Genomic DNA, 144,179 nt, shown 5'->3' on the forward strand with positions numbered 1-144,179 from the left:
GCCAACAAAGTGAAAACAACAACACATTCAACTAGAGACATTTGATATAAATAACCCCTGGAATGCCCTAATACTCTAGGGTGTGACTGAATAAATACAAAGGGACAGTAGTCACAGAAGGTAAAGGGGGTTGTTTAGCTTGTATATACTGACCAGTCAGTACTCGTAATGTAGGCCATGTCCAGCTCAAAGTTCTTGTTGTCGGCCACAAGAACTTTGAGCTGGACATGGCCTACATTACAGATCATGGGTATTCGAACAAGCAACCTTTCTCAGCGTTTCTCACTCTGTCATAGACAGGGGGGCTCTCTGGAACAAGGGTTAGAACATCATGACTAGGGCCAAGACAATGAAAAGGAATATAAAATGTCCCACACAGTCCTCTGTGGAGACTTGTTATGAGGTATAATACCACTCTGATACTTCAGGAAATCATTGAAAATCAGGAGAAATAGGATATTAGTTTGAAGGGATAGAGGATGATGTCAGACAGGCATACCTGATACTAACTAACCAGTTGCGTGTATTCATGGATGCCAAGAGAAGTCAAAAAATCCCCCCCCAAAAAAATGTAACAATAATTTTTGTTAATCTTTCTGTTTCATAATTTTCCTTCAATTTGCAAGAGGCTGAATGTATCTCACAGGAGATGCAATCGAGCGAGCGACACAGTGCCCTCTGTCTCTCTAGGTGTAGGCAATCTGATGTTGTCTTGTCCAAATTAATATGACATTGTTTCTGCCCGTAGCATTGAAGGCAAGGGAAGCCAGCGGGCATCTGGCCTCCCTTGACAAAACAAGTATAACATTTTTTCCAATCAGCGATGAGCTTAACTGCGCGAGCTCCAGTGGCGATTTTAGCATGTAAATGTTGGTGGGGCTGTAATGGGAATTCTAATGTTTATGCTTTTCTTATAACTTTTTCTGTGTTATATTTATGTGCTGTTCTATAAACCCATAAGGGCACAGGGCGAGACCCAGATGCAGACACGAGAGGCAGATGGTTCGAGTCTCTGATATTTATTATAATCCAAGGAGTAGACAAGAAAATGGTCATGGACAGGCAAAAGATCATAAACAAGGTCAGACTCCAGGAGGTACAGAATGGCAGGCAGGCTCGAGATCAGGGCAAACAGTATGGTCAGGCAGGTGGGTTCAGAGTCAAGGCAGGCAAGGGTCAAAACCGGGAGGACTAGCAAAAGAGAGATAAGAAAAAGCAGGAGCACGGAAAAACACGCTGGTTGACCTGACAAGACTAACTGGCAACAGACAAACAGGGAACACCTGAATAAATACCCAGGGACTAATGGGGAAAATGGGTGAAACCTAGAGGTGGGTGGAGACAATCACTAAGACAGGTGAAAGGGATCAGGGTTTGACAAAACCAATTTCTGTGTTCATGCAAGTGGCTGACTGAACAATTTGCAGTACGCCCAGACAATTTGGCAGTATGCCCAGACCTTGTTTTGAGAACGAATTAAAGATATCTCAGTTTCAAGGTCTCAGCTTAGAGAGAATAACCGGCGTGAGGTATTGGTCTGTCACATGTCATGAACCAGTATTGGTTGGTCACATGAATGAAACAAAACGGTAATGATTAATTAATTCTACTAAATCATGCAAATATAACTTGTCTGTGTATAGCCATATAAGACAACTGCTGGTACTGCCCAAGGAGAGCTCCTGATTGACATGTGTTCTATGGTGCATTGAGTTGGTTGGAACCTCTCCAGCGCGCTGACAAATAAACAATGATAAATTTAAGATTGACTTTGAGTGTTCCTGTGTAAGAATTTCCATGACAGGGTAAACTCAAAAATAAGTTTTGAGATGCATGCCAGCAAAGCCACTACACAACACAACAAAATACTAAACAATACATGAATTGCACTATAATGGTGACAAACTGTGCCTACAAACGGTTAGGGCCTACATGAAGCTGTCCAAACAGCAGAGCTCCCGAGTGGCACAGCGGTCTAAGGCACTGCATCTCAGTGCTAGAGGTGTCACTACAGACAGCCTGGTTTGAATCCAGGCTGTATCACATCCGGCTGTGATTGGGAGTCCCATAGAGCGGTCCACAATTGGCCCAGCGTCATCCAGGTTTGGCCTGTGTAGGCTGTCATTGTAAATAAGAATTTGTTCTTAACTGACTTGGCTAGTTAAAAAAAAATGTTTTAAAGAGTCCCAACAACACCTTACCAGGTGCAAGGAATGCATATTCTTGATACCATTTGAAAGGAAACACTGAAGTTTGGGGAAATGTGAAATGAATGTAGAAGAATTTAACACATTTGATCTGGTCAAAGAGAATACAAAGAAAAAAAATGTGCTTTTTGTATTTTTTTGTACCATCATATTTGAAATGCAAGAAAAAGGCCATAATGTATCATTCCAGCCCAGGTGCAATTTAGATTTTGGCCCCTATATGGCAGCAGTGTATGTGCAAAGTTTTAGACTGATCCAATGAACCATTGCCTTTCTGTTCAAAATTTTGTATCAAGACTGCCAAAATGTGCCTAATTGGTTTATTAATACATTTTCAAGTTCATAACTGTGCACTCTCCTCAAACAATAGCACGATAAGTCTTTCACTGTAATAGCTACTGTAATTTGGACAGTGCAGTTAGATTAACAAGAATATCAGCTTTCTGCCAATATCAGATATGACTATGTCCTGGGAAATGTGCTTGTTACTTATAACCTTATGCTAATCGCTTTAGCCTACGTTAGCTCAACGGTCCCGAGGTCAGGACACCAATACTGTAGAGGTTAAAAAAACATAACTGATATGGCTGACTTGCTTAAACAAATGTTGTTTCTACTGACAATTGAGATGTACAAACTATGGCAAAAAAAGGACGACGAGCGGATTAGAGTGAATCCGTAATTTTGATTAAAACATTAATGAACGAGCTAGGACAGACGTAGTCAATATAACTATTTGTTCAGCACTTTTGAAATATACAGCAACAGAATTCAGAACATGGGCGGTTCTTAAGGTATTCTCCTTGTACACCAAGTCAGAATTGTAGGATAAATAAAGGGGAGACATAAGCAGACAATGAAAGCTCTCACAATATTTGATGATGACATTTCTCTAAAACAGACTATAGGTTACATGTGTACAACCAAGTCAGAACAGTAGGCTATTTATGTCATCAAAGTCTGGCATTCTATGGATTTATGGTGGTTTCAAGACAACTGGGCACTCGGAAAAAACAAGGTTGAATCATGACGTTAGTGATCTTCAGGTCGGAGCTCTAGAAAGAGGCCAGAGTTCCCGACTTGGAATTTAGAGTCGGATGACCTTTCAAAACATATTTTCCCAGTCGGAGTTCCCAGTTGTCTTGAACCACTGAAGTCTGAGAATTCCCAGTTCCGAGCTTCCAGTTGTTTTGAACGCAACAGAAGTCATGCTGCATCGACAGCATGGCCAATGTAGAATGTTTATCCTTTTAAGCTTGGAAAAGAGACCCTTAAACCCAGACTTGGACCACACACCCAGTTAGCCACTGATTCCTGATTCACTGTCGAATTTGTGATTTCCAACTTGTTGTGTAATGTTTATGTCCAATAGCGGATGAGCAGCGATACGTTTTCAAAAGGATTTGCCAGTAGATTGTCGACTTGATTGATGATGATGACTGCTAACTTGCTAGCTAAGATTTCTAAAGGATGATGTTGACATGATCAGTCCAATCAAAGCTATGGTAGATATAACGTGATTTAACAACATCTTATCTGTGGCCAAATGACCTTGAGCCTTCTTGGATGGGCACTTCTAATATAACTCTATGGCAGCACACAAGAAGCTTGAATTTTCGAGGTCTCCCCATAGATTTTGTGGTGACGTAGTGTCTCCATGAGAGAAAGAACACTGAGCCAATCACGGCACAACTAGAGAACATTACCAACCCCTACACTCTATATTGTTTGCTGGCTGCCCCACATAAAACACTGAGCTAGGCTGAAACAAATGCATTTTGGAGATGCCTTACTCAAGAAAGCAAAAAAGAGACCATGTTTGTATGTGGTTTTATTAACTCAATGATATATACACTGCTCAAAAAAATAAAGGGAACACTTAAACAACACAATGTAACTCCAAGTCAATCACACTTCTGTGAAATCAAACTGTCCACTTAGGAAGCAACACTGATTGACAATAAATTTCACATGCTGTTGTGCAAATGGAATAGACAAAAGGTGGAAATTATAGGCAATTAGCAAGGCACCCCCAAAAAAGGAGTGATTCTGCAGGTGGTGACCACAGACCACTTCTCAGTTCCTATGCTTCCTGGCTTATGTTTTGGTCACTTTTGAATGCTGGCGGTGCTCTCACTCTATTGGTAGCATGAGACGTAGTCTACAACACACAAAAGTGGCTCAGGTAGTGCAGTTCATCCATGATGGCACATCAATGCGAGCTGTGGCAAAAAGGTTTGCTGTGTCTGTCAGCGTAGTGTCCAGAGCATGGAGGCGCTACCAGGAGACAGGCCAGTACATCAGGAGACGTGGAGGAGGCCGTAGGAGGGCAACAACCCAGCAGCAGGACCGCTACTTCCGCCTTTGTGCAAGGAGGTGCACTGCCAGCGCCCTGCAAAATGACCTCCAGCAGGCCACAAATGTGCATTTTGTAATGAACAAACATGTATTGTACCGTGCCATCTGGGGGCCAAGTTTGCCTCATAGTCATGCCCTGAATTATCATTCCTCTCTTATCTCAGTCTACGGGGTGAGGACCTGAGACACACCGATGCCTGACAAGATGCACATGACTGGGGTCATGTTAAACACACAACCCGCTCCATAGTTTTTTACCTGACGATTAAATCTGGTACTATTCTCAAGATATGGAAGGCGGCCCATGTACACCCCATTCATAACGGTGGTGACCCTTGTGGCCGAAATAATTATGGCCCTATGTCTAAACTTTCTTGCCTAGCTAAAATATTAGAATCCTTGATTCATTCTCAGCTTTCTTATCTTTGAAATGTATTTCAAATGTACGTCAGTCGGGTTTTAGACCAGATCACAGCACCGTCTCTGCTGCATTCCTAGTTATAAAGGATGTGGTTAACTGTATGGATAAAAAGCAACATTGTACTGCCCCCTTCATAGACCTGTCAAAGGCTTTTGATACTGTTGATCGCTCACTGCTAATTCAGAGGCTTTCCTCAATTGGCCTAGACCAGGCTGTATGTACTGTAACTGGTTTAATAATTACTTAACACAGTGGTTCCCAAACTTTTTATAGTCCCTACCCCTTCAAACATTCAACCTCCAGCTGCATTTTGGAGATGCAGTTTGCGCTGTTCTGTGAAGGGAGTAGTACACAGCGTTGTGCGAGATCTTCAGTTTCTTGGCAATTTCTCGCACGCAATAGCCTTCATTTCTCAGAACAAGAATAGACTGACGAGTTTCCGAAGAAAGTTCTTTGTTTCTGGCCATTTTAAACTGTAATCGAACCCACAAATGCTGGTGCTCCAGATACTCAACTAGTCGAAAGAAGACCAGTTTTATTGTTTCTTTCATCAGGACAACAGTTTTCAGCTGTGCTAACATAATTGCAAAAGAGTTTTCTAATGATCAGTTAGCCTTTAAAAATGATAAACTTGGATTAGCTAACACAACGTGCCATTGGAAAACAGGAGTGATGGTTGCTGATAATGGGCCTCCATACTAGAGGTTGACCGATTAAATCGGAATGGCCGATTAATTAGGGCTGATTTCAAGTTTTCATAACAATCGGAAATCGTTTTTTTTTTTTACACCTTTATTTAACTAGGCAAGTCAGTTAAGAACACATTCTTATTTTCAATGATGGCCTAGGAACGGTGGGTTAACTGCCTTGTTCAGGGGCAGAACGACAGCTCGGGGATTCAATCTTGCAACCTTTAAACCTTGAATTAAAATTCAATCTTGCAACGGTTAACTAGTCCAACACTCTAACCACCTGCCTTACATTGCACTCCACGAGGAGCCTGCCTGTTACGCGAATGCAGTAAGACGCCACGGTAAGTTGCTAGCTAGCATTAAACTTATCTTATAAAAAACAATCAATCAATCAATCAATCATAATCACTAGTTAACTACACATGGTTGATGATATTACTAGTTTATCTAGCGTGTCCTGCGTTGCATATAATCGATGTGGTGCGCATTCGCGAAGAAGGACTGTCGTTGCTCCAACGTGTACCTAACCATAAACATCAATGCCTTTCTTAAAATCAATACACAAGTATATATTTTTAAACCTGCATATTTAGTTAATATTGCCTGCTAACATGAATTTCTTTTAACTAGGGAAATTGTGTCAATTATATGCAGTAGTTTGGGCCGCCTGGCTCGTTGCGAACTGTGTGAAGACTATTTCTTCCTAATAAAGACAGCCAACTTCGCCAAACGGGGGATGATTTAACAAAAGCGCATTTGCGAAAAAAGCACAATTGTTGCACGAATGTACCTAACCATAAACATCAATGCCTTTCTTAAAATCAATACACAGAAGTATATATTTTTAAACCTGCATATTTAGCTAAAAGAAATCCAGGATAGCAGGCAATATTAACCAGGTGAAATTGTGTCACTTCTCTTGCCTTCATTGCACGCAGAGTCAGGGTATATGCAACAGTTTGGGCCACCTGGCTCGTTGCGAACCAATTTGCCAGAATTTTACGTAATTATGACATAACATTGAAGGTTGTGCAATGTAACAGGAATATTTAGACTTATGGATGCCACCCGGTAGATAAAATACGGAAAGGTTCCGTATTTCACTGAAAGAATAAACGTTTTGTTTTCGAAATGATAGTTTCCGGATTCGACCATATTAATGACCAAAGGTGTCACGGCCGTCTTTAAAGGAAGACCAAGTTGCAGCGTTGTGAGCGTACATTCTCTTTTATTTGAATAAATGTTGCCAACAAAACAAGAAACGACCGTGAAGCTTACAATGGTAATAGTACCCCTAACAAAGACAACTTCCCACAATGGCACAAGGGAAAAAGGCTGCCTAAGTATGATTCCCAATCAGAGACAACGATAGACAGCTGTCCCTGATTGAGAACCATACCAGGCCAAAACATAGAAATGCACAAACATAGAAAACAGAACATAGAATGCTCACCCCAAATCACACCCTGACCAAACCAAATAGAGACATAAAAGGCTCTCTAAGGTCAGGGCGTGACAAAAGGCTCGTATTTCTGTGTGTTATTATGTTATAATTAAATCTATGATTTGATATTTGATAGAGCAGTCTGACTGAGCGATGGTAGGCAGCAGCAGGCTCGTACGCGTTCATTCAAACAGCGCTTTCTTAGTCGTTCCCCTTGCTCTGCAAGGGCCGTGGCTTTTGTGGCTTGATGGGTAACGATGCTTCGAGGGTGGCTGTTGTCGATGTGTTCCTGGTTTGAGCCCAGGTAGAGGCGAGGAGAGGGACGGAAGCTATACTGTTACACTGGCAATACTAAAGTCCCTATAAGAACATTCAATAGTCAAAGGTATATGAAGTACAAATGGTATAGAGAGAAATAGTCCTATAATTCCTATAATAACTACAACCTAAAACTTCTTACCTGGGAATATTGAAGACTCATGTTAAAAGGAACCACCAGCTTTCATATGTTCTCATGTTCTGAGCAAGGAACTTAAACGTTAGCTTTTTTACATGGCACATATTCGCTATCGGCTTCTTTGGTCCTCCAATAATCGGTATCGACGTTGAAAAATCATAATCGGTCGACCTCTACTCCATACGCCTATGTAGATATTCCATTCAAAATCAGCCATTTCCAGCTACAATAGTCATTAACAATGTCTACACTGTATTTCTAATAATTTTATGTTATTTTAATGGACAAAAGTAGCTTTTCTTTCAAAAACAAGGACATTTCTAACTGACCCCAAACTTTTGAACGGTAGTGTATATATTGAGGGCTGATTATGTTTTGGAAATGTGAAGATAGGAATTCCAAAGTAGGAACCTCTGTATCTTATAGAGAATTGCTTATGTGTGGTGTGGCAGTGGGGAAGGGGAAGGTTATTGCAGTGTCCTGTGTTGTATGCATGGATTTGAGAATTAAGCTGGAAGAATCCATTGAAGGGTTTGGTCAGGATATCTAGGAGGTATGTGTATTTGTAGATGAAGGTTGGAGTATATTAATGTTGTAAATGGACATGATAGAGTTTTTTTTAAACAGGAGGCAAGTAGTTAAGAGGAGGTTGCTATCTTGCAAATGTTTTTGGGATGATGTGTAATTTGTGTTAGGTAGGAAGTGTATGTACTGGCTCACACAATATTGCAGCAAATGAGATATGTGTAAATTAAACTGTATTATAGTGTCACATCTGCTCCTGCAACGCCCTCTACTGCTCATCCTGTGTCTCCTTGACCTGTCCCCAATTCCCCAGTACTCTCTCCCTCTCTCTGTGTGTGTGTGATTGTGCGTAGGGAGACAGGTGTGCTGGAGTCAGAGCAGATCCCCACCAGCTGCAACCTGTTCCGTAATCAAGACCTCTACAAATACTCAGCCCTCCCACTTCCACACTGCCAGATCGTAATCTCTGCTCAGTCAGGCTGTTTCTAGCCATTTGTTATTATTCAGATCCTGTTGTGCCCGTTTTCCCTGCCTGACACTGTTTTCCTCTCCGCAACAGTTCTGCCCGCTCTGACTCTGGTCCCTGTCTCCAGTTCTACGTCTCGTCATCCTGTTACTCTGTCCTGGATTCCTCACTCTACTACTCCCTTGGATTCCCCTCCGGACCTGCTTACCCTGTCTCAACCCTTCTTACTCCAGACTTCAGCCTCTGCAGGTCAGAGCTTCCCCTGACCTGCACTCCATCTCCCCCCTGTGTTTCAATAAATACCTTGGTTACTTCATCTCACTCTCCTCGTCTGAGTCTGCTCTTGGGTTCCCCTGTTCCACTCTGCGAAACATATAGCTTTAGGAAGCAAGCCTGATGAACCAAAACCACTCATCTGTCTGATGATACCAATGGACTTCATCACTTTAATGCCTACAAAGCACTTTCAGACTCATATGTACGCTACTATTTCAGGATTTCTATGTTCAGTATTACACACTCACACACATATATATAATGCTATTCTGTTTATTTATTGATCATCTATACACTTTGTGTGTTGCTCTTATAATTAAACTATATATTTAAGGTGTGTGTGGGCATGCTATATTTAAAGCCAATTTATGCTTAATCCGCAGGGATGGCAATGGCGGAGCATCCGGAGGAATGCAGAGGCCAAATTGAGCTCCATACCACATTGCTGTTTTAAAAATTTGGGAGGGGAAAAAAATACTTATTTTCCACCATAATTTGCGAATAAATTCATAAAAAATCCTACAATGCGATTTTCTGGATTTTTTTTCTCATTTTGTCTGTCATAGTTGAAGTGTACCTATGATGAAAATTACAGGCCTCTCTCATCTTTTTAAGTGGGAGAACTTGCACAATTGGTGGCTGACTAAATACTTTTTTGCCCCACTGTACATATCAGGAAACGCACACTGCCCCCTTACCTCACACACACACACACACACACACACAAATATAGCTCATAAGATTCTCGGTGCAGAATTTAAGCCTTTCTGTGAGCTCATCCATTCCCATGTGCGTGTTACCTGTAGGAATTGGTCTAGATGATGCAGCAGCTCCATGTCTGTGGATGTTACTCTCTACTGAACATGTGTGGGATATGAGGGATTGTAAATCCAGCGTCTCTATGGAGAATGAAGATTATACACAGAGTCAAATGCAAAGTAAATTTAGTTAATCGCACATTACACACTGTACCTATCTCTCTCTAGAAAAACAGGGAAATCTGGCATTATACTCTTGTATACACAGAGCCATACCATGCAAGGAAGGGCAGCAGTGTTGTGCCAGCCTATATGTGATGTGTCGCTGTCAACACTGCCAGCGTCAATCTCACCCATACGCAGTATGCCCACCAATTTCTCTATAGATATACAGTACACTTACTAATTACCATTGAGAATACCTGAAAGATAGATCGCTGAATTGTTTAATCTTAATTCCTTTAATCTCTGCCATTATTAGGTGGAGGGAAGGACCAGCTATAGCTTGCTACATACACCATATAGACAATTGATAATTAGTCTATACTCACCTGATGGCAGAGAGAGGGTGATGTTCAAAACTTGACATGTCAAGCCGTGTTAGCTGGGGCTGGATAGTCTTGAGCGATCCTTGGACAGTGTACACACACACACACACACACACACACACACACACACACACACACACACACACACACACACACACACACACACACACACACACACACACACACACACACACACACACACACACACACACACACACACACCTGACAGCTAGCTAGCTTTAGCTCAATGTTTGGTGGTTTTTAATATAAGCTCCCTGTCTTGTCTGTCAATACAGCTACCAAGCATTGAAGGCAGGCAGCTAGCTAGCTAGTTAGCTAAATAACTAATGTTACTTGTTGGTGGCCCTTATTATAACTAACCTGGCGAAAGCTAGCTTGAGTGATGGTCATGTAAGTAACGTTAGATAGAGTCACACAGATTCTACTTTGAAACCGCTAGAACACGTACCCTGTGGCAGGCCCTCCTCCCCAGGACCACACTGTCTCTGTTCATTAATTTAATCTTGTGAACGACATAGAAAAATAAATTAATTCATGCAGTCAATATTATTATCCATCTTAGTAGTTAAAGGTAGGGTTCTACTAAGCTATAGTACATGGACTTGTTTAAAGGTCATACCAAGGATAATTTTACAATGTGATTTTAAATTTTAAAACCGAATGAAGAATCAAAAAATATTTTAAATTGATTTGATGAATTTTTTTATTTGGCCTTACTGCTTACAAACCTATTAAAAAACATATTTATTACATGGAACAACAGATAGTCCACAAAAAAAAATCTAGGGGAAATTTGTTCTGAAGTGTCTGTCCTATATCTGAGAAATATAAGATCAGGAAACACACACACACGCACACACACATACATATAGCTCTATAAAAACAAAAATTACAAAAACTACAAAATTATCAGTTTTTCTGGTTTTACTATTAATAGGTATGTATTTGGGAAAAATGAACATTTTTGTTTTATTCTACAATCTACTGACAACATTTCTCCCAAATAAAAAATATTGTCATTTAGAGCATTTGTTTGCAGAAAATGACCAAATCTGAGATGTCTTTTGTTCTAGGAATGCTTCTTGTGGTTCACATCAGATAATGCTTCTTGTGAATTGCAAACTCAAATTTTGCGAGGGTTTTTTATAGGGCAAGGCAGCTCTAACCAACATCTCCAATCTCGTCTCATTGATTGGACTCCAGGTTAGCTGATTCCAATTGGCTTTTGGAGAAGTCATTAGCCTAGGTCACAGGTGTCAAACTCATTCCACGGGGGGCCTAGTGTCTGCGGGTTTTCGCTCCTCCCTTATACTTGATTGATGAATTAACATCACTAATTAGTTAGAAACTCCCCACACCTGGTTGTCTAGGGCTTTATTGAAAGGAAAAACCAAAAACCTGCAGACACTAGGCCCTCCGTGGAATGAGTTTGACACCCCTGGCCTAGGTGTTCACATACTTTTCCCAACCTACACTGTGAATGTTTAAATTATGTATTCAATATAAACAAGAAAAATACGATTATTTGTGTGTTAATGGTTTAAGCACAATATGTTTGTCTATTGTTGTGACTTCGATGAAGATCAGATTAAATTTGATGACCAATTTATGCACACATGGAATCATGTAGTCAAAAAGTGTTAAACAAATCAAAATAAATTTTATATTTGGGATTATTCAAATAGCCACCCGTTGCCTTGATGACAGCTTTGCACACTCTTGGCATTCTCTCAACCAACTTCACCTGGAATGCTTTTCCAACAGTCTTGAACAAGTTCCCACATATGCTGAGCACTTGTTGGCTGCTTTTCCTTCACTCTGTGGTCCGACTCATCCAAAACCATCTCAATTTGGTTGAGGTCGGGGGAGTGTGGAGGCTAGTTCATCTGATGCAGCACTCCATCACTCTCCTTCTTGGTAAAATAGCCCTTACACAGCCTGGAGGTGTGTTGGGTCATTGTCCTGTCAAAAAACAAATGATAGTTCCACTAAGCCAAAACCAGATGGGATGGCATATCGCTGCAGAATGCTGTGGTATCCATGCTGGTTACGTGTGCCTTGAATTCTAAATAAATCACAGACAGTGTCACTAGCAAAGCACCCCCAAACATAACACATCCTCCTCCATGCTTCACGGTGGGAAATACACATGCGGAGATCATCCGTTCACCCACACCGCGTCTCAGAAAGACACATTGGTTGGAACCGAAAATTGGCAATTTGGACTACAGACCAAAAGACAAATTTCCACCGCTCTAATGGCCATCTCTCGTGTTTCTTGGCCCAAGCAAGTCTCTCCTTATTGGTGTCCTTTAGTAGTGGTTTCTTTGCAGCAATTCACAGTTGACGTTGAAATGTTTTTGTTACCTGAACTCTGTGAAGAATTTATTTGGGCTGCAATTTCTAAGGCTGGTAACTCTAATGAACCTATCCTTTGCAGCAGAGGTAACGCTGGGTCTTCCATTCCTGTGGTGGTCCTCATGAGAGCCAGTTTCATCACAGCGCTTGGTTTTTGCGACTGCACCTGAGGAAACTTTCAAAGTAGTTGAAATTTTCCGGATTGACTGACCTTCATGTCTGAAAGTAATGACGGACTGTCGTTTCTCTTTGCTTATTTGAGCTGTTCTTGCTATAATATCGACTTGGTCTTTTACCAAATAGGGCTATCTTCTGTTTTCCACCCAAACCTTGTCACAACACAACTGATTGGTTCAAACGCATTAAAGAGGAAAGAAATTCCACAAATTAACAAGGAACACCTGTTAATTGAAATACATTCTAGGTGACTACCTCATGAAGCTGTTTGAAAGAATGCCAAGAGTGTGCAAAACTGTCAAGGCAAAGGGTGGCTATTTGAATAATCTCAAATATATTTTGATTTGTTTAATACTTTTGGTTACTACATGATTCCATGTGTTATTTTATAGTTGGTCTTCACTATTCTACAAGGTAGAAAATAGTAACAATAAATGAATCCTTGAATGAGTAGGTGTTTAACTTTTGATCTGTAGTGTATATTTGAACATCTTGGCCATGTTCTGTTATAATGTCCACCCGGCACAGCCAGAAGAGGACCGGCCACCCCTCATAGCCTGGTTCCTATTTAGGTTCTGGCCTTTCTAAGGAGTTTTTCCTAGCCACCGTGCTTCTACACCTGCATTGCTTGCTGTTTAGGCTGGGTTTCTGTACAGCACTTTGTGACATCAGCTGATGTAAGGGCTTTATAAATAAATTTGATATATTAGACCCCTTATTTTTGGCACTACTAAAACGGGACAGGAGAAATGCTTGTTCCATGTTAATCAGCATTGCCAAGATTATTTGTCACCTGTACAGCATTACAGTGCCAATAGATACTCTACACACCCTTTCAAAATGTGTTCACCTTTTGTGAATTGGCAGAGCTTAAAGATCCTTATGGGAAACCCTGTTTCTCCTGAGATGCATATACAGTGCATTCAGAAACTATCCAGACCCCTTGACTTCTTCCACATTTTGTTACAGCCTTTTTCTGAAATGTATTAGTTTTCCCCTCATCAATCTACACTCTATAATGTCAAAGCAAAAACAGGTTTAGACATTTTTGCAAATTTATTTAAAAAATACAACATTAACAATTTTTCAGACTCTTTACTTTGAAGCACCTTTGACAGCCTCAAGTCTTCTTGGGTATGACGCTACAAGCATGGTACACCTGTATTTGGGGAGTTTCCCCCATTCTTCTCTGCAGATCCTCTCAAGCATTGTCAGGTTGGATGGGGAGCGTCGCTGCACCCCTATTTTCATCTCTCGAGAGATGTTCGATCGGGTTTAAGTCTGGCTATGGCTGGGCCACTCAAGAACATTGAGACTTTTCCCCGAAGCCACTCCTGCGTGGTCTTCACTGTGTACTTAGGGTCGTTCAAGCCAAAGAGTTCAATCTTGGTTTCATCAGACCAGAGAATCTTGTTTCTCATGGTCTGGGAGTCTTTAAAGGATTGATTGGTGCAGTGCTGCAGAAATGGTTGTCTTTCTGGAAAATTCTCCCTTCTCCACAGAGGAACTCTTGAGCTCTGTCGGAGTGACCACTGGGTTCTTATTCACCTCCTTGACCAAGGCCCTTCTCCCCTGATTACTACGTTTGGCCAGGCTGCAAGCTCCAGGAAGAGTCTTGGTGGTTTCAAACTTCTTCCATTTAAAAATGATGAAGGCCACTCTGTTCTTGGGGACCTTCAATGCTGCAGAAATGTTTTTCTACCCTTCCACAGATCTGTGCCTCAACACAATCCTGTCTCTGCAGACAATTCCTTCAACCTCATGGCTTGGTTTTCGCTCTGACATGCACTGTCAACTGTGGGACCTTACATAGACAGGTGTGTGCCTTTCCAAATCATGTCCAATCAATTTTATTTACCACAGGTGGACTACAAGTTGTAGAAACAGCTCACGGATGATCAATGGAAACAGGATGCACCTGAGCTCAATTTCGAGTCTCATAGCAAACTTGTGATTAACATCTTCACACTTGGTTATGAACGCAGCAATACACAATTTATCTCGGTTAATAAAGCAGCATGTAGGTGATTCTAAAGTTGGATTACCATTAGGACGTTAATCAGTCTATACATTTTGTATAAAAGTTATATCAAATGTTGTCTTCCTCTCTGGTCTGGGTGTAGCAGTCAGACAGTATTTTAGGAATTCTATTATGGTTCAAACATTCAAAAGTACAGACGTATGCCTTCATCTCAGATGAACCCGCCCAAACCCTCCTCCAAATTGTCCTATGACCTAATCTCGAGACATTCGATTGGCTAAATTGAGTTTTCCCGACAACATCTCGACCAATCCAGACCAATCTTATTTTCCGTAATACAGCGCCAACGTTTAATCGGGTTTGTTTTGCGAGGGACGTTTTACCTTGTGTCTGTCCGTTTTTATTTTTGTCTACAATACATTGAATCAGAAGGTAAGCGCGATTTAAAATTGTTTATCTAATTTGCTATTGAAATTGACACCAGTGTTTTGAAGTTTTCCAGCTAGCTAACGTACTGTACATTTAGCCAGTTTAATCTACGTTTTGCAAGACAACGTGGTCGAAAAACGCCTTTCAGCTAGCTATCTAACAACACTAATATCAAAGATTCTTATTACTAGAGGCTAAGCTGCTAGTTAGGTGGGTAACTAGCCATATAGATAACTAAACATAGAAGACATTTCAGTAGCCAGCTAACGTTATACAAACTGAATTCCTTGTAAAACATATTTTTCCTGGCTTTTTATCTAATTATTCAAGGTCTGTTACTGAACAAGTATGTTTGTAAATATTTAAGGGGTCTGCCATTTGTGACACCAATGAAAATGGATACAGTTACAAGAAATAACACCAACTTGAAAAAGGTAATGTAGCTCTTTTTTTCTTCTGTTAGGCCTACTACTTTTCTGTACAATGTATTATTTCTTGTTTGTCCTGTCTGCTATTATTAGGGTAACAAAGAGAATGCCAGACCAGCAAGTGGACCCACTAAGTCCTTTATTACCAGAGCTGCTTCTACTAAAACAGTGGCAACTCCATCTGCCCCTCTGCATTCCAAGAGCAATAAAAAGGAGGACTTGGGAAAGGGAGAAGATGCTCTGAAGAAGGTCAAGATGGCAACCGCTGGTGATACAAAGAGACGCAACACTTTCAGCCAAACCTTACTCACCAAACAGGCTGTCAGACAGAGAAAACTGGTTGCAGAGGCCTCAAAGCCAGCTACCGTCCCAGCTAAACCTGTCCCTGGCACCTACAAAGGAAAGGTTGTCCAATCCAAAATAAGCACCTTCAGGAAGCCTAGTTGCCTGGAGGGAGGGGAAGAAAGCAAAGCAGCTACCAAGACCTCGGCACCCAAAGCTGAAAGCCAAAAGCCTGGGAATTTGACAAAGGTCAGGCCCAAAGCTGTTGCTGACTTGCCTCAGCGTTCCATGTTCAAGCCCCCTCAAATACGTCAACCCTCAAAATCCAAGTCTGTGTCCAATGGGCCTCCTCCAGTCTCTAAGTGCCCAGCCACATGCCGTCCAACAGGCTTTTGCTCTGCAGTCCCTCCTGCCAGAAAGGCTCTACTTACCACAGCTCTCCAAAGCTCCAGTAGGTCTGCCATGACATCAAAGGAGAAAGAGCTGCCACAGAGAACCAAGCCTAAGATGACAACTGACAAAGTTCGCAAGCCTCCGGTTGCCAGCACCCTAAGCCAGTACAGGGCTAACACAGAGACTGCTGAAGAGAAAAGGTTTGTGATTTTTGTTTAACATTCTTGAATTGTCCAATAACTGATATTTTTGGTACTTTGGTAACTGCTCAAAATAGTTGTAACCAGTGGTGTAAAGTACTTAAGTAAAAATACTTTAAAGTACTACTTAGGTAGTTTTTGGGGATATCTGTACTTTACTATATATATTTTTGACAACTTTTAATTTTGCATTCCTAAAGAAAATAATGTACTTTTTACTCCATACATTTTCCCTGGCCCGCAAAAGTGTCCATTACATTTTGAAATCTTAACGGGTCAGGAAAATGGTCCAATTAAGACAACATCACTGGTCATCCCTACTGCCTCTGATCTGGTCAATCAATAAACATATGCTTTGTTTGTAAATTTATATCTGCGTGTTGTAGTGTGTCCCCGGTTATCTGTAAATTATTTATTTTTTAAACTAAAATTGTGCCGTTATAATAATTATATATATATAATTATATATATATATATATATATATATATATATATACTGCTCAAAAAAATAAAGGGAACACTTAAACAACACAATGTAACTCCAAGTCAATCACACTTCTGTGAAATCAAACTGTCCACTTAGGAAGCAACACTGATTGACAATACATTTCACATGCTGTTGTGCAAATGGAATAGACAAAAGGTGGAAATTATAGGCAATTAGCAAGACACCCCCCAAAACAGGAGTGATTCTGCAGGTGGTGACCACAGACCACTTCTCAGTTCCTATGCTTCCTGGCTGATGTTTTGGTCACTTTTGAATGCTGGCGGTGCTCTCACTCTAGTGGTAGCATGAGACGGAGTCTACAACCCACACAAGTGGCTCAGGTAGTGCAGTTCATCCACGATGGCACATCAATGCGAACTGTGGCAAAAAGGTTTGCTGTGTCTGTCAGCGTAGTGTCCAGAGCATAAGGGCGCTACCAGGAGACAGGCCAGTACATCAGGAGACGTGGAGGAGGCCGTAGGAGGGCAACATCTCAGCAGCAGGACCGGTACCTCCGCCTTAGTGCAAGGAGGTGCACTGCCAGGGCCCTGCAAAATGACCTCCAGCAGGCCACAAATGTGCATGTGTCAGCATATGGTCTCACAAGGGGTCTGAGGATCTCATCTCGGTACCTAATGGCAGTCAGGTTACCTCTGGCGAGCACATGGAGGGCTGTGCGGCCCCACAAAGAAATGCCACCCCACACTATGACTGACCCATCGCCAAACCGGTCATGCTGGAGGATGTTGCAGGCAGCAGAACGTTCTCCACGGCGTCTCCAGACTCTGTCACGTCTGTCACATGTGCTCATGTGCTCAGTGTGAACCTGCTTTCATCTGTGAAGAGCACAGGGCGCCAGTGGCGAATTTGCCAAATTTGGTGTTCTCTGGCAAATGCCAAACGTCCTGCACGGTGTTGGGCTGTAAGCACAACCCCCAACTGTGGACGTCGGGCCCTCATACCACCCTCATGGAGTCTGTTTCTGACCGTTTGAGCAGACACATGCACATTTGTGGCCTGCTGGAGGTCATTTTGCAGGGCGCTGGCAGTGCACCTCCTTGCACAAAGGCGGAGGTAGCGGTCCTGCTGCTGGGTTGTTGCCCTCCTACGGCCTCCTCCACGTCTCCTGATGTACTGGCCTGTCTCCTGGTAGCGCCTGCATGCTCTGGACACTACGCTGACAGACACAGCAAACCTTTTTGCCACAGTTCGCATTGATGTGCCATCCTGGATGAACTGCACTACCTGAGCGACTTGTGTGGGTTGTAGACTCCGTCTCATGCTACCACTAGAGTGAGAGCACCGCCAGCATTCAAAAGTGACCAAAACATCAGCCAGGAAGCATAGGAACTGAGAAGTGGTCTGTGGTCACCACCTGCAGAATCACTCCTGTTTTGGGGGGTGTCTTGCTAATTGCCTATAATTTCCACCTTTTGTCTATTCCATTTGCACAACAGCATGTGAAATGTATTGTCAATCAGTGTTGCTTCCTAAGTGGACAGTTTGATTTCACAGAAGTGTGATTGACTTGGAGTTACATTGTGTTATTTAAGTGTTCCCTTTATTTTTTTGAGCAGTGTATATATATATATATGCAATTTGAAATTCTTTTATTTTTTATTGTTTTTGATACTTATGTATATTTTTGCAATTACATTTACTTTTGATACTTAAGTATATTTAAAACCAAATACTTTTAGACTTTTACTCGAGTAGTATTTTACTGAGTGACTTTTGCTTTTACTTGTCATTTTCTATTAAGTTATCTATATATATCTTTATACTCAAGTATGACAATTGGGTACTTTTTCCACCACTGGTTTTAACTGATGTTTTTAATCATTGATTGCCAGAGCAAAGCTGGCAGAGTGGCTGGCATCCAAGGGAAAGACTCTGAAAAGGCCTCCCATATCAGCAGTGGCACTCCCAAAGTATAAACCCGTTGTGCAGCCCAAGCCTGAAGTCCACCCAGTATTCACAGCCTTCTCACCACAAAAGACCAATGTTGAGCCTCAGCCCTCTGATCAGACGTCACAACAACCTGGTCCTGAGCCTGAACCGACTGTTCGGCCTAAAAATGACCAGGTGGTCCCTGAGCAGGAGGCAGCCTGTGCCTCAACTCCACTGATAATGAACACGACGCTGGACTTGCTTGACAACTCTGATACATATTTTCTCCCTATTGATCCAGAGGTTCAAATGAATGACGTAAGAAACCTTTGTTTAGTAATTTATTATTTTGGTACTGTAGTTTTATTCATCAAAATTCTTAAATATAACCTAACCACCACTGTCCTGTCTTATCACAGGTTGTGGTCAACCTTTGTGATGCTTTGGAGGCATTGGAGACGCCCTCAGCATGTGTGGATGGTAAGTTTTGTGGTCAGTACATTCACAGCAAACAGTCAAATGTACTTGCTCACTTGGCATCATCTGCCTGATTCAAATCATGGAACTGGAAGATTCAACATTTTATCATGTAAACTTTAGTCATGTGTTATATTCATTGGTGTGTTCTTTTTTTTTCTTTTAGAGCCACATGAGAAAAAGGAATCTGAAGATAAAATCGTGGAGGGCGGGACAAATTATGGATTTGAAGAGAGGAATGAGTTTGCTGAGAATAATTTTGACAGGTCTGAGGAAGTGAAAAGTGAAGTAGGAGCGGGAGCTTCAGAGAAGAAAGTAAGGAAGGGTTATGTTGAGAAAGTCGATAGTGATTATGATGACGAATGCTTGATGGAAACTACACCAGAGGGAGCCTCCATGGTGAAATACAATCTGAAGACAACTCCATACCTTCAAAGGTGATATGTCTTATCTTAAATACCTATTTTACAATCACTTCCATACAATTATTGGAAATTCTGGAGGTCATGGAGAACATCACTACTTCACATCTCTATATTGAAATGTATATTAAACTGAACATGGCTGTCAACTAACCACACAATTCTGTCCATCTCTTTCCCCTTCTAGTGTTAAGAGAACAATCAACGGTGAGGCATGTGCAAGTGGTTCCAGGCGAAAAAACACCATCAAGGATCTGAAGTTCCTGACACCAGTCCGTCGTTCTTGTCGCATCCAGCGCAAGTCATCCCACCTGCCTGTGATGCTGACAGACCACGACACCTGTGTGTCCTCGCTGGCAGAGCTGGTGAATCTAGATGACGATGCCAACGCTTACATCTACAGGAGGAACCCTGCTCTCCTGGAGGACCTGCCTGACCATCCCAAAGACCTGGAGAGGATCTGAGTCTTTGGATGAGTGGGACGAGAAGGCCTGAAAATGAATAGAAAGAATATGGAACTGATGGGCACTTTACAAAAGGGGTTTTAAAATAATGAAAATAGATTATTTGCTGTTTTACCATCCATAATGGTTGTTAATCCAAATTGTGATAATATGGGCTTTGTGTGGCAAGATTTACTAATACAATAAGACTGGGTGCCTCAATTAGGCATGCCTTTTTGTTTTCTGTTTGTCTTAGTTGTTACTTCTCATAAGGAAGGGACATTTGCCATAGCTTGACCTGCTACACCTTCTCTTTTATTTGTTGTATATATTCTCTCTGCTGTCTTACTGTGTTTGTTTTATGAATGTATTGTTTATTTTAATGCAGAGTTGATAATTTAATATCTACCTCTAGGTTTTACCATAGATAAATTACATACAGCACACCTTTTATCACCCTCAATAATTTGGTAGGAAATAAAGAAATGTGTGTTGCACATCCAGGAAAAGTGACACTATTCAATAAAATTATAACAAAATGGTTCTCTGGTGGAATTATTGCTTTTGAAATGGGAAATCATGCAATAACATACCTTAACAAAGAAATGTATTCATTGATTACTCACTGGATTCAACTGCCCTGCTGGACTGTAATTTTAGTCAAATTGGGATATGGTAAGTTAGAAAATACTGTCCTATACCTGGCTAACGAGTTTCGGAGGGCCAAACATGAACAATGTCAAAACTCTTGAAATGTCTTGTGTGAATAATTGTGCAGGCATGTCTTGATCCGAAGGGCGCAAGGAAAGCTAATATCAGTATTGGAACCCTGAGGTGATATGAACAGAGCGGTGACAAACATGCGCACTGGGTTATGTTAGCAAAGTATTGTGGGAAGGTCGTGGTTTAATCGCTTGTCGCGTTGATTCCTCCACGCCACATAAAACTCTGTTGCGTGCGAGTCCATTCTTTACTAATTACTGGATAAGTTCATATTGAAGTAAATTACTTTTGAAAAGCATTATACTAGCATAAGCAAGCCATGTCAAACTTTTGCGCAGCACCAAATTTCACCATAAAAAGTAATCGGTCAGCATCGCTATTCTTCAGGTTTCCAAGGGACACTGAAAGGTACGTTAATAAGACGGTCTTCCATGCTTGACTTTGCACATTAAGCTAACTAAGTTAACGTTAGCTGTCAGCTAAATATGTGCACTGTGTAAGCTATTTGGCTAGCCTGTAGCTAGTTTTGCAGCATGCTTGCAGAATAATTGCATAACCAGACTTTTGGGGTTTGGTTGTTAAAACATACAGCAAGCTGCTTGCTAGCGAGACACCTTGTTTTAGTTTGCATGTTATTGTCAACACAGCAGACAATGTGATTATGTGATTATACCATTAACTATAACAATCATATCTTCAGTATTTTAATAACTAGTTCAATCTCATTCAATGATCGCTAAATGTATAAATGAGAACTGTTTGTTTTTTAAAGTTGTATCCGTGAGGAACTCTTACAGGAAGTCAGAGGGTCGTTTTTCTCATTGGTCACTGACGACAGTGTTTGAATAACTCGTTCTTAATGTTCAATCTCATTCAATGAAGCTAAATGTATGAATGAGAATAGTTTGTTTTGTCTGTTGTGCACAGATGCAAACAGTGGGTGGAAAACTGTCATGGCAAGGATCTTGAAGATAAAACGCCTGACCAGCTGAACAGACACTACAGACTTTGCTAAGCATTTTGAACCATCCGTGATTTGTAAAGCAGTAAGTGATACTGATGCAATTTGCTTGGCATTTGTTTATTTTGGCTTAGCTGAAACGTTTAACATTTGAAATTGATGTAGTTGAACAGAGATGTGTACTTATTTAGTGCTACACACACCCATCAAATAGGTAGTTTAATAAATCGTTCATATTTCCAGTTCCTACAGTACAATGCTGAAGGATAATGCCATACCAACCATCTTTGATTTACAATCCCAGCTCAATAAGCCACAAAGTAGGAAATGCAAGAGGATTAAAGAGCTGGTAGGGGTTTCTTTTCCATTTAACAAATCACTAGTCATACTCAATGTATTGAAATGAAACAGCTTGTTTATTGTTTCTCTCTTGCTATTATATTCTACAGAGTGAAGATGAAGCAAGGCAAATGAAAGGGATGAAAAGTAAGTTGTGCATCTTATGTTGAGGCTGTTTCAATGTACAGTGCATTCAGAAAGTATTCAGACCCCTTGACTTTTCCACATTTTGTTACATTAGCCTTATTCTAAAATGATTAAATATTTTTTTCCTCAATCTGCACAATACCCCTTAATGAAAGCAAAAACAGGTTTTTAGAAATGTTTGCAAATGTATTAAAAATAAAACTGAAATATCACATTTAAATAAGTATTCAGACTCTTTACTCAGTACTTTGTTGAAGCAACTTCAACAGTGATTACAGCCTCGAGTCTTCTTGTGTATGACGCTACAAGCTTGGCACACCTGTATTTGAGGAGTTTCTCCCATTCCTTCTCTGCAGATTCTCTCAAGCTCTGTCAGGTTGGTTTGGGAGCGTCACTGTACAGCTATTTTCAGGTCTCTCCAGAGATGTTCGATCGGTTCAAGTCCGGGCTCTGGATGGGCCACTCAAGGATATTCAGAGACTTGTCCCAAAGCCACTCCTGTGTTGTCCTGTTGGAAGGTGAACCTTCGCCCCAGTCTGAGGTCCTGCGCGCTCTGGAGCAGGTTTTCATCAAGGAGCTCTCTGTACTTTGCTCCGTTCATCTTTCCCTCGATCCTGACTTGTCTCCCAGTCCCTGCGACTGAAAAACATCCCCACAGCATGATGATGCCACCACCACCGTGTTTCACCGTAGGGATGGTACCAGGTTTCCTCCAGATGTGACGCTTGGCATTCAGGCTAAAGAGTTCAATCTTGGTTTCATCAGACCAGAGAATCTTGTTTTTCATGATCTGACGGTCCTTTAGGTGCCTTTTGGCAAACTCTAAGCGGGGTGTCATGTGCCCTTCACTGAGGAGTGGCTTCCATCTAGCCACTGTATTTGCCTGATTGGTAGAGTGCTGCAGAGATGGTTGTCCTTCTGGAAGGTTCTCCCATCTCCAGAGGAAATCTGGAGCTCTGTCAGAGTGACCATCGGGTTCTTGGTCACCTCCTTGACCAATGCCCTTCTCCACTGATTGCTCAGTTTGGCCTGGCGACCAGCTCTAGGAAGTCTTAGTGGTTCCAAACTTCTTACATTTAGGAATGATGGAGGCCACTGTGTTCTTGGGGACCTTCAAATCTGCAGATTTTCTTTGGTACCCTTCCCCAGATCTGTGCCTCGACACAATCTTGTCTCTGCGCTCTACGGACAATTCCTTCAACCTCATGGCTTGGTTTTTGCTCTGGCATTCCCCATAACTGTGGGACCTTTATATAGACAGGTTTGTGCCTTTCCAAATCATGTCCAGTCAATTGAATTTACCACAGGTGGACTCCAATAAAGTTATAGAAACACCAAGGAGGATCAACGGAAACAGGATGCACCTGAACTTAATTTCGAGTCTCATAGCAAAGGGTCTGAATACTTATTTAAATATGCTATTTTTTATTTGTAATACATCAACAACAAAAAATATAACCTCTTTTCTCTTTGTCATAATGGTGAATTGGGTATAAATTGAGGGGGGGGGGGGGGGGGATTATTTCAATTTTAGAATAAAGCTGTAACATAAAATGTGGATAAAGTCAAGGGGTCTGAATACTTTCTGAATGCATTGCAATGCAATAATATTCTAGGTTTAAATTGAATGACTAGTAATGGATGTATTTCCCTTTTCATCATGAGACAATGCCCTATCACAGGACCCACATAAGCAAAAAGTTATACTCATCTTATTTTTAATCAATATTACTTTATTTTCCTATAGTGGACTCTGTGGACCAATCAAAGACTAGCAAAGATGATGGTGAAGGCCAAGATGACTCTGAGACAAACCAGCCCCCCCCAGCTGACCTCTGAGGAGAAGAAGCACAGAGAATATCTCAAATCACTATTTGAAGTTCTTCTGGTGTTGGGGAAACAGACCATACCTCTGAATAGACATACCGAGGAGGTGCAGGAGTGCGACGGTCTCACTCCAAGCAACTTCCAGGCATTGTTGGAGTACCGAATGAATGCTGGTGGTGACGAAGCTCTCAGGAAAAGGTTTGAGACTAGCGCTGTGAATGCAGAGTGCTGCACTTCTACCCAGCAGAGGCAGATGATGGAGGTCTGTGAGAACTGTGTCCGTGATAAACACTTACAGGAAGTTAGAGGGTCACTTCTTATTGGTCACTGACGCTGTGGTCGAGATCTTGGGTGAGTCCCATATCCCCATATTCTTACGTTTTTTGAACCAGGCCAACTGCTTGCGGGAGGAGTTTGTGGGATTCCTTCCTTTTGAGGGAGATGAGGAGACCCTGATGGAGAGGCTGCTGACTGAGGTGACAAAGAAATGGGGCTTGAATATGGACTACTGCAGAGGGCAGGCCCACTTCAGCTCCGGTGTGCATTCTAGCAAAATGAAAGCCATTGCAACCAAACTCACAGAGAAGTATCCCACAGCAGTGCACACGCCAAGTTCCACCTGTGCCTTGAATGTCTCACTGGCAAGTGGAGTGGCTTTGACAGGCATTCAGATTGTCATGTCTACTTCCAAGAAGATTGAGTCTTTTTTCAACAAGTCGCCTTCACTGCAATTGGAGTTGGAGAATGCCATCTCAATTTTCTACCAGGGCAATGAAGAGAAGGCCAGTGATCTGAAAGAGGCCTGCCGTACCAACTGGACAATGAGGCATGATTCATTTGAGGTGGCAGTCGACGTCGTGGAATCTCTACTGCTCTGCGTAGATAGTGTCCATGACAATGAAGATCTGAGGTGGAGTAACCAAGACACACATGATGCCTTGGAGATATCAGAGGCTCTGGCTGATTTTGAGTTTGTTGCAGCGTTGGTTGTGCTGAAAAACACTCTGTCATTCACAAGGACCTTCGGCAAGAACTTGCAAGGGCCAACAACAGATGTCTACTTTGCTGCAAGCAGCTTGACCGCTGTGTTACACTCGCTGAACGAGGTATTGGATAACATTGAGGTGTACCATGAGTTCTAGTTCGAAGAGGCTGTTAACCTAGCTGCTGCGCTAGAGATTCCGGTCAAGGTTCCCAGGCTGTACTTGAGAAAGCACCGCCCAGAAGCTGGAACAGAGATCCAGCCCGAAAGCTACTTCAAAGAGCACCTGACTGCCCCAGTGGTGAGCCAGGTCATCAAAGAACTGAATGACCTCTTCTCTGAGAACCACCTTAACGCCCTGAGATATTTGACGCTCGTCCCTGCTGTCATGGGGTAGCTGAAATTCAACATGTCTGAAGATAACAACATGGAGATGTATAGGAACGACCTTCCCAACGCAGACACTCTCCCTGCTGAGCTTCACTGCTGGAGGGTGAAGTGGAAAAAATAGGGGCAAGGTGACCCTGCCCTCCACCGTCCATGAGACGCTGCAGCTTGCTGAAGTGAAGTTCTTCCCCAATGTGCTTGCATTCTTGAGGGTGCTCAGCAACCTGCCAGTCCTGGGCCTTGAGGATGTCGACGGCAATGCTTCTCGTAAACGTTTTCAGATGTACCTGCAGAACACACCTGACAAACACAGATCCAAGAGTCATACATTATGCCAGACATGACCTGGACTTTATGGTTGATAGTTACGTTAAGAATAAGATATACCCTAACAATGAAAGTTAAATCCAATTTAATTTCATGACCCTAATGAGCAAGTATGCCAGCCTGTTGACTTGTTATTGTATAAATTGTAGTCTGTCTTCAGCATTTGCGACTAGAGCTGACCTCTTACTTATTGGAAATTTGATATGTTGACTTGAAACCACTTATTTTGTCTGTATAAAGTTGATCAATGACCATTGCAAGTTTGAGGGAATCATTAGATTTAGTATGCAACAAAACACTTAGTTTCAACTCAAGTTTTTTGTGATTTGAATTTATGTATAGGTAATTTTTTTATGTTTATGCAACTGGTTATGTAAATTACAGAACTGAAAATGTATTCTTATTACATAAGTCTTCTGGGAGTACTTTATTCTAGGTCCAATGTGATTGATCCAAGGTGGCTTAGCAGTTGAGACGTCTTTTCCGTATTGTCGTGTCGTGTCCTGTATATATATATATATATATTTACACCTTTTCTTCACATATCTTTTATTTATTTTATTATCCAAGAACTCAACTACAAAAGCTTTCCTGCAACCCGCTTCACCAATTACAATAAGTATTATTTACCTCAATCTGAAAATCCATCGTGGAAGATAGCCAGGGGCTAATTCAGAAGCTAGCCTGAAAGCTAACCAGAAGCTACTCCGAAAGCTAGCCAGAAGCTAATCTGTAGCTGCCCCGAAATTAGCCGGTTTGCTGGCTAGCGTTGGTGTTTCAGCTGCCCACGTTTTGCGGTCATCAGCTATTCCTTTAGCTCGATAATCTACCGGCACTTTTGTGCAACGCGACTCGGACCGGAGCATTCCGGGACTTTTTTTCTCAGTTTCCCCGGATTCCAACCGCAGGCTCTGGACACTTGCACCTTGATTTCGCAGCTAGCTAGCTGCATACCGTGTGACTATTGGCTTACGTCGACCCCGGAGCAAACTCAAATCATGCTGGAGCTAGCCAGCTGAGGAGTTCCATCACCATCCGGACCCGTTTCTTTTGTTGCTGCTGCAGATACGGAACCCCACCGGGCCTTCACGACTGACTGCCGACGTTATCTGCCCGAGGGATTTATCCAACCGGCACCTCCGTCCCGACGTTACCTGAACGCTCATCCGAGGCCCGCTAATCGTTAGCTGTCTTATCGGCTGCTACCTGAACAAAACCCCACCACACGGAACCCACCGACGGAAACGCACGAGGTATCTACAAACAGACCTCCATCCTATGCTGCTACCGATAGCCATATACCCGGCCAGCTGTCTGGATCGCCACGACCCCAACCAACCTCTACTCACTGGACCCTTATTGATCACTCGATTAAGCATACCTCTCCTTAATGTAAATATGCCTTGTCCATTGCTGTTCTGGTTAGTGTTTATTGGCTTATTTCACTGTAGAGATTCTAGCCCTGCTCTCTATACCATATCCAACCTCTCAGTTCCACCACCCACATATGCGATGACATCACCTGGTTTCAATGATGTTTCTAGAGACAAGATCTCTCTCATCATCACTCAATACCTAGGTTTACCTCCACTGTATTCACATCCTACCATACCTTTGTCTGTACATTATTCCTTTAAACTATTTTATCGCCCCCAGAAACTTCCTTTTACTCTCTGCTCTAGTAGCTCTAGGCGACCAATTCTCATAGCTTTTAGCCGTACCCTTATCGTACTTCTCCTCTGTTCCTCTGGTGATGTAGAGGTGAATCCAGGCCCTGCAGTACCTGGCTCCACTCCTATTCCCCAGGCGCTCTCTTTTGATGACTTCTGTAACCGTAATAGCCTTGGCTTCATGCATGTTAACATTAGAAGCCTCCTCCCTAAGTTTGTTTTGTTCACTGCTTTAGCACACTCTACCAACCCGGATGTTTTAGCCGTTTCTGAATCCTGGCTTAGAAAGACCACCAAAAATTCAGACATTTTTATCCCCAATTACAATATTTTCAGACAAGATAGAACGGCCAAAGGGGGCGGTGTTGCAATCTACTGCAAAGACTGCCTGCAGAGTTCTGTTATACTATCCAGGTCTGTTCCCAAACAATTTGAACTTCTACTTTAAAAATCCACCTCTCTAAAAACAAGTCTCTCACCGTTGCCGCCTGCTATAGACCACCCTCTGCCCCCAGCTGTGCTCTGGACACTATATGTGAACTGATTGCCCCCCATCTATCTTCAGAGCTCGTGCTGCTAGGCGACCTAAATTTGAACATGCTCAACACCCCAGCCACCCTACAATCTAAGCTTGATGCCCTCAATCTCACACAAATTATCAATGAACCTACCAGGTACCACCCCAATTCCGTAAGCACGGGTACCCTCATAGATATCATCCTAACAAACTTGCCCTCCAAATACACCTCTGCTGTTTTCAACCAAGATCTCAGCGATCACTGCCTCATTGCCTGCATCCGTAATGGGTCAGCGGTCAAACGACCTCCACTCATCACTGTCAAACGCTCCCTGAAACACTTCAGCGAGCAGGCCTTCCTAATCGACCTGGCCTGGGGGATCCTGGAAGGATATTGATCTCATCCCGTCAGTAGAGGATGCCTGGTCATTTTTTAAAAATGCCTTCCTCACCATCTTGAATAAGCATGCCCCATTCAAGAAATTTAGAACCAGGAACAGATATAGCCCTTGGTTCTCTCCTGACCTGACTGCCCTTAACCAACAGAAAAACATCCTATGGCGTTCTGCATTAGCATCGAACAGCCCCCGTGATATGCAACTTTTCAGGGAAGCCAGAAACCAATATACACAGGCAGTTAGAACAGCCAAGGCTAGCTTTTTCAAGCAGAAATTTGCTTCCTGCAACACAAATTCAAAAAAGTTCTGGGACACCGTAAAGTCCATGGAGAATAAGAACACCTCCTCCCAGCTTCCAACCGCTCTGAAGATAGGAAACACTGTCACCACCGACAAATCCACTATAATTGAGAATTTCAATAAGCATTTTTCTACGGCTGGCCATGCTTTCCACCTGGCTACCCCTACCCCGGACAACAGCACTGCCCTCCCCTCTGCTACTCGCCCAAGCCTTCCCCATTTCTCTTTCTCCCAAATACAGTCAGCTGATGTTCTTAATGAGCTGCAAAATCTGGACCCTTACAAATCAGCCGGGCTAGATAATCTGGACCGTTTCTTTCTAAAACTATCTGCTGAAATTGTTGCCACCCCTATTACTAGCCTCTTCAACCTCTCTTTCGTGTCGTCTGAGATCCCCAAAGATTGGAAAGCAGCTGCGGTTATCCCCCTCTTCAAAGGGGGGGACACCCTTGACCCTAACTGCTACAGACCTATATCTATCCTACCCTGCCTTTCTAAGGTCTTCGAAAGCCAAGTCAACAAACAGATTACCGACCATTTCGAATCACACCACACCTTCTCCGCTATGCAATCTGGTTTCAGAGCTGGTCATGGGTGCACCTCAGCCACGCTCAAGGTCATAAACGATATCGTAACCGCCATCGATAGGAAACAATACTGTGCAGCCGTATTCATTGACCTGGCCAAGGCTTTTGACTCTGTCAATCACCACATCCTCATTGGCAGACTCGACAGCCTTGGTTTCTCTAATGATTGCCTCGCCTGGTTCACCAACTACTTCTCTGATAGAGTTCAGTGTGTCAAATCGGAGGGTCTGTTGTCCGGGCCTCTGGCAGTCTCTATGGGGGTGCCCCAGGGTTCAATTCTTGGACCGACTCTCTTCTCTGTTTACATCAATGATGTCGCTCTTGCTGCTGGTGATTCTCTGATCCACCTCTACGCAGACGACACTATTCTGTATACTTCTGGCCCTTCTTTTGACACTGTGTTAACAACCCTCCAGGCGAGCTTCAATGCCATACAACTCTCCTTCCGTGGCCTCCAACTGCTCTTAAATACAAGTAAAACCAAATGCATGCTCTTCAACCGATCGCTGCCTGCTCCTGCCCGCCTGTCCAACATCACTACTTTGGACGGCTCTGACTTAGAATATGTGGACAACTACAAATACCTAGGTGTCTGGTTAGACTGTAAACTCTCCTTCCAGACCCACATCAAACATCTCCAATCCAAAGTCAAATCTAGAATTGGCTTCCTATTCCGCAACAAAGCATCCTTTACTCATGCTGCCAAACATACCCTTGTAAAACTGACCATCCTACCAATCCTCGACTTCGGTGATGTCATTTACAAAATAGCCTCCAAAACCCTACTCAATAAATTGGATGCAGTCTATCACAGTGCCATCCGTTTTGTCACCAAAGCCCCATATACTACCCACCACTGCGACCTGTACACTCTCGTTGGCTGGCCCTCGCTTCATACTCGTCGCCAAACCCACTGGTTCCAGGTCATCTACAAGACCCTGCTAGGTAAAGTCCCCCCTTATCTCAGCTCGCTGGTCACCATAGCAGCACCTACCTGTAGCACGCGCTCCAGCAGGTATATCTCTCTAGTCACCCCCAAAACCAATTCTTCCTTTGGACGCCTCTCCTTCCAGTTCTCTGCTGCCAATGACTGGAACGAACTACAAAAATCTCTGAAACTGGAAATACCTATCTCCCTCACTAGCTTTAAGCACCAGCTGTCAGAGCAGCTCATAGATTACTGCACCTGTACATAACCCATCTACAATTTAGCCCAAACAACTACCTCTTTACCTACTGTATTTATTTATTAATTTATTCTGCTCCTTTGCACCCCATTATTTCTGTCTCTACTTTGCACTTTCTTCCAATGCAAACCAACCATTCCAGTGTTTTTTTAGTTTTTATTTTACTTGCTGTGTTGTACTCACTTCGCCTCCATGGCCTTTTTATATTTTTATTTATTTATACATATATCTGTTTGCCTTCACCTCCCTTATCTCACCTCACTTGCTCACATTGTATATAGACTTATTTTTTTTTTCACTGTATTATTGACTATATGTTTGTTTTTACTCCATGTGTAACTATGTGTTGTTGTATGTGTCGAACTGCTTTGGTTTATCTTGGCCAGGTCGCAATTGTAAATGAGAACGTGTTCTCAATTTGCCTACCTGGTTAAATAAAGGTTAAATAAAATAAAAATAAAATAAAATTTTTTGAAATACTGTTATATTTTAGTCATTTAGCAGACGCTCTTATCCATTGCGACTTACAGGAGCAATTAGGGTTAAGTGCCTTGCTCAAGGGCACATCTTCAGATTTTTTTTACCTAGTCGGCTTGGCTATTCGAAACCAGTGACCTTTCGGTTACTGGCCGAACGCCCTTAACTGTTAGGCTACCTGCTTTGATCTAAGACTGTGTTCTTTTTGTAAGAATGATTACAAATAAAGATCAACGTTTTTGATTAAGTCTAATAAGAATTGCAATTATTGTCATACATTTATTTACACCATTTTGTGTGATAGCTGCATTTCTCAAATAAATTGTTGGAAATGTTTCTTTCCTCATTGACTTTGATCACACAATTCACAGTATAAAGTAATTTTTTTCCCAATGTATGTCTATGATAAGATGTAGCTATTTCTGTTATAACCACAGTTTTCAAAGCTTTTAATAGGCTTTTTTGACAACCATGAACTCGTTCAGTCATCTTGTCACGTGACAAGTAGGCGTTTTATGAGGCCTCGTGGTATTCCGATATAATTTACTCGGTTGTCATATGCCGAACTTTAAAAAATACAGCTATTAAAATACATTTGTTATTACAATCGTACTGATACGCCACTGCATACATAGAAGGAAAAATACAAAGATATACAATTGTGCACATTGTACAGAGATCAATGCGCCAAGCGGTGTCGATTTCCGCTCTACAAAGGTGTTCTTCCTGGTTTAGGAACACTCGGGCAACTACACCGCTCAACAAATCAACTTTTTACGGAATGAAATAATGAAATTACCTAGCTAGGTACAAAGTTAATTTAAGGACTTTATACAAATATTAAGCTAAATATTCAATACGGGTGGATTTCTGATTAATTGCACGATGCACGATTTATTCTGAACCAGTGAGTGCATGGATCCCAAAATGCCCAACCGCTGTGCCGCACCAAATTGTAATATCTATACAGATAAATCAGACGTCCCATTTTTCAGATTTCCATTGGACTCGGAGCGGTAAGTGCAATGTAGTTGGGTTAGATGTAAATAGTGTACAATCCACTACAACCTATACTTTTTAAAGTAAAGTTGTTATTCTTCATTAGCTAACTAGCTAGCTGGCTGATCCATTGAAACCTCTAGAGCTTGCTAGTTAGCCTAGCTTGTGCTAACGTTGATGGTAATGGCAAAGATGGGTTGTTTGCTAGCCAGCTAGCTAGCTTGCTAAAAGGCTACATTGTGGTTAAGGAAACCGTATTAATTGTGGAATGTTAAGGATGAATTAGAAGTCTGTTTTAGTGAGAGGGTGGTCCCTGGTCAGCCCTCAAAGTTATGAAAGTTATCTTTAATCTGACAACATCCTCTTCATATGTTGTACTGTAGCTAGATAGCTAGCTAGCTAAATTGGGTAGTCAGATTAATCAAGATGTAATACACAATTAATTGGTATCAGTGATGTAGTGGTAAAACAAAGGTGGGTAAACTATAAACTCCAGTGGGCAGACGAACCACCACCGATATAAACCAAAACATTACATTTTTAGAACTGCATTGTTTGATTCCATTTTCATGCAGGTAAATAGGGAAGGCCTAATGTAATTTTATGTAGTTACACAATGCACATCAGGTCGCCCTCAGAAAAATATTTATTTGGACTGGACACTAGGAAAGTCCAGAGAAATAGGATGTGGAGATCTTTATATTGAAATGTGTTATCTTTTTAATCACGTTCATGTTCTTAGTATCTCATGTGAGCTGCACTGCAATTCTATATTGTAAAATGCCCTTGTATAAAAGGCCCATAGTTGTATTCTATATGCATTTGAAGAGAACATGTTATTGTGTTTGATATGATTACAGATTCTCTCAGGGATCCCATTTTAAATTTCAGGGGACCCCAAGTTTAGGAACTGCTGTAACCTCTGCTTGCTTCCTCTCTCTGTGTGTCTACTCTGCTGCCTTCTGCATTGCAGCCTGCATCACCCCAGTCTGCCTCACCACTGCCTCTCACTACTCGCTGTAAACCAAAGTTATTTTATGTGAATCTATGTAGCCAATCTTTTGTTAAGATTATAGCTTGCTTAATTTCACTCAATTGCTCCTGCTGAGGTCAAGATCTGTTTAATGTTAGCTTCTAACGCCATCCTTCTAGCCAGATAGCCATCTGACTGAAATATCAGTGACTATTTGCCAGTTGTACACTCATTCTCAGAGTAGTTTTTTTTTGGGGGGGGGGGGGGGTGTCTGACACCGCAGGAGTCAATATAATTGCTCAAATATACGTAAGTATCAAAAGTATACATTTCAAATTCCTTATTAAGTAAACCAGACAACACCATTTTCCATCTTCAACACTCAGACATCATTTACAAATGAAGCATGTCTGTTTAGTGAGTCCGCCAGATCAGAGACAGTAGGGAGACCAGGGATGTTCTCTTGATAAGTTAGTGAATTTGACAATTTTCTTGTCCTGATAAGAATTCAAAATGTAAGTACTTTTGGGTGTCAGGGGAAATGTATGGAGTAAAAAGTACATTATTTCCTTTAGGAATGTAGTAAAGTAAAAGTAATCAAAAATATAAATAGTAAAGTACAGATACTCCCCAAAACTACTTAAGTAAAAATACTTCAAAGTACTACACCACTGGTCTGGGCTGAGGTAGTTCGTTTCACGTCTGTGCCTGGGCGGAGTTTGACTTTGGACAGAGTGGTGCTTCTAACAAGACAAATCCGGGGGGAGTAGACGAACATAACGAGCATACCTGAATCATGATTCCACTCTTCGCAGAGAGACGGTCGCGATTTTTAACTCCGATCAAGAATATTAACATTGTGACCGTTGATCAACGCTGGGAACGCAATAAAAATGTGGGTAAACACCAATTAAAAAGGTGCGTAAACTGTGTTTACCCTCCACTAAATCCCAAATGGGTCTATATACAGCCTAAAACAATGCTTGCACAATCGTGTACATGTTCCTACAAGCCAGAATGTTGAATAAATTACATTTAAACTTACTCTACGGATTGTCTGCACGGTTTGTCCTTCCCCTGCTTGAAATTTGAGATAAAATATCCACAGCAAAGTAGCTAGTTATTGTTTACCAAACTTTTTAGAGGGCGGGTAGGTATAGATGGGTAGGCTGACAACGTCACGAAAACAATGCGCATGCTTCAGTGGAGCAGAAGTCCGTGAGTAGTTGTGATTCTGGATAGCCAGATGGCTACAACAATGGTAAACTGCTATGTGGGGAATCGTAAATGACTCGTTTCATCTTGTTTTGATACCATTTCTTGTTTTGAGGTATTTAGTCAATACTAATAGCTAGCTAACCAACAACTGTAACAATGTATTTGAGACAGGTGCACATGTATGTTTTCAATAAGCATTGGATACAAAATATAGTTACAAATCTAAGGCAACCCCGTCTGTTTTGCTCCATATTTGCGCATGCGTCGGCTTTGTTGCTAAACAACCAAACCGTCTATACAGGTCGCCAGCCTGTAGTCCTAAAAAACAAACGTTCAGCCATTCCTATGGGGAAAGTAGAGAGTTTTATGATAACCTCAGACCTTATGTTTAACACAGGCTTACGAGATCTTATACGTTTTGTTCTATGACATTATCAGTCAGTCAGTTAATATGATCTTTATGATTTATGAATCCTTTTTGTGCTTTTAAAAAAATTACATAAATGCTTCAAAATTCAGTGACTGATGAAGATTTATCTTCGAACAAAATGTATAAGATCTCTGAAGCTTGTTTACTACAGATCATCTTTTTTTGGCATTTAACCAAAAACTCAATTTCCCCATAGGTTTTGTCCAACGAACCATGGTGAAGTTAGCCATTACTATTGCGCTCTATATGACTCGTTCTGCACCGAGGTAAAGTTTGTTTTATATTGGATGTTCGGTTTTCTCTTGTCAATAGCTATTGAACAAGGCATGCCATGGCAAGTTGTATATTCTGAATCAGGAAAGGATGGAGAACCATCTGTCTTCGATAAAATATTTTTGACAATTGAAATCCAAAAAAGAAAATATAAAATCACAGGATTGTTCTCCATCCTTCCCCGATTCAGAATATACAATTTTCATTGTCATGGCATGCTTGGTTCAATATCTATTGACAAGAGAACTGAATCCAATAACATTTTATTGGTCACATCATGCGTCAAATACGACAGGTGTAGACTTAAGTGAAATGCTTACATACGAGCCCATACCCAACAAGGCAGAGTTGAAAACTAAGACAAATATTTGCTCAATAAAAAAGGAAATAGTAACACAATAACAAGACTATATACAAGGAGTACTGAATGTATTTAAAACTAACTTTACTTTGGTGCCGAACCATATACCTACCGGCTTTCTAAGAAGTTCGGTAAACAATACATTCCTGTAGATATTTTGTCTACATTTTTGAGCAGCTGAAGGACAAACCGCACATACAACCAGTAAAGTTTAAATGTAATTTTATTCAACGTTCTGGCTTGTAAGTGTAACGGATGTGAAATGGCTAGCTAGTTAGCGGGTATGCGCTAGTAGTGTTTCAATCAGTTACGTCACTTGCTCTGAAACCTAGATGTAGTGTTGCCCCTTGCTCTGCAAGGGCCGCGGCTTTTGTGGAGCGATGGGTAACGACGCTTCGTGGGTGTTAGTTGTTGATGTGTGCAGAGGGTCCCTGGTTCGCGCCCGTGTCGGGGCGAGGGGACGGTTTAAAGTTATACTGTTACATAAGGAACATTTACATGATTTTGAAGGCATTCGTTTCCGGCTGTAAATACAAATGTTGTATTACAGCTTGTATTACAGCTTGTTGTATTACAGCTTGTTTAAAGCTAGCTAGCAGGCTATCTAGCTTTGATGTAGCAGGTTACACCCCCTCCCTATGTTGCTGATGGTCCAAATACACTCAAAGGCCAGTTTATTAGGTACACCACCCTCTTCAGGAAAATGGTTCTCTCCTACAGACAGTGAGTCACGTGGCCGTAACTTGCTATATAAAGTAGGCAGACAGGCATTGAGCAGTAAGTTACGGTTCAATTGAACGTTAGAATGGGCAAAACTAATGACCTAAGCGACTGTAACCGATGTGAAATGGCTAGCTTGTTAGCGGCGGTGCGCGCTAATAGCGTTTCAATCGGTGATGTCGCTCGCTTTGAGGCCTTGAAGTAGTGATTCCCCTTGCTCTGCAAGGGCCGCAGCTTTTGTGGAGCGATGGGTAACGATGCTTAGTGTGTGACTGTTGTTGATGTGTGCAGAGGGTCCCTGGTTCGGGCCGGGTCGGGGCGAGGGGACGGACTAAAGTTAAACTGTTACATTGATGCTGTTGACCCGGATCACTGGTTGCTGCGGAAAAGGAGGAGGTCAAAAGGGGGGTGAGTGTAACCGATGTGAAATGGCTAGCTAGTTAGCGGTGGTGCGCGCTAATAGCATTTTACATCGGTTACACGACTTTGATCGTCGGTGCCAGGCACGCTGGTTCCAGTATCTTAGAAACGTCTGGCCTCCTGTGCTTTTCACGCACGACAGTGTCTAAAGTTGACCGAGAATGGTATGACAAACAAAAAAACATCCAGTCAGCGGCAGTCCTGTGATCGAAAAACAGCTTGTTAATGAGAGGTCAAAGGAGAATGGCAAGAATCATGCGGGCAACAAATAGGCAAATAACGGCGCAGTGCAACAGTGGTGTGCAGAACGCCATCTCAGAACGCACAGCTCGTCGATCCTTGTCACGGGTGGGCTATTGCAGCAGACGACCACACCGGGTTCCACTCATATCCGCTAAAACCAAGAAGTGGCTCCGTGAGCATGCGATCATCAAAATTGGACGATTGAGGAGTGGAAAAACATTGCCTGGTCCGTCGAATCCCGTTCACTGTTGCATCATGCTTATGGCAAAGTCAAGATTTGGTGTAAGCAGCATGAGTTTGACCCCATCCGTCCTGGTGTTAACGGTACAAGCTGGTGGCAGTGGTGTATTGGTGAGGATATTTTCCTTGGCACACGTTATGTCTCTTAAACATTGGGTTTCACAACCCGAAGGATTCAGGCTGTTCTGGAGGCAAACCGGGGTCCGACCCGGTACTTGATGGGTGTACCTAATAAGGTGGCCACTGAGTGTATGTTGAATCAATGCATCAAGTGTGTGAGCTTCATGAATATAAGCTCCCCGAAAATGGTGATTAGACATTTTACCTTACAGAAGTCAGGGCAGGCCTAACCCCACAAGTTTGTCATGTATACAGTTAATTACTGTAAGTACAGTTATTTTAACCATAACATTCCGTCTTAACATTGTAGAAGCCTACCAGCCGCAAGATGGCACTATTATTCCTTTTACATTGTTTGTCTTCTTACATCTGACTTTAATGTGGCCAGCCGACAATACACTCACATCCCCCATGGACCGGCTTGTACGTAAAACATCCTTCATTCAGGATATGTCGGTTTCCTCCTTAACTCAGGTTAATGGCTCGTCAGTGGGAAATTGTGTACTGTCTTAATAAAACACAATTTTCCCCGTCCGTTTTTGGATTTTCTGACAACTTCCGGATGTTACACACAGCGTGAGTCCGTTTACCCCTGGCTGAATGCGCACCACAACATCAGGAAGTAGTATTAGCCACTGTAGCATGGTGGTGGAAAATGTTTTATTAAGACAGTATACATATTTTGCCCGGTTTCTTTTCCCACTGACAAGCTATTAAATCGAGTTAAGGAGAAAACCAATGCCTTTTCAGCCTGAATGGAGGATGTTTTATGTACGAGCCGCTCCATGGGGGGGACAGGTATATTACCGGCTGGGCTCACTGTGTCGACACCTAGAGGTCGTACGACATCAGGAAGAACTATGCCCTCTAAGGGTCTCTGCGCTAGAGAAGCATTGGAGGTCAACTGCCCCTAAAAAGTAACTTCTCGTTTTGAAAACGGCATATGTGGCATCGATATGAGTCAAACATTTATTCTAGTGTCAAAATTGACTACAAAGTGTAAATAGGATCATTTGGCAAGTGTCTACACTGACATTTTTAACCTGTCCCTGACCACGTCTGTAATACCTGCATGTTTCAAGCAGACCACCATAGTCCCTATGCCCAAGAACGCCAAGGTAACCTGCCTAAAGGACTACCAACCTGTGGAACTCACGTCTGTAGCCATGAAATGCTTTGAAAGGCTGGTCATGGCTCACATCAGCACCATCATGAGAAACCCTAGACCTGCATCCTGCTCCAACAGATTGTTGGTCAATTTCTTCAACCAATGATCAATTCTATATAATTATCGAACATACATTAGTAATGGAAAGGAAACACTCTTTGTTTAAGTATTAAAATGATCCTTTAGTAATACAATTGTAGGCAGAAGTTGGTACAGAGTGCAGTATATGATAGCTCTCCCCAGGTTCTGCAAAATGACTAAGACATCCTGTAACTCATATAGCCTCTTCCAGTCCTCCTTGCGTGAGTTTCCCTGGCAACAACATTTTAATAAATCTAACCTCCCCCTGACAGCAGCAACCATCTTCTCAGCAGTGGGTTTGACCGAAACTTGACCTTTCATCACAAGTATAGGTTCATAACAAGGTGAACGAGTCCAAGCATCTTCTGACTGGTGGCTGTTTTCATCAGGCCTGCGGCAGCCTTGTTCTCTGAAAAGTAGTCGTATTCTCAGAACCTCAGATAGCCAGGTGGGGCCCAGACAGGAGGAGTATGTATGAACGTAGGAGGTTTCCGCCTTCTGATAATGTCTGAAGGGCACAACACTCAAACAGGTGTTAATACACACACAGAGATCTCCTAGAAGAGAATACCTTACAGTTAATCATAACACAAGTTGTTAACCCTTTAAAAGGTATGAGGCCTTGGTTTAACCCTCTTCAAGATCCACAGATGACGCAATCTCAATTGCACTCCACACTGCCCTTTCCCACCTGAACAAAAGGAACACCTATGTGAAAGTGCTGTTCATTGACTACAGCTCAGCGCTCAACACCATAGTGCCCTCAAAGCTCATCACTGAGCTAAAGACCCTGTGACTAAACACCTCGCTCTGCATCTGGATCCTGGATGTCCTGATGGGCCACCCCCCAGGTGGTAAGGGTAGGCAACTTCACATCTCCGCGCTGATCCTCAACACGGGAGCCGCTCAGGGGTGCGTGCTTAGTCCCCTCCTGTACTCCCTGTTCACCCTCGACTGTGTGGCCAAGCATGATTCCAACACCATCATTAAGTTTGCAGACAACACGATGCTGGAAGGCCTGATCACCGACAACAATGAGAGTATATAGGGACGAGGTCAGAGACCTGTAAGTGTGGTGCCAGGACAACAACCTCTCCTTCAACGTGATCAAGACAAAGGATTGACAGTCCAGACAGGCTACTTTTAGGAAACTTTCTGAATGAACATATAGGCCCTATAGAGAATCAGCAAACACACACACACACACACACACACACACACACACACGCACACACACACACGCACACACACACACGCACACACACACACACACACACACACACACACCTGTAAAAGGACCCTTTAATCAAAGCCACCTGTGTATGTCAGACACTAGCAAATATTGCTCCTTTCCTTAAACGTAGGGTAACTTGGGGAAACCACTTTGTCACAATCTTCTTCTTTTTTAACCCTTTCCCTGGATGCAAGTAGTCTTGATCAACAAAAAATTGTTTGTCTCATCTCAACTTTTTAAGTCACTCCATCAAAATGATTTTGAGGTACATTGATCTAATATGTTGTCATTTAGAAAGATGTGTTTATATTGACTGGTCATCTACCAGTCAAAAGTTGACGCCTACTCATTCAAGGGTTTTTCTTTATTTTTACTATTTTCTACTTTGTAGAAGAATAGTGAAAACATCAAAACTATGAGATAACACATGGAATCATGTAGTAACCAAAAAAGTGTTAAACAAATTACAGTACAGTACAGATGCATGATGAAATTCGTTACCACAATTCTGTTACTGGGTGTAGGTCCACTTCACTTACTGTTGTTCAATAACCAAAATATATTGTTTTCAAACCCAAGGTTTCATATAATATCTTACACCTCATTCCTTCTGCAGACATATTTGTATCTTAATTCTGAGCAGATTTAATTTTTTTGTGAAAACTTGGTCATGCAAAAAACTGAGAGAGAATGTACCAAAATTCTGTTACCTAACTTTGCATCTGCACAGTTCTTCCAGTAAATGCGTTTTTGTGTAAATTGTTTTAAAAGTAGGCCTTGTTCAAAGAGTTTATGATTAGTTTAACTTTGAAATCAATGTTTTTGTTTGGCATACATGTTTTGTGTGAAAAAAATCAGTCTCAGTGCAAATCCATTACCGTGGTTTACTGTAGTAGACCTACCTTCCGTCACGGGACGGTTTGCTAGTGATATGCAGATAGATCTTTTCATCGGTCTATAACATGGGGGCAGGCTTATTCCTATTGCAGTTTTGAAATCTAATCCTGTGAATTTTTCCTTTCAGATGTAAACAATGGTTAAATAATTGTCATCGATCTGACTTGGAGCCAAAAACCCCTGAGGAGTTACACAATTCCTTCCAAATTTGTGCAAATCATTTTGAGCCTTCCTTGATCTGTCGTGACGTAAGTATTATTATTTACTGAAGAGGCCAGGTATCAAGGGCCGAGAATTGCCAGGGACCTCGCAATAATATATTATCACGATACTTAGGTGCCTATACGAGTAATATTGCGACGCTCCCAATTCTATATATATATTGCAATTCGATACTGCGATTTGATGTTGCAAACATATGGATGCAAACAGAATATATTTGTATCTTAATTCTGAGCAGATTTAATATGTTATTGGGAAAACTTCTGCTCAATATCTGTCTGCTGCAGAGAGACGAGAGAGCATGAGTTTGTTTTGTTTGAATTTGAATTTGTTTTGATCAGTCATGGAAATAAGTGTTGAAAACATGTTATTGGCTCACTTTTTTTTTTAAAGATGGAGAACATGCTATAGGATGACAAATACCTGAGTTTTTGTGCAGGTACAGCCGACTAACGCTGCCTATGTTTGTTTGTTTTTTACAAATTGATGCCTGGAGTCAAAGTATTGATATAATATCATCTAAAATAAAATTGTGATATGTAAATATAGATTTTTTTCCCCCACATCACTAATTACAGTGCATTCTGAAAGTATTCAGAACCCTTCCCTTTTTCCACATTTTGTTAATTTACAGCCTTATTCTAAAATTGATTAATGAAAATGTTTCCTTCATCAATCTACACACAGTACCCCATAATGACAAAGTGAAAACAGGTTTTTAGAAATGTTTGCGAATGTATTAAAAATTACTTAATTACATAAGTATTCAGACCCTTTGCTGTGAGACTCAAAATTGAGCTCAGGTGCATCCTGTTTCATTGATTATCCTTGAGGTTTCTACAACTTGATTGGAGTCCACATGTGGTAAATACAATTGATTGGACATGATTTGAAAAGGCACACACCTGTCTACCGTAATTGCTGGACTATTAAGCGCACCTGAATATAAGCCGCACCCACTGAATTTAATATTTTTTTTTATTTTGTACATAAATAAGCCGCACGTGTCTATAAGCCGCAGGTGCCTACCGGTACATTGAAACAAATGAACTTTACACAGCCTTTAAACGAAACACGGCTTGTAACAAAAATAAATAGGCTTTAACGAAACAGGCTTGTAACATTTTTTTTTTTTAAATAGCAGTAAACAATAGCCTACCAAGAAAGTCCTTGGTCACTATCTTCCTCCTGTGCACTGAAACCACTGAAGTCATCTCCTTTGGTGTCGGAGTTGAATAGCCTCAGAATTGCTTCATCCGATGTTGGATCGTTTTCATTGCGCTCTCCTCACTTTCATCCGGAGGCAAACTCATCCAAGCCTCATTTTCTAGTTCGGGTCATCTGCTTTTCTTTCCTCTGAAAACTTTTGTTGTCTTTTTGCACTAAGTCAGTTTCTCACGCTGCTGTTTCCAACGTCTTATCATCGACTCATTAAGGCTCCCGTGCAGCAGCACTATTTCCTTTTCCAACAGCCAGATCGATCGCCTTCAAATTGAAAGCTGCATCATATGCATTTCTCCGTGTCTTTGCCATGATGAGGGTGACAAAATGACTACCGTAATCAGAATGATGGAAAGTTTGAGCGCGCTCGATTTACGTCACATTATGTGACGGTGCTCAGTTTTTTGGCGGCATGAATTTGTGAAAGCGGGAAAAATCCATAAATTAGCCGCGTCATTGTATAAAGCGCAAGGTTCATAGCGTGGGAAAAAAGTAGCGGCTTATAGTCCGGAAATTACGGTATATAAAGTCCCACAGTTGACAGTGCCTGTCAGAGCAAAAACCAAGCCATGAGGTTGAAGGAATTGTCCGTAGAGCTCCGAGACAGAATTGTGTCGAGGCACAGATCTGGGGAAGGCTACCAAAAACTTCTGCTGCATTGATGGTCCCCAAGAACACTGGCCTCCATCATTCTGAAATGGAAGAAGATTGGAACCACCAAGACTTCCTAGAGCTGGCTGCTCGGCCAAACTGAGCAATCAGGGAAGAAGGGGACTTGGTCAGGAAGGTGACCAAGAACCTGATGGTCACTCTGACAGCTCCAGAGTTCCTCTGTGGAGATGGGTGAACCTTCCAGAAGGACAACCATCTCTGCAGCACTCCACCAATCATGCCTTTTACCGCAGTAAAAGGCACATGTCAGCCTGCTTGGAGTTTGCCAAAAGCCACCTAAAGGAAACAAGATTCTCTGGTCTGATGAAACCAAGATTGAACTCTTTGGCCTGAATGCCAAGCGTCACGTCTGGAGGAAACCTGGCACCATCCCTACGGTGAAGTATGGTGGTGGCATCATCATGCTGTGGGGATGTTTTTCATCGGCAGGGACTAGGAGACTAGACAGGATCGAGGGAAAGATGAACGGAGAAAAGCACACAGAGCTCCTTGATGAAAACGTGTTCCAGAGCGCTCAGGACCTCAGACTGGGGTGAATGTTCACCTTCCAACAGGACAACGACCCTAAGCACACAGCCAAGACAACTCAGGAGTGGCTTCGGGACAAGTCTCTGAATGTCCAGGAGTAGCCCAGCCATAGCTCAGACTTGAACCCGATGGAACATCTCTTGAGAGACCTGAAAATAGCTGTGCAGCGACGCTCCCCATCTAACCTGACAGAGCTTGAGAGGATCTGCACAGTAATGGGAGAAACTCCCCAGATACAGGTTTGCTAAGCTTGTAGCGTCATATCCAAGAAGACTCGTGGCTGTAATCGCTGCCCAAGGTGCTTCAACAAAGCACTGAGTAAAGGGTTTGAATACTTATGTAAATGTGATATTTCAGTTTTTTTGTTCTTAATAAATGTGCAACATTTAAAAATAAACTGTTTTTGATTTGTCGTTATGGTGTATTTTGTGTGGTTTGATGAGGGGGGGAAAACTATTGAATCCATTTTAGAATACGGCTGTAACATAACAAAATGTGGAAACAGTCAAGGGGTCTGAATACTTTCCAAACGCACTGTATATTAAAACATTAATTTTACGTTTTCATTCAGTTATATTGTTCAGGAATAGGGCGTAGTCATGAGTTACAGATTACCTATTCGGGTGGTGACTCATCTATGCATTAGCTAATAGACCAATTGACTGGGTTTGGGATGTAGGCTATGTCATACTCTGGCTGACCCTGTAAAATGGCAAATTTCACTGCACCTTGTATTATGTACATTGCTCTCAGAATAAAATGTCTTGCACACTAGAAATAATGTCTTGTCACATGCTTAGGGGAATCAAAAACTATTGTAGAATAGGTTTCCCACATACTGTGTGACGTGATGTGTAAGTCATGTAGACCTTTGTTGGGACTAGCTTAATCATAATGCACTAGGTCTATCTGAAGACCACTGGTAGGTCTGTATTGAAAGGTCATGCTTCTCCCTGTAGGTTCTTACTCTCAGGCATGCAAAAGAGTGGCATTGAAATTGTTATAATTATTTGCTTGTTTCTTTTTCAGAGCACTTTAAGAACATCCTTGAAAGAGGGTGCTATTCCAACCAGATTTGATTTTACAAGCCATTTGAATAATCCATCAGGCCACAACCGGAATAAAAGAACAAGAGAACCTGTAAGTATTGTCATGTTTAAAACACACAAGTGGTTTATAGTGTCCCTTATAAGGTCATGACCCTGAATGTTGTACCCAATAAAGTCATCCTAACCTGATCTCAGTAAGTGTATAATCTGATACTATTGCATTAATTCCAGTTTACATCTAAGTATGTCTTTAATCCATTTAGGCTGAGGCAGAGCTTGCATCCTTGAAGAAAGCTAAAGGGGATTGGTTTGGTAAATCTATTTCTTCTCATTTGTTGTTTGTTTTACCATAAGAAGAAAATATTTCCGTATTTGGCCACTCGCTGCAAAATTATATCTATTTTCCTACCAGAAATTACGTAATTGGGTAGCAACTAGTAGTTCATAGTAATGTGGTCTGTATTGTCATTGGCTATATGTTAAGTTAGGAAAGTACACCTTTTGAATGGGTATTTGTAGAAAAGGCTCAACGTATTTATTCAGTTACACTTTTTTTTCAATTTCTTGTCCATGTTTTCTCCTTTACTACAGAAGATGATGCTCCATCTGAGTTGAAAGTTAAGCCAGGAGAGAATAGCGCAACATGTGATTTACAGCAAGAGGAACAAAAGAGAGAGGATGTCGCCAACTCCAAAGCAAAGGAAATCCTTAAAGTCTACTTTAAGGAAACCCTTGCCTTCACTGGATTCAGCATAGGGAACGATGCAAACCCCAACACAGATGAACCGATGGGAGACCACAGAGGACAACAGTCTCTCAACCCCATCTGTGTTGAAAAAATTGACCAGAAAGAAGTCCTTCAGTTCAGCGAGGACCTCATGCGGGAGGAGATCCGGAACAGTTTGAGGTTGGCACGCTTTTTCTCCATCCTGCTTCAAGATGTGACAAACATCGAGGGAAAAGATCAGATCCCAGTTTTCATCAGGTCCGTCACTGTGGCAGGGTTCCCTCAGAAACACCTCATGGGTTTCCTGCCCTGTTATGCAGATGCTGAGGGTCTGTTTTACATGCTGCTCTCAGAAATTCGGAATAAGTGGGGGCTGCGGATGGAGCATTGTCGAGGACTCACCTACCTGACCACAGGTGGTTTATGTCAGAAAATGAAGGATCTCACCAGCAGGATTCTGCAGGAGTTTCCTCAGGTAGTGCTTGCACCTAGTGACCCATACGCCTTTAACATGTGGCTAATCCGCTCCATGCCCATACCTTATATCCAGAAGGTTGTGAACACAGTGGAGGAGGTCGCCACAATAATTAGAGGATCCCCAGATCTTTGGGAAAGACTGGAGGTGAAAATCAAGTCTTCATACAGCCACCTTAAAGGCGAAGTGGACAGGATCATAGAGGCTTCCCAGAACACCTGGGAGTATGGTGTTGATGCCTTCCAGACCATGTTGGACATTCTTGAGCCATTCCTCGCCTGCATCAACGAGGTGTGCTCGGCTGCGAACGCAGACACCGCTACTTGTGAGCAGATGGCCAAGCTCAAGCCGATCCTGAAGAACTTCAATTTCATTATCACCCTGGTTGTTCTGAAGAATACCCTCTGTTGCGTGAGTATCCTCAACCCAAGTCTCAGGGGAGCCATCAGCATCAGCAGCACCTTGCAGTACACAATCTCCAACGCCTTAAAGCTGGTCAACAAACATCTGCAGGAGATCGCAATATTCCACAGGAAGTGGTTTTCTGACGCAGTGGGCAGGGCTAAGAAGCTGGGAGTGGAGGTCGCTAGGCCGGATGAGAGCTCACCTGAGACTGGCGAGGCAGTTGCAACTGAAACCCCTCTGGAGGATTTCTACAGAGAGACTCTGAGCAGGCAGATCTTACAGTACCTTGTTGCGGAGGTAAAGCGGGTGTTTAGCACTGAGATGGTTCGGATTCTGAGATGGCTCTCATTGGTGCCGTCTTACATGGCTGACCACAATTTCAGTATCCGCAGGGATAAAGTGGCGGACGCAAACTTGAACAACCTTGCCCGGCCCGACACGTTTTACGATGAGCTTGGTTGCTGGGAGGTGAAGTGGAGACATGCTAGCAAGCGGAGGATCCTGCCCACAACAGTGTTTGCAACATTGAAAATCCCAGACATTGCATTTTACCCAAATGTGCAGAGCCTGCTGAGAGTTTTGGGAACCATCCCCTGTGTGAACGCAGAGGCAGACGTGTATGGGCAGTACAACATGGTGCTGGAACGGTACCAGTCTTACCTGAAAGCCACACCGGAGGATCAGAGACTGTGCAACATGGCATTTGTCTATGTCAATCAAGACGTGCACTTCAATGTGGAAGACATGGTTGAGTCCTATGTGGAGAAGCATATTGACATATTGCAGTTTTTGCATATGGTAAGTTTATTTTAATATTAAAGTTGTGTTCTTGTTGCTTTTAAAGTCTTTGCTCCGCAATCAAATAAACTGAAGATTTCAAATAATTTGAAAAACTACACAAAATTAAAGTACTGTAAGTGGATGTTGGATATTTCTGAACTTGTTTTCTTACTAATATTTACATTTGTAGGTTTCAGTTACTGAACAAAAGTCTTATTTTGCTAATGCTTTTATTTTCTGTTCATAGGATGATGAGGTAATAGAGATGCAGCCTGAAGCTGGTAAGGAAGTACAATTATTAATATAATAATTGTATAATATTTATTGCACTATTGTGTAAATATCAAAATATTTGCTTTAATACCTATGTTTTATTAATTATTCCTTCTTGGCTCATGCTCTTCACTGCTTTATTTCAGAACCTGTCTCTGAGAATGATGGGAATCACACTCTAAAAGAGAATGTTGAAGAAGCACAAGAAGAACCACAGGACATCATACCCTCTGAGATGGAGACCGAGAGAGTGGGGCAACCGAAACTCCCAGCCACAGAAACTAATAAGGAGGCACTCAAATCTGCTCTGCAGGTTGCTGTGACAGCTGCATATAACAGCCAGAGCAGACAGCCTGGTGAGGCCTCTGCTGAACAGGATGGCGAGGTTGAAGACTCATTGAAATATGTGTCGAAGTCTGAGATGGAAGAAGTTCTCAGAGTATGCGAGGATGCTGTCAGGGAGGGAATTCTTGTGGAGGTGGGCACTTCCTTTTTTTCTCTGTTCATCGACCGCGTTGTGAAGTTAGGGGAGAAAAAACATCTTCCTCTCTTCCTCAGGTTTGTGGACAGTTTTGATGTCATGCGATTGGAACTCATGGGATTTCTGGATGTGGATCTTGACTGTGATGCCATGTCAGAGCGCATATTGGAAATTGTCACCAAAGAGTGGCACCTCGATTTGTGTTACTGCAGAGGTCAGGCCTACCTAGGATCCGGTGATGTTTCCTACAAGCTGAAAGCATTTGCCTGCAAAATCCAAGAAAAGTACCCCCTTGCAATATGCACACACTGCTCTTGTTACTCCTTTAACATATGGTGGTCAAAATCCACCCCTGTGTCAGCAGTCAAACGGGCCCTGGATGTTTTTGAAGAGGTTTTGATGTTTTTTGGGAGCATGCCTATGCTTGAGAAACAGCTAGATCATGTCATTGCATTTGGTCTTAGGGAAAGCTATGAAAAGGTTCAAGAATTGCAGGGGAAGTTCTGTACCGTCTGGCAGGAGAAGCACGATTCCTATGAAGTCTTTGTGCAGATGCTGGAGCCCCTTGTCGAATGTTTGGAGAAAATCAAGAGCAACCCACAGAGGTGGAAATCTTCATTCTCTCTAAAAGCTGGAGCACTGCTGCGTTTGATAAGGGACTTTGATTTTATTGTGCCCATGGTAGCCCTGAAGAACACCTCGTCCTTCACCAGGGAACTGAGTGCAGGACTCCAGAAGGATCATTTCAGCGCAGCATCCCAACTCTGCCAGATCAGTGGTATAGTGGCTACTCTTAACAGGGTCAAAACAAACATCAAAGTATTTCACCAGAATTGGTTTGATGAAGCTTGTGCGCTCGCCCAGAGTCTAGGTGTGCAGATAAAAGTGCCTGATAATTCCTCTGCGTCCAGGGATAGCATGATGAAACCAGCTCAGTATTACAAAGATGCACTAAGTGTGCCCCTAGTGGACAACCTCACCAATGCTGTTAAGGATCATTTCTCTGAGGACCACAAGGAGGCCCTAAACTTCCTCTCCCTGGTTCCCTGCTCTGTGACTGTGAGTTACATGTTTGAAATCCTGAGGTCAAAGCCTCCTCTCTACGCCAGTGATCTGCCTGACTCCGACAACTTCTTCACCGAGTTGTGCTGCTGGAGGGTGAAGTGGAAGACCAAAGTTGCATCCGTGACCATACCAGACACCATCTTTCAGACTCTCCGTCTGCCACTCATGCAGTACTTTGGGAACATCAACACACTGCTGAGGATCATGTCTGTGCTACCCAGCACGGTACTGGAGAACTGTGGGGAAGTGATGCGCCACAAGATGTTCCAGGAATACCTGAGGAACACCAGCCCCAAGGACAGGTCCCCATGTCTGGCCATGCTGCAGGTGGGAACCAACTTCAGCAGAGATCTGGACCGGATGGTGACTAAGTGCTTGAAGGTCACTCCTCAGGCTTTAGAGGGCATCTGCTTGGTAAGTTTTCACTGTTGATATAAATGTCCATGATTATTACACTGCTCAAAAAAATAAAGGGAACACTTAAACAACACAATGTAACTCCAAGTCAATCACACTTCTGTGAAATCAAACTGTCCACTTAGGAAGCAACACTGATTGACAATAAATTTCACATGCTGTTGTGCAAATGGAATAGACAACAGGTGGAAATTATCGGCAATTAGCAAGACATCCCCAAAAAAGGAGTGGTTCTGCAGGTGGTGACCACAGACCACTTCTCAGTTCCTATGCTTCCTGGCTGATGTTTTGGTCACTTTTGAATGCTGGCGGTGCTTTCACTCTAGTGGTAGCATGAGACGGAGTCTACAACCCACACAAGTTGCTCAGGTAGTGCAGCTCATCCAGGATGGCACATCAATGCGAGCTGTGGCAAGAAGGTTTGCTGTGTCTGTCAGCGTAGTGTCCAGGGCATGGAGGCGCTACCAGGAGACAGGCCAGTACATCAGGAGACGTGGAGGAGGACGTAGGAGGGCAACAACCCAGCAGCAGGACCGCTACCTCCGCCTTTGTGCAAGGAGGAGCAGGGGGAGCACTGCCAGAGCCCTGCAAAATGACCTCCAGCAGGCCACAAATGTGCATGTGTCTGCTCAAACGGTCAGAAACAGACTCCATGAGGGTGGTATGAGGACCTGACGTCCACAGGTGGGGGTTGTGCTTACAGCCCAACACCGTGCAGGACGTTTGGCACCGTGGAGGACGTGTGCTCAGGTTCACACTGAGCACATGTGACAGACGTGACAGAGTCTGGAGACGCCGTGAAGAACGTTCTGCTGCCTGCAACATCCTCCAGCATGACTGGTTTGGCGGTGAGTCAGTCATGGTGTGGGGTGGCATTTCTTTGGGGGGCCCGCACAGCCCTCCATGTGCTCGCCAGAGGTAGCCTGACTGCCATTAGGTACCGAGATGAGATCCTCAGACCCCTTGTGAGACCATATGCTGGTGCGGTTGGCCCTGGGTTCCTCCTAATGCAAGACAATGCTAGACCTCATGTGGCTGGAGTGTGTCATCAGTTCCTGCAAGAGGAAGGCATTGATGCTATGGACTGGCCCGCCCGTTCCCCAGACCTGAATCCAATTGAGCACATCTGGGACATCATGTCTCGCTCCATCCACCAACGCCACGTAGCACCACAGACTGTCCAGGAGTTGGCGGATGCTTTAGTCCAGGTCTGGGAGGAGATCCCTCAGGAGACCATCCGCCACCTCCTCAGAAGCATGCCCAGGCGTTGTAGGGAGGTCATACAGGCACGTGGAGGCCACACACACTACTGAGCCTCATTTTGACTTGTTTTAAGGACATTACATCAAAGTTGGATCAGCCTGTAGTGTGGTTTTCCACTTTAATTTTGAGTGTGAATCCAAATCCAGACCTCCATGGGTTGATAAATTTGATTTCCATTGATAATTTTTGTGTGATTTTGTTGTCAGCACATTCAACTATGTAAAGAAAAAACGATTTAATAAGAATATTTCATTCATTCAGATCTAGGATGTGTTATTTTAGTGTTCCCTTTATTTTTTTGAGCAGTGTATTTTGTCTAATACGTTAAACCTATGTAGTCTTTCAGTGCAGTCTATACTGAAATGTAATTTTAAAATAAATGATTTCCTTTTAATGTCTTTTGAAATTATTTTTTTAGGATAAGGAATCCAAAAGTCTGATTAAGAACTCTGAAGCCAACATGGAAGGTATGTTATAGAAAATATTTGTTACAATGAATCCCCATGTGACCATGTAATTGTAAGGTAATAAATATGTAATAACACTTACCATTTAGTATGTTGGTAATAGGGATGGACCTAGGTTTTGTCAAGTGACGAAATAAATGAACTCTCTCTGATAGAACATTATAGAACTTGAACTGAGTCAATTGAATTAAATCATTTACCTTTTGTATTTTCAGTCGATCATGGCAAAGATGGAACAGAGGACCTTGAGAATCAGTCTTCTGACAAGAAAGAGAACCAGGAAATGAAAGCGGTGGATGAGAATGGGCACACTGGAGATAATCGACAGAGTTTGGAAATGGTTTTCAGACTGGCTGCACGTCTAGGGAAAAAGAAGTGCCAGCTCTCCGAACTCTCCAAAGAAGATCAAGTCCTTCTCATCCAGGATCTCGGCCTGTGCCACTGGTTTGGAAGAGATGGCAAGTCCACGCTTAACGTAGGAGAGGAGGAAATGGTAGAGATTCTCACAAAATCCATCAGGGAAGTCATACTCTTAGAAATACAGGAGTCACCCTTCTTTTCTCTTATTACAGATAAACCTGTTGTAATTGCTAATAAGAGCTATCTGCCTGTCTTCGTCAGATATGTTGGGGAATGTGCCCCCAAGGTAGAGCTCATTGGTTTTTTGCGATTTTTTGAAACCTGTGACGTTGATGTTCAAGCCAAGAATCTTTCAGCAACTTTAACCGAAGACTGGGGATTGCCGATGAGTCAGTGTCGTGGGCAAGCATTCATGCGCATGGGCTCAGGTTGTCACAGCCTGAAGAAGATGTCTTTGGAGTTCCTCGAGAGCTATCCTCTGTCTGTCATCACACCCAGTGAGTCTTGTGGTCTTGCCTGTTGGCTAGCAGGAAGTGTACACTGCCCACCTGTCACAAAGATGCTGGGAATTGTGGAAGATCTTCTACTGTTCTTTGACCAGTCACCTGGACTGGAGGCAGAGCTAGCACAGGCTGTGGATGGGTTACTGAATACACCTCGGGAGGCCTTGGAGGAGATTCCAGAAACCTGTTGCTCCAGGTGGAAGAAGAGGGAGGACTTTTTTGATCTCCTAGTCGACACATTGGAGGGAGTCTTGAGTTGCCTGGATTCAGTTAGTTCCAGCGCCACGGGCACTATGTCGCTACATGCACAGGTCCTCGCCACTGCTTTGAGAGAGATGGATTTTGTCGTCACACTTGTGATCCTGAAGAACGCCTGTTCTCCTCTTCGGAACTGCAGCACTGTTTTCCGCTGTGGTAACCCTGCTGACATCATCTGTGAGGTGGAGAAGATCGTACCAATCATAGAGACACTGAACAAGATGTTGGAGAACATAAGCACTGTACACACACCTTGGTTTGAAGAGGCATTGCAACTAGCATCCAAGGTGGCCCCTCAGCAAGTGTGTTTCCCAGAGGAAGCTAACTCTTACGAGTCTCCAGAGGTGTACTACAGGGACAACTTTAGTGTTCCTGTACTGAGCTGCCTCATTGACGAAATGAAGTACAACTTCTCCGACAGTCATTTGAAAGCCTTGAAGCTCCTGTCTCTTCTTCCCACCTGCAATCCACAGCCCATTTCAGAGCCAATCCGCGCAGAGTCCACAGACAAGCTATACAGTCTCTACCTGTCTGACCTGCCTGATCCTGACACAGTAGAGCAGGATATCAGTAACTGGGCCACAGTGTGGAAAGAGAAATACCAGGACATGTCACCACCAGCTTCTATCTCTGAGATACTGCTTCACCCAGAATCTCAAAGCCATCCCACAGTGACAATGCTGCTCAGACTGGTGGCTGTTCTACCCAGCGTCAGTATGGAGTGGGACCTCATGAAGACCACCCTGAACTCCATGAGGGCTCTGCTGAAGAACACTGTCTGCAAGGGCAGCAAAACCGACACTGTGATGCTTCTCATGCATTACCCAACTGTTCAAAGACTAAGGGAGGTCATTGAGAAGTGCTTCGAAGTTGACCCAGAAAGCATCCCATGTCTTGAGCAGGTAAATTAACAGCAATACTCTTTCTAGCATTCCAATGCTCATGTTTTAAGGACTGATTTGGAATCATGTAGTAAACGCATATGGAATCATGTAGTAACCACACATATTAAACACATAAGGAATCATGTAGTAACCAAAAAAGTGTTAAACAAATCAAAATATTTTATATTTGAGATTCTTCAAAGTAGCCACCCTTTGCCTTGATGACAGCTTTGCACACTCTTGGCATTCTCTCAACCAGCTTCATGAGGTAGTCATCTGGAATGCATTTCAATTAACAGGTGTGCCTTGTTAATTTGTGGAATTTCTTTCCTTAATGCATTTGAGCCAATCAGTTGTATTGTGACAAGGTAGGGGTGGAATACAGAAGATGGCCCTATTTGGTAAAAGACCAAGTCCATATTATGGCAAGAACAGCTCAAATAAGCAAAAGGAAACAACATTCCATCATTACTTTAAGACATGAATGTCAGTCAATCCTGAAAATGTCAAGAACTTTGAAACTTTGAGTTTCTTCAAGTGCAGTTGCAAAAACCATCAAGCGCTATGATGAAACTGGCTCTCATGAGGACCGCCACAGGAAAGGAAGACCCAGAGTTACCTCTGCTGCAGAGGATATGTTCGTAAGTTACCAGCCTCAGAAATTGCAGCCCAAATAAATGCTTCACAGAGTTCAAGTAACAGATACAGCTCAACATCAGCTGTTCAGAGGTGACTGCGTGAATCAGGCCTTCTTGGTTGAATTGCTGCAAAGAAACCACTACTAAAGGACACCAATAAGAAGAGACTTGCTTGGGCCAAGAAACACGAGCAATGGACACTAGACCAGTGGAAATCTGTCCTTTGGTCTGATGAGTCCAAATGTGAGATTTTTACTTCTAACTGCTGTGTCTTTGTGAGATTAGATTAGGTGAATGGATAATCTCCGCATGTGTGGTTCCCACCGTGAAGCATGGAGGAGATGGTGTGGGGTTGCTTTGCTGGTGACACTGGCAGTGATTTTATTTAGAATTCAAGGCACACATAACCAGCATTGCTACCACAGCATTCTGCAGCGATACGCCAGTCCCGCTAAGCGTGAACCATATGGGATATAATCTTTTTTTTAACAGGACAATGATCCAACACACCTCCAGGCTGTGTAAGGGCTATTTGACCAAGAAGGTGAGTGATGGAGTGCTGCATCAGATGACCTGACCTCAACCCAATTGAGATGGTTTGGGATGAGTTGGACCGCAGAGTGAAGGAAAAGCAGCCAACAAGTTCTCAGTGTATATGGGAACTCCTTCAAGACTGTTGGAAAGCATTTCAAGTGAAGCTGGTTGAGAGAATGCCAGGAGTGTGCAAAGGGTGGCTACTAGTTTCACTTTTGTGGTTACTACATGATGTACTATTTCATAGTGTTGATGTCTTCACTATTATTCTACAATGTAGAAAATAGTACAAATAAATAAAAACCCTCGATTGAGTAGGAGTGTCAACTTTTGATATATACAGTGAGCACCATAATTCATTGGACAGTGATAATTTTTTGGTTATTTTGGTTCTGTACTCGAGCACTTTGTCATTGTATCCTTTCAAACTCAATGAGGGTGAAGTGCAGACTGTCAGCTTTAATTAACAGCTTGATTGTATTTTCATACATATCGGATGAACCGTTTAGAAATTATAGAAACTTGTGTACATAGTCCCCCCATTTTCGGGCATCAAAAAACATTGGACAGTTTAACATAATGTAGAATAAAGTAATCATTGTTAATATTTGGTCGCATATCCTTTGCATGCAATGACTGCTTGAAGTCTGCGATGCATCGACATCACCAGACGCTGGGTATCTTCCCTGGTGAAGCTCTGCCAGGCCTGTACTGCAGCCATCTTCAGTTCCTGCTTGTTTCTGGGACTTATTGCCTTCAGTCTCCTCTTCAGCATGTAAAATGCATGTTCAATTGGATTCAGATCCGGTGATTGACTCGGCCAATCAAGGATTTTCCACTTTTTGGCCATCAAAAACCCCTTCGTTGCTCTAGCAGTATGTTTATGGTCATTGTCTTGTTACATGATGAAGTGCCGTCCAATGAGTTTGGAGGCATTTGGTTTTATCTGAGCAGATAAAATATTTCTGTGCACTTCAGAATTCATTGTTCAACTTCTGTCTGCAGTCACATCATCGTTGAAGACAAGTGAGCCTGTTCCACTGGCAGCCATACAGGCCCAAGCCATAACACCCCCTCCACCATGTTTCACGGATGAGGTGGTATGCTTTGGATCATGGGCATGTCTTTTTCTTCTCCACACTTTCCTCTTTCCATCACTCTGGTACATGTTAATCTTTGTCTCATCTGTCCACAATACTTTTTTTCCAGAACTCTTGGGGCTCTATTAGGTGCTTTTTAGCAAACTGTAATCTCGCCTTTCTGTTCTGCAGGCTTATCAGTGGTTTGCATCTTGTAGTGTACCCTCTGTAGTCCTGCTGGTGTAGTCTTCTACATATGGTAGACTTTGACACACCTGCATCCAGGAGAGTGTTTTTGATCTGTTGGGCTGTTGTCAGTGGGGTTGTCAGGGGTTTTCTTCACCATAGAGAGTGTTCTCTGGTCATCCACCACAGTGGTCTTCCTCAGTCTTTTGACATAATTGAGATCACCGGTTGTTGTTTTTTTCTTGTTAATGATGAACCAAACTGTTGACTTGGGCATGCCCAGGGTTTTTGCAATGTTCCTTATTGATTGATTTTCATTTCTGAGCCTTATTACGGCCAGCTTCATTTGCATCGACACTGCTGTCTTCCTCATGTTGTCACACCCCAACAACAACCTCCAAAGGCAATAGCAAAGTCTATAATCAATACTATTCATCAACGGCTCTCCTGTATTCACTAACTACAGAAATGAATACACCTGCCTAACGACACACATCTGTGAAGCCAATTCAACAAATACTTGTAGTACCTTAAAATGGGGGGGGGGGGGGGGCCATGTACAAAAGGTGCTGTCATTTCTAAACGGTTCATCCGATCTGTATGAAAATACCCTCAAATTAAAGCTGACAGTCTGCACTTCACCCCCATTGTCATTGTATCCTTTCAAACTCGAAGTGCTAGAGTACAGAACCAAAATAACAAAAAAATGGTCACTGTCAAATGAATTATGGTGCTCACTGTGTGTGTGTGTGTGTGTGTGTGTGTGTGTGTGTGTGTGTGTGTGTGTGTGTGTGTGTGTGTGTATACACTGCTCAAAAAAATAAAGGGAACACTAAAATAACACATCCTAGATCTGAATGAATGAAATATTCTTATTAAATCGTTTTTTCTTTACATAGTTGAATGTGCTGACAACAAAATCACACAAAAATTATCAATGGAAATCAAATTTATCAAATTAAAGTGGAAAACCACACTACAGGCTGATCCAACTTTTGATGTAATGTCCTTAAAACAAGTCAAAATGAGGCTCAGTAGTGTGTGTGGCCTCCACGTGCCTGTATGACCTCCCTACAACGCCTGGCCAACTCCTGGATAGTCTGTGGTGCAACGTGGCGTTGGTGGATGGAGCGAGACATGATGTCCCAGATGTGCTCAATTGGATTCAGGTCTGGGGAACGGGCGGGCCAGTCCATAGCATCAATGCCTTCCTCTTGCAGGAACTGCTGACACACTCCAGCCACATGAGGTCTAGCATTGTCTTGCATTAGGAGGAACCCAGGGCCAACCGCACCAACATATGGTCTCACAAGGGGTCTGAGGATCTCATCTCGGTACCTAATGGCAGTCAGGCTACCTCTGGCGAGCACATGGAGGGCTGTGCGTCCCCCCCAAGGAAATGCCACCCCACACCATGACTGACCCACCGCCAAACCGGTCATGCTGGAGGATGTTGCAGGCAGCAGAACGTTCTCCACGGCGTCTCCAGACTCTGTCACGTCTGTCACATGTGCATGTGAACCTGCTTTCATCTGTGAAGATCACAGGGCGCCAGTGGCGAATTTGCCAATCTTGGTGTTCTCTGGCAAATGCCAAACGTCCTGCACGGTGTTGGGCTGTAAGCACAACCCCCACCTGTGGACGTCGGGTCCTCATACCACCCTCATGGAGTCTGCTTCTGACTGTTTGAGCAGACACATGCACATTTGTGGCCTGCTGGAGGCCATTTTGCAGGGCTCTGGCAGTGCTCCTCCTTGTACAAAGGCGGAGGTAGCGGTCCTGCTGCTGGGTTGTTGCCCTCCTACGGCCTCCTCCAAGTCTCCTGATGTTCTGGCCTGTCTCCTGGTAGCGCCTCCATGCTCTGGACACTACGCTGACAGACACAGCAAACCTTCTTGCCACAGCTCGCATTGATGTGCCATCCTGGATGAGTTGCACTACCTGAGCAACTTGTGTGGGTTGTAGACTCCGTCTCATGCTACCACTAGAGTGAAAGCACCGCCAGCATTCAAAAGTGACCAAAACATCAGCCAGGAAGCATAGGAACTGAGAAGTGGTCTGTGGTCACCACCTGCAGAACCACTCCTTTATTGGGGGTGTCTTGCTAATTGCCTATAATTTCCACCTGCCGTCTATTCCATTTGCACAACAGCATGTGAAATTTATTGTCAATCAGTGTTGCTTCCTAAGTGGACAGTTTGATTTCACAGAAGTGTGATTGACTTGGAGTTACATTGTGTTGTTTAAGTGTTCCCTTTATTTTTTTGAGCAGTGTGATATATATAGATAGATATCTCACACACACACAAAACATTTGTTTTTCTTTTTGTGTAAAATTAAACCACAGATATAAAGTATGTAGAAATGATGATGGACCTGTACATTTTGAAGTAAGTTTATCTTTGAGAACGAATGACCAAAATAAAAGCAAGACAGTCGGGGGGAATCAAAAATTTTAACTCAGGAGTATTTGTCATGGGGCCCCCATTGATTTAGTTTTGTTTGAATCCCTTTTTTTGTAGAATTGCATGAAATTTGCTTTAAAACAGCTACATTTTGTCACTGCGGCCAACGGGAGGGCATCTAAAGTTTTTGGTCATCGACCACACCATTTGCCAGGCCCATGGCCACGCCTCCACCACGCCCACCACCTAAGCCCCATTTCTATCCAGAAAATCCCTGGTATAGATATGCATACAATTATTTTATTCATGAATTGTCAGTTTTACAAACAGACAGATAATAACAGTAAACAATACAGCAAGATCCCCCCCCCCCCCCATCCCCTGGCAAAGGAGATATGCATAGCAATTAAATGTGTTTTACATGTACTCAATTCTGTTATGTAATTTAGGTGAAGAAACAAATGAAAAGTCTGAAGCTGGAAAGTGGTAAGTAAATGTTTAAATCATGAAGATTCATCATGACATATTCTACATGAACCATGTAATAGTATATACTTCAGAGTGAAAATTAAGGAAAGAGGGGTGTTTAACTAACTGTGTGTGTGTTTAGATTTCAGAGCTTTTGATTTAAACCCTGATGAGAGACATGAGCAGACAGTTGAGGAACACCAAGCTGATATGCCAGAACAACCCCTTGCAGGAGAGTTGCAAGAGGAGGGCGGCGTGCTGATGGCGGAGGACGGCGCGCTGATGGCGGAGGACGGCGCGCTGATGGCGGAGGACGGCGCGCTGATGGCGGAGGACGGCGCGCTGATGGCGGAGGACGGCGCGCTGATGGCGGAGGACGGCGCGCTGATGGCGGAGGACGGCGCGCTGATGGCGGAGGACGGCGCGCTGATGGCGGAGGACGGCGCGCTGATGGCGGAGGACGGCGCGCTGATGGCGGAGGACGGCGCGCTGATGGCGGAGGACGGCGCGCTGATGGCGGAGGACGGCGCGCTGATGGCGGAGGACGGCGCGCTGATGGCGGAGGACGGCGCGCTGATGACGCAGGACGGTGCGGCGGAGGACGGCGCGGCGCAGGACGGCGTGGCCCAGGCGCAGGACGGCGTGGCCCAGGCGCAGGATGGCGTGGCGCAGGAGGCCGTTGCGCAGGAGGCCGTCGCGCTGGCGGAGGAGGAGGTCAGCGGGCTGATGGTGGAGGAGGGCGTTGCGGAGGACGGTGTTGTAATGGTAGAGGACAGGGTCGTAGGTCAGAGGCAGGCTATGTCTTTCTATGACCCACCTGTGCGTGAGGAAATACTTAAGGAACTCTGGGACTCACAGTTCTTCACAATAATAACGGAACAGGCGGTTGAGATTGAGGGAAAGCTCTATGTCCCCCTGTGCATCAGGTACTTGGACAAACAGGACACTCAGTGCGAGGAGACTGTAGCTTTCATCCCGTTTAGCCAGGACACTGCTGTCTTGGCTGATGCTATTGAAACAGCCCTATCAGAGAAATGGGGGCTCAATATGGAGTACTGTAGAGGGCAAGCTTTGCTAAGTGTTGGTGAGGTAGGGTCTCGGATGAGGGCTGTCTCTGCTGTAATAGCCCAGAAATACCCCCTGGCCATGCAAATGGTCAGCTCTGCTGTGTCTCTGAATGTGTGGCTAGCCAGGTCATCTCCTGCAGTGGCTGCAGCAGACTGTGCAGTGTCTATAGAAAACATGTTACAGTGGCTCACAGAGGATGCAGAACGACAGACCAAACTGGAAGAGGTGATCATTGCCATATTCCAACATGATGAGGGGAAGGGTAATGAGCTTAGGGACAAGCTTATTAAGAACTGGGAGAAGAGTCATGATATGCATGATTTGATGGTAGAGCTCCTGGAGGTAGTCATGCTGTGCTTGAATGAGCTGAAAAGTGAGGAGAATAGCTTAGGGAGTGGCCAGGCACTGCTTTACTTCAATAAAGTCAGACGTTTTGAGTTCATCTTCTCGGCTGTCGTGCTGAAAAATGTCCTGAGCTCGACCAAAAAGCTGAGCCAATCTCTTCAAGGAAAACCCCTAGATGTGTTGCTAGCTATGAATAGCCTGCCCGATCTCCTAACTTCCCTCAATGAATTGAAGAGCGATATCGACACACATCACAAGGCCTGGTTCAAGGAAGCTGTCTCTCTAGCTTCCAAGCTGCAGATAACGTTGTTGCACTCTGCGTTGCTAGAACCCCTGAGTCAGTTTTACAAAATGTCGGTTAGTCAGAAGGTGATAGAGCACTCCATTGCTGAGGTCAGTGAGTTCTTCACAGAGAAGGTCCTCAGTACCTTGAGGTGCCTGGAGATTGTGCCTTACGCCATGTCGAAGCTAGAAAACAGCAGTGTAAATGCTCACGTTTTCCGCATGTACAAAGATGACATGCCTGACCTGGTCTCACTCCCAACAGAGATGAAGTCTTGGAGAGAGAAGTGGTTGGATCCCATGTCCGGGTATCTTCCAGCTACTGTGCTCGACACCCTGAAGGCATCAGACATTAGGAGCTTTAGTAACATTGAAACCCTCCTAAGGCTCCTGGTCATCCTACCATTTTCCCGGAGGGAGAGTACCTTCAGGCAGGGAAAGCGAAGCCTCCAGGGGTTCATACAACAGGAGACCAGGTCCCTTTCTGAACTTCATCCTCTGTAAATAAGTTGGTGTTCCCTCAAGCTCTTATTAGCGTAAAGCAGGTTTCTGAGTTGGTGTCCTATACTGCTGACCCACTGTACCCTTGAGTAAATGTCCAACCTAATTTAGGTCTCAAACATTTTAACTTACTAGAAGACATTTCCCTGTATACATGAATGATCTAAATCTTTTGGTCATTTTATTCATTGTTTTTTATTATAACATTTTTGTTTTAAGTTGTTTGGATAATTGTACTGCCTAATGGGACCAATGTCTTTACAAAAAAAGCAATGCTCACCTGAGGGTTACCAATGCTTGTGTGCCTTTATGCAAAACTAACAGTCAACCCCATGAATCATAAAAATACAGATGTCTGAAAATGACAGTCCCGTCAGGCTTTTTGAAATAACTTTTTTTGTCAGCACCAAATAACATTGGACTGAATTTAAGAATCACTTGCATCAATTCACTGTCAATAAGTTGTATCATTCTCTTCCTTGGCACAAATAGAAATGGTTAGTTCAATCATGTAGATGTATTTTATGATGGTTTCTTGTCTATTTAGGAGAGTTCATTTTCTGTAAAGAATTCTCCAAATACTGTCTCCTTAAGAGTTCAACATTCATATATATTTGTCAAAAAATGAAAATAAAGTTCTAAAAAGACTGTTCTTATTGTATGACTTCACATTGCGTTAGCAGGCATTCCATCGTGACTAAATCAATGTTCAAAGCAGTCACAAGAGGGCGACATTATTTTGGCATTTAATTTGGAATATATTAAGAGTCCCCTTTATTGATCAAGAAAATGTTTGATTATAAAGCATATTTTATTTAAGTAATTAGATTTTTTTTTGGGGGGGGGGGGGGGGACTTGCAGCTGTCTGCTTTGTTGAGGATTGGAGAATGTAAGCATTGCCGCACCTTTTGATATGGGATCCAAAGCCAAATAAACCATGAAGCTTGCTGTATATCTTACCGATTTGCAATCTTAATGGGAAATCTCAAACATGAAGACAAATCTCAAACATATGAACTGGTCTAGACGACAACAAAAGGAAGTATCTCCCATCTCATAATTGCTTATTGTGCAGTAGGCCTATGCACTTCCAACTTTTTCCTCCCATTGGTTGCTTTTGATTCTTCACTTCCTACAAATTTTAATTCCTCCCACTGTCATGGTAATTATCTTGAATGGTGGGTGTGATTTAATTTTTTTTACACTCCCTCTTGTCTATGATTTGCAACACATCCTTAGCCTAGTCTCTGGACTGGGCATCAATCACTGGGGTATTGTTTTCAAGCTGATGTCTTCAAATCTTGAAGGGAGGCAATCAGTCTGTCTTCAGTGAGACCTTGGGCTCTGGGTCAGTTTAGGGCAATAACCTATGAGCTTTCTGAGGTTAGCTGCTGTGAGGAAGCAACTTCAGAAGGCTTATGAACCCAGGTAGAACAAAGATCTTAACAAGATGACAATGCAATAATTGCTCTCACAAATCAACTATTTTATGGTCATCAGTAAAACACTTGTAATATGCAGTATTTTTTAAAGGAACCATGGGCTTTTCCAAATGTATAACTATGATGTAGATATTATAGTATGAAAAGACACCATGAAAGACATTTTCAGATTTCGGGTGAGCGAAAGCACTGTATTATACATTTTTCTACATTGTGTTATCTATAGAGAAGTCTTGAAAGCCAGAAGATTGCTTTCTTGAATCTATCCTGACAACCATTCCTGATGTGCTAAGCTTGAAAAGTTTTGTGAAAAGATGGACGCTGTACAGACACGCCAAATTCTTGTTCCTCTCATCGTTGAGAGAATTTCCCAGTCATTTCTAGATTTTGACCTAGGTACTGACCACATTTTCCACAAGCAGTACATATTTTATTTTGTAATCTGCCTGCCAGATATTTGTGTCTAGTGCTCAGCAGAAAGGACTGGGGTTCTGTGTGCTTTCAAATGTGTTCAAATTTCAGATTATCTAACTGATTTTGTAAGTCCCACAGGTATATATTTTCCTTTAAAAAAAAAAAAAACTTGTTTTGAGGAAAGTGTTTGATTTGTAAAATAACTACTAATCTCAGGTAGATCCTGACAAAACCGAAGAAATCTTGTTTGTTTCTATCTAATTGAAATTACCACAATTAACCATTAATTTACGATAGTATTTTGGCAAAAACAAACTAGTTATAAACTGGAATATGTTTGACCCAGTGATTCTTTCATCACCTCGGGACTCACACACCAAAAAAAAACAGTTCCTTTCCATCTATGCGTTAAAGAGCAGTGCATCCCCATCTCAACTATTAGTGTACTTCAAGGGACATGTATTCTTCCTGTGATCTGTAACAGCAGAAACCTCCCTTACAAGAAAGAATGTATTGTTGGTGCTCAGCTCCGTGTGAAAGGAACATCTCCATGTCCTCGGTCAACTGCTGAGCAAACGGATTTGTCTCTGCTGTGCTCTGGGTCGTCACTGACAAGCCCAGAGCCTTGTTTGAAGACTGGATTACAGACCATTCTCCTTAGCTGTGGCCACCATGGTTTAGGTCCATTCCTTTTCAATTCAGGGAGTACACTGAAATTCCAATTTTACTCAATGCTTCTCTATGAGAAAATGTTTGGTTTACATTCTTAATTGACTGAATTGAAATGGTATTGACCACAACCCTGGTGGCTACATCCAGCTAAGGAACTCCTAAACTTTACTCTGCTCAGTCCCATAAGCTATTGGTATCCCTCTCAACCCCACTGATACAGAAATAAAGGTGGACCTCGTTGCAGGTCTTTTGTACTGTATCTCATCTTGACTTTTTGGTTGGTTGTTTTTGGGACCCCTTGCTATAACAAGCAAGAAATGCCTTTTCATCTCCCAGCAAAACAAGGAACTGCTTGTCATAATTAGAACTTCTGAGCTGGTTTCCTATTGGAAGTCAAGGTTCTGCTCTAATGTTAGACCTGTGGCCCTCTAATCATGTCCATTGCTAGAATTTAAGGTCACTCTGGAGGGGAAGGCAGACAGGCTTAACTGGATTTTATTTAAAGGTTCCTTTTGCAGGGGACAAATGGCATCGCCCCCCATAATTCAGAAACACCGACAAATAGACCAAGTCAGCCGATCAGACCTAGAAACACGTTTTCATGCACTGGACAGACATTTAAAACTAAACTGTACTATTGGAAATATATCCTTGTGACATGTATAGAAATGCCACTGATAAACTTAGTGCTTCCAAAGCTGTGTGTATACAACGTATAGATAGATATTCTTGAGATATTAATTCTACTCCTGACATTTCCTTAAATCTACTCCCTCTCCTAAAGCCAGGGCATCGGCAGTCGGTCACTGATTGCTCGTCCGCTGAGCTTGGCCCAGTAAAAATGTGCCCCTTTACCAGCAGAGGGCAAAGACGATTAACTTGTGATCAGGTTACTGCTTTGGTAACCCCTTTCTCTACTGCTGCTCCACTTTCAGATGTAAGCGTCACGCATTAATAAAGAGTGCTCCAGTACTCTGATACCCCTCCACTGGTTCTGAAGAGGAGAAAAGAAACATGTCTTTCTGCTGCACAATTGATCTATTATGCTGTGCAGATGCCTGTGGTCCTGTGGTGGCGGCACTTGCCCCTGTTGGCTCCTTCATCTTTGTCTGGGTCAGACTTCCTGAGAGGTGTTGGCAGAGTGAACCTGAACTGTGAAGGGAAGCATCACCCCACCCAGGTAGTTTACCTCCATCCTTCCGCTACCTTTATCACCTGCTCTCCCCTTTCCTCCTCTTTCAGCAACACCACGTCAGACATAATATGCTCTCGTATGATGGATGGTCTGTAGAAGCCGACACTGACATCACTTTTCATGTTACAGGAAATGTCTCTTTGTGTCCTCTATCTGCATGTGGCGAAAAAGTACTTTTGATTCAAATTTCATGTCATAATACACTAAAGAAAATATTTATTTGTTTTGTTCAGTAGTTTAATGTTATCTCACAATGTCTTCAAGGAACAACATTCATAGTCTTTGTGAAGGCCTCCTTTGTATGTGCTTTATAAGCACTTTATAAACCCTGACAGTTACAGCAGAGCAAATTGAGAAATCACTTAAAGGGATACTTCGGGATTTTGGCAATGAAGCCCTTTATCTACTTCCCCAGAGTCAGATGAACTTGTGGATACCATTTTTATGTCTCTGCATCCAGTATGAAGGACATTAGAGGTAGCCAATGCTTACTAGCGTTAGCACAATGAATGGAAGTCTATTGTATCTACTAGCATTCTAGTAGGCACCATAGACTTCCAGTCATTGCGCTAAAGCTAGTTAGCAATTGCTCGAACCCTAGTTAGCGACTTCCTTCAAACTGCACGTAGAGACATAAAAATGTAATTGCCTAAATCCTGAAGTATCCCTTTATATTATAGTGTGGCTGGATTTTAGTATGGAACTATGATATTAATTTTAAATTAATCTGTAAATATATAATTTCACCTTTGAAATGAGTAACCAATGGTGTTGGACTCTGGATCCGGACAATTACATTTGCCAAAGGGTCCATGAATGGATAAACAGTCCTATACAGGCCTGAGCACTCCTTGAAGACCAAATTAAGTGCCACCCATCTGTCACTTGAAGGGTTTAGGCTCCTCAAAGCAGAGTTTAAGAATGGTTATAAACAAATGGTACACAAAAGATGTGCTCCTATCTTCTCCTGGCTGTAGAGCACAAATTGGATGGTGATCGTTGTTTCTGTTGTGGACCCTGCTGTGAGGTACACTATTGCCTGTTTTCAGAAGAAGAGCACCTGAAAATCCACACATCAAGATAGTATTTTCACATTGGTGAGCTGCCTCTTTGATGATGCTTTTTCCCTTTTTATAGGGAAAGTTTGATGCTTTCTTTGATTATGGTGTTGTGTTATATAGGATGTCATAGACACGAATGTCATGTTTTATATCAGAACAAACTGATAATAGGATCCCGTAGTGTTTGGTGGTAAACATTTGATGAAAAAATTAAAATAGACCGTTTTCATCAAAGTCTGAGCTAGTAAGAGGTAATAATTTATGGAATAATGTTGCAGGAAGCCAGAAAGAGCTATGTCTGTCTGTGTCTCAGAGATTTCAAGCATTTCCATCTTCTTTCAGAAGAAGTTAAGCTGACAGTGAGGATCTTTTGAAATATTAAGCTTCGTACTTTGCACTTCATCAACAAGAGGACACTTAATTCAGTTGCATTGTATATGTGCCTTCCCTCGAGGACATCTAATCCATCCGGTGTCACAGGAAGTCCAAGAAAATGATTATGGACCTCAGCCACCCGAGCCACGGCCTGTTCACCCGCTACCATCTAGAGATAGACACCACTAGCCGTCCTCCGCTCAGTACCCTGCCCTGAACTTAGGCACTGTTACTAGCCGGTTACCACCCGATACATTACCCTGCACCTTAGAGACTGCTGCCCTATCTACATAGTCATTGAACACTGGTCACTTTAATAATGTTTACCCACTTCATATGTATATACTGTATTCTAGTCAAGGCTCATCCTATATAACTACTGCTGTACACATCTTTCCTATTCATATCCTGTCCATACTGTCTATACACAACATTATATCCATATATATATTTATATTCCGGACTCTGACATTGCTCGTTCTGATATTAGTTAATTTCTTTCTTTTTAGTGTTTGGATTTCTGTGTATTGTTAGGTATACTGCATTGTGGGAGCTACAAACATAAGCATATATCAACTTTCAGATCTTTCTCACAATAATACAATGGCATTCACATTAGTTTTATTTTATTTTATTTTTATTTCACCTTTATTTAACCAGGTAGGCTAGTTGAGAACAAGTCGTCATTTGCAACTGCGACCTGGCCAAGATAAAGCATAGCAGTGTGAACAGACAACAACACAGAGTTACACATGGAGTAAACAATAAACAAGTCAATAACATGGTAGAAAAAAGAGAATCTATATACAATGTGTGCGAAAGGCATGAGGAGGTAGGCAATAAATCGAATAATTCAATTTAGCAGATTAACTTGATTGAACTAACAAAAATGTTCTGTGCCTGTAGATGGGAGTAACCTGTACCCCCGCAAATTGACTCGGTACCCGGTACCCCCTGTATATAGCCTCGTTATTGTTATGTAATTTTGTTGTGTTACTTTTTTATTTATTTTTTACTTTAGTTTATTTAGTAAATATTTTCTTAACTCTATTTCTTGAACTGCATTGTTGGTTAAGGGCTTCTAAGCAACCATTTCACGGTAAGGTCTACTACACCTGTTGTATTCGGTGCATGTGACGAATACGATTTGATTTGATGTGAGCGCTAAAACAAGTTTATGCAACACCATGATGAAACTTGCCAGTCTGGTGGTGATGCTTAGAAACATGGAACAGGAGGGATAGAGAAATAAAAGGAAAGGGTTGAATGGATGCCAGACAGGTTAGTCTTTTCAGGGGGTAGTTGCTGGGTAGCTGTGACTCAGGGCCCATTCAGGCCTGTATCCCAGGAGGCGAAAGATGAGTGGTCTTATCTCCTCTTGATATAGCTCTGGTACACTTGAGATTGGGGAGACAATGGGACAACATTGTGAGCTGGGAAAGCCATTCCTCCCAAACGTTTAAGCATTGTATTCAGACCTCTTCAGGCTCTTTCTGTGGGGTAGAACAAGGCATTGTGAGTTTGTTATACATATACAGAGAATAATTGCAGGTGCTAAATCTAAACAAAGGTTTGATGAAGGTTTGGCTGTTATTGGGTAAAACAACTATGAGGTTTTTCATTTTTATGAAGTCGTGTGGCTTTGTTGTCTAGTCAGAACAGCCAAAAGGATTCCTTTCCCCTGTGTGTTGGTTGAAAGGTGAGATGGGAGATCAAAGGCCTGTATGTTGATCCTGGCTCAGACAGGAATGGAGAGCCTCTGTGTAAAACGGTCAACCCTGAGATGGGGCTATAGTGCTCCAGCTACAGTAAGCTCTGCTGCAGCCCCCTCCTTCCCCACACACAGTACAACCCATGTCCATTCACAGTTTACTGCCATAAAACACATTTCACCCACTCCGCCGGAACCAGAAACATGGCATAGTGCAGTCACACTACAAATAGGATTTGTTTGACTACTCTGTGTGACCCTGATTTAGCCCACTGCAGTAAAAGGTTAACTCAAACTCCAAGCGTTCCCTAGACACGTTACTGTCAAATAACAACTTTGGATTGTACCATGTTTGCCAAAGAGATTTTGGCCACAGAATCCCCCTGTGCAGAGGGAAAGTGGGCATGTCCTGGTTAGTAAATGTGTCTACCCCACATGATCAAACGGCAGTAAGAAACTGTGACAGATCTTAATCCTTCTCCCCTCTGGAGCAGCCAGTAGAGGTTCTGCTAGCATGTTGGGCGTGGGGCAGGTAGCAAGGTCAGTGGTTTAAACCATGCCTGCAGGGGGTGGGGGGGGGGGGGGGGGGGGGGGGGGGGGGGGTGCGTGCGCGTATTAATTTGCTTTCCCATTATTGCGTTTCAAGCAAGTTTCCTGATACCCGACCAGAAAAATAATACTGTTTGGTAGAGGACCCCTGTTGAGTAAAAACAGATGATGGGAGAAAGAGCGGCTGTGATAGTGTTACTAGTTTCAGTTGAAAATAGAATTTCCTTTACGCTGAAAACCCTTCATATTTTTGTATAATGTCATGATTCTATTTCTAATCCGTGTATTCTGGCGCCACCAGCTAGCAACTGGAGCCGCCCAGGATCATTTTTAAACCCGTTATATTCAATGGACATATCATTTCTGTTTTCATACAATTTCCAAACAAAATAAAAATGCTGTCATTATACTGTTATTACAGGTATTAAAAAAATGGATCATGAATATTAAAGTTGATTTAGGTTCCTAGCCCAGCATTGTAAAATCTGATGAATTGTGGTGTTGTTTAAATATCCCGAAATAACTTTTCCAGTTTGTCTTTTGTTTTTGCAAAGACTGTATCAGGGTTTCAAAATTACTCGGCAAAGTATTCCATAATGTAATGTAACATTACAGTAGGACTGTTCATAAAACATTTCCCATATTAATAAACGTTTTTTTCTACATTTTCATTTATAAAATATTGAATTTCATTCTGGGCTGGTTTAGCCAGTAAAATAAAATGCCATCCTACTTTTTATTCTGTCATGTGCGTTTTTACCCTCTTAATCCAATGTAGATAAATTACACTCATAGTTAATGGTCCTATAGGACCATGCGTTCTAAAATGTAATTGTAGCCTACATTGTTGTGTGCTCCTTTCTCATTAAGTTTGTCCCCATAAAATAAAAAGGCAAAACACCCGCTCAAATGACCTGCGGAGCTCTGCCTCAGTCAGACAACAACACACTGGAACCGTGTTAACAGTGGAAACAATCTTAATGAAGGTGTCTTAATTGCATGGTTATTACAGCGCTTGGGTGTGTGGTTGTTTTACTGAGGGGAGAGCACTGAGCGTTACGGAATTCTCTGCATGAGGCAAAGTGAGCCAGGTTATTGGTTAATAGAAAATGCATATGGCGATGCATGGGAACATTCACTGATATTAAAACACAGAAACTATAAGGAAATAGTTACCTGCCTTGCTTGTAAAATTATTAATAAGGTGACCATGGTGGAATCATTATGTGCATGAAACATTTTCAGTACGCCCCTGTTTTTGTTTATTATTATTGAATATATTTAACAAAACTCAGCATATTCAAATTGTCCACATTGAGTTGAAATTACATTTCAGTTTTTTTTTAAATACATAGATGATGCTGATAATAAAACAACTTGCCCATTAAGGTAATAGCATAATAATAATAATAATAATCATCGTCATCATATATTATTGGGCCTATTAGGCAGAGCTCCTTGCCATCCAGGACATCTATATCAGGCGGTGTGGTGGGAAGGCCCGGGAAATCGTTAAAGACTAACCTCCCAACCGGTGCATCAAGTCTGGCACCAACAGGCTCTTGGACAGCTTCTATCCCCAAGCAATAAGACTTATAAATAGTTAACAAAATAGCTACACGGACTATCTGAGTTAACCTTGTATCGTTATTGACCTTTTGTTTTAGTTTTGTACTCTGTCTATGCACACTCACAGGGCCCTACACAGTTACACAACATCTGTTCACTCACACATAATATGCACATACTTTTGTACAGACTACACACACGGACATTCATTCACATACAAGCTGCTGCTACTCTGTTTATCTTATATACTGTTGCCTTTTCACCTTACCGTATACATACAGTATATACCTCCATCACTTTCTTTATCCCTGCACATTGTAAATATGGTATTGGAACTGACTGCAGGGTATGCTTGCTTACTTACTTATTGTGTTTTTCATATTTCTTCTTATTTCTTATGTGTTTTTTTCTAGTATTACTTTGTTATTTATTATTTCATTGTCGGGTATTGAATTTGAAAGAAAGGCATTTCACTGTACTTGTGTGTGTGACATTAAAACTTGAAACTATTCGTGGTTTCTATTATATATTAGACTATTATCATTATTGTGAGCATTAGTGTTGGGGGCAACCTAGAAAATAAAACTGCGAAAATATATAGCAAAAACTATAGCACAACTGGTTAAAATTATCTAACATGTAGAGCAAGATTGGACAATGACAGTGTGGGTATCTTACGTCTCTCCTTGGAAGTCCAAATTCAACACGTTTTGTTATGCTAATTGTGCCTGACATCACCAGTGAGATCAAAGCCGCGCAGGAGTACTTATGAGTTGAGGCTGCCCCACTGCCATGAGTCCAACACATTCCGCAGCGAGAGGCACTGCACGCTGAATAACCTGCGAGAGAGAAGAGGTAGCCACTGTTGCTGGGGAGTAAACGATGCTTACTTCTTTGGATTCATTTGAATTGCGAAATTGTGGATTTATACGAATTTGTGGAGGATTTTGAATTCAAAAGGATATTACACTGACACGAATCATCATTAAAGGTGAGGAGCAATGGTCTAGTTTCATGACATGACTGTCAAAGTCTAAAGTTATCGATGACATGCTTATTTTCAGAGTTTGATAGCTTTTAATTGGTTGAACACGAACTAGGCTATTTAAAGATTAGGCTACTATATATCTGATTTTAGTTTGGATAGATAATATCCCAGATATTTTCGAATAAGGACTCGAGTGTAGGCTACCTTATTAACTTGAACGTGACTCAAACTACATTTTAAGAGTAGCTTTATTTACCTATTGTTCCTACTGCGACTGAATAGAGGTAGAAGGCTATAATAACAAGGAGACAGCTTCAAACATGCAGATAGAGGGGAATTTGAAAGAGAACGATGTGGAATAAAGTTCCAATGTTTAGGTTTAGTGGCTGATACGGCTTTATTATACAACGGGAATTTAATAGATATTTGTTGAAGGTGATCCTGGGCAGAACTATTCATTTCATTGACAGTTCCACCCCACACAAAATACCAACGTAACCTCTGCATGCATAGAGTGGTTTCCCTCGCATAAACCCAATGTACCTTATATAAAATGGGAGATCGGGACAAATGGAACTACCACAACTTTAAGGTTTTGTGAAGAAATGTTAAATATCTTTAAATGTTTAAGTGTTGAATAAATGTTTTTAATGTAAAATCGGATATTCTTATCTAAACTGATTGTCTGCTGGTAGTTGATTGCTTGCTAACCGTTATACCACATGTGCTGTAGCTGACATTTCCAAAGGGTCTGATGTTGAGCTCCCGTACAGCGTAGCCAATTTAGATCACAATTCGCAACATGTATATAAATTAGGCTGTAGGTTTGTATTACCCGCATGGTTAGAGATGCTTCGGAAGATTTGCAACATGGTGCAAATAGAGTGAAATAATGGTGTTATTATACTGTCTTATTATTTGTGTTGATGAGACATATTAAGCAACTATTATTTCCACTTTAAATATCACTATAATCAGTGAGATGAGTGTTTTGTTTGAGGTATAAAATTAAAGTTATTTTCAAAAAGTTTCCTTATCATCACACGACAATTAAAAACCCTATCAGATGGAGGTAATGCCCTGTACAAGTACAGCCTGTCTGCTGTACGGTAGTGTGCTCTGCTGGTGTGTTGTTGCCATCCACTGATCATATTACTATCTGAAATGTATCTGAAGTTAAGCAGAAATTACAATTCAGTTTGTGTGTGTGTGTGTGTGTGGGGGGGGGGGGGGGGGGGGGGGGGGGGATCTGTCAACTCTCAATAGTGTTGTTGCGCCAGTGGGAAGGATGTGCACAAGAGTTCCACAATTAATATATTTCTTGAAATAGAGTTTTTCGATTTCCACTATACATAAGAAATGTGGCTGTGAACAAAACCATTATAGCATAGATTATCTTTTGACATTTTGTTTTGAATAGTGTGGAGTGTTCCTTTAATGGTGTATTTTTCTATTCCACCAAACAGGGGAAAGAGGGGGAGACGGTGTCATGGCATTTGACTTGTGATTGCACCTATAAGAGCCTAAAAGCCAACAGCCACCTGCATTACTGTCATCTCTAAGTTGGAACACTATCATTATGAAGAAAACGTCTAACACCCTCCCACTCTGTCTGCTTACCATTCTGCTGCTGTCCCAGATCTGCTCCGGCATCAAATGGCTGTAAGGACCTTTTATTTTGTATTTTATGTGTGTGCATTTTTCCTTTTGCTTTACTGTTTATTGTGGCCTGTGTTGTGCATAGGCAGTAAAACAGAAGCTGGGGCTCTCCAAGTCCTTCTTGTTTCCTACTGTATTTAATCTAAACCTGCAGAAAAATATAATATAATTTAACTTTATTGTCCCTCTGAGGATGAACATTTGCCACATTTTCTGCCGGTAAACTAAAAGAAAGGCTGTGCATTATTTCAGTCCAGGTTCTCAATTTGTCCCCTGATGAATGTTAATGAGAAGATTTGAACGGGAATTATGGAGTGAAAAATGTATCTGTTAGAACAGAGTACTCGAAAGCAACAAGCAGCTTGTGTGTTAAACATCATTATAACCAAGAGTGACATAATTTGGAAGTTTTTCCCTTAGACATACAAATTCCTCATTGACTTTGGTACATATTTTTCTTTGGTTCATAGATTGATTGACATTTTATGCCTGCATGTGATTTGGGATGTTTTTTTTTACCATCTGTAGCATCTGAAACCTATGAGTGAGTTGTTGTAAGATTTCTATAGGCTATAACAGTCGAACAGCAAATGTGCCTCAGAGAGAGAGAGAGATGGAGAGGGAGATTGCATGACATTGTGCTAAATCCTATAGTAGAAAGGGTCTCTCCCAGCCTTGATATTTCTACGGGCCTGGATGTGAACCAGATGCAGCCATAAACACCTGTGAGCTCTGGGTTACCACGAGCACAGGGGAGTCTGTCACAACTTATCGTTGGGCATGGAGTGGCCACTCCCCTCACTCCTAATCCGAAACAGGCCTAAGTGCAGGAGGCACTGGCTGGTTCTCACGGAACTCTCTCTCCCTCGCAGTGCTGCTGCAAACATAGAAAACAGAGTCAGACACTGACTGACCAGGTTCTCTGGTGGTTTTTCTATGAACTAATCTTCTGTTCTGTTCTGTCTATGTGCAAATCAAGTATGTGTGCCCCCCTTTTAGATTTCGTAATCAGATTTATGCCAAACAAAATTCTCAGTAGAATGCAATCCTTTTAACAATGAAGAATGTAAATGATGATAGATGAATAGATGTAGTGCTGTCAGTTAGATCTGGGTCAGGCTTTTTGCCAATGATGAATTAATAATTTGGCATGTTCTGGAACCTCCTCTGCTGAACTAAATCAGGAGAATAGTCTGATGCCAAGCTGTGGTCTGTTATGTTTTACCTGTTCGTGACTTCTTGAGAGATTGTCAATGGCATCCTGTCTCTGGTATTTTTGTATCTTCCAAGTCGAGTGGTACGAATGCCAAAAATGTCAAAAGTTCCAACAGTTCTGATAATCTGTTTGATTGGTTCAAAACATGTTTGAAGCGCAATGGTTCAGTATGTATCGTAACTATAGTTATGGGCCTAAAAATGTATGTATGTTAGAAGTGAAAAAATTACTTTCAGCTATGGCATCGGCTTTTGCATTCATAAAATCATGTCATATTTCATATCAAAAACTTTTGATATTTTTCAGATGACATTCTTGCAGTATAGAAACCTCTGAGTTGAAGCCATCATAATGAAGTACTTATAATTACATCTGTTTCTGTTCCAGGGCCCTATCTCACACACCCACGTCCTTACACATCAACCAGACCCAGCACTGCAAGCTGCTGCCCGGCCTGGTGTCGTCACAAGCCCAACTGTGTCGGAGCAACCTGGAGCTCATGCAGACCATAATCTCCGCAGCCCGCGAGGTCAAGAAAACCTGCCAGAAGACCTTTGCTGATATGCGCTGGAACTGTTCCTCTATTGATATCCCCAGTGACTCCTCGAGGTATCGTCCAGATCTTGACAGAGGTAGGCCTACTAGTCACAATCTAGGGGAGACCGGGGTTGGTTGTCACACTTTTTACTCTTGTGTGTATTTCTCAGCACCAGTATATCTTAAAAGGCTATTTTCAATATTAGGAGAAAGACCAAGGTATTGGGTTGAAATGGGGACCCTCATATCTTATTCCAACATGGAGTTATAAGCCATCAAACACACTCTGTCCACCTGTGACAACCAGCCCCATCGCGGGATAGGATGTCACACAGTATGTTGTTGGTTATCACAATGTTTGCTAGTAGCTTATTCTTTTGTAACAGGAAATGAAGCAATATAGCATACAGCATCTTAGAAATAGCCTTTCTTTGAACTAAAGATATTTCTAACAAATTCAACATTTTATGCCATGAGAAAAACATATGACATTTTGAGTAAATTTGGATGTGTATGTGTTTGTTTGCACAAGCATGTGTGTGTGTGTGTGGGGGGGGGGGGGTGACATAAAAAATATATGTGTGAGAGGGCAGCAACGAAGGGAACTTTTTATAGCACAAGCACAAAAGAGCTTGGGATTTATTATAATGGAGTTGATAGTGACAACCAACTCCAATGCCAATAAAGATGTTAGTTACTACATGGCTGGACCTTGGAACTCAGAAAATAGGTTTGAAATATAGCTCTCCCTTTCCTCTTTTCAACAAACATAATTGTTCATGGATACTCCCATAATTAAAACAAAAAAAGTAAAGAAAACACAAATTCTCCTAACCTCAATGTTTTGACATGCTGACATGAATTGACCAGGTGGATAGGTTCTTTCAAAGAATGCACACATGTTAACCTTACCAATATTGCACAGTGCCATTTAGATTGTCCTTGAGCTGTTCTTGTCTATTAATTATCTGTATTATGTCATGTTTTATGTTTTGTGTGGACCCCAGGAAGAGTAGCTGCTGCTTCAGCAGGAACTAATGGGGATCCTAATAAAATGCCAAATACAAAAACCCGTGAGACAACAAACCCCAGTCTCCCCTACTGTTTATGGTGCTGTGAGATCAATTGATTGAAATGGTGGTGTGAGATCCATTGTGCTAGGTGTGCAACCTAAACGTTTTTTTTCAATAGAACTAGGAGTGATCATCTCAGACCAAATTATCAGCACAGTAGAAACTCTGTGTCCTTGGTGGGATTCAAAAAGCTAATTCAAGTGTTGCAGGAGATCATTTACAAGCGAGAGTTTAAAGCCTTAATCATCGTCCTTGGGGGTCTTTTGTGCTCTGAGGGCAGAGCAGACTGGGCCAAGCAAAGGCTACCATTCTTCTTTGTGTCCCCTTGAAAGAAAGAAAATTGTCCTTTATCACCCTAGCCACCCACCTCCCTAATATCCGTGCTACAAAGTCCTTCTCTTTATGTTCCAAGTACTTGATGTGGTTGTCTTCATAGCTTAACAGTGCCTTGACTCTCTTTTGTGGCACAATAGATTCCATTATGTAAGAGGTATTTTCAGATGACATTTTTGAGTTGGACAGTGACTATTAGAAGGGATCTAGACATCTTTTTTTGTGACAACTCATCCTTCTCAGTTTTAAATCCCTTTTACGTCACACATTACCTACACGAATCTAGTTTTCTATAGTAATGCAAGATGTTAAATATTATCAGCGAACTCAACTGAACATACGTCATATGAATAGGCAGGCTCTTAGTTGCTCCTTCCAGTACAAAGCATTAGTAATGTATACAGTACGTGCCTACAGATTTTGATCGATCATTGTCTCATTATATGCACACTCCTTTCAGTGATTTGTCTGAGTCTTTCCATGTTCTGTACTTCTACTCTGATGGGTTTATTTCCATTGCCAAAGGGATCTTTGCTGAGCCAGGCAGAGCCAATGTCAGTTCCAGTTTTACTGAGTTTGGGTGCAGATATACATATATATAAAACACAACAAAGAGCTGGCTCCTAATCAAAGATTTAAGGAGATAGCTCCATGATGATACGCCTCAGGAGAAGACAAGCTCCATCTGTCAACTGTTAGACCAGTCTTGAGAAGACACTGGCCAACAATAAAATAGTGGTCTTCTTCATACAGGGATGTTTTTGTGGTATGGCTGGTTCTTCCTGTCTCCTACCTCCATCGTTCAGCATTGACATATCTGCCCTCTGTGTGTACACACTTTATCACCTACATTAGATCCATATGATCCACTCCGGCTGTATAACCATATCTGTCTCGTGACTATCTCATGTTACTCTTACTGCGGTTTCACTTGGCAAACTGTTCGATGATACAATAGATAAAGGTTAGATTCTACTACAAAAATTATACACACTGAGGTATTTTCCCTCACTCAAAAGGCCTTGTCTTGTTCCAAACAGGCACGAGGGAGTCAGCGTTTGTGTATGCCTTGTCTGCGGCGGCCATCAGCCACACCATAGCGCAGGCGTGCACGTCGGGGGACCTGCGCCTGTGTTCGTGCGGCCCCATCCCCGGGGAGATCCCTGAGCCGGGCTACCGCTGGGGCGGATGTGCAGACAACCTGCACTATGGCCTGGTCATGGGCTCCAAGTTCTCTGACGCCCCCATGAAGATGAAGAAGGCAGGCTCCCACGCCAACAAGCTGATGCATCTGCACAACAGTGAAGTGGGGAGACAGGTACAAAGTAATCTTATTATCACAGATCACTGATGACTTACTGTTCATTCTATGTAGTAGTATTCAGAGGTGGGACAAAGTCACTATTATTTGAGTCTCGAGCAAGTCACAAGATCTGAGTCTCAAGTCGAGTCCCAAGTAGAACGAGTCGAGTCGAGTCTCGAGTAAAATCTAAGTCATGCATTCCAAGAACAATTCAAGTCGAGTCAAGTCACACGTTTTTTCAAGTCAAGTCTCAAGTCAAGTAAAAAAATAAAACCTATACATGAAGTGACTGTTGAGACTATTGAGACTTCCAGACAGCCCTTTTCATTATTTTGTCTATAACACATTTTGATTATGTTATAATATATTTTGCAACTAATTCCAAATGCAAGCTGTAAGTCAATTATACATTTCAAGCAGTTTTGCCATACCAACAGAACAGTAGCTAGGCCTATGCTAGTCATTTATGACTGATGCCCCATTGCTGGTGAGCTTGCAAAGTAAACAGTTAATATTTCTGATCACAAAACAATATTTAGAGCTAGATATATATTTATGGCAATCTTCTCTCCCTAGCTAGCTTAGTGTTTGTCAAACGTTTTAACCGGCAAGATCACAAAAAATAGTTGGTTAAAAGTTTGCGACCCACACACACACATGCCCGAGGCACATACGCTAACACGTGCACATAATCGCTGCGCAAATGTAGCCTGTCATTACAGCCATTACAACCATTCCTGTTAGCAGCCAATAACAACTAGGGATATTATGTCACTTCTCTGTAGTCCAGAGCAAGCCAAATACTGGCCACCTGTAAAAAGTGGAGGTTGCAGGATCGTCTGGAAAGCATTGTCTGTCTGCACTGCACGCTTAGCGCTTCACTTTGGAGGGCCGCCTGCCTGCCGAATGCTCGTTGCCACCTGAACTGGATAGCCCTTTTCTTCTTCACAAATACCGTAATTAAGTCGCCAGAATATGTTAAATTTTCATCCCATAATATTGAAGGCAGTGCGATGTTATAGCAAGCCTTAGACATGATATAGCCAGTAGCCACCCAAACTAGGACTATCTGAAATATGAACATGATCATTGACATCGGCAGGTAGCCTATTATTGTTCGGGCAAAGATGCCTGGTTGATTTCTAACCTGTATATTATATGGATAAATAATATAAACGAAGGCCTACTTTGTTTTTGTCAGGCAAAACTGGAGAAAATAATGCAAATTCTTTCTGGTCACTAATCTCTGGATATGCGCGCTCGCCTTTGCGCGTCAATGCTGATGACTGGTCATTGATCAACAATCAAGACCTGCAACTTTTTGGTTCTGAATCACAGATGAGATGTTTTTGAGACAATCTTTTGGTATAACACCGTACGTAGGGTAGGTCTATATTAAAAACCAGATCAAACAGGCAAATATATATATGCATATGTAGCCTATTAAAATATGTAGGAATAATATGTATTTTTCCCATTCAGCTTCATACTCGCGACCCCCCAAAACGCTCTCTCTTTGAGAACCACTGCGCTAGCTCTTCCGACCTGTGTTGATTAACAGTTTGCTGGTCCAATTCATTCACCAATCTGTTGCACGTTCTTTTGCATGTCGATGCTGCGGTTTACGTCTCTGGCTGCTTGGAGAGTAATCCACAGAGACTCTGTGCCACAAAATGAGTGAAAACATTTTACAAAACCTAGCCAGATAATTTCAAGTCATCAGTCTCAAGTCAACGTCGAGTCACAAGTCTTAACTCTTGTGTGGTGTTCATGTTTTTGTTATTCACCCAATGAATGGACCCACAATATTATTGGGTTTTTAAAACAATACAGCCATAATAATTTACATAAAAATACTTAATACTTAGATGTTGACTTATATAAATTACAAGCAATATAGACAGCATACATATCAATAAAGTGCTATTTGTTTTTTTTAAATAAAATGGAATTTTTGTGAACAGAAATCTATTTTTATCAAGACATGGGTGGAATAAATCATGTTTATCTTGAACAAATATAAATTAAACAAGGTTTGCATCACTATTGATGTTTATTGCTTTGAACTGGACAAATTGAAAGGACACATTTTTCAGTATTTTATGGAAATGATAAATGAACACAAATTAAGGCCAGTCTACACCCCATATGAGAGTTTTACTGTGTGTGTGTAGCAAATGTATTTCTTGCACTTGATGGATGTGTACTGTGTCTTCCTGTCCTTCTTCCACACACATCGCAGCGCTTCTTCTTGTTGCTACCGGCTGCAATCTACAATGATGAAAACACAGTTCAGGAATTTTACTAACATCTCACTCACTCACATATATATTTACAGCAGGCCAAGATAGGAGAGTCAGACACACATGCAACAACATCACTCACACTTACTTCCGGTATTGGAGTTAGTTTAGTTCTGTGTTTCGGGCAGATGGGGCACCAGCATCCTCCTCCTGAATCATCCTCACGATGGCTGCAGAAGCTGGGGTCCTTGGGATATGTTGCCTCCTCTAGATTTGAGGTCTTACCAATGCCTTGCCCAGCTCCTTATGAAAGAGACGTCTCTTCAGCTTCCCTCTGTTCCAATCTGGGTTCAACGCCATCCAGATGACAAACTTGTTGTAAGCCGAGATGTCCAAGATGTTGAAGAATATCACAAGGGGCCAGCGTAGTGTTCTTCATTTGCAGCTGTAACCAGCTAAATTCTCCACCCCTCCTTTTGTGGCATTGTAATCCATTATGGTTTCTGTTTTTTGAAGTTCCTCGCCACAGATTCTCCCATCCCTATGTAGCATACTCACGAGTACCACATTTGTGCCTTTCTTTGGCACGTAGGACACTAGGGACGAGTCGGCCTGAGGTGGGAGCTCTGGCTTGTTTTTTCATACTGTTCCTACCATCGTCAGCTTCCTCTTGAGGAACTCCTGTCCCAGCTTGTGCGAAGTAAAAAAGTTATCGCATGTGATGTTGTGGCCACGGAGTCCCTGTGTCACATCCAGGACAACCCGCATCCCTTGGTTCTTCTCAGGGGCCCCTCCATCGGGCTTCCCTGTATACACTTGCAAGTTCCACGCATATGATGAAGTAGCATCACAAGCAGTCCAGATCTTGATTCAATATTTTGCGGGTTTAGACTGTATGTACTGCCTGAAGGGGCAGCAGCCCCTAAATGGCATAAGCTGCTCATCAACAGTAACGTTGGGCCAAGGGATGTAAAACAGGAGAAGGCAGTCCACCCACATGTCCTACACTGACCTGATTGCAGCTAGCTTGTCTCTCTGCCGCCGAGCTGGTCTGGTGGCTCAGTTATCGAAAGCGGATAATCCTGGAAATAATGTGTACGTTTTCCAGAGACATTGTTGCACGGAAAAGTTATCTGCCAGTTTCTGCATTCCACAAGGATTCTGTGGATTTCCCATTGGATCTAAAAATGTAAATGAGTTTTGTCCATCTCCTTCCATCTCTCTCCAAAAACACACCTGCTCTCCAAATTAGTGCAGTCCAGAATGATTTTCTGGATGGTGTCTGGGATGAACAGTTCAAAAGAAGACTTTATGTCCTGCACATGAGTAACCGCCATCCGCGTCGGCCCTGGTTGCATCCTTGTCACATTAGCAGCCAGGCGGGGTGGCTCATTCTTTGGGCAAGAAGACCATTCAATGTCACCATTTTTTGACATCTATATTTCTCCTCCTGCAGGCTGCTGACGAGCTGGTTGCCCACGGGCTGGCTGCTGATGGGCTGGTTCTGGGGCTGGCTGAGGGTCAATCTCATCCTCTTCTTCCAACTCACTGTCAGACTCCGAATTGACAGAGACTTGATCCTCATATTCTGAAATGTCTTCATCTTCCAAAGTGGAAGACACTCCTTCCACACTACTGTAGCTTCTCTCTGCAAAAATTATTTCTAAGGCCCTCTGAGCAGAGATTATTTTTGCCATATTGATTGATTGTGGTAAGGAGCTACAATGTATCAGACTAATGTATTATAATAACATTGTGCAGGTTCCCTCAAGACAATGTGTAGTTTCACACACTACAAATGGTAAAGAGTGCGAGAATAGCGGGATACAGGCAGACAGGCAGGGAGAGAGCCAGGTTAGGAGGAGGAAGACAGAGTGAAGGCACACAGTAAACCTTTTGGTTGAATTTTTACTTGTTTTCACCTACACAAACACTTTTCCACACTTTTATTACCCTCGGGTCCAATGGACCCGAACACCACATATGTAATAAAAATGTGTAGGGCGGTGCACAGTGTGCACTCAATGAAAAGTTGTTATTTTACATGTTCTTCATATAACATTGAAAATGGGTCCCACAGACCCAAACACCACACAAGGGTTAAGGCTAGTAGTAGTAGTAGTAGTAGTAGTAGTAGTAGTAGCAGTAGAGGTAGCAGTAGTAGTTTGGCTTGAAATATGGATATATGGATGACTATTTGAGCATACTGAGCAATCGTAAATGAGGATATGAGGATATGACAAATTCAGCTTTCATTTGTATACAATGTGTTTGTTCCCAAACACAAGTAAATAAGTAGACTTATGTGTATAAAATGACAAAAGTGAAATAAAGCCACTATTGGTTATTGGCTGATAATGTGGATGATTAGGGTTCTATCCAATTGGATATGATGTTCAACTAAAGAAACCCACTGGACAATTCGGAAAGTATTCAGACCCCTTGAGTTTTTCCACATTTTGTTACATTACAGCATTATCCTGAAATAGATTAAATAATGTTTTCCCTCATCAATCTACACACAATACCCATAATGAAAAAGCAACAAAAAAACTGAAATATAACATTTACATAAGTATTCAGACCCTTTACTCAGTACTTTGTTAAAGCACCTTCTCTGCAGATCCTCTCAAGCTCGGTCAGGTTGGATGGGGAGCGTCGCTGCACAGCTATTTTCAGGTCTCTCCAGAGATGTTTGATCGGGTTCAAGTCCAGGCTGGGCCACTCAAGGTCATTCAGAGACTCCTGCATTGTCTTGGCTGTGTGCTTAGGGTCGTTGTCCTATTGGAAGGTGAACCTTCACCCCAGGCTGAGGTCCTGAGCACTCCGGAACATGTTTTCATCAAGGATTTCTATGTACTTTGCTCTGTTCATCTTTCCCTCGATCCTGACTAGTTTCCCAGTCCCTGCTACTGAAAAACATCCCAACAACATTATGCTTCCGCCACCATGCTTCACCGTAGGAATGGTGCCAGGTTCCCTCCATACGTGACACTTCGTATTCAGGCCAAAGAGTTCAATCTTGGTGTCATCAGACCAGAGAATCTTGCTTGTCATGGTCTGAGAGTCCTTTAGGTGTCCCTTGGCAAACTCCAAGCGGGCTGTCCATGTGCCTTTTAGGAGGTGTGAGGAGTGACTTCCATCTGGACACTCTACCATAAATGCCTGATTAGTGGAGTGCTACAGAGATGGTTGTCCTTCTGGAAGGTTCTCCCATCTCCACAGAGGAACTCTGGAGATCTGTCAGAGTGACCATCTGGTTCTTGGTCACCTCCCTGACCAAGGCCCTTCCCCCCCCGATTGTTCAGTTTTGCCGGGCGGCCAGCTCTAGGAAGAGTCTTGGTGGTTCCAAACTTCTTACATTTAAGAATGATGGAGGCCAGTTTGTTCTTGGGGTCCTTCAATGCTTCAGAAATATTTTGCTATCCTTCCCCAGATCTGTGCCTCGACACAATCTTGTCTCGGAGCTCTACGGACAATTCCTTCAGCCTCATGGCTTGGTTTTTGCTCTGAAATTCTCTGTCAACTGTGGGACCTTATATAGACAGGTGTGTGCCTTTCCAAATCATGTCCAATCAATTGAATTTACTACATGTGGACTCCAATCAAGTTGTAGAAACCTCTCAAGGATGATCAATGGAAACAGGATGCACCTTACTTCAATTTCGAGTCTCATAGCAAAGGGTCTGAATACTTATGCAAATAAGGTATTTCTGTTGAATTATTTTGTAATTTTCAAACATATCTAAAAACCTGTTTTTGCTTTCTAATTATGGGGTATTGTGTGTAGATTAATGAGGGAAAAAAACAATTTAATACATTTTAGAATAAGGCTGTAATGTAACAAAATGTGTAAAAGGTCAAGGGGTCTGAATACTTTCCGAATGCACTGTATATAGCTCTTTTCAGGGCCTATAACTGTAAATCAATCCCTTTGTGCAATCTTTGACATATTTTCTGCTATAGCATTTGCCTCAATAGTACCAGTGTTTTACGTTCACGTCCTCCAGGCCCTGAGAGATGCGCTGGTGATGAAGTGTAAGTGTCACGGTGTGTCTGGCTCCTGCTCCATACGGACCTGCTGGAGAGGCCTGCAGGACCTGAAGGACATCGCCATTGACCTGAAGACCAAGTACCTGTCAGCCACTAAGGTGGTGCACAGACCCATGGGTACACGCAAGCAGCTGGTCCCCAAGGACATTGACATCAGGCCGGTCAGAGAGAACGAACTGGTCTACCTGCAGAGCTCTCCGGACTTCTGTGCCAAGAACGACAAGCTGGGTTCCGTCGGCACACAGGACAGGTGAGACTGTTACAGGAACTGTGTGTGTGCGCGCATGTGTGTGTGTGTGTGTGTGTGTGTGTGTGTGTGTGTGTGTGTGTGTGTGTGTGTGTGTGTGGGGGGGGGATTTTTTTGGGGGATCTATCGCATCCCACGACTGTCCCAGACTATATTTGGAATATTTATTTCTCGCACAAAATAGAATAGGTCAACTTTTGTACTATCGGGGATAGTAGACTGACATAGGCTAGTGCTTTTGATGTTTGTTAGACCTACTCATCTTGTTGGCTGATGAAAAGTAAATGAGGACAGTTCTTCCAATATCTTCAATATGCAACTCGGAATTGGATAAGGATGTGCACAGTTGCGTCCCCGATGTGTCTGTCTTCACTTGTAGCCTGTGAGAAAGACCCGAGCACGTGATGGAGAACCATGTGAGTGAGATGAGAGGTGCTTCTGAGCAGGCAACACTCAGGGAGAAGGGCTGCAAAAGGCATGGCTTTTTTAGGTTGCATTATGACCACACAAAGGGAATGCCGCCGGGAAATTCGAGGCATTATCAAGTGCTTCTCAAATTGTGAATGAGAGACTGACGAAGTGTGTACAGTCTGCGCAAAAAAATGCCTTTCAAGCTACTTTTTTCAAATCATCATTAGAGTCGCATCATGCAGCCTTGCAATGTATTAAAAATCAAAAGTTATAGCCCAAAGTTTGTAGAACAATTGAAGTTACATTTAATAACTCTAAATTAAGCATAAAGGAGTACCTCTTTCTTTGTTAACCGACCAACACAGAATAGCCGCATGTGCGCACTCCCTCAAATCGTTTGGGTGAAAATGTCCTTTCTTTTTTATTCAGCTTTGTTTAATTGTATTATTCATACTATAAAATAATGCCACGGAATTCTAAGCAAATCTTGTCTGCTAAATGAACTAGTGTAGCCCACAGCCATTTGGCATAGCCAGATCAGGACCTAACATAAGGACAACTCAGAGTATGCTATCCTGTTCTTCTGAAATAGACTACATTTTCTTCATATCATGTTTCTTTAGAGCTGTCTAAAATACATAATGGATTTATTGTGAAGGTGTAGGCTATATTACATGGGTTTATTAGACTTTTTAAAATGTGGATGTTCCAAAGGTCTGCATCATGTGTACAAGCCAGTAGATGCTAAATGTGTTTATGTTAATTAACGGTCAATTACCGTGAGACCGTCAGTTATTTGCTTGACAATTACAGGCTGACAAAATTTTGTGACCGCCACAGCCCTAATGTCATGGATGGAGCATTGTGAAAGAATATACAGCCTGATCTTATGTAAATCCGGAACATTCACATTACTATGATATGTCACGTTTGGTATGGTTACATAAGACAGAAGGTTACTTATAACGTGAATGTCTAGCAACCCAAAGGTTGCATGTTCGAATCTCATCACGGACAACTTCAGCATTTTAGTCAATTAACAAGCTTGCAACTACTTACTACTTTTTAGCTACTTTGCAACTACTTAGCATGTTAGCTAACCCTTCCCCTAACCATAACCTTAACCCTTTAACCTAACTCCTAACCTTAACCCTAACCTAACCTAACCCTAACCTTAACCCCCAACCCCTAGCCTAGCTAACATTAGCCATCTAGCTAACGTTAGCATTAGCCACCTAGCTAACGTTACCGACAACAAATTAGAATATGTAACATAGCATATATTTTGGAAATTCACAACATATTGTAAGAATTCCAATTCGTAACATATTGTATGAATTGCAATTCGGGAAACATATCATACGAATTGTAATTCGGAGTATATCATACCAAATGGATAAATTAATAAATACCTTGAGAATTGTAACATATCATACTAATTGGAGTGTCCGAAATATACATTTACTATGTTACGTCTACCCCTAAATCCAGGTTGTAATATAGAACCTAAAAAAATCATAGCTACTCTTTTGTGAAAGCTCTACATACTCAGTATGTTGGCCTGGCTCTGCCTGGTTCCTGCTTCACGGCAGTGCAGCTAACATTTAGGAAATGACCAATCCTGTTTGTTTTCTCAAGCGGGGAGTTCGTCCAGGATGTTGATTTAATTAGCTGCCGCTCTCGCTGGTGGCAGGCACCATTTTGTTTTGAGAATCCCTGATAAATCAAGTGGTCCCTGAGATTGGCCTGTCTGTGGTATGTCTGAGCACGTGCCACTGACATGCCCATTGTGACTCGTGCCCTTGTGTTGCTATCAGACAGGGCTGAGTAATGTGGTTATTCTTAGAGCCTGAGTGCATTCAGCTGATATCGATTTGAGAGCACGACACAGAAGGAAACGGGTAATGGTCCCCAAAGATTAAACAAGATTCTCTCTATTCATCTGAAGGTATTCATAAGGAAATATATGTTGCATGTTGTCAGTCGGACCACTGTGAGAACTTAGTGGGAAATAAGGGGTATTTTCTTTGTCTGGGGTAAAGGCCAGATACAGTTGAAATCGGAAGTTTACGTACACCTTAGCCAAATACATTTAAACTTCATTTTTCACAATTCCTGACATTTAATCCTAGTAAAAATTCCCTCTTAGGTCAGTTAGGATCCCAACTTTATTTTTAGAATGTGAAATGTCAGAATAATAGTAGAGCGAATGATTTATTTCAGCTTTTATTTCTTTCCCAGTGGGTCAAAAGTTTACATACAACTCAATTAGTATTTGGTAGCATTGCCTTTAAATTGTTTAACTTGGGTCAAACGTTTCGGGTAGCCTTCCGCAAAGCTTCGTGAATTTTGGCCCATTCCTCCTGACAGAGCTGGTGTAACTGAGTCAGGTTTGTAGGCCTCCATGCTCACACACACTTCTTCAGTTCTGTCCACACATTTTCTATGTGATTGAGGTCAGGGCTTTGTGATGGCCACTCCAATACCTTGACATTGTTGTCCTTAAGCCATTTTGCCACAACTTTGGAAGTGTGCTTGGGGAAGACCCATTTGCGACCCAGCTTTAACTTCTTGACTGATGACTTGAGATGTTGCTTCAATATATCCACATAATTTTCCATTCTCATGAGGTCATCTATTTTGTGAAGTGCACCAGTCCCTTCTGCAGCAAAGCACCCCCACAACATGATGCTGCCACCCCCGTGCTTCACGGTTGGGATGGTGTTCTTCGGCTTGCAAGCCTCCCCCTTTTTCCTACAAACATAACGATGGTCATTATGGCCAAACAGTCCTATTTTTGTGTCATCAGACCAGAGGACATTTTTCCAAAAAGTACAATCTTTGTCCCCATGTGCAGTTGCAAAACCGTAGTCTGGCTTTTTTCTGGTGGTTTTGGAGCAGTGGCTTCTTCCTTGCTAAGCGGCCTTTCAGGTTATGTCGATATAGGACTCGTTTTACTGTGGATATAGATACCTTTGTACCGGTTTCCTCCAGCATCTTCACAAGGTCATTTGCTGTTGTTCTGCGATTGATTTTCACACCAAAGTACGTCTCTAGGAGACAAAACGTGTCTCCTTCCTGAGAGGTATGACGGCTACGTGGTCCCATGGTGTTTATACTTGCATAATATTGTTTGTACAGATGAACGTGGTACCTTCAGGCATTTGGAAATTGCTCCCAGGGATGAACCAGACTTGTGGAGGTCTAAAAACAAATTCTGAGGTCTTGGCTAATTTCTATTGATTTTCCCATGATGTCAAGCAAAGAGCGTTTGAAGGTAGGCCTGGAAATACATCCACAGGTACACCTCCAATTGACTCAAATGATGTCAATTAGCATATCAGAAGCTTCTAAAGCCATGACATAATTTTCTGGAATTTTCCAATCTGTTTAAAGGCACAGTCAACTTAGTGTATGTACATTTTTGACCCACTAGAATTGTGATACAGTGAATTATAAGTGAAATAATCTGTCTGTAAGCAATTGTTGGAAAAATTACTTGTGTCATGCACAAAGTAGATGTCCTAACCGAGTTGCCAAAACTATAGTTTGTTAACAAGAAATATGTGGAGTGGTTGAAAAACAAGTTTTAATAACTCAAACCTAAGTGTATGTAAACTTCTGACTTCAACTGTATAAAGACCACCTACCTTCTACAAAACTGCGCTAGCCATCTTTGGCAGCCTAGTGGGTTTTCTGCCTTTTGTATCTTTTGCCATGGATATTCATTTTAGTAGCGTAGCTAAATCTCTGCTGGGCTGCAGAAGATGTATGACACGTTTCAGTAAGGAGTAGGGTTCAGGGCTCTTGGAGCTGGAAACGCGGAACATTGAAAACAATTAATGCAAATGTCTCTTTAGGCCACTTAACAGATAACCTGAAGACATGCTCCGTGTCAGGTGCAGTCACTGTGCTCCATGCATCTGCTGTCCCCAACCTGATAAGGGGCCCGTAACACATGGTCTATGGCATATATTCAGTGCTTTACGCTGAGTCACAAGGCATCACCAGCCTCCTGGGTGACTACGTGTGACGCTGATGTGCCGTGTGGTGTGTGTTTCCACGAGGGTCCCAGGGGTCTGGGGGATGTTTTAACCACACCATCCCACACCTCCTCCTCCCCATCACATGGCCTCAGCACCATCCACCTCACTCCCACGATCCCTAGCCACTCCACAAGGGATACTGCACTTTGTTTGACCCTGACGGAGCCGTGTTCAATGGTACACACTTCAGGGTGGCCTTATCTGTGTTTACCCTTCAAGTGAGTTCTAATCTCGCTACTCCTCGCCTTGGATATTTTTGACCCCGTTGATAATACATGGAGTGTAATAACAGCAAACATATGTAGCCTACTTCTTAGTAAAGGATAGAAATGTTGGAAGCCTCCTTCTGTAGAAAGCTGTCCAGTGATATACCTTGTAGCGACGTTGCTTGTGGGGTTAGAATGTGTTCTGTATTAATAAGAAATGCATAACAAGTTAAAGCTCAATAACATCCCCAGAGCTGCGGGATGATCAGTATCTCAAAAGCAACAAGCGTTGTGGGTCTCACGAGGGACGGCACCATCGAAGGATGTTTTTGTTCAGAATTGGATTAGTAGCTCTGACTGAGACACACAGCTGTGTGAGAGCGATGTGGAGTTTACAGATGGTCATGTCCTTTTGATCCATTAACTTTACACCAGGCACCAGACTGAAAGGTCAGATTTTCTCTGACAAAACATATCTGTGTAGAGCTATTGTTAATTGGCCTGTCCCAAAGGCCACTATTGTAATGAGTCTGTCCTACTTTTCCCAATGACTCTAACTTCCCTCCCGCCCCTCCACCCCTTCCCTCCTCGTCCCTTCTCTGTGTCAGCAGGCTTCAGCCATCCTCTCAGTGTCTCTGTCTCTCACCAAGCTGGCCATTAACACTCTGGTATTATAAAACAATGCAATTATGTGGAGCGAGAGTGGTTTAAATAGAGGGAGGGCTCCCGTGTGTATTCACTGTGATTTATGATACGGCTATTCTCTGCTCACTTAAGATGCCCCCAGGCTTAAGAAAGGGTCCCAAGTGAAGCATTCTGTGCCCTAAGACAAAACACAAGGGGGAAATGTTTGGGTGAATGCACAATAAGCATTCGTCAAGCTCCCCCTTTTAGAGACATTTGTTAGGCTTGAGATGGTTTGGGAATTGTCCAAAACATTGGACAAAACGTTTTGGGGTTGATCTTTGAGAGAGGAACTCTTCTAAGGTCAATGGGGTTGTTTGAGGGGGGAATCTATTAGGGAGACTGGGTTTATGTGTATGTAAATGTTTTAGGGACCTTGAGGGCTTTCCATAAACCACAATGTATCACCAGTGTGTAGAATGGTTTGTTTTTTTCTCATTTGTTTGTGCGGCAGAATGAGTGTCATTTAGGAATGCAAAAAGTTCTCAAACATAGTTGTAACTTTTTCTCCCTTTCTGTCTGTTCATTCCAGGCAATGCAACAAGACGTCCATCGGCAGCGACAGCTGTGACATGATGTGCTGTGGGCGTGGCTACAACCCCTACACAGAGAAGCTGGTGGAGCGCTGCCACTGCAAGTACCACTGGTGCTGCTATGTCACATGTAAAAAGTGTGAGAGGATTGTGGAGAGATACGTCTGCAAATGAGTCCATGTTGTCTACTTCATCCACCCACCCACGCACCCACCTAACCGCCCCACGTCTCTGGGCTGGGGCTACAGATAACCAAAGCACTACGTTACCAAGAAGGCTTACTTTTGACTTAAGCTTTAGCATGTATATTTTGACAAGAAAGTGTTTATTTTTGTTCATTCTTTTTAATTAAACTCTGACTCACAAGCTGGACTTAAAACCTTTTCCATTTTACGAACGTGGACACATGGGTGTTGTGACAATGCCTATCGGTTTACGTGAAGACCACCGTCCTCAAGGATTTTTTCTTTCCTTTCATAAATGTGCATTACACTTGCCGTACTCGGATATCAAATGTCTATTTTCATATATACTTTTATTAAAATAAATGATATTGGATTTGTTTTTTGAGGAGAGGGACTGTAGTCTCCTCGTTTGCTGTTGGGGGTATACTTCCAACCTCGTTCTGATGTTGACACTCACCGTTTACTTCAGAACCATTCCACGGAATTCAAAGGGTTCTGAAGGATCCATGGTGTTTTTCCTCAAATGGTAGTCATTTTTTCAACAGAGAAAGACACTGAAAGAAAGAGAGGGAAATCGTGCTCAACACACAAAGGGAACTTAAAGTACTTTTAGTTGTGGAACTTTTTTAGTAACTGGTGTTGAACTCTTGAGCACTGGAGCTTGACTGGGGACTCGCCTGCAGACACACAGTTCTGTGTGCATCCTCAGGATAAGGACAAAGATCTCCCAGTGTTAGAAACAGCACATTATCCCTATAATGTCTGACATGCAGGTAGTCCAAAGCCTAACACTCAGAGCATGTGAACAGAACACATGGGTCTCTTTTAATGCCGTGTTATGATGAACCACTCTTATGTGGCTGTACATACTGTCTTTTTGTATGCTGAATTAAAGAAAGAAATATTTATAAACTAATTATAGACTCTTTAACAAGCTCTCAATTTTTTCCTTTCCCAAGACCGCAACTCATCATCATCATGGTGAATTTTCTTTTTGTAATTTAAAAGAAACTTGGCAAGAGAAATATGTAACCTCACAGGCTGGTGTTTTTGAAATAGACTAGCTATATTTCTTCCCCCCGAAGCATTACTGTAATTAATGACATCTCAAAGTGTTAAGAAAATAACAGTTTCACACAATGACCTGTGACTGTGAGATAAATGAGCACACTTGTAATGTGTTTTAGTGTTCAATCAGAAGGCCAATTGGGATCAACCTCTCAATTACAAAAACCCTGGGAAAGTGTTTGTTTGGACATTCTTCACTGTCACAAGGGCTATTAATTATGATTCTATCATGGGTTTAGCCAAACCCTCAAACAATCATCTGGATGAGGAGAGATATTGGATTGGGCTAAACTTCCAATTAAAATACAAGGCAACAGTAAACATGTTGCTCCCCACCTTTCAGAGTTTGCATTTTCAATCTCTTGTTATAGCGCCACTATCTGACCAATCAGTGCAATTTTGTAAACAGCGGATCTCTATGGATAACACATCATTCATCCAAGTTTTGTAAAAATCTGGCCAGTGTTGTCTGAGACTAATGTACGAACGGATGGACAGAGGACAGATGGATGGTGACAGATCCACAATCCTCTCCCTGATTTCATCGTGGGGACAACAAAAATAAATCTCCTTTATTTTCATACAAAGGGTTAAAAAATGTAGGTTGTTAGTCAAAGGAACAGATCTTGGCAGTTGGCACTCTATAAGGCAGAAGTACAACACACTGACCAAGCCTTGTGTTGCTTTGTAGTTTTCATGATTCTGAACAGACAGAAATATCTATGGAGGGCTTGAAGCTTAGCATCTTGGCCCATGCTGAGGCTCCAACCTACACCAGCCGAGCATATGAGCATATGTACCGCTATTGACCTAGCCCGCTTGTGGGAGCAAACTAGAACACTATAGAACTGCATGGGAGGTATGTTTAATAGAACGCAATCATTGTTACATTAGCTTTTTGGAGGCCTTTTATGAGCTAGGTTTTTGTTTGCAATCATCGACTACTGCTAACAAATTGATTGATGGGCATGTTTTAACTGATTAAAGTAGTTATATTCTAGGAATGATGAGAAATACACCGCAGAGTGAATTCCAGATACAATGTGTTGTCTGTAATCCAGCCAAGCCAGTGTCATGGATACATAACCCCTTTTTCATGCTGTGTTACATCAGCCAATGAATAACACAGGTAGTACATACATAGAAAATGTGTAGAAGGGTTGAACAATGGACACTATCTACTTAGGACCTTCAAAGGCTGTCCTGTGAACCTATCTGTCAGTCTTCTAAATGCAGTGCCAGCGTGTGAGGATGGACACAATCTGTCGTGATGAGGAATAGGTGTGGGAGGTAAATGGGGGTTGGAGGAGGAGGAGGGTGGGGGTGAAAGGTTAGAGGTCTGGGGGAAAGAATGGGGAGTCGGAGGAGCACTCTGTGCAGGTGAGTGGAGGTCTCGCTCCACACAGCCCAGCCTGTCGACAGCCTCAAGGACCCTTCAGTCAGTGGCATTCCATAGGCTGGCAGCTGGATGGGAGGGGGAAGGAGGATATGTGTTTGTGTGCGTGCGTGTGTGTGTGTGCGCGCGCGTGCTTGCACTTGTGCATGTGTGCCGACTGTTGTCTGTCGGTGGGGCCACTGCCAACACATAAGTGAGGCTAACCTGATGAGTGAAGAGACACAAGCTGCCCTCCATGTAGCAGGCCAAACTTAAGGGCCAGTGACATGCCAAGGGTTACAAACCCTGGTTCTGACAACTTTGGCTGTCAAAGAGCTTGTGAGACCATCAAAGCCATGCTGTCATAGAGTGCGTGTTTGGGTGTGATGTGAAGGGACGGTGTATGGCTATATGGTGACTCTTGACTTGGAGTGCAATAGTAAACTTCAACCTCTCACAAGACCTCCACTTGACCTCTTGAACACAAAGCTAAAGGCAGTGCCACCTTTGCTAATGGTGACAGCAAGCATTTCCCAACGTAATTAAATACTTGTATAAGTCTATTGTATGCTCAATATAAATGTATGCTAAATGTATGCTCAATATAAAAAACAATAACGTGAACACAATACTGAATTATTATGATAATAGTCTTGTTGAAATTAATTCACTGAAATTTACTACCAGGGGTCTACCATGCCTTTAGAATACGTTCTGAGTTCTGTTTGCATGCTACAATTCCACTGACCTCTTTCTGACCTCTCTAAAACATCTGATTGAACAATGAGGTTGAAATATATCACAGAAGCACAGAAACAAAGAAGGTCTAACTAATACGTTCACTTTGCGAAATAATTCATATAAGCCATGAAAGCATGGCTAATTCTATCCATTTTATAGCGGACCACTAGTAGCTAAAGGAATGCAAATAAACTTGTTGCGCATTCTGTCTTTTTTCTTTCTCTCTCCACATAAAGCCCAGAGAGAAGCAGAGGAGGAGCTGTTGTTGAGCTTTGTTGCTCAGCCTAACACCATCACATACAGCAGTTTTAGAACACCATAGTCCTAGGACGCTAAAAATCATTGTCCTCTAAGAATAACAAAACAACCCGACACTAATTGTCACTGAAGTTTACTTTTCTATGTATTTTCCAAAAGTATCTGTTTAGCCAGGGTGGCTCTGTGGGAGTTGGCCTGTAATCGAGAGGAGAAAGGAGAGTTTAATGGACAGCAGTGAAAATCTTCCGGGGTTAATGTCAGCCGAGACCATATAATGACAATCGCCTTTGTGTGCCCTCTGGTCTAGATACTCGCTGTGAATGAGGGAGACAAAGAATTTGACTAGAGTAGTAAAGGCTTTGAGATGTACTGACCCGTACCTTAAATGGACTTTTGTGAGCCACTCCCCACCCTCCTGCTCTTTGTAAATAGGGCCCAGCAGTATGTGCTGTTAAATGCTGTTTTTGTTGTTTGCTGTGAGCAGGCGCCTGGGCCGGCGCTCCGGGGCAGTTAGGATGTGTCCTGAGGCATGTTGCCTGGGAGATAGTAGAGGCAAGGCATGCACTGCAGCGACTAACTTGTAAGATGGGTGAGATGGGGGATTAGGGGAACTGGTGAAGGGAGGTAATGGAAGGTGGTTGAGTGGAGAAATATGTAGAAATAACGGGTGCTTTCCAGAGAAATAGATTTACAGGTAATTCTATTTCCATGGTGCTTTCCCTCAAAATCAAGTCAGTCAAACATCGTCATGGATACGGTACAAATGCTCTCATAATATTGAAGATCAAGACTCTTGACATAGAGAGCACTCATTATTGAGAATGATTCAGCACTAAAATAAGAATAAAAACAGTTACCATAATAGGAGACACAAAACATGTCATGTGTTTTAGATCAAAGGCAGAAATTCATGTTAATTGATGTCTTCAGATACTTATTCCAATTGATTTCAGCTGTAGCTATTTCTATAATGAAAAAAGATTTTCATTACACAAAGCTAATTAAAACTGACAAGCATATATTGCCTAATTTTACAATACCTCTATATGACAGTGCTACGATTAAACTCGAAAAGGGAATGTAAATCTCCATGAATATAGAACATCAGTGTCCTTTCAAATGCATACAGGATTTTTTTGGGGAGGGATACATGTTAAATACCAAAAACTTGCCAAATAATTTATTTTATTTGTATTTATTTTATGCATTTTAAATACATTACAACAAATATTACTGAATGTATTTATATAGAATGTACACTACATGGCCAAAAGTACAGTACCAGTCAAAGGTTTGGACACACTGTCACATTCCTGACCTGTTTTGTATGTGTTTATTGGTCAGGGCGTGAGTTTTGGGTGGGCAGTCTATGTTTTCTATTTCTATGTTGGGTTTTTGTGTTCGGCCTGGTATGATTCTCAATCAGAGACAGGTGTGTATCGTTTGTCTCTGATTGAGAGTCATATTAAGGCAGCCAGGGTTTCACTGGTGTTTTGTGGGTGTTTGTTCCTGTGTCAGCGTTTGGGCCACACAGGACTGTTGCAGGTTAGTCACGTTTGTTGTTTTGTTAATTTGTAGTGTTTGTTGGTTTGCCATTAAATCATGAATACTTACCAATCCGCATCTTAGTCCGATCCATGCTCCTCCTCGTCTGAGGAGGAGAACGACTACGACAACCTTTACAGAAACACCCACCAAACCAGGACCAAGCGGATTGGAGAAGGACGGCAAGAACAAAAGCAATGGAGAAAAGAGGAATGGACTTGGGAGGAGATCCTAGACGGTAAAGGACCCTGGGCAGAGCCAGTGGAGTGTCGCCGCCCCAAAGCGGAGCTGGAGGCAGCGAAAGCGGAGAGGAGGTTTTATGAGGCTAAAGCAAGGCAGAGCGGCTGGAAGCCCGAGAAGCTCACCCAAAAATTTCTTGGGGGGGGGGGGGGGCTAAAGGGGAGTGTGGCGAAGCCGGGTTGGTTACCTGAGCCAACTCCCCGGGCTTACCGTGGAGTGAGAGGGCGTTGTACTGGTCAGACACCGTGTTATGCGGTAAAGCGCACGGTGTCCCCAGTACGCGTGCTTAGCCCAGTGCGGGCTATTCCACCTTGCCGCACTGGGAGGGCTAGGTTGGGCATCGAGCCGGATGTCATGAAGCCGGCCCAACGTATCTGGCCTCCAGTACGTCTCCTCGGGCCGGCGTACATGGCACCAGCCTTACAGGTGGTGTCCCCGGTTTGCCTGCATAGCCCAGTGCGGGTTATTCCACCTCGCCGCACTGGCAGGGCTACGGGGACCATTCAACCTGGTAAGGTTGGGGAGGCTTGGTGCTCAAGAGCGCGTGTCCTCCTTCACGGTCCGGTATATCCGGCGCCACCTTCCCACCCCAGCTCAGTACCACCAGTGCCTACTCCACGCACCAGGCTTCCAGTGCGTTTCCAGAGCCCTGTTCCTCCTCCACGCACTCTCCCTGTGGTGCATGTCTCCAGCCCAGTGCCTCCAGTTCCGGCACCACGCACCAGGCCTACTGTGCGCCTCAGCAGGTCAGAGTCGGCCGTCTGCCCAACGCCGCCTGCACTGTCTGCCTGCCCAGCGCTGCCCGTCTGTCCCGAGCCGTCCAGCCAGGACCAGCCAGAGCCGTCCAGCCAGGACCAGCCAGAGCCGTCCAGCCAGGACCAGCCAGAGCCGACCAGCCAGAGCCGACCAGCCAGAGCCGACCAGCCAGAGCCGACCAGCCAGAGCCGACCAGCCAGAGCCGACCAGCCAGAGCCGACCAGCCAGAGCCGACCAGCCAGAGCCGACCAGCCAGAGCCGACCAGCCAGAGCCGACCAGCCAGAGCCGACCAGCCAGAGCCGACCAGCCAGAGCCGACCAGCCAGAGCCGTCCAGCCAGGACCAGCCAGAGCCGTCCAGCCAGGACCAGCCAGAGCCGTCCAGCCAGGACCAGCCAGAGCCGTCCAGCCAGGACCAGCCAGAGCCGTCCAGCCAGGACCAGCCAGAGCCGTCCAGCCAGAGCCGTCCAGCCAGGACCAGCCAGAGCCGTCCAGCCGGAGTCCCTCAGCCAGGACCTGCCAGAGTCCCTCAGCCCGGTGCTGCCCCTTATCCCGATGCTGCCCCTTCATTTAGGTGGGTTTAGTTGGAGGGTGGTCATTGGGAGGGGGATACGGAAGCGGGGAGTGACTATGGTGGGGTGGGGACCTCGCCCAGAGCCTGAGCCACCATCGTGGTCAGATGCCCACCCAGACCCTCCCCTAGACTTTGTGCTGGTGCGCCCGGAGTTCGCACCTTAAGGGGGGGGGGTTATGTCACGTTCCTGACCTGTTTTGTATGTGTTTATTGGTCAGGGCGTGAGTTTTGGGTGGGCAGTCTATGATTTCTATGTTGGGTTTTTGTGTTCGGCCTGGTATGATTCTCAATCAGAGACAGGTGTGTATCGTTTGTCTCTGATTGAGAGTCATACTAAGGCAGCCAGGGTTTCACTGGTGTTTTGTGGGTGTTTGTTCCTGTGTCAGCGTTTGGGCCACACAGCACTGTTGCAGGTTAGTCACGTTTGTTGTTTTGTTAATTTGTAGTGTTTGTTGGTTTGCCATTAAATCATGAATACTTACCAATCCGCATCTTAGTCCGATCCATGCTCCTCCTCGTCTGAGGAGGAGAACGACTACGACAACCTTTACACACACATACTAATTCAAGGGTTTTTCTTTATTTTTTACTATTTTCTACATTGTAGAATAATAGTGAAGACTTCAAAACCATGAAATAACATATTGAATTATGTAGTAACCAAAAAAGTATTAAACAAATCAAAATATATTTTAGATTCTTCAAAGTAGCCACCCTTTGCATTTATGACAGCTTTGCACACTCTTGGCATTCTCTCAACCAGCTTCACCTGGAATGCTTTTCAAACAATCTTGAAGGAGTTCCCACACATGCTGAGCACTTGTTGGCTGCTTTTCCTTCATTCTGCGGTCCAACTCATTCCAAACCATCTCAATTGGGTTGAGGTCTGGGTGATTGTGGAGGCCAGGTCATCTTATGCAACACTCCCATTACTCTCCTTCTTGGTCAAATAGTCCTTACACAGCCTGGAGGTGTGTTGGGTCATTGTCCTGTTAAAACAAATGATAGTCCCACTAAGCGCAAACCAGATGGGATGGAGTATCGCTGCAGAATGTTGTGGTAGCCATGCTGGTTAAGTGTACCTTGAATTCTAAATAAATCACCAACAGTGTCACCAGCAAAGCACCCCCACACCATTACACCTCCTCCTCCATGCTTCACTTCATATATCCAAGATGGCGTTGCAGTCGGACGTGTGTTTGTCTTGTCCCGTGTTATTGAGTCTGTAAAGTTTGTTTTTCATTTTTTCCGTATATATTTTAATCTCACTTTCCATTTACGAACTTAACATATTTTCCTGCAACCCGCCTCACCCAATATGGTACGGATCTGCAATTTTTTTATACCTTATAACTGGAACCTCCATCAGAAGCTAGCCTGTAGCTCGGACACTAGCCAGCTTTAGCTCGGACAATTACCTGCCAATCTGCACAGCGCGATATCAACCCAGAGAATATCGGACTGCTTTTCTCCACCACATCACTTGATTCCTGTCGCAAGCTCTGCACTAGAGGTCGACTGATTAATCGGAATGGCCGATTAATCGGGGCCAATTTCAAGTTTTCATAACAATCGATTTATCGATTTTTAATTTTTTTTTTTTTTAAATGTAATTTTTTTTTTACACCTTTATTTAATCTTTTAACTAGGCAAGTCAGTTAAGAACACATTCTTATTTTCAATGACGGCCTAGGAACGTTCTGCCTCGTTCAGGGGCAGAACGACAGATTTTTAACCTTGTCAGCTCGGGGGATTCAATCTTGCAACCTTACAGTTAACTAGTCCAATGCTCTAACACCTGATTACATTGCACTCCACGAGGAGCCTGCCTGTTAGCAAATGCAGTAAGCTAAGGTAAGTTGCTTATCTTATAAAAAACAATCAATCAATGACTGTCATTGCTCCAATGTGTACTTAACCATAAACATCAATGCCTTTCTTAAAATCAATAAGTATATATTTTTAACCCTGCATATTTAGCTAAAAGAAATCCAGGTTAGCAGGCAATATTAACCAGGTGAAATTGTGTCATTTCTCTTGCGTTCATTGCACGCAGAGTCAGGGTATATGCAACAGTTTGGGCCGCCTGGCTCTTTGCGAACTAATTTGCCAGAATTTTACGTAATTATGACAACATTGAAGGTTGTGCAATGTAACAGGAATATTTAGACTCATGGTTGCCACCCGTTAGATAAAATACGGAACGGAATAAACGTTTTGTTTTCGAGGTGATAGTTTCCGGATTAGTCAAAGGTATATGGTTTAGAGAGAAATAGTCGACGCGTTATAATTCCTGTAATAACTTGCGGCTGAATTTGAAAGGGGTTCCTTCGTTATTTTACCGTTCATGTCTTCCATAGAGAATGTCTTGATCTACTTCAAATAAGGTCTGTGTTTCGTGCAGGCTTAAACCGCCTCGACGTTTTGATACCCGTGTAAATCTCACTAGGATAAGGTAACGTTTGTCAACATATTTTCATAAATCCACTCTACAATTTTTTAAATCTTCGCTTATATTTAGCCAATATTGATCAGAGTTACCTTGTCCTATTGATATCTACAGTTATAAAATTGGCACGGTGATGTAAGCCTACACGAAACACAGACCTTATTTTAAATGAATCTAAAAATATCCTATGGAATAAATGAAGGAACCGCTTTTCAGATTTTGCTAGAAGGTGTCATGGGAATTATGACTCGCACTTTGGTCGTCAATTTTTACCATGCCCATTATTAAAATAGGACTTCCTGCATATAGAAATTAAAGTTTTTGTTTTCAACATTCATCACAGGTAACTTAAACTCTATTTTTATTCAAACAGTTGAGAGTATTTGTCTCCTAAGCAGACTCTTCAGAATCATTGTCACTTCAGAGCTGTGTGCGTGTGTGTGTATTTATGTATTATATTAAGTTAAAATAAAAGTGTTCATTGTTCATTCAGTATAGTTGCAATTGTCATTATTACAAAAATGTGTGTGTGTGTATGATATATATATATATATTTTTATATATATTATAAATCGGCCGATTAATCGGTATCGGCTTTTTTTTGTCCTCCAATAAATCGGTATCGGTATCGGCATTGAAAAATCATAATTGATCGACCTCTACTCTGGACCATCACACCGGATCATCGCAGCTAGCTAGCTGCAATCGAGTGGCTACTCTTGGCTAATGCCTCTGTCCCGAAGCAAGCACCAGTTAGCCTTGAGCTAGCCTCGAGCTAGGTTAATCTCCCGGCCAGCCGACGGAGTATACCAGCTAATTCTTGGGCTACAATAGCTCTTTTGCCAATTGGCCTGGACCCTTTATTGTCGAACACGGAGCCCCGCCGATCCATCACAACTTGCCTGCCGACGTAATCGTCCGATGTGGTTTCAACAGGCGATTTCCGGTGCGATGTCGCCAAAACACATGTGCTAGCCCCGGCCTGCTAGCATTCTGAACGCCGTGTCTCCCGCTCGGCTAGCATAGTAGAAACGACCGAATGGCTCCCTGACTCACCCATTGCTGCTTATTGGACCCTATGATCACTCGGCTACACAGCTGATGCCTGCTGGTCTATTCATTAACACTGTAACTCATTTTGTTTATCTGTCGACCTCAGCCTCAAACTTAGGTCCTGTGTGTACCTAACTGACCCTCTCTGCCCATTCATCGCCATTTACACGATGTTGTCTTAACTCTCCCGACCAATGCCCGTGATTGCTTTATGCCTATCTCTAATGTCAATATGCCTTGTCTACTGCGGTTTCGGTTAGTTATTATTGTTTTATTTCACTGTAGAGCCCCCAGTCCTGCTCAACATGCCTTAGCTATTTTGTCCCAACTCCCACGCATGCGGAGACCTCACCTGGCTTAACTGGTGCCTCCAGAGCCGCAACCTCTCTCATCGTCCCTCAATGCCTAGGTTTACCTCCACTGTACTCACATCTTATCATTCCCTTGTCTGTACATTATGCCCTGAATCTGTTCTACCACGCCCAGAAATCTGCTCCTTTGATTCTCTGTTCCCAACGCACTAGACGACCAGTTCTTATAGCCTTTAGCCGTACCCTTATCCTACTCCTCCTCTGTTCCTCTGGTGATGTAGAGGTTAACCCAGGCCCTGTAGCCCCCAGCACCACACCTATTCCCCAGGCGCTCTCATTTGTTGACCTCTGTAACCGTAAAAGCCTTGGTTTCATGCATGTTAACATCAGAAGCCTCCTCCCTAAGTTGGTTTTATTCACAGCTTTAGCACACTCCGCCAACCCTGATGTCCTAGCCTTGTCTGAATCATGGCTTAGGAAGGCCAGCAAAGATTCTGAAATTTCCATCCCAACTACAACATTTTCCGTCAAGATAGAACTGCCAAAGGGAGCGGAGATGCAATCTACTGCAGAGATAGCCTGCAAAGTTCTGTCTTACTATCCAGGTCTGTGCCCAAACAGTTCGAGCATCTTCTTTTAAAGATTTTAGAAAGAGTGGGTCCAGATTGTCTATCCCAGGTGATTTGAAGGGGTCCATATTTTGCAGCTCTTATAGAACATCAGATGTCTGGATTTGGCTGAAGGAGAAGCGGGGGGGCTTGTGCATGTTGCTGCGGGGGGTGCAGAGCTGTTGGCCGGGGTAGGGGTAGCCAGGTGGAAAGCATGGCCGGCTGTAGAAAAATGCTTGTTGAAATTCTCGATAATCGTAGATTTATCGGTGGTGACAGTGTTTCCTAGCCTCAATGCAGTGGGCAGCTGGGAGGAGGTGCTCTTATTCTCCATGGACTTTACAGTGTCCTTAAACGTTTTGGAATTAGTGCTACAGGATGCATATTTCTGTTTGAAAAAGCTAGCCTTTGCTTTCCTAACTGACTGTGTATATTGACTTCCCTGAAAAGTGGGGGCTATTTGTTGCTAATGCAGTACGCCACAGGATGTTTTTGTGCTGGTCAAGAGCAGTCAAGTCAGGGGCTATATCTGTTTTTGAATGGGGCATGCTTATTTAAGATGGCGAGGAAAGCACTTTTAAAGAACAACCAGGCATCCTCGACTGACCGGATGAGGTCAATATCCTTCCAGGATACCCGGGCCAGGTCGATTAGAAAGGCCTGCTCGCTGAAGTGTTTTAGGGAGCGTTTGACAGTGATGAGGGGTGGTCGTTTGACCCCGGACCCATTACGGATGCAGGCAATGAAGCAGTGATCGCGGAGATCCTGGTTGAAGACAGCAGAGGTGTATTTGGAGGGCAAGTTGGTCAGGATGATATCTATCAGGGTGCCCATGGTTACGGATTTAGGGTTGTACCTGGTAGGTTCCTTGATCATTTGTATGAGATTGAGGGCATCTATCTTAGATTGTAGGACTGCCGGGGTGTTATTAAGCATATCCCAGTTTAGGTCACCTAACAGTACGAACTCTGAAGATAGATGGGGGGCAATCAATTCACATATGGTGTCCAGGGCACAGCTGGGGGCTGAGGGGGGTCTATAACAAGCGGCAACAGTGAGAGGCTTATTTCTGGAAAGGTGGATTTTTAAAAGTAGAAGCTGGAACTGTTTTGGCACAGACCTGGATTGCAAGACAGAACTCTGCAGGCTATCTCTGAAGCAGATTGCAACTCCGCCCCCTTTGGCAGTTCTATCTTGACGGAAAATGTTGTATATGGGTGGCCTTCCTAAGCCAGGATTCAGACAAGGCTAGGACATCAGGGTTGGCGGAGTGTGCTAAAGCAGTGAATTAAACAAACTTAGGGAGGAGGCTTCTGATGTTAACATGCATGAAACCAAGGCTTTTATGGTTACAGAAGTCAACAAATGAGAGCGCCTGGGGAATAGGTGTAGTACTGGGGGCTACAGGGCCTGGGTTAACCTCTACATCACCAGAGGAACAGAGGAGGATAAGGGTACGGCTAAAGGCTATAAGAACTGGTCGTCTAGTGCGTTGGGAACAGAGAATCAGAGGAGATTTCTGGGCGTGGTAGAATAGATTCAGGGCATAATGTACAGACAAGGGAATGATAAGATGTGAGTACAGTGGAGGTAAACCTAGACATTGAGTAACAATGAGAGAGGTTGCATCTCTGGAGGCACTAGTTAAGCCAGGTGAGACCTCCTCATACGTGAGGCAAAAGAGCTAATGCATGTTGAGCGGGACTGGTGGGTCTACAGTGAAATAAAACAATAAAAACTAACCAAAACAACACTAGACAAGGCATATTGACATTAGAGAGATGTGTTGATCGGGTGTTGGTCGGTGAGAGCGAAGAAAGACAACAACGGGTAAATGGCGATGAACCCAGTCTGGCACAAAGAGAAGATTCATTTGGGAGACAAGCCTATACACACACACACACACATGCCATTTACCACAGAAGCTAAATATTTTTACAATTAAATTAGATAGTCCTTTTTATTTTATTCCAGGCTTTATCTAAATATTTTGCAAACAGAAATACACAATGGACAAAAAACATTTCAGTTTCTCCTCATCGCTCAGCCACATGATGCCAGGGTATATCTGCTGTGCTTTCTGGAATAAGAGCAAGCGTATATTGTGGTAGAAAGGGCAAAAGAGGATCAAATGAGTTTCATTCTCTATTTCTTCGAGGTCACAATAGTTACATAGTCTTTCCTCTTCCATTTCACCACAATACCGACCTGTTTCAATACGCAGAGGCAATAACCCTGATCTTACCTGTTTCAATACGCAGAGGCAATATCCCTGATTATACCTGTGCACATAGCGATCTCTTGTTTTTAGCTAGGTTATACATAATATATCTCACACACAAATTCCCTCTTAAAAGATTCTGAATTTGGGTTTATGATTAATCTCCTCCGATAATGCATCAACAACCTGTTTCTCTTAATTTGGTTTTCATTCAGATGTTCAGTCAGACTGTTGAAAAAGGTCAGACATTAGTTGCACAGGCTCCCCCTATGGATAGATCCCACTGAAACACTTTACTAGCTATTCTGGCAGTTGGCATATCCAACAGTCTATTCCAAAGTCTCGCCATACATGCCTTCAATCTCACATCACAGGGTTCCCAGCCCATGTCCCCAGTCATTGTAAGTATAGGTGCAAACTTGTGGACACCTAAAAAGTAACGTACTGCTCTGTCATGGACATGTTTATTTTTTTAAATACCTCTTGGCACCCCACACTCCTGCTGAATAGTCCAGAACAGGACACATGTCTGATACAGTTTAGAATACGTAACATAACCAATATGTTTCAGTGTTGTTTCTCCTACAACTCCCAAGAGCTGGTATTATTTATAATTCATTTAGTGTTTACACTGTTCCAGATTGTCAGAAAAATTTGAATAATAATGACCCTCCTTTTTCCTTGATCTCCTTATTATTACAATTATAATGATGATCATTATAATAAGTAATGTCATTAGTAGGCTGAGTATAGCAGCCTTTTATAACCACCATCGAGCTGTAGGCCTAAGAGCACATCCTGTTTAGTCTTAATACCGTAACTTATTGAGGCCTATTTTACCTTACTTATATAGTTAGAGCATTCAGCCAGGAACCGAAAGGTTACTGAATCAAATCCCTGAGCTGACAAGGTAAATATCTGTCGTTCTGCCCCTGAACAATGCAGTTAACCCACTGTTCCCCGGTAAGCTGTCATTGTAAATAAGAATTTGTTCTTAACTGACTTGCCTAGTTAATAAAGGATCAATCATTTCTTTGTTCCGGTCATCACACAGTATATGAGTCATTCATGATTTTAACAGTAATCAAACATTTTAGTTTTAAAATAAAATAACAAAGTGACCATTGAATAATTAGCGTAAACAATAAATAGGCCTAAAACGTTCCATTTCAGAAATTGCATTCACAAATGAATGTGTAACGTATACGCAGGGAGTTAGGAAGCAGGTGCAGAAGGTGAGTTTAATAACTAGAAACATGAAGATAATCAAAACAGGAGTAGCGTACTGAACGTACATAAAACCAATAGTGCCTGAAGACTAAGGCTACTGAGGGCTAAATAAAGGGAGAGTAATCAGGGTGATGATGAAGTCCAGGTGTGCGTAACGATGGGGAGAAGGTGTGCGCAATGATGGTTACCAGGTGTGCGTAATGTGGGTCGTCAGGACCGGTGGTTAGTAGACCGGCGACGTCGTGTGCCGGAGCGGGAGAGGGGGAGTAGGCGCAACAGTACACCCATCCTGCTTGCAACTCCAGGCGCAGGACGACGCCTGGAGGGCGAGGAGCGGGCCGGTCTGGGTGGTGGAAATCCCGGACGATGTTGGGATCCAGGATGTCGTCCGACCCCCCACAACGTCGGCTCCAATCGATGTCCAGGGGAGTTGGAGGGGTGTCGCGGGGAACAAGGAACCACTGGCCTGAGGAGAAAAACATGAAAAGAGGGTGAGATTTGGAAGTTAGTGGGGAGTTGTAATTTATAGGTTACCTCATTCACCCTCCAGGAGGACCTTGAAGGCCCCCACAAACCAGAAGCTTATCTTCCTACAGGGCAGGCAGAGGGAGAGGTTCCTGGTGGAGAGCCAGATGCGATCCCCAGGATGGAACACGGGAGCCTCACTGAGGTGGCGGTCCGTCTGATCTTTCTGGCGGCGGACAGCATGCTGGGGCCTCACGTGTTCATCGTTCCAAACCTCCTCTGCATGCCTGAACCACTCGTCCACCGCAGGAGCTTCGGTCTGGCTCGGGGTCCACGGATCCAGGGCTAGCTGATACCGCAGGACACACTGGATGGGGGTCAGCCCAGTGGCGTACTTCGCCCAGGGAAGTAACTGGGCCCACACCCCCTGCCGGTCCTGTCAGTGACTCCTAAGGAACCTCCCCAGTTCCTGGTTCATCCTATCCACCTGCCCATTGGACTGAGGCCGATACCCGGAAGTGAGACTGACCATGACCCCCAGCTTCTCCATGAAGGCTTTCCATGTTCATGACAGGAATTGGGGGCCACGGTAAGAGACGATATCCTCCGGAAGGCCATAGCACCAGAAGGAATGTTGGAAGAGTGCCCCAACAACCTGGAGAGCAGTAGGGAGACCAGAGAGAGGGATAAAATGACAGGATTTAGAGAATCTGTCCACAACAACCATAATAGTAGTGAAACACTCAGAAGAGGGGAGATCAGTGATGAAATCAATGGACAGATGAGACCAAGACCGCAGAGGCACAGGAAGGGGAAGGAGTTTCCCTGCTGGAGTGTGCCGGGTAGATTTAGTTTGGGCACATACAGAGCAGGAGTTGACATAGCGAGCGATGTCCTGAGGCAAGGTGGGCCACCAGTACTTTCTGGAGATAGATTGAATAGTGTGGGTAATACCTGGGTGTCCAGTGACGAGAGATGTGTGCGCCCAGGACAACAGCCGATTCCTTATCCCTGTGGGAACGTAGGTGCACTCCGGAGGACAGATAGCAGGTGCAGGTTCCCTCTCCAGAGCCTGGCGAATATCCACATATACGTCCCAAAACATGGAGGCAACGACCCGCGAAGGCCGAATGATGGGTGCACTCAGGACAGGAACCTCTCCCGAATTGTAGAGATGAGTCAGGGCATCGGCTTTGACGTTCTTTGAACCTGGGCAATATGACAAGGTGAAGTTGAATCTAGTGAAGAAAAGGGCCCACCTTGATTGGCTTGGATTCAGCCACCTCACTGTCCATATGTACTCCAGGTTCCGATGGTCGGTGAGGATGAGAAATGGGTCTTCTTCAGAGCTCCCAGTCACCGACGTACTACTTCCTCTCTGCAGGAGACATTATTTTTGAGTACCATGCACATGGAAACAATTTCTGTGGGTTACCTTGATGTTGGGACAGGACGGCCCCCACACCAACTTCTGAAGCCTCCACCTCCACCCCGTAGGGCAGCCTAGGATCTGGGTGTTTCAGCAACAAGGCGGAGGTGAAACACCCCTTCAGTATGCGGAAGACCTCATCGGCTGCAAAACTCCACACCAACTTACGGGAACCACTCTTGGGGTGAGAGGAGAGGCGATGGAGCTGAAGTTCCTAATGAAGCGGAGGTAGAAGTTGGCAAACCCCAAGGACCGATGGCTAGTAGACTGGCGAAGTTGAGTGTCGGAGCTGGATAGCGGGAGTAGGCGTGACAGAATGTGACTGTTTTTAGTCTTTGCTGTAATAAAGGCTTTACATTGTTCCAAATGGTCAGAAAAATTATATTGTAATCTAACAGCACCTGTAAGGCACACATAATATGCAAGCAGTGGGTGCTCCTTACCTTCCTTTTCTTGATCTACAGTATTTTCCACGAGTCAAATGTATTCCACACATCTGACTTTGTAACGGATCTCCTCTTCGTCTGAGGCTACCTAAGTATGGCTCCCAATCAGAGACAACGATAGACAGCTGCCTCTGATTGGGAACCACACCAGGCCAAACACATAGAAACACAACAACATAGAAAAATAACATAGACTGCCCACTCCAACTCACGCCCTGACCAAACTAAAATAGAGACATAAAAAAGGAACTAAGGTCAGGACGTGACAGACTTCCCTTTTACCTCCTGAGCAACCAGTAAACATTTCCCAGTTTCAAGTTTATTTGTCACGTCCTCTGCATCCATTTTGCTGTCACGTGTTACGGTGTTCAGAGTTTGTTATAACCAATTTATTGATGTGATTATGAAATGCTGTAGGTCAGGCCCTATTGGTTACGTGCGATGCATACATGTGTCACATAAAGAGATCAAGGGTTGAGGGAATAGGGAATGTTTTTCCAAAACAAATGAGGGATTTCGGTAACTCAAGTTTTCAGTCAGAAATGGCTGTAATTCAAATCAAATCGTATTTGTCACATGCTCCAAATACAATGCTTACTTACAAGCCCTTAACCAACAATGCAGTTGAAAAAAAGAAAAAAAAGAAGAAAAAAAAGAAAAAGTAACACAATAAAATTACATAACAATAATGAGGCTATATACAGTACAGGGGGTAGTGGTACCGAGTCAATGTGCAGGGGGTACAGGTTAGTCAAGGTAGTTTGTACATGTAGGTTGGGGTAAAGTTACTATGCATAGATAATAAACAACAAGTAGCAGCAGTGTAAAAACAAAGGGTGGAGGGTCAATGTAAATAGTCTTGGTGGCCATTTGATAAAATGTTCAGCTTCAGCAACATGGACAGCGCAATACACACTGTTGATGTTCTGTAGTGGTCTCTGCAGCATGGAGGAGAGACAATGGGTGCTATTTACACAGTCACTCGCTGTCTTTTTTTTTCAACACAGCGCAGCAAGTCTGAGCCAGGCCCGGCACAAAAAATCAATTGTGGTCGGACACCCTCTAGTTATTTGTGTGTCTTAATTATTTCATCAAACAGTTTGCTTAAAGCGTCAGACAAACTCAGTGCATATAGTTGATTTGATTAAAACACATAGGATGTGTCTATATATGGAAAAATACACGTTTAAAAATTTTGACCAATCAATTGGTCGAAAGAATAGACGACTCTTGGTCAACCAAGATGTTTTTTTCCGCCTATTTCACATCCCTAGTATGACTCGAGAAATATGCAATTAATCTGTAAATCATTTTTACGTTTTTGCTGAGGATGTTTAAGTAGCGCAATTTTTTTTCTTCTGTTTTGTATATATATATATTTATATGTAATTTTTTCTTCCAATGTGTCTCATGGGGGACAAACATCATTAATCAAATACGGAATCAGTCAGGAAACACACCTCCAGACAGAAATCTTGTTTTTCTAATGAGCAACAGAAAAAAAACAGGTGCCAATCGGTGTGTTCGGGGGCTCTTTAAATAGTTAACCAAGTAGCTACCCGGACTATCTACATTGACCCCTTTTGCACTAACTTTTTTTTACTCATCACATATGCTGCTGCCACTGTTTACTATCGGTCATTTTATTCCCACTTATATCTGCATATCCAGCTCAATTACCTCGTACCCCTGCACATTGACTCGGTACCCCTTGTATATAGCCAAGTTATCGTTACTCACTGTGTATTTATTATTACTTTTATTATTACGTGTTTTCCTTTTCTATTATTTGTCTATTTCTTTCTCTCTGCATTCTTGGGAAGGACCCCAAACTAATAATTTCACTGTTAATCCACACCTGTTGTTTACAAAGTATGTGACAAATAACATTTGATTTGAAATACGTCAAAACAGATGTTTGAAAATATATTCTCACCTGTATTTATCAATATATATGGTAAATATATTTTTTAAATGTACTTTGACTGTATTAAAAAAATATATATGCTCACATTAAAACCTTATGTAAGATATTCACCAAATCATATTGTAATGAAATGGTGACTGTCTTAACAATGAAGCTCTTCAGTATAACAATAGTTTTAGGCTTTGGCCTCATTAAGATTGCAGATTTGGCAGCCTTCAAGTGCGTCTCAATTATTTAATAGAGCAAAACATAACTTATGAACTGGCTTGAGACTTTCTCCCATGGGTGGCCAAAGAGCGCTACCATAAATCCACGCCTCCAAGTCACGCCTCCAGATCCTCTTATTGGCTGCTGCAGGTACAATATATTATGTCAAAATGTATTTTTATTGTACTTGACACATACCAAAAGCACTAAAATGTGTTTAAATGCATTTAAATGACTACAAAAATGACTACAAACATCAAATATAATCGGTCATGATTTTTTCATGATTTAATTAGGCTGAAGAGAGGCGCTTACTATAGTCATAAAAAAAGATAACTTTTTGAGATTGGAAAACTTGTTTTTTATTAAGTTAAACATGTGCTCCTTGTGACAGAATGTTTAAATTTGGTGAAATCATAACAGATTTGTTTTTACTCATAATAACAATGTAAATTATATCACTGCCAAAGTTTTGGCTTGGTGGCCCAAAAATCTGCATTGATTAATACGCAAAGCGTAATATAAGAATCCTCTGAAGGGCCAAACTATGTCATATGCTGAATTAGGAACCACTTTGGCCACCCTCTAGACTAGATGTCATAGCCATGCATTTCTGGAATTGTCAGGCCTTACATGCATTTGAGCAAAGCTGCAAATGTATGTTCATGCATCTCTTGAATACATTTTAAGGCATTACATCCATTTTAGCATAGATGCAAACGCTGTACATGTATTTGAAATACATTTTACGTGAAGTTAAATATATTGAAAAAATAAAAAGTCAATGTTGTGTTACCAAAACAGAGCGAAGAAGAGAGAAAGAGCAAGATGAAAGAGAGGGAGCAAGGGAGTAAAGGATGAAAGGAGGTATAGAGAGCTAAGTACTCTGGGAAAAGTAAACAGCGGGCCATGTAATCACAGTGGATCTGAACAGAGGGCCTACAGAGAAGTCTGCACCCTGAGGAGACAAGTCAACAAACCCAGGGGGAAAATGGCTAACTAATTGACATTACTGAGCAGGGTTGAGGACACACACACACACACACACACACACACACACACACACACACACACACACACACACACACACACACACACACACACACACACACACACACACACACACACACACACACACACACACACACACACACACACACAAGTTAGACTGGGTGTCAGTCTAGTTTATGTTCACCACATTTTCAATCTGTGCTTCTTCTCCTCTTTAGTTACATTCCACTTCGTTCTGCTCAGTTAATTTCCCCCGATTTCTGGCGCATATACAGTGGGGAGAACAAGTATTTGATACACTGCCGATTTTGCAGGTTTTCCTACTTACAAAGCATGTAGAGGTCTGTAATTTGTATCAAAGGTACACTTCAACTGTGAGAGACGGAATCCAAAAATCCAGAAAATCATGTTGTATGATTTTTAAGTAATGAATTAGCATTTTATTGCATGACATAAGTATTTGATCACCTACCAACCAGTAAGAATTCCGGCTCTCACAGACCTGTTAGTTTTTCTTTAACCTCTTTCAGCTAGGGGGCACAATTTTTATGTTTGGAAAAATAACGTTCCCAAGGTAAATGGACTATTTCTCAGGCCCAGATGCTAGAATATGCATATAATTGACAGATTGGGATAGAAAACACTCTAAACAGAACTGATTTTGCAGGCGAAAACCTGAGGAAATCCAACCCGGAAGTGCCTTTTACTTAGAAAAATCCCTGTTCCATTGCCTGCCCCTCCTCCATTTAAAGGGGTATCAACCAGATTCATTTTCCAACGGCTTCCTCAGGCTGTGACCAGGCTTTAGACATAGTTTCAAGCTTTTATGTTGAAAAATTAGCGAGATTTATCAAAACGCGTCAGGTGTCCTTTGATTAGTTCATGCGCCCGAGAGTTGTAGCTCAACATTTTCTTTCTCTGTAGTATTGAATAGTTTACCGTCCGGTTGAAATATTATCGATTATGTATGTTAAAAAAAACCTGAGGATTGATTATAAAAAACGTTTGACATGTTTCTACGAACATTACGGATACTTTTTGGAATTTTCGTCTGCCCTTCAGGACCGGAACGAACCTGTGGTTTTCTGAACATAACGCGAAAACCAAATGGCGGTTTTTGGTTATAAAACTAATCTTTATCGAACAAAAAGAACATTTACTGTTTAACTGGGAGTCTCGTGAGTGCAAACATCCGAAGATTATCAAAGGTAAGCGATTCATTTTATTGCTTTTCTGACTTTCGTGACCAAGCTAATTTGCGGCTAGCTGTTCTTACTGTTTTGTCTAGTGATTGATAAACTCACAAACGCTTGGATTTCTTTCGTTGTAAAGCCTATTCTCAAAATCTGACATGATAGGTGGATTAACAACAAGCTAAGCTGTGTTTTGGTATATTTCACTTGTGATTTCATGATTATAAATATTTTTAGTATTTTTTTTGAATTTGGCGCTCTGCAATTCAGCGGTTGTTTACGAAAATGATCCCGCTATTGGGATCCGTGCGTCAAGACGTTTTAAACCCTCCTGTTCTCCACTCATTACCTGTATTAACTGCACCTGTTTGAACTCGTTACCTGTATAAAAGACACCTGTCCACACACTCAATAAAACAGACTCCAACCTCTCCACAATGGCCAAGACCAGAGAGCTGTATAAGGACATCAGGGATAAAATTGTAGACCTGCACAAGGCTGGGATGGGCTACAGGACAATAGGAAAGCAGCTTGGTGATAAGGCAACAACTGTTGGCGCAATTATTAGAAAATGGAAGAAGTTCAAGATGACGGTCAATCACCCTCGGTCTGGGGCTCCATGCAAGATCTCACCTCGTGGGGCATCAATGATCATGAGGAAGGTGAGGGATCAGCCCAGAACTACATGGCAGGACCTGGTCAATGACCTGAAGAGAGCTGGGACCACAGTCTCAAAGAAAACCATTAGTAACACACTACGCCGTCATGGATTAAAATCCTGCAGCGCATGCAAGGTCCCCCTGCTCAAGCCAGCGCATGTCCAGGCCCGTCTGAAGTTTGCCAATGACCATCTGGATGATCCAGAGGAGGAATGGGAGAAGGTCATGTGGTCTGATGAGACAAAAGTAGAGCTTTTTGGTCTAAACTCCACTCGCCATGTTTGGAGGAAGAAGAAGGATGAGTACAACCCCAAGAACACCATCCCAACCGTGAAGCATGGAGGTGGAAACATCATTCTTTGGGGATGCTTTTCTGCAAAGGGGACAGGACGACTGCACCGTATTGAGGGGAGGATGGATGGGGCCATGTATCGCGATATCTTGGCCAACAACCTCCTTCCCTCAGTAAGAGCATTGAAGATGGGTCGTGGCTGGGTCTTCCAGCATGACAACGACCCGAAACACACAGCCAGGGCAACTAAGGAGTGGCTCCGTAAGAAGCATCTCAAGGTCCTGGAGTGGCCTAGCCAGTCTCCAGACCTGAACCCAATAGAAAATCTTTGGAGGGAGCTGAAAGTCCGTATTGCCCAGCGACAGCCCCGAAACCTGAAGGATCTGGAGAAGGTCTGTATGGAGGAGTGGCCAAAATCCCTGCTGCAGTGTGTGCAAACCTGGTCAAGAACTACAGGAAACGTATGATCTCTGTAATTGCAAACAAAGGTTTCTGTACCAAATATTAAGTTCTGCTTTTCTGATGTATCAAATACTTATGTCATGCAATAAAATGCAAAGTAATTACTTAAAAATCATACAATGTGATTTTCTGGATTTTTGTTTTAGATTCCGTCTCTCACAGTTGAAGTGTACCTATGATAAAACATTACAGACCTCTACATGCTTTGTAAGTAGGAAAACCTGCAAAATCGGCAGTGTATCAAATACTTGTTCTCCCCACTGTATGTTTTAACCAGCTGCTCACTTTTATCCACTTTATATAATCTGAATAATGGACAATTTCATCCCCTTCCTGACATGTAGTCGCAAACTCTCCCGCTGTCAGAGGCCAAAGTAAGCTGGCCCAGAGTAGGCCCACGATGATGGACGTTTGCTCAGCACTCGGCCAACAGGCCTGGGATCAGTACTGGAGATCAGATAAATGGAGTGGTGGTGCCTCTGAAACTGACCACAGAGCAGTGGAGGCGTGGGCAGGATGCCCTGGCGTTTCAGCACCATGTGTGATGTATATATCCTGATGGTATTATAATGTAATATACAGCTGGACTGGCCCTTTAATGTTAAGACTGGCACAAGCCTACTGCTCTCAGGAATCTGACGCATATCATTACTGGGCTTAATCACAGATGTTTAACTGACCACAGTTTTTTCCCTTAGACGTTGCCATGTTCATATAAGACTTCATCGGGCTAACAACTTCATATTGCATGATAGGGATTTTACTGTCTGGAGTAGCTAATTGAATAGTAGGAAACATACTGTAACTGCCACTGCCTTGGTAGAAATCCTGTACACTGCTAAACAATAAGGGTGCTTTGCGATTCTAAGAACCATTTTGAAGGCCATATATGAACCGAGCTTTTAAACCCCTTTTGGTTTTATATAGCACCATTTCTTCTAGCAGTGTACAGTACATAGTGCCAGGTGACGTACGGCCCAGACTAAGAGTGGGTTACCCTTGTGAGTTTACTATATGCCCCAGTCAGTCAGAGTCCTCTCCGATCAGGTTATATGTGGCCACTTTCTCCAGTTCCCAAATGAATGGCTGAGGTATAGAATTCAGACGTCCCCCCTCCTTACTGCAACTCAAGCGCAGCACAGTAAATCAATCAACCGGCCCTCCAAATCTTTCAACTTGTGTTCCGTTTTCATAACATTTGTAGAGTAAGAAAAATTTAGGATTTTACGTGATTAGGGGGAGAAATTAAATATATATACATGCATATTTATTTCAATCTATCTTCCATTCCAACGTATGGGTAAGTTTGAGTGGTAGCCAGATTTCCCTTCTACTTTAATTGCTTCCATATTTTTTTCAGTGGATGAGGTAATGCCATCTAGTTAGTAAAGATTGAGTAGGAATGGCAGTCCGTGAAGCCATTATGTGTGATTATGAGTTTTTGCAGTAGTGATTTCTACTGAGGATCTTGTAAATCGTCTGATTAGAGACACGCCCACTAGTAACAGAAGGTGATTCTTATTTTCTTCCAGGAAAAAAAATACACCATGTTCAGCATAGATTTTTTTATTTGATAAGTTAATATTAATATCAATCATCTGATAATCAACCATAGAAGAACAGTATGTCTAGTGATGGTGCTGAAATCATCCATTTTCTCTGAGTGAAGTTGACCTTTGGCACAGATCTAGGATCAGCTTACTGATCCTAGATTCTAACCTTAACCATTGGAAAGCGGAAAATGCTAAACTGACCTTAAATCAGTATCTAGGAGCAACTCTCAATTCAACAGGCTACCTCTCCAGCTCATTTGAGAGTGACTACAGTTGTGACTGAGGGGATTTCTGCAGGAGCAGCCCATCACTCCTACTGCCACTGACCCCATTCACAGGCCACAGGTCTACTATATCATACATGTGTCTGATGTGACTGTGATTTACTGGGCCCTATTAGAGTGCTGGAATGGGCTCAACCCCTAACTGTGTTGTTAAATCTACAATTTGGCTAGGCCGAGAGGAATTGCTGCAATGCTACCTACCTGCCTCTCTAAAGGTTTCTCTCTCTGGCTCTGTCTCTCCCAAACTCTTGGCACACACACACACACAACTCTCTCCTGCTCTTTGCAAACTTGTTCCATAGCCTTTAGGTTAACACCGGCCTCCCTGATATCACAACTCTTATTAATACCAGTGTATTGTCATGTCAGAGTTGTAGTAGCTGTAAACATGGCTTGGGCGTTCTCCATTAACCTCTACAAGTCTAAGCCGATGGGGGGAGGGGGTTCTACTAAGCTAATATATGGAATTGTTTTAAGATGGTCATACCATGGATCATTTTGCTTTTATTTTAAATTATAGATAAAAAAAAATAATAATAATAATTATTTGATAAAATTTTGAATTTGGCCTTTACTACTATAGCCCATTGAAATGCATTGAATAACACATTCATATAAATTGCCAAAAAGACAGTCAAAAATTCGATCATAAGGAATACGGTTTTGAAGTGTATGTCCTATACAGTGCCTTCAGAAAGTATTCAGACCCCTTGACTTTTTCCACATTTTGTTACGTTACAGCCTTATTCTAAAACTGATTATATTGTTTTTTCCCCCCTCAATATACACACAATACTTCATAATGACAAAGCAATACTTTGTTGAAGCACCTTTGGCAGCGATTACAGCCTTGAGTCTTCTTGGGTATGACTCTACAACCTTGGCACACATGTATTTGGGGTGTTTCTCCCATTATTCTCTGCAGATCCTGTCAAGCTCTGTCAGGTTGGATGGGGAGTGTTGCTGCACAGCTATTTTTAGGTTTCTCTGGAGATGTTTGATCGGGTTCAAGTCCGGGCTCTGGCTGGGCCACTTAAGGACATTCAGAGACTTGTCCCGAAGCCACTCCTGCGTTGTCTGGGCTGTGTGCTTAGGGTCGTTGTCCAGTTGGAAGGTGAACCTTCGCCCCAGTCTGAGGTCCTGAGCACTCTGGAGCAGGTTTTCATCAAGGATCTCTCTGTACTTTTCTCAGTCTAATCTTTGCCTCGATCCTGACTAGTCTCCCAGTCCCTGCCGCTGAAAAACATCCCAACAGCACGACGCTGCCACCACCATGCTTCACCGTAGGGATGGTGCCAGATTTCCTCCAGACGTGACGCTTGTCATTCAGGCCAAAGAGTTGAATATTGGTTTCATCGGACCAGAGAATCTTGTTTCTCATGGTCTGAGAGTCTTTAGGTTCCTTTTGGTTCCCAACCATGCTATTTTGTTTGTTTGTTGTATTGCTTGTAACTTATTTTGTCTCTTATGACCGCAAAGCGATAACTCACCGTGAATTGGACTTATAATTTTTCTTTAATGAGTCGGACGAGAGGGATTTACTCCAAACACCCGAACAGGCCCTCATCCCGTCATTCACAGGAGAAAAATATGTAGATTTCGCAGGAGGAGATCAGCTGCCTTGTGAGGATCAGCCGATGAGTGGCTAATCAGTCACGCCCTGATCTGCTTCACCTGTCCTTGTGATTGTCTCCACCCCCTCCAGGTGTTGCTTATTTCCCTGGTGTATTTATCCCTGTGTTTCCTGTCTCTCTGTGCCAGTTCGTCTTGTATGTTCATGTCAACCAGCGTGTTTTTCCCGTGCGCCTGCTTTCTATTCTCTTTTACTAGTCCTCCTGGTTTTAACCTTTGCCTGTTTTTCTGGACTCCATTCCCGCCTGCTTGACCATTCTGCCTGCCCTGACCTCGAGCCTGCCTGACCATTCTGTACCTCTGGAACTCTGAACTGGTTTTGACCTTTTGCCTGTCCATGACCATTCTCTTGCCTTCCCCTTTTGGATTGGTAATAAACATCTTGGACTCTAACCATCTGCCTCCTGTGTCTGCATTTGGGTCTCGCCTTGTGCCCTTATACAGTATAATCTGCCTTTGCTATCCGTACTGTTAGCCAACGTCCAATCGCTGGAATATAAATGGGACGAACTAAAAGCACGTATATCCTACCAATGGGACATTAAAAACGAATATCTTATGTTTCACGAGTTGTGCTGAATGAAGATATTGATAACATACAGCTGGTAGGTTATACACTCTATCGGCAGGATAGAACAGCAGCCTCTGGTAAGTCAAGGGGTGGTGGACTATGTACATTTGTAAACAGCTGGTGCACGATATCTAAGGAAGTCTCTCAAGGTTTTGCTCGCCTGAGGTAGAGTATCTCATGATATGCTGTAGACCACACTATCTACCTAGAGAGTTTATCTGTATTTTTCATAGCTGTCTACATACCACCACAGACCGATGCTGGCACTAAGACCGCACTCATTGAGATGTATACCGCCATAAACAAACAGGAAAACGCTCATCCAGAGGCAGAGGCCCAGAGGCCTACCAGACGAGCTAAATAACTTAGCTTTTCTGAAATTCTGCGATACATTTAGCAATGTTTTTTATCACGTTAATTACATATAAAGCAATAAAAAGTAATGTGCTCAGTCTTAGGATGATTTTAAGCAGAATACATAATACAAAAACAATTAGAAACATCTAAAGTGCTGAACTTTGTTTATTTTCCTGAACAAACCGCTCTGTCATAATCCACTCACACATTCACTCACACACACCTCTCCATCAGGCTTGGGGCTTGATATCAACAGAGATGCACCTCCCACTCACACTCTCTCTCTAAAAAAACAAATAGATTCAAAGTTGATCAATCGCTTTCCATTTGAGGATCGATATTTCTTTCACATAAGTTGTCTTAAATACTTGATTGTGATTTTTTTCTGAAAGGGTTGTAAGGGAGATAAAAAACAAAACGTAAAAATTGTGGTTGATATGTTCTTTTAAAACAGTATCACCATTTTTTTAAATCCAGAAAGATTGTGCTTTCGTGATCCGTATTAAGTTTTACAGAGTTTAAAACGGTAAAGCTGACAAATTGCACTCAGTGCTTTGAGCAGCGCTCTCCATAGACAGACTGGGAGAGCAGAGTGCCGACCACCCTATTAAACCAAGGTTAGCGGAGTAAAAGTTGGAATAAAACGCCACTCACCTTGATTCTTTCAGTGCTTGCCACAGTCTTCCCTGCTACCACTTCAGTCATGGTGAACTGCCGCTGCTGTGGGAACTGTTCTGACATTCTCATATGCTTTGCTGATTCGAAGTTACTGTTTGTCGACTTTCTCTTGTTTCCAAAAACATTTGGAAAATGTTTCGCACGTTACTTTTGTTGGCAAATGAGATTGATTTCTACTCATTGTTGATGGCTGATAAGCAGTACAATCACCCATCATCTTCACATGTGAATACGCTGACAGGCCAGGGGGAAAAAACTTTGTTGGATTGGGCCATTTTCCGAAGGCACTGTATCTAGGAGATATATATTCAAGTTTTTTGGCACACATATTTAACCTCTTATTTTTGTTGGCACAAACCACCTCCATACTTCCATTCATTTGTATGGGTTACCTTCAGACGAGTCCTGTCGTAGAGAACAAAACTACCTCCATACTTCCATTCATTTGTATGGGTTACCTTCAGACGAGTCCTGTCGTAGAGCACAAAACTACCTCCATACTTCCATTCATTTGTATGGGTTACTTTCAGACGAGTTCTGTCATAGAGCACAAAACTACCTCCATACTTCCATTCATTTGTATGGGTTACTTTCAGACGAGTTCTGTCATAGAGCACAAAACTACCTCCATACTTCCATTCATTTGTATGGGTTACTTTCAGACGAGTTCTGTCATAGAGCACAAAACTACCTCCATACTTCCATTCATTTGTATGGGTTACTTTCAGACGAGTTCTGTCATAGAGCACAAAACTACCTCCATACTTCCATTCATTTGTATGGGTTACTTTCAGACGAGTTCTGTCATAGAGCACAAAACTACCTCCATACTTCCATTCATTTGTATGGGTTACTTTCAGACGAGTTCTGTCATAGAGCACAAAACTACCTCCATACTTCCATTCATTTGTATGGGTTACTTTCAGACGAGTCCTGTCGTAGAGAACAAAACTACCTCCATACTTCCATTCATTTGTATGGGTTACTTTCAGACGAGTCCTGTCGTAGAGCACAAAACTACCTCCATACTTCCATTCATTTGTATGGGTTACCTTTGGACCATCATGTTCGTGAGTCTCCCCTTACCACCATGGGGTCAAGTTAGTTTGTAGCCCAAACGGTTTGGACGCTACAGACGTTTTCGTGAGAACACAGATTTTCAGGATGTCTCATGTTCTCATGTCTCATGTCTCATGTTCTGACAAACACTGCTGTAGCTCCTCCACCTTCCACCGCAGATGCGAAAGGCCGATATCGTCGGATGTGGTGGATTGAGACGCAGCCCATACAAAAAAACATATCTCTAGTTTAAACTGACAGATATTGATGGGGATTTTTTTATTATGTTACTTAGATTGACGCATGGGTGTATCAATAGACTGTTAAGGTCCATTAAAATACCTTCAAATGTTTGGAAATTAAACCCAAATAAACTGGTTACGCTGGATGCACACCAAGCAGCTAGCACACACTCTCATTACTCCGTTCACTGCCCTCACAATGGCCCAAGATTCAAATCTTGTTTGGGTCCAACCAAACACTGGCTCTTTGTCTACTCAAGGCAGATCTTCTAAGCTGCCCTAACAGAGAGGTGCCTATGATCGCACAGCAACCCCCCCTCTCTCTTTCTTTCTGTGTCTGAACATTGCGTTGAATCGCCCAATGTAACAACATCGCACAGATACAAATGAAAGACATTTGTCCTCTGGTGAGGATGGGTATGGATGACGTACAACACAATATGTAATGGAGGAGTATTTGTCCTAATTTGGGAGGAGAACACTAGGGCCTAGATGACAAATGTGCTGCTCCATCTTAATTTGGCCCTATATGTTATTCTAGAGGGGGTCTGTCTTTGCTGAGGGGGGTGGGGAATAAGGAGAGACTAGGGAGTGGATGGAACAAGCCAGGGGGCTTAAGGGGAGACTGTGAAATGAAATCAGGGGCTTCATTCTGCAAGGCTTTTTGTTTCCATACCCAGTCCTTGGCTGATTAGACCTGCACAAACCTCTCCGCTCTGGGCTTCTAATAATTCCCAGCAACTCGGCGCTCCCAGGGAAGCATGGAAGACATTTTGTCCCGACCTCTCATTACAACAAGCAAATATTTCCCCCATTTTGGATCAACATCTCATTACAACAAGCAAATATATTCCTGCAAATGGTCATGCCTTTTAATCCCCCATCTCTGTGTAACAAGTCTGGATGCTGCCTATCTGTCCCTCTCATGCCCCCATCATGGCCTGCACGTTTCCTGCCTGTTCTAAATAGCACGTCCTAATATTTACTTCCCCTTTCAAGCCCAGGCAGAGTAGGAGCTAGCCTGGTGCAGTCAGTTTGTTGAGGAGAGAAATTGATGCTCTCATTTATTCTGTTGCTGGAAACAAACATTTGTCCTTTCAGGGCATGTGTGACTTTGTTGAGGGGGAGGGAGGGAGGGGAAGAGGAGGGAGATTGGGGGAGCTGTGGATTGACAGCGGCAGGCTCATTGGCCAGGTTCTTTTTTGTGTGATTGAGCACCCTCAGCTCAGCTCTCTGTGCTTACAAAAAGAGAGAGAGTGCCAGTGACTGTTGCACAAAACACCAACGGTGGGACCAAACTTAATACTGTGCATATGTACAAATATGTGTGTATGTGTGTGAATGCCGGTCACACATACGGGACTACTAGTAATATATACTGATATGTCTGTGTGGTAGTCATCTAAATCAATTGGATATGATTCTCACACCAACCCCAGCCACTGACACAGTTTGTGTGTGTGGCATTGGATGACACACTAGCTTTGTTTAAAGACAGTCAATGATTAAAGAAAATTCTAGTCTTCAAAAGGCGGGTTTCAGTCGGCTGTCAGCTGCAGCCAAGGCTGTGTTACTGTATCCAATAGCTATTAAATAAACACAGGCAATACAAAAGACATCTGCTGTGTTCAATAGGTCAGAGTAGAGTGATCGATGGTAGTACAGCGGAAGGCAACTCTACAGAGGCTGTTGAATTGGATTGGATTTTATATGGGTAAAAATAATACATACATCAACAAGACGTGTATTTGAACCCAGAGGATAGCACATAAAACTCATTTTCAAAGTGGTCCTCGGTGGTAGAGCAGCACGAAGGAACCAGGCATGGGTCTGATTGGGCAGGCTGAGGCAGTGTTGTGTAAATAAGCAGGCTCTGAGATACTGCCATACCCCCCTTTACTGCAGTTAAGTTAGACAGATGAAGACTTTGACATAGGATTCATTAAAGAGTTTATTTCCAGAACGGTATATCCACAAATTTTTCACATTTGTGTTTTTTCATCAGAAATGATTGCTTATGGGGACCTTTATGTGTATATATAATATTATAATAATATATATAATATAATATAATATTACTATTACATTTTTGATGTGTATTAGAATTGGTTTTGTTGCAAAACGCTATACACTGTATATAAAACATTAAGAACATCTGCTCTTTCCATGACATAGACTGACCAGGTGAATCCAGGTGAAAGTTATGATCCCTTATTGATTTCACTTGTTAAATCCACTTCAATCAGTGTAGATGAAGGGGAGGAGACAGGTTAAAGAAGGAATTTTAAGCCTTGAGACAAGAATTGTGTATGTGTGCCATTCAGAGGGTGAAGACAAAAGATTTAAGTGCCTTTGAACGGGGTATGAAAGTAGGTGCCAGGCGCACTGGTTTATGTCAAGAACTGCAACGCTACTGGATTTTTCACACTCAACATTTTCACGTGTGTAACGAGAATGGTCTACCACCCAAAGGACATCCAGCCAACTTGACACAACTGTGGGAAGCATTGGAGTCTATATTCGCTGTGGAACGCTTTCAACACCTTTTAGTGTCCATGCCCGATGAATTGAGGCTGTTCTGAGGGCAAAAGGGTGGGGTGCAACCCTATATTAGGAAGGTGTTCCTAATGTTTGGTATACTCAGTGTATATCCATAGTGTAGCTTGAATGGAATGTTCGTATACTGTATATTTAACATATAAATTCAACACATCATGAATCTAGCCTCATGCTATAGTGTTTGGTTAGAGTTAGACCTCATCCCAAATGGCACCCTATTCCCTATATAGTGGAGTACTTTTGACCACAAATCTTGAATTTAAAAAATATATACTTGTCACATTTGTTTGTGTAAAACCTTGCAGTGCTACTTTTTTCTCTAAGAGTGGGGCAGATATATCTAGTTTTGCAACAAAATGTGATTGTCTCTCGGAAATGAAACCATGTAGTGATAGGTTTCAAACAAATACATGTCTGTCATTTAACAACCCCATTCCATGATTAAATGGGGGGGAAACACATGATCTCGTTCATAGGTTCTTTAAAGAAAATGAGTGAATTTGACAACATTTCTGAAAATGGATATATAGTGTTTTGGAATGAAACTCTTCAATTACTTAAGGCCAAGGAAGGATTTTACTTTTTCTTTCCCTCAATTTCTTTTCGCATCTCTCCATCTTTTTTTCATCTGTCGGAACCAGATTTTTGCAAACTGTTGCGTCCCATCGCCAGGGAGTTTTTATCCCAGCGCACAGTGAATTCCGACATGAACTCCTTTTCCCCTTGGAATTTACATCAATACTCACAGAAACAGTGTCATGTTCGCAATAAGATTCATGGCTTTGCTGCATCCAGAGAGACACGAGAGATGAACTGCATTCCCAGCAGGCCATAAAAGCGTTTTGTCTTGTGTACAAAGATTTGAAACGACAGCTTTATAACATGATTGAGACTTACTAGAATATTATTTTGGCGTTGGCACTGATGAGGATATAACTCAGTTTCAGAGTTTTTCCCTTATGAATGCCAACCTCTAAAATGACATTAAAGCACCTTGCACAGTGTTTATCTACCCATTTTTGTACCAGTGACTGGCGCCAAACTATGATTATCCTCTTTGGAGGGAGGACAGCTTTGATTAAAACTACATTTAGAAATGTAATAGTTTGCTGTCAGGTATCTGAGGGACCGGTCAAATACATCAAAGAAATTAGGTTTGAGAAACACTGAACTAGCTTGACCATATTGTGAAAGATCCTTGAGACTGGACCCAAGGTTCCATGGCCCTTTAACATGAGTTTGACAGAGCAGACTCAGAGCACTTCAGTCCGTGATGGACGGCCTCAGCACGTAGGCACTCACACTTCTCTTCAGCCTGCCAACTGGAGATTATCATTACAGCCTCGGCTCCTGAGGATTCGGGGACCGGTGGCTGGTGCCAACATTCCAGCCTAGTGGTCGTTTTGTTGGACGGATTTCCTGAAGGCTTTCATGCCAGCGTGGCACTTGTGATCCACAATTACTGCTCTGCTGCCTCTGTAATCACTGCCAATGACAGGTGGAAAAGACCAGGGGCATTCCAGAAATGGACCTGCCAAACAATGGCTGTTCTAACCTGGCTTTAACATACCACTCCACTCGCTCCCTACGGTCAACGGTCAATCACTATAAAGTGCCACCTGTTTCTGCACATAGGCTTTGATTTTTTTGGGGCCAACCTTTGTTTAACCATTTTTGGCCCTATCAAGGAGTGAGGGAAAGCAGATAAAGTTTTAAAAATCTGAGAGACAAAAGCCGATTTCACTGACTAGACTACAGGATGCTGAGCATCAGGAGGACTCCCATTGGCCCTGGCTCTACAGCCAGTTCACTGTAGTCTAAATAAAACAAAATTGAGATCACAGCTATCAAGCAATTACATAAAGCAACACATGTAGATGTCGTGCTCAGCCCTGTTAGATACTGTACGTAGGGGCCAAAGCTTTGAGATACGTGTGATCGTCTGAAGTTTAGCTGCACATCTTTGACCACACAATGGCCTCATTAGGAAATTAGATCATGTTTAGAACAGTCTACATCAACTCTACAATGAAGTGCAGCTGCGTGTCCGGCCTTTATCTTGGTTAGGAATCCGACTGGGTTAAAGCCTATCTGAGAGGACAGGGAGACAGCACTGGTAATGACCGGCTGCTGCTCAGGTCAGCCTGATCTATGAGGGAGATGTACTGCTGCCTCCAGAAAGGACCTGTTAAAGGGAGGTCAACAGAGACTGACAGAGATAATATCTAGGGTAGGATTCTATCTGGGGTAACATAAGGGACTGGTAAAAATATAAAAGTTTGTAGACTGAGTGAGGACATATACTTAAGAAATACTTAAATGTTTTCTTTGCAAAATAATGTTTGATCAGATATAAGCTCTCTGCCAGACATTTCAAATGGTTGCTTGTGTTATTGACCTCTGTGGTATTTTGGAGGAGGAGGTTGTTGGAGGGTGTTACACAGAATGGAATGTGCTATGCTTGGTGGCGTATACTGATTTTTCACAGATAGCAGGGATATCTATCTCTCACTCGCTCTCATCACCAGTTTTTTTCTCTCTCGCTCTGGTTGTGTGTGTATATGAGTCTCTCTCTCACACACATTTGCATACTCCCAAACACACACACTTCTCTCTATCCTCTCTCTCTATTCTGTCACCTGGTTTGTATTGGGTGGGGGTCAGAGCACAGATGCCAGTTAAATGGCCTTAAGAAAGCCTGATTAGCACCGGGAAAAAAGGGGTCTGGAGATTATTTGGACCCTGTTGATAGAACGAGGGGGAGAAATCCTGGGCTGCATTCATGAATACATTTCAAAGCCTACACGCTAAGTCCAGCACAGTCCACAAAGATCTCTTTTCAATGGTACGGTCTTCCATATAGGAAAGCTAATGGAGTTGTAGCTGCTGTGTTGTTCTAGGAATATATCCACACTCACTTCTCCGCTGGTGCTGGGTCAATGCGAATTTTGTTCAACATTTTAAGAATCAGAGATTATTTTGTCTGTCTAGGGATTAGGGAAATGTATGACTACACTTCATTTTGTTTAGAAATGCCTAAGAAATCAAGAAGTTCCAGGTGATATTCGATTTGAAGTACCTTGGCATCATACTTGATTCCAACCTCTCTTTTAAAAAACTGGTAAAAAAGGTAACTCAAATAACCAAATTCAACATAACTCATTTCCGATTCATTCGAAATTGTTTGACTACAGAGGTAGCGAAACTGTACTTCAAATCGATGATACTCCCCCACTTAATATACTGCTTGACTAGTTGGGCCCAAGCTTGCTGTACAACATTAAAACCTATTCAGTCTGTCTACAAACAGGCTCTCAAAGTGCTTGATAGGAAGCCCAATAGCCATCATCACTGTTACATCCTCAGAAAGCATGAGCTCCTGAGTTGGAAAAATCTTGTGCAATACACCGACGCATGTCTTGTATTCAAAATCCTAAATGGCCTGACTCCCCCTCCACTCAGTACTTTTATTAAACAGAAAACCCAAACCCATGGCAGCAGATCCACAAGGTCTGCCATGAGAGGTGACTGTATAGTTCCCTTAAGAAAAAGCACCTTTAGTCAATCTGCTTTCTCTGTGAGAGCTTCCCATGTCTCGAACACACTGCCACCAGACACACAACTGTACCACCTTTCACACTTTCACAAAAAACATGAAGACACAGCTAAATGCCAATCAGACTTGTGAACATAATCCCCTGCTGTGTATTGCCACTTTCCATGTTGACTGTAGCTTGCAGTGTGGAAACACTGTTGCGGTTATGTATTTTGTTTTGTTGCTTTTTGCGCTATTGCTCAGTCTGTGTGCTATGTGTTGCTTGTCCTATGTTGCTCTGCATGTGCTCACTGCTCATTGATTGTTTGTATTGTTATAGTAATTGTTTTTAATAACCTGCCCAGGGACTGCGGTTGAAAATTTGCTTAACTTCAGCCTGGAGGAAAATAAAAGCAAACCAAACTCTGATAGGTAGACAATGTTCCTCCATGGCAATAGTCAAGCGGCAAGGGTTCAATTGCTCACAGAATGTTGTCTCTCTCCAACCCCCCAGAGGAGTGCAGGCAGGTTACTGAGTGCACTGAGAGAGACTGAGGGCACATGGCTACAATGCTGAGCTTTGCAGGGGGCACCACCTGCACAAAGGAGAGAGTCATATTTTGTAATGATTCTCAGAGCTTTGGATGGACTACTTTGAGACAGGGTATTGATGGGCGTGTAGAGAAAGGATAGAGCATTGTGTATTTGATCCTCTGCCATTAGAGCGAGAGAGAGATAAATAGAGAGTGAGAGAAGGTGAGAGAGAGAGAGAGAGAGAGAGAGAGAGGGTGAGAGAGAGGGTGAGAGAGAGGGTGAGAGAGAGGGTGAGAGAGAGAGAGAGGGTGAGAGAGACAGAGAGAGAGAGAGAGAGAGAGAGAGAGAGAGAGAGAGAGAGAGAGAGAGAGAGACTCGTTTAGCCTTGAAGCTGCAGAGGGCATGAGGGTCCTGGTCCTACATGAAAGGATCTGATTATCGCTTCAATCATCGTCCACTCTCTCAGAATGCCCCTTTTGATGTCCGCCCTTGATTATTTGTTTGTTTCTTGGCTTGTGTTTTGATGCTGATAGCTGGTTTGGCTTGTGGCTGTTTGTATTATTTCTCATCTCTCTCTTCACTCGACATGCATGACGTGTTTGAATGGAATGTTTAGATTGGACTGTATGAAGAAGAATAAGATACAGGCATACATCTGGATGTCTCTTAAGTCTCTTAAGTTCTCTATTATTGGAGTGGCACTGATCCTTTACATAACCAGTATCAGATATGTATTACTGATGGTTCACAGGCCGTGACAGACTCCATTTGTTTTGGTTAAAAACTTTGTCTAATTGTGAGGCAAATCTCTCCTGCCAGAACCAATTACCAGGCTAATGATTGGTGTCGCTAATAAAGCTCAATGATTCAAAAACACGTTCTTTTTCAAACTCTGACTTCACGGGACAGGATGGGCCTTCTGCACTTCATCCAATGCATGTCTGAGCTGTCTTTCCTCCAGAAGCACATATGGCTAATGATCATCCAGGCGCAGCTCCCCTCCACCCACCAACCGCCCCCACTGCTTTCCACCCCCTGCCTGCCAAACACAGCCAAGAGGATATGTCTGACAGACATCAAATCCACAGGCTTTCCTCGTCTCTCTCAATGAAAATACCCTAGAGGGAAGAGAACTGAGCCGGGACATTAAAAAGGTAGTGTAGGAAAAAAATAAGTAATCCATGTATTTATTTTCAAAGATGGTAGTTTATTTTGTTTTCTACCTAGAACAGTTGTTTCCTTTCCTCCCCATGTGATGGCCTCTGCTATCTCTTTCTCTCTCATTTCTTTGTGGTCCTGCTCTCAATGCTCTACTGACCTTGCACTTTCCTCTTTTTTGTCTCAGTGCTGGGTTGGTATTGCAGCTGGGCTCGCTGCACTGCCTTCTGCCTTTCTGCACATAGGTCATTTCCTGTGGCCCCCTCTGCCCTTTCTCTGTCTGACAGTGCCTCTAATCCCTCTGGCTGCATACTACTTCTCACTGCAGCTCCAGTGCCGGCCCAATCACTCTGCCCCAGCCGGTGCTGCCCCAGCCCCCTATGCCAGGTATTCACATTACTCTCCAGCTCGGAATAACCACTGCCTACACCCGGCCCACATCAACCCAACACTGGGAGAGCAGGAATAATGTGCGCAAAAAGATGTGGTACTGACATGTGTGTATGTAAATGTGTCTGAAAGGGATAGAATAAAGAAAGAGTTATTTGATTTAGGTTCACAGTTGGGTGAAAAAAATGTATGCCCTTAAGTAGATTACTTTTTTGCAAACCAATTAGTTTCCCACGTTGATTCAATGCCATCGCATTGATTTTTGGGGTTGAAATGGTGTAGAAACAACATTGATTCAACTAGCTTTTGCCAAGTGGGCAAACACTGGAACAAGACCTTACCCCAAGGCACAAAATATTGTCTCACGAAACTGCGATGCAGAGATAACTCACTGTCTAACCCATAGTGATCTGATACACAGTTGACTAGTAAATACAAACCATATAACCCGGTAGAGAGGTCTGATAGACAGATGAACTCTGTAAAGGCTAATCCATAGTGACATGTTAACGCCACAGCGGCTCCCTCCCCTCTCAGTGAGAGAAAGTTTCCCCAGCGTGAGGAGGCGGGGTGCGGTACAGTTCCTGATTTACTGCCACCCTAATGTGGAGCAGAGCTTTGAGAGAGACTCAAGGGGGCCTGTGACGCACCCTAACCCCCCTTCCCCGTCCCTCTCCTCACTCTATCTCATCACCCTCAATATGAAAGAACACTGACAATGTTCTGTTTTCACCCACTGGTCAGCAGTGGCAGATTTCCTCTACTGTAATGCATTGGGCTGGTGTCAGGTGCCTAGAGCCGACCCACGTCCATTCTGGTTCAGCTGGTTCGTTTGCTTTGGGGAGCTGATCAATGAAAAGAGGATGTTGAGCCTCAAAAGAGATGCAAGGTCAAAGAGATGTTTGTTTGCGTGTGAAACAAAACAATGAATTATCAAAGTATCAACATTTCAGTGTAAACCATGTTGTCCTTTCTTCTAATAGTATCCACATTAATGTACACAGAGAGATTCGATGGAGGCGGGATATAGCCTATTCCGTAAACATTTATACCGTCAATTAAAACCATATTTCATTTCATACAGTTGTTTATGCCGGGTAATGCTGGAGTCACACACCAAGCCATGCAATTTCCCCCGTCTCTTCATCCATCTGCTGTGACAGCTAGACTCAGCATAGCACAAATACAAACTAAATATTTACTCTCCTTCTTGTTCCTCATGTTGACCTCCTCCTCTCCTCTGATTCTCTCTCAGCAGGAGCCAATATGTTCATTTCAGGAATCATTAAAAAGTACTATTTGGCAAGAGCACTTACTCGACTACTTTCCTGGTCTTTTTAGCCCTTTTCTGTCATGTCATCTCTTATTACTGTACTTCCAGTTCAATGGTGTTTATGCTAAAACTGTGTATTGCTGTGGTTATCAGTTCAGAATCTTCACACATACATCAAATCTCACAACGGTTTGAGATAGTTGGCATAATAGAATAAAGCAGTTTAACTGAGGGGAGAAATGTTTTTGCGTAATTCATCTCAGCAAATCTAATTCTTCTCCATTTTCCAAGTATTACATCTGTTTCCAAGTATTGCAGAAATACTAATTGGAAGAGTTGTGACTTGTTTTCCCAAAAGAGACAACGTTTTGATAGAAAACCCCAGACTGCTTGTAGGGCCACATACAAAACTCGTCTTTCATCTCCATGGCGACTGAAACACTTCAAGATGGCCACTCTGTGAGAACAATTCACGCTTGTCTATAATCACATGACCTGACATGACCACCTCTCCTCAAAGGCTGTCCTGTCCTGGAGAGGCTGCTTTGAAATCTGGGTACTAAATAAAATGACATCGGAGGACATTACTGCCACCAAATATTGCAGCGAACACAGGGGTTAAAAAACAGACTATTCTGGCATTTTCAAGTGTGACAATTGTGGAAGAACCATTAACCCTACTCTAAAATGCCTCTCCATTCATCTCAATTTGAATGTGCTACTGGACTCAATTCATGAAATATCTAGATGAATGTAGCCTACATCAAAAATGGTAAAGAACACAATATGATTATTAAATGCCAAGAAGAATAATACTGGTGGGACAATCCTGCACAAAACAGAGATCTCATCTACTTCTGAGCAAAACATAACACTCCGTATCACTTCTTCTTCTAAAGAGTTTCCTTTCAAGTGTTTGTGGACTTCACTGCAATTTAAAGGATAAGGCCTCATTTCTGAGTCAGTTTGCAAAATTATTTTCATCAAAGCGATATTTCCCAATGATATACTCTCCTCCGCAAACACCCCAATAAAACTGCATTTTGTCTGTCCCATTTTCTCTTTCCTTCCTAACAGCGATGGTATATCAGCCAGCAACAGGGGGGTTTGTTTCCCTGTGACCCAGAGTCATAGCATTTGATGTGGGCCTGAGATGTAGCCTTAGCCTTGTGGTCCTCTACAACAAAGAGGTTTTATTTGAGTCACCTCCCTGTATGGAGTTTCTCATTTTATAGTGGAAGAGCTGAACCGGCCTGGACACCGTGATCTCTTGTCCTGGTGGGGTTACAAGCTGAGGGCTGCTCTGCTAACCTTACCCTAACCCAACAGGCTCTGAGGGGTCAGTCCTACCCAGCAGGGTGGCACAGTGGCAGGCCAACACATTCCTCCAGGTTGGGTTCTATGGGCTGGGGATGTGGCTGTGGCCCATCTCTGGTTACTGATCAAAGCCAGGTCTGGTACCCAGCCAGGCCTGTCCATGGCACACAGCAGGACAGAGGCAACAGGGTCACACTGAGATGCTCAGAAAAGCCCAGGGTGTCCCTGAATTTGTCAGCTAATTACAGACTTGTTTGAAAGGAACACAGCATGTGTGTGTGTGTGTGTGTGTGTGTGTGTGTGTGTGTGTGTGTGTGTGTGTGTGTGTGTGTGTGTGTGTGTGTGTGTGTGTGTGTGTGTGTGTGTGTGTGTGTGTGTCAGGGTGTGTGTGTGTGTGTCAGGGTGTGTGTGTGTGTGTCAGGGTGTGTGTGTGTCAGGGTGTGTGTGTGTGAGTGGCTGGGTGACTGAGTGAGTGAGTGACTACCAGACAGTGAAACGGGCAGCAGATCAGAGAATTCTTGATATTTTGGTCAAGGGCATTATTTTAAAAAGCCTTCATTTAATTTTAGTCTCTCTGGCAGCCCTTGACTGCAGTGTTACATCATGCACAGTCCTTCCTTGACTTATTATTAGTTGCAGGGAGGGGATACAGTCTCAGAGTCAGACAGACAGCCACAATCAGTCCTGGCATTTAGCTGTCGCCTCTGGTTAACTCTGATCACAGGTCACATCAAGGCCATCCCACATACTTAATACAGTGAAACATTGTAGTCACTTTACCCACATGTGGTATTCAGCAGTAACAACAGGTGTTGTAACTACACTAAACAAAAATAAACGCAACAAGTAAAGTGTTGGTTTCCATGTTTATGAGCTGAAAAAAGATCCCAGAAATGTTTCACACACAAAAAGCTTATTTCTGTCAAATTTTGTGCACAAATTGTTTATATCCCTGTTAGTGAGCATTTTTCTTTTGCCAAGATAATCCATCCACCTGACAGGTGTGGCATATCAAGAAGCTGACTAAATAGCATGATCATTACACAGGTGCACCTTGTCTTGGTCGCAATAAAAGGCCACTCTAAAATGTGCAGTTTTGTCACACAGCACAATGCTACAGATGTCTCAAGTTTTTAGGAACTGTGCAATTGGCATGCTGACTGCAGACATGTCCACCAGAGCCGTTGCCAGAGAATTTAATGTGAATTTCTTTACCAGAAGTCACCTCCAATGTCATTTTAGAGAATTTGGAAGTACGTCCAACCTGCCTCACAACCTCAGACCATGTGTATGGCGTTTTGTGTGTGTGCGAGCGGTTTGCTGATGTCAATGCTGTGAACAGAGTGCCCCATGGTGGCGGTGGGGTTATGGTATGGACAGGCATAAGCTACAGACAACAAACACAATTGCATTTTATCAATGGCAATTTGATTGCACATAGATACCGTGATGAGATCCTGAGGCCCACTGTCGTTTCATTCATCCATCGCCATCACTTTATGTTTCAGCATGATAATGCATGGCCCCATGTCGCAAGGATCTGTACACAATTCCTGGAAGCTAAAAATGTCCCAGTTCTTTCATTGTCTGCACACACCAGAAATGCCACCCATTGAGCATGTTTAGGACACTTTGGATTGACGTGTACGACAATGTTCCTGTTCCCGCCAACATCCAGCAACTTCGCACAGCCATTGAAGAGGAGTGGGACAACATTCCACAAGCTACAATCAACAGCCTGATTAACTTTATGCTAAGGAGATGTGTCACGCTGCATGAGGCAAATGGTGGTCACACCAGTTACTGACTGGTTTTCTGATACACGCCCCTACCTTTTTTTAAGGTACTGTATCTGTGCCCAATAGATGCACATCTGTATTCCCAGTCATGTGAAATCCATAGATTAGGGCCTAATTTATTTACTTCAATTGACTGATTTCCTTATATGAACTGTAACTTATTAAAATCTTTGAAATCGTTGCATGTTGAGTTATAGTATTGTTCAGTATATATCTACTCTAAACTGAGCAGCAACCTTGTGCTTGTGAAGTTGGTTACAAGAACACAAACGTCTCAAAGTTCTTTGTTAATCTTGTTCTTCTCATTTTTGTGGGTCTTTTAAGTGAAACCCATGCCCAAGGCCAGAGACAGCAAGTCAAGATGGCTGCAGAAGGCCCTTCCCCTCTGCTGCTCTGTTCTGTGTGGAGGATACCCAAACCACACCAGAGCGCTGTTTTTGATCAGTCACTTTGCATTACCTCTCACCAGGCCAGGGGCTGGGGGCTGGGGGCTGTGTGTCCATCCAGGGGGCCTGGGAGAGCTCAATAGACCCTGGGTGTCTGGACACATAGACAAGGTTGACCTGTTGGTCAGATGGAAAGCTAGAGGGGCTGAATAGTCCTATAGCAATTGTTCAACTAGCCTCCTGTGGGAGCACACATATATGTACAGGAGCAGTCAAAAGTTTGGACACACCTACTCGTTCAAGGGTTTTTCTTTATTTTGACTACGTTTTTCTTTATTTTCTACGTTGTAGAATAATAGTGAAGACATCAAAACTATGAAATAACATATATAGAATCATGTAGTAAGCAAAAAAGTGTTAAACATCAAAATATACTTTCGATTTTAGATTCTTCAAAGTAGCCACCCTTTGCCTTGATGATAGCTTTGCACACTCTTGGCATTCTCTCCACCAGCTTCACCAGGAATGCTTTTCCAACTGTCTTGAAGGAGTTACCACATATGCAGAGCACTTGTTGGCTGCTTTTCCATCACTCTGCGGTCCAACTCATCCTAAACCATCTCAATTGGGTTGAGGTCGGGTGATTGTGGAGACCAGGTCATCTGATGCAGCACTCCATCACTCTCCGTCTTGGACAAATAGCCCTTACACAGCCTGGGGGTGTGTTGTGTCATTGTCCTGTTGAAAAACAAATGATAGTCACACTAAGCGCAAACCATATGGGGTGGCGTATTGCTGCAGAATGCTGTGGTAGCCATGCTGGTTAAGTGTCCCTTGAATTCTAAATAAATCATTGACAGTGTCACAAAGACACGGTGGTTGGAACCAAAAATCTAAAATTTGGACTCATCAGACCAAATGACAGATTTCCACCGGTCTAATGTCCATTGCTCATGTTTCTTGGCCCAAGCAAGTCTCTTCTTCTTATTGGTGTCCTTTAGTAGTGGTTTCTTTGCAGCAATTCGACCATGAAGACCTGATTCACTTAGTCTCCTCTGAACAGTTGATGTTGAGATGTGTCTGTTACTTGAATTCAGTGAAGCATTTATTTTGGCTGCAATTTCTGAGGCTGGTAACTCTAATGAATGTATCCTCTGCAGCAGTGGTAACTCTGGGTCTTCCTTTCCTGTGGCTGTCCTCATGAGAGCCAGTTTCATCACAGCGCTTGATGGTTTTTGCGACTGCACTTGAAGAAACTTTCAAAGTTCTTGACATTTTCCGGGCTATCTTCTGTATTCCACCCCTACCTTGTCACAACACATCTGATTGGTCAAACACATTAAGAAGGAAAAAAAATTCACAAATTAATTTTTAACAAGGCACACATGTTGATTGAAATGCATTCCAGGTGACTACCTCATGAAGCTGGTGGACAGAATGCCAAGAGTGTGCAAAGCTGTCATCAAGGCAACGGGTGGCTACTTTGAAAGATCTCAAATATAAATCTATTTTGATTTGTTGTCACGTTAGTCATAATGATGAGACCAAGGCGCAGCGTGATTTGAATGCATTCTTCTTTATTTATACGAAGAACACTAAACAGACTATCAAAATAACAAAACAAACATGAACGCTATAAGACACGAGTGCTGACATGCAACTACATATATACAATAACCACCAAAACCAAAATGGAAAATGGCAACCTAAATAGGATCCCCAATCAGAGACAACGATAAACAGCTGTCTCTGATTGGGAACCAATTCAGGCCACCATAGACCTACAATATGCCTAGACTAACAAACCCCCCTAGACATACAAAAACCCTAGACAGGACAAACAAGCATACCCACCCTCGTCACACCCTAACCTGACCAAAATAAAACAGAAAACATAGATAACTAAGGTCAGGGCGTGACATTTGTTTAACACTTTTTTGGTTACCACATGATTCCATTTGTGTTATTTCATAGTTTTGATGTTTTCAGTATTATTCTACAATGTAGAAAAAAGTATAAATAAATAAAAACCCTTGAATGAGTAGATGTCCAAACATTTGACTGGTACTGTATACTGGCAAACCTTTAATCAACATGAAAAGCCAAAACACTGTCAGATCAATTGTTATACAAAAATGTCCCTTGGCTATGCTATCTAGCTTGGCTAAAACTGCACACCAGGGGTAAATTCTCTGTACATTCCCCTAGGTTGACCCTTCCCACCCTGGGGGGGATTTTGTATGAATCCCCCAATGGGAGAGTGATGGCCTGGAGTGGTGTGTTGTGTTGTTATTGAACCGACAACCAACAGCCCATATTCAACTTTAGCTTTCTTAAGGATCCAGAAAATCTAAAGCTATATCAGACTGTTCATCAAAGTTAGCTCTTTTTCTGGAACAGTCTTGGTCACTGGGGGAACTGAACAGAGCCATGGTCACTGGGGGGAACTGAACAGAGCCTTGGTCACTGGGGGGAACTGAACAGAGCCTTGGTCACTGGGGGGAACTGAACAGAGCCTTGGTCACAGGGGTAATTGAACAGAGCCTTGGACACTGGGGGGACCTGAACAGAGCCTTGGTCACAGGGGGAACTGAACAGAGCCTTGGTCACTGGCGGAACTGAACAGAGCCTTGGTCACTGGTGGAACTGAACAGAGCCTTGGACACTGGGGGAACTGAACAGAGCCTTGGTCACAGGGGTAATTGAACAGAGCCTTGGACACTGGGGGAACTGAACAGAGCCTTGGTCACTGGGGGAACTGAACAGAGCCTTGGACACTGGTGGAACTGAACAGAGCCTTGGACACTGGGGGAACTGAACAGAGCCTTGGTCACTGGCGGAACTGAACAGAGCCTTGGACACTGGTGGAACTGAACAGAGCCTTGGACACTGGGGGAACTGCACAGAGCCTTGGACACTGGGGGAACTGAACAGAGCCTTGGTCACAGGGGGAACTGAACAGAGCCTTGGACACTGGGGGAACTGAACAGAGCCTTGGTCACTGGCGGAACTGAACAGAGCCTTGGACACTGGTGGAACTGAACAGAGCCTTGGACACTGGGGGAACTGAACAGAGCCTTGGACACTGGGGGAACTGAACAGAGCCTTGGACACTGGGGGAACTGAACAGAGCCTTGGACACTGGGGGAATTGAACAGAGCATTGGTCACTTCGCTGGGGGAACAGAACAGAGCCTTGGTCACTGGGGGAATTGAACAGAGCATTGGTCACTTCACTGGGGGAACAGAACAGAGCCTTGGTCACTGGGGGAATTTAAAAGCGGCCTGCGTTCACAGAGTTGTGCTCTGCTGCTCTGTTGCCTGGGGCCTGTTGTGTTGCTCAAGACACAGCTATTTAGTGTCATCAAACCAAATATATAGGTCCTAATAGTATGGTAGAAATGATGTGTCATAAATCAGGCAGGGTGAAGAGGAGAAGAATAACTCCCTGCATGACATGGTAGCCGTTTAGAATATTCACAAGGTTTTCGAGTGGAACTTTGGAAACCGCAACCTGAATGACATCATTCCGCTGTAAAATTGGTTTGATGTTTGTTTGAGTTGAGTGTGCATGTGTGATTCACAAGAAGCACTTTTTGAGGATAAGAGTTTATTTTCTGAAAGTTGTTATGGAAAGAGCTTCCAACCCTTTGGCTATAGTCAGTGTGGTTGTGTAGTTATAGTCAACTGGCTAGAGTCAGTGTACCAACGTGTCTGTTTGAGGGGAGTCCATTGGTGGGTAAAGGGGTGTGTTAAGTACATTATAAATAACATACCCTGTCTACCCACATTTATGTAAATGTGAAATCTACTGAATATTCTATAGACAAAATAAAATAAAAAAATCTCTGTGGGCTAAACTGTTAAATCTATACATAACTCGGGTGTGAAAGAAACTGGAATTTTAGGAATAACAATGGTTTTCTAATAAGTCTGAGAATCTGGATCAAATTAATAAAGACTTTCAAAAAATACAAATTACATGTATTTCTAGCATCTAGTTGTGCACTTAAATCAGTGTAAATCCTGCATCCTGTAAAGTATGGGCCATGTCATATTTTTTTAAGTACAGACACTCAAGTACGTGTTATCCAAGTCAGGGTTGTGTGTTGACCTAAGGCACAGTAAAATAAGCCTGGTTTAGTTATAACACTGCTCGGACAGGATGATGTGGATGATATTTAACAGTTTCCATGGTAATCATCATAATGAGTGTACCATTTCTCAAGAAAGATGTGCCCTACACTTCAGATGGTATTCAGGACCTAGCTATGTTTCAAAATGTAAAGTACACTACTTTTGTGTGCCTGCCACATAGGCTGCCTTGTCTTGCTTAATCCTTTACTTCAAAAAGCTGTTACATTTGTTTTTGTCAGAAGAAGAATGGTTTAAATCCATGGCAGTATGTTATGTCTTGAGAGAAGCTGGGCTCTGTTAAGCTCCGTTGTTTGAACAAGAGGCCCCATGTGTGTGTGGATGGACATTTATGGAGAAGCTTGATGAAGACTGTCGGCCATTACGGGTCTTTGGTTTCAGGTCACAGCCCTGTATGGACATATACTGCAGGGGGCTGATAGGCTCCCCGCCCGCCTCAAGAGCCCAGGGGTCAGAGGTCAACCACATCAATGCTGTCATGTGACCTCCCCTCCTTGACTCTTGAAACACCTCACCTTACTAGCCCATATCTCTGGCATCAAGCACCGGCCACACCCCAGAAGGAGCTCCGCCTGGTACAGTACTAGGTCCCCAGAGATACGAACATGCAGGGAATGGAGGCAGTTCGGAACTGAAATCTGCTTAAAAATTCCATCAAACCATCAAAAAATATATGTAAAATATTTCTATAACTATTTATACACATACTGTATGTTTCTGACATGCTTTCAGCAAATTAAAACACACAAGCAATGATCTACAGCCTTATCTACCTTGCCTTAATTTGGCCTCAACTACTGTGGACCCTGACATCTCACGCCATTCCAGCCTGTACTGACGGCGTCTTGTCTTCACCCTGCTGCCTTGCCTTGCCTTCTCTCAGTTCCCTGCTGGCTGAGAGGAGAGCTTAGAAATGTAATTCCTAGAAAAGGAAATCCCATTCATGTCAATATTCTGAAAATGAAATGATTAGATAACCGTGGAACAGCTTCAAAATGGCTTCTACTGAAACAAGACCACAACAGTCAAAGTGAATCGTCTGGTCACATTTAAAGCTTGTTTGAAACTCCTCATCAAAAAAACTCAACTTTATTCCCTGTGCTCCACAACAACACAATGTGAAACTGATCAACTGAAGCAATTGAGCCTCACAGTTGTCATGCATAAGTGAGAACTGGCCTCAACTGTATTAAACAAAACACTTTGAAGAAAACCTGTTTTGAAACACATTGAAATGTTCAGTCTCACACTAAGCCTGGTAATGATACTTCTTTGAATGGAAGTCCTTGAGAAATGTGAGTGATCAAATTAAGATCCTACATCTGTAACGAACACGGTGCTGCTCTTAAAGTCCGAACATGTCATGTTTGTGACTTGTCATTACATTCCCCAAGCAAGCAGGCATTCATCCAACCACTTGACCTCAAGGAGAAACTGCTTTGTTCTCACTCAACATAAATCCCCCCCCCCCCTCCACCATGTTACAGGATCTGTTAATAATTTACAGGACGTACAATAATAAATCACCAAAGCAAGAATGCAGAGCCATGAAACCATGGCACTCCAGTTCTTTGATGGAGCAGATAGGGGCATTCGATTTCACAAACATTCCACTACTGAGCTTTAAAGGCAGAATACATTGAATAATTCCAGAAAACATGTATTTGATGTGGATCACACAATCTCATACAACAAAGGAGATAGCTCTGATCGATAAAAGTGTTCAAGACAAAGCTCGCTTGTGTGGCCAACCATTTCAAACGCACACAATCAGTGGTGGAAAAAATACCAAATTGTCATGCTTGAGTAAAAGTAAAGATACCTTAATAGAAAATGACTCAAGTAAAAGTGAAAGTCACCCAGTAAAACACTACTTGAATAAAAGTAAGTATTGGTTTTAAAAATACTTAAGTATCAAAAGTAAATGTAATTGCTAAAATATACTTAAGTATTAAAAGCAAAATAAAAGTAAAGATAATTTCAAATTCCTTTATTAAGCAAACCAGACGGTACGATTTTCTTGTTTTTGCAATTTACGGATAGCCAGGGGCACACTACAACACTCAGACATAATTTACAAACAAAGCAATTGTGTTGAGTGAGTCCACCAGATCAGATACAGTATGTATGACCAGGGATTTTCTCTTTAAGCATTCAAAATGTAACGAGTACTTTTAGGGGCAGGGAAAATGTGTGGAGTAGCAAGTACATTATTTTCTTTAGGAATGTAGTGGAGTAAAAGTAGTCAAAAATATAAACAGTAAAGTACGGATAACCCCAAAAATTACTTGATTAAAAATACTTTTAAGTACATTACACCACTGGAAACAATAACCAGAGCACAAAACTGGCCTATTCTTACACTACCTGTCGGACATACAGCAGCCCATTGAGCCAAGTGGGGATGAAGTGGCCACGATGGAATATATATATATATATATATATATATATTTATTTATTTATTATTTATTTTATTTCACCTTTATTTAACCAGGTAAGCTAGTTGAGAACACGTTCTCATTTACAACTGCGACCTGGCCAAGATAAAGCATATAAATATATATATATATACATACACACACTACATGACCATAAGTATGTGGACACATGCTCATCAAACATCTCATTCCAAAATCATGGGCATTATTATGGAGTTGGTCCCCCCTTTGCTGCTATAACAGCAGCCAATCTTCTGGGAAGACTTTCCACTAGATGTTGGAACATTGCTGCGGTGACTTGCTTCCATTCAGCCACAAGAGCATTAGTGAGGTCGGGCACTGATGTTTGGCAATTAAGCCTGGCTCGCAGTTGGCGCTCCAATTCATCCCAAAGGTGTTTGATGGGTTAAGGTCAGGGCTCTGTGCAGGCCAGTTAAATTTTTCCACATCGATCTTGACAAACCATTTATGTATGGACCTCACTTTGTGCACAGGGGCATTGTTACGCTGAAACAGGAAAGGCCCTTCCCCAAACTGTTGCCACAAAGAAGCACAGAATTGTCTAGAATGTGTTAAGATTTCCCTTCACTGGAACTAAGGGGCCTAGCCCGAACCATGAAAAAAGCCCTAGACCGCTATTCCTCCTCCACCAAACTTTACAGTTAGCACTATGCATTGAGACAGGTAGCGTTCTCCTGGCATCCGCCAAACCTGGATGGTGTAGAGTGATTCATCACTCTAGCCAACGCTTGGCATTGAGCATGGTGATCTTAGTCTTGTGTGCGGCTGCTGGGCATGGAAACCCATTTCATGAAGATCCCGATGAACAGTTCTTGTGCTGTCGTTGCTTCCAAAGGCAGTTTGGAGCTCGGTAGTGAGTGTTGCAACCAAGGACAGGCAATTTTTACACGCTACGCGCTTCAGCACCCGGTGGTCCCGTTCTGTGACCTTGTGTGGCCGTTGTTGCTCCTACACGTTTCCACTTCACATTAACAGCACTTACAGTTCCCCGGGGCAGCTCTAGCAGGTCAGAACTTTGACGAACTGACTTGATGGAAAGGTGGCATCCAATGATGGTGGCACGTTGAACATCACTGAGCTCTTCAGTATGGCCATTCTACTGCAAATGTTTGTCTATGAAGATTGCATGGCTTTGTGATCGATTTTATACACCTGTCAGCAACGGATGTGGCTGAAATAGCCGAATCCACTAATTTTAAGGGTTGTCCACATACTTTTGTATATACAGTACCAGTCAAAAGTTTGGACACACCTACTCATTCAAGGGGTTTTCTTTATTTTGACTATCTTCTACATTGTAGAATAATAGTAAAGACATCAAAACTATGAAATAACACATATGGAATCATGAGGTAAGCAAAAAACTGTTAAACAAATCAAAATATAGATTCTTAAAAATAGCCACCATTTGTACACTCTTGGCATACTCTCAACCAGCTTCACCAGGAATGCTTTTCCTACAGTCTTGAAGGAGTTCCCACATATGCTGAGTACTTGTTGGGTGCTTTTCCTTCACTCTGCGGTCCAACTCATCCTAACCATCTCAATTGGGTTGAGGTCGGGTGATTGTGGAGGCCAGGTCATCCGATGCAGCACTCCATCACTCTCCCTCTAAGCCCTTACACAGCATGGAGGTGTGTTGGGTCATTGTCCTGTTGAAAAACAAATGATAGTCTCACTAAGTGCAAACCAGATGGATGACAGCATAATGCTGTGGTAGCCATGCTGGTTAAGTGTGCCTTGAATTCAAAATAAATCACAGACAGTGTCACCAGCAAAGCCCCCCCCCCCCCCCCCCCACACCATCACACCTTCTCCTCCATGCTTCATGGTGGGAACCACACATGCGGAGATCATCCGTTCACCTGCTCTGCGTTTTTTGGTTGGAACCAAAAATCTGAAATTTGGACTCATCAGACCAAAAGGACAGATTTCCACCGGTCTAATGTCCATTGCTCGTGTTTCTTGGGCCAAGCAAGTCTCTTCTTCTTATTGGTGTCCTTTAGTAGTGGTTTCTTTGCAGCAATTCAACCATGAAGGCCTGATTCACGCAGTCTCCTCTGAACAGTTGATCTTGAGATGTGTCTGTTACTTGAACTCTGTGAAGCATTTATTTCAGCTGCAATTTCTGAGGCTGGTAACTCTAATGAACTGCAGCAGAGGTAACTCTTGGTCTTCCTTTCCTGTGGCGGAACTCATGAGAGCCAGTTTCATGATAGCGCTTGATGGTTTTTGCGACTGTACTTTGAAGAAACTTTGAAGGTTCTCGAAATGTATTGACTGACCTTCATGCCGTAAAGTAATGATGGACTGTTGTTTCTCTTTGCTTATTTGAGCTGTTCTTGCCATAAAATGGACTTAGTCTTTTACCAAGTAGGGCTATCTTCTGTATACCACTCCTACCTTGTCACAACACAACTGATTGGCTCAAATACAAATTTGTCATGCCTGCTCCCGCTCCTCCTCCCCCCCCCCCCCCACTTGAGAGCACCAGGCTACCCGTCTTTATACGCACCTGTCACCATCATTATGCACAGCAGCGCTCATTGGACTCACCTGGACTCCTTCACGTGGTTGATTGCCCTTGTATATCTGTCTGTTCCTCGGTGGTGTTCCCTGTGTCCGCATTAATTGTTGCTATGTGTTCCTGTCCAGACACTGTCCCTGTTCTGTTTTATGTCCGTCAGTTATTAAACATTCACTCCCTGTACCTGCTTCTCATCTCCTTAACAAGGCACACCTGTTAATTGAAATGCGTTCTAGGTGACTACCTCATGAAGCTGGTGGAGAGAATGCCAAGAGTGCGCAAAGCTGTCATCAAGGCAAAGGGTGGCTACTTTGAAGAATCTCAAATATAAAACTATTTTGATTTGTTTAAAACTTTCTTGGTTACTACATGATTCCATATGTGTTATTTAATCGTTTTGATGTCTTCACCATTATTCTACAATGTAGAAAATAATACAAATAAATAAAAACCCTTGAATGAGTAGGTGTGTCCAAACCTTTGACTGGTACTGTATACTGGCAAACCTTTAATCAACATGAAAAACACAGTCAGATCAATTGTTATACAAAAAGTTCTGTGTAAAATCCTTCATAAAAATATGTACAATCTTTCCTTTTTGGGTCTCCTTCACATGGTGCAACAGGTCTGAACAGCAATGTGGCAAATAGCAAGATCCTTATCATTAAGTCAACAGAACTGGCTCTCCATCTTCCCTGTCACAGTGACCAATAGCAGCATAGCAGCATGCGCTCAGCTAATGGCCAGAAGAACCAGCTATTGTATTTCCTGTCTACACAACACGTCATTCTCTCCTTTTGTCTGACCAGCGTCACCACTGATACCGAACACAATATGGCCAGTAGAAGCATGGCTCTATGGCACATTCAAACAATCCAAGCTTAAACAGTGGAAAACATATGAACAGTTACAGATACTGTTCACAGGAACTGTGGTGAATAACAAAATACATTACACTGAGTGTACAAAACATTAAAAACACCTTCCCAATAAGGGGTGGCAGGTAGCCTAGTGGTTAGGGTGTTGGGCCAGTAACCAAAAGGTTGCTGGATCGAATCCCCGAGCTCACAAGGAAAAAATCTGTCGTTCTGCCGCTGAACAAGGCAGTTAACACACTCTTCCCCGATAGGCCGTTGTTGTAAATAAGAATTTGTTCTTAACTGACTTGCCTAGTTAAATAAAAGTTCAATTATAAAAATATATATATTTAGTTGCACAGCCTCAATTCATTGCGGCATGGACTCTACAAGGTGTCAAAACATTCCACAGGAATGCTGGCCCATGTTGACTCCAATGCTTCCCACAGTTGTGTGAAGTTGGCTGGATGTCCTTTGGGTGGTCGACCATTCTTGATACACACAGGAAACTGTTGAGTGCGAAAAACCCAGCAACGTTGCAGTTCTTGACACAAACCAGTGTGCCTAGCACCTACTACCATACCCCGTTCAAAGGTACTTAAATCTTTTGTCTTGCCCATTCACCTTCTGAATAACACACATACACAATACATGTCTCAGTTGTCTCAAGGTCTAAAAATCCTTCTTTAACCCGTCTCCTCCCCTTCATCTACCCTGATTGAAGTGGATTTAACAAGTGACATCAATGAAGGATCATAGATTTCACCTGGATTCACCTGGTCAGTCTATGTCATGGAAAGACCAGGTGTTCATAATGTTTTGTACACTAAGTGTATATTCCTTGTTTTATAATCGAAAAACCAAAAAATGTTTTGTGCTTTGTTCCATATTCAAAATGTGGTCAATGTGGTCCAACTCTTTTCATCATGTACTATTTTCCATGTGTAGAGTGCATTACCATTATTGACAAAGACATTTTCCGAGGGCAACATTTATTTGATATTGTGCAATGTATTTGAACCGTGACGAACAATACAGTGAAGCCATTCTGCATTCATTCATTGCCAATTAGCCTTCCATCAACTTATCTAAGAGTCTCATAAGTAATGACCATATTGCCATTGTAATGACAATGAATGGTTATTTAAATTATTACATCATTATATGACACAAAACATCAAAGTAAGTGTAAACATTCACACACATTTAAGACCACAGAAGATCCTATCATGTGTCACCCACAGCTGGCAAGCATCTACTTTATGTAATCTGTTCCACACAGGGTTACTGTAGCTTGGTAGTTAGTGTCCTTGTCTGTAAAAAAAAAGATAGTGATGCTTGCTCCTATACTGAATGGTTTACAATATTAAGATGATAAGCTTAAGGACTCAGGTGGGATTTTGCACCAGGCCCGTTCGGGCCAGCAAGGTTGTACACAAGGATGACATTGTCCAGGTACCCTCTCTGCCTCCCACCAATACGCATCAGCATCACCCAGCACAAACACTCCTGTCCATTTGGTTGTGTGTATGAGTCAGTCACTCAACCACAGGGTCAGTCCAAATGGACTTCAGCTAAATGCTTGTTCTGTACAGCCTCTGCTCTGGGCTAGGATGGGGAGGAGTTGGAGCAACAGGGGTGGCTGGCTGTCGACAAAAATAAAGCTTCGCTGTCTCCACTGACCTCTAGCAAAAACCAACCCAATTTTTCTGAGAGCAGTATAAATGTTTTGACTAGGCAATCCACAATCTTTCTCCTCTCATGGTTATTAAAACTCTAATCGCCTTCAATAAATAGGTTGGGTTTATATTTGAATGAGGACTTGCTCAGGGCGAAACAGAGAGGATGGGGAATGTTATTTGTTTATCTGGTTGCTGTTGCAGAATGTGGTGGGGTGAGCTCGATCCTTGTGACGGCTGAAACGAGATTGAAACGGAGGCTGTTTTAAAATAAACTGACCTCATATTTTACTTGAGCTGGCCAAGTACGGGGCTTGAAATTATGGCATAAATAGAATCAACAAATACATATCCTGGTTTATATGTACCTACTGTACAGTGTATTCAGAAAGTACTCAGACCCCTTGACTTTTTCCACATTTTATTACACTACAGCCTTATTCTAAAATGTATTAAATAGTTTTTTCCCCTCACCAATCTACACACAATACCCCATAATGACAAAGCAAAAACAGGTTTTAGAAATGTTTACAAATGTATAAAATGTTGAAAACGTAAATATTACATTTACATAAGTATTCAGACCCTTTACTCAGTACTTTGTTGAAGCACCTTTGGCAGCGATTACAGCTTCAAGACTTCTTGGGTATGACTCTACAAGCTTGGCACACATGTATTTGGGGAGGTTCTCACAATTTTCTCTGCAGAACCTCTCAAGCTCTGTCAGGTTGGATGAGGAGTGTCGCTGCACAGCTATTTTTAGGTCTCTCCAGAGATGTTAGATCGGGTTCAAGTCCGGGCTCTGGCTGGGCCACTCAAGGACATTCAGAGACTTGTCCTGAAGCCACTCCTGCATTGTCTTGGCTGTGTGCTTAGGGTCGTTGTCCTATTGGAAGGTGAACCTTCGCCCCAGTCTGAGGTCCTGAGCGCTCTGGAACACGTTTTCATCAAGGATCTCTCTGTACTTTGCTCCGTTCATCTTTCCCTCTATCCTGTCTAGTCTCCTAGTCCCTGCAGATGATAAACATCCCCTAGCATGATGCTGCCACCACCATGCTTTATCGTGGGGAGGGTGCCAGGTTTCCTCCAGACTTGACGCTTGGCTTTCAGGTCAAAGAGTTCAATCTTGGTTTCATCAGACCAGAGAATCTTGTTTCTCATGGTCTGAGAGTCCTTTAGGTGCCTTTTGGCAAACTCCTAGCGGGCTGTCAAATCAAATTTTATTGGTCACATACACATGGTTAGCAGATGTTATTGTGAGTGTAGCGAAATGCTTGTGCTTCTAGTTCCGAAAGTGCAGCTATATCTAACAAGTAATATCTAACAATTCCACAACAAATACCTAATACACACAAATCTATGTAAAGGAATGGAATAATAATATATACATATATGGATGAGCAATGTCAGAGCGGCATAGGCTAAAATGCAATAGATAGCATAGAATACAGTATATAGATATGAGATGAGTAATGCAAGATATGTAAACATTATTAAAGTGGCATTATTAAAGTGACTATTTCACGAAGAGTGAGCTGGAGGGGATGGCTGCCGTTTTATGGGCTCTTAACAAACCGTGCAATATTGTTTAGTTTTTCGCATTGTTTGAAACTTATTTTGTACATAATGTTGCTACTACTGTGTCTAATGACTGCTGCTCTTTAATTATTTGTTACTTTTAAAAAAACATATATTTTTAGGTATTTTTCTTAAAACTGCAATGTTGGATAAGGGATTGTAAGTAAGCATTTCACTGTAAGGTCTACCTGTTGTATTTGGCGCATGTGACAAATACAATTTGATTTGATTTTACTAGTGTTCCATTTGTTAAAGTGGCCAATGATTTCAAGTCTGTATGTAGGCAGCAGCCACTCTGTGCTAGTGATGGCTGTTTAACAGTCTGATGGCCTTGAGATAGAAACAGTTTTTCAGTCTCTCGGTCCCAGCTTTGATGCACCTGTTCTGACCTCGCCTTCTGGATGGTAGCGGGGTGAACAGGCAGTGGCTCGGGTGGTTCTTGTCCTTGATGACATCGGGTGCTGTAGGTGTC

General features: G+C 42.7%; 3 protein-coding genes, 1 long non-coding RNA gene and 1 pseudogene across 5 annotated transcripts; 4 read left to right on the forward strand and 1 right to left on the reverse strand.

Moving 5' to 3' along the window:
- Positions 1-14,910: 14,910 nt before the first annotated feature.
- On the forward strand, positions 14,911-20,681 carry LOC129817599 (cytoskeleton-associated protein 2-like). Its single transcript, XM_055873025.1, has 7 exons — positions 14,911-15,121; positions 15,486-15,552; positions 15,640-16,421; positions 18,762-19,116; positions 19,218-19,278; positions 19,442-19,712; positions 19,885-20,681. Exons 2-7 carry the CDS (start codon positions 15,508-15,510, stop codon positions 20,159-20,161), a joined length of 1,791 nt encoding a protein of 596 aa, XP_055729000.1. The 5' UTR covers positions 14,911-15,121; positions 15,486-15,507; the 3' UTR covers positions 20,162-20,681.
- A 356-nt stretch (positions 20,682-21,037) lies between these two features.
- Positions 21,038-31,305, forward strand: LOC129867014 (52 kDa repressor of the inhibitor of the protein kinase-like; annotated as a pseudogene).
- Positions 31,306-31,516: 211 nt separating this feature from the next.
- On the forward strand, positions 31,517-60,550 carry LOC129817593 (uncharacterized). 2 transcript variants are annotated; one of them, XM_055873011.1, is made up of 11 exons: positions 31,517-31,985; positions 40,474-40,594; positions 44,019-44,129; positions 44,302-44,350; positions 44,630-46,443; positions 46,673-46,706; positions 46,845-48,658; positions 50,343-50,391; positions 50,607-52,414; positions 57,688-57,724; positions 57,939-60,550. In XM_055873011.1, the coding sequence occupies exons 1-11, from the start codon at positions 31,885-31,887 to the stop codon at positions 59,903-59,905; spliced, it is 7,905 nt and encodes a 2,634-aa protein (XP_055728986.1). In that variant the 5' UTR covers positions 31,517-31,884; the 3' UTR covers positions 59,906-60,550. The 2 variants fall into 2 exon arrangements, with proteins under 2 accessions (XP_055728986.1, XP_055728976.1); XM_055873001.1 differs by having other exon boundaries at positions 31,518-31,985; positions 57,849-60,550.
- Positions 60,551-69,680: 9,130 nt separating this feature from the next.
- LOC129817606 (protein Wnt-11-like) lies at positions 69,681-89,523 on the forward strand. Its single transcript, XM_055873036.1, has 6 exons — positions 69,681-69,881; positions 71,345-71,540; positions 73,141-73,385; positions 75,737-76,014; positions 82,253-82,545; positions 88,422-89,523. The coding sequence occupies exons 2-6, from the start codon at positions 71,458-71,460 to the stop codon at positions 88,594-88,596; spliced, it is 1,074 nt and encodes a 357-aa protein (XP_055729011.1). The 5' UTR covers positions 69,681-69,881; positions 71,345-71,457; the 3' UTR covers positions 88,597-89,523.
- Positions 89,524-95,721: 6,198 nt separating this feature from the next.
- Positions 95,722-108,822, reverse strand: LOC129817614 (uncharacterized). Its single transcript, XR_008753743.1, has 2 exons — positions 103,224-108,822; positions 95,722-96,152 (listed from the first exon to the last, which is right to left on the reverse strand). It is a non-coding gene; the product is annotated as an uncharacterized LOC129817614 (long non-coding RNA).
- Positions 108,823-144,179: the final 35,357 nt, after the last annotated feature.

This window comes from Salvelinus fontinalis, chromosome 2 (assembly GCF_029448725.1).
Source record: "Salvelinus fontinalis isolate EN_2023a chromosome 2, ASM2944872v1, whole genome shotgun sequence".
NCBI classification, from domain to species: domain Eukaryota; kingdom Metazoa; phylum Chordata; class Actinopteri; order Salmoniformes; family Salmonidae; genus Salvelinus; species Salvelinus fontinalis.

Bases quoted from the DNA above. Each gene is read 5' to 3' on its own strand.
- LOC129817599 (XM_055873025.1), top strand. From the start codon at position 15,508: ATGAAAATGGATACAGTTACAAGAAATAACACCAACTTGAAAAAG. The intron at 15,553-15,639 runs GTAATGTAGCTC...TGCTATTATTAG, and splicing joins ATAACACCAACTTGAAAAAG to GGTAACAAAGAGAATGCCAG. The intron at 19,713-19,884 runs GTGATATGTCTT...TTCCCCTTCTAG, and splicing joins ACAACTCCATACCTTCAAAG to TGTTAAGAGAACAATCAACG.
- LOC129817606 (XM_055873036.1), top strand. From the start codon at position 71,458: ATGAAGAAAACGTCTAACACCCTCCCACTCTGTCTGCTTACCATTCTG. The intron at 71,541-73,140 runs GTAAGGACCTTT...TTTCTGTTCCAG, and splicing joins TGCTCCGGCATCAAATGGCT to GGCCCTATCTCACACACCCA. The intron at 76,015-82,252 runs GTACAAAGTAAT...CACGTCCTCCAG, and splicing joins ACAGTGAAGTGGGGAGACAG to GCCCTGAGAGATGCGCTGGT.
- LOC129817593 (XM_055873001.1), top strand. From the start codon at position 31,885: ATGGATCCCAAAATGCCCAACCGCTGTGCCGCACCAAATTGTAATATC. The intron at 44,130-44,301 runs GTAAGTATTGTC...TAATCCATTTAG, and splicing joins ATAAAAGAACAAGAGAACCT to GCTGAGGCAGAGCTTGCATC. The intron at 48,659-50,342 runs GTAAGTTTTCAC...TTATTTTTTTAG, and splicing joins CTTTAGAGGGCATCTGCTTG to GATAAGGAATCCAAAAGTCT.